Source organism: Adiantum capillus-veneris, chromosome 19, assembly GCF_014529385.1.
Source record: "Adiantum capillus-veneris isolate H3 chromosome 19, ASM1452938v2, whole genome shotgun sequence".
In the NCBI taxonomy this organism is placed as follows: Eukaryota; Viridiplantae; Streptophyta; class Polypodiopsida; order Polypodiales; family Pteridaceae; genus Adiantum; species Adiantum capillus-veneris.
The window spans coordinates 128,494,754-128,638,932 of record NC_140949.1 but is presented as its reverse complement, the minus strand read 5'-3'; the positions used below and the strand labels follow the sequence as shown (position 1 = coordinate 128,638,932).

The window sequence follows — 144,179 nt, the reverse complement described above, 5'->3', positions numbered from 1 at the left end:
CACATCAATTGAAGCCTTTCTTCACATAAATTGGAACCTAGCTGATAGCCAATCTGAGGCAGTTGTTGACGTACAGAAGGACAAAATAATTGACTTTGTTGAACAATTTCAACTGAAATTAACCAGTACTGTGTGGCAAGCATCCTTTGTCAGCTGGTAGAAACAAGGACAAGGAGTCGGCCATGCCGAGCAGCTTGCTGCCTTCAACAAGTCTAGTAATAGGCCATGCTTGTCTCCTTGAGACACTGAAAAATTGGCCCTTGGCTTTGCCGTCGAAGAAAAATGTAACCTTTGCCGAGCGTGCTCAATCAAAGTACTCAGAAGAAGCCATGCTTCACATAACTATGTCTCGCCTCATTGCCAACAAATGCTATTAGCGACATATGTCATAGCAAAGAGAGTCGACCTTGTCGATCATGCACAAGAAATTGACCTTGTCGAATTGAAAATCTAATGGAAAAAACAGTAGAACACGTACAAGTTATGCATTTTGTACCTGCTTGGTTCTATGAACGAGAGCCGTGATCATGCATTCCAGTGCATAAGAGAGTTATCAAGCACATGCTCAATAACTACTCTACTGTATGTTGTCAAGGGCCTTGCCCATTTCGCAACCAAATTGAAGACTAGTGAGAACTTCAATGCTCTGGCCAAGTCGCAGAAACCTTGCCCATGTGCAACATCAGACGGGCCTTGCTCCCGTGAAATCCATTGGATGGAGGCATGTCGGCACCCTTTCCATGTCCATACCATGTGGGCGATTTGCATCACCACGTTCGCCGGCAAAAGGGCTGCTTTGTAAGCATAAAATTTTGAATTTTTATTGCATACGGGTGTGAATGCATGCGGGGTCGCCTTCAAGGAAACAGATAACTCATGATACCATGCAACATGGTCCGGTGGTCACCATGTTTGCGTGTTGCGGACTTTCGAGACTGGAAAATTTTGCGCCATGCAAGCACCATTGCCCCTCCAGGACTACAAATTATGCGCCATGCAAGCCCATGGCCTGCATGCAAGCATCCCATGGGAGGGGCCCTTGGCACCCATCCGTGGGACGGCCCCTTAGGGGTTCCTTTGGGCACCCGATGCGTGCCCAAGGAGCCCTGGGCCGAAGGTTTAAAGAAAAAGAAAACAAAAAGGAAACAAAACTGAACACAGACCTGCGCATGGCGGATCTGTTGCGCCGAGCAACAGAGAATGGATATGCCTACTGCATGTAGAATTAGGCGTCGTCGGTGTGTTGAAAAAGCCTCCAGAGCCTGGGGCGCATTCGGCAAGGCCGAAATCGGCGGATTTTGTGCAGGCCGAATCCCATGTCCGTCCTCATGCAAGGGGCAATTATCGCGTCCTCCTGTCGAGCCTGCCTTCTCCTCCCGACATAGGGGTTGCTCCCCACGACTCTGTTTTCGGCTTCCTTCACGACTTCACAAGAGAGAGAGAGAGAGCGCGAGAGATGCAAGACCAACAGTGTCGTCTCCTTGAGCACACCATAGCCTTGCTCTGAGAGAGAGATAAAGAGTAGCCATGTCGAGCCGTGCTTGCCCCTCCTTCTACTTCTCCTTCCCTGAGCTCTGATACCAATGTGAGACCGTGGGGGATTGGACCATGCAACTCTCCACCCAACCGTGCTATTTATAGACTCCTAGCCTCTAAAGATAGCGCCCCTTGACCGCATGTCCGTCCTGGCCCTTGGCCCTGCCCTTGGTCTGACAGAAGTTTAGCCTTGTCCCTAGATTCTCAAAGAGACCCTTCCAAAAATTACTGGTCATTCTAGGATCTCTATCTGAGACTACGTACGTTGGCAAGCCATGGTACTTGAAAATTTGTGATATGAAGAGGGTTGCCATTTGATGGGCTTTAATAGTCTTTTTGACAGGTATGAAATGTGTTTGTTTGCTAAACCTGTCAACTATTGTCCATATTCCCATATTCCCATGGATAGACTTGGGCAATCCAAAGATAAAATCCATGGATATGCGCTCCCATGGTGAATCAGGGATTGGCAATGGTTGAAGCAATCCAGGTTGCTTCCCTCTATCATACTTTGTCTTTTGGCATACCACGCATTTTAAAACATACTCTTGTATGTTCGCTTTCATGGTAGGCCAATAGAAGTATGCTTCTATCCCTCGTAGGGTAGATTGAATCCCTCTATGCCCCGCATAAGGAGGAGCATGAGATTCATACATTACTTTCTCACGAAGAGAGTTAGTAACGCATCGCCTATTGCCATAGAGAAGATAACCATCTTGTAGGGTAAATGGTTCCTCTTTCTTCCCTAGGGCAAGGGCTGAAATCACATCTTTAAAATAGGGATCAATAGCATACTCATCTATCATGGAAGATAGATCATTGTGAGTTGCTATAGATACCGCATTCACTCTCGATCATCTTGAGAGTGCATCGGCTACTTGATTATGCTTGCCAGCAATGTGAGCAATATGAAAATAAAAATTTGCCCACCTCATTTGTTTGTTGGAGATCTTGGTCGGTGTCATATGAAGTACTTACGACTTTGGTGATCCGATCGCAGAATAAAGGGAGTCCGCAAAAGATAGTGCTTCCACGTGTCTAGGGCATGCTAAATAGTTAACAGCTCCTTTTTGTATATGCCTAGAGTTTGCTCAACGGGGTCGAGCCTTCGACTTTCATATGCTATGGCATGTCCTTCTTGGAGCAAAACGGCTCCAGGGCAATCACCACAAGCATCGCATTGGACCTCAAATGGCTTTGAGAGATCCGGTAGTGTAAGCACAGGTTGAGAGATAAGCTTCTCTTTAAGCTTTTCAAAAGCATTGTTCTCTTTGGCAGACCATATATACTTAACATTCTTTTTTGTTAGGTCATGTAATGGTCCTGCTCCTTGTGATAAATTTTCTATGAAGGGTATATAGTATGTACACATACCTATAAAGCTTCATAATTCATGTAGATTCCTTGGATTAGGCCATCCTTTTATTACCTCTAGCTTTGATGGATCCATTTGAATGCCATCTTGAGAGATAATGTGACCTACATATTGAATCTAATGTAAGAAAAAAGCACTTTTCTTTTGATTAATGAAAAGCATGTTCTCTCGCAAAACTTGGAAGATTACCAGAAGGTGTTGCCTGTATTCCTTTAGTGAGTTAGAGTAGATAGTTATATCATCAAAGAACACCCCAGCAAAGTTTTGGTGAGGCCTAAAAAGTTTCTCCATCATGCGGTTGAAGGTAGCTGGTGCATTTGTCAAGCCAAAAGACATGACAATGTATTCATAAAGACCAAATGTGGTGCACAATGTGGTCTTTACAATGTCTTGATCAACTATCCTTATTTAGTGATAGCCACTTTTTAGGTCAATTCTACTAAAGTAGGTCGACCCCTGTAGCTTATCAAATAGATCTTCTAGCCACGGAATGGGAAATTGATTCTTGATAGTGATCCTATTTAGTTCTCAATAGTCAACACACATACGATATGTGCCATCTTTCTTTTGCACTAATAAGACTGGCGAACAAAATGGAGAAGAGCTAGGCCTAACCATACCTTTCTCAACTAACTCATGCACTTGCTGCATAATCTCCTCCTGTTGAGGTTGTGAAACTTGATAAGGAGGTTTGTTAGGTGGTGCGCTTCCTGGTAGAATCTCAATTGCATGGTCATCATCCCCTCATTTTGGAGGTAGCTCATTAGAGATGTCGTCAATAAAAACATCTTGGCATCCATTTAGGAAATTAGATAACTCTAATTTCTTTTGATTCCCTTCATTTTCATTTGACAAAACATTAGGTTCATTTTGAGAATCTTTAACAAAAATCATGTACGCGGAAATAGAGCTCTTTATTGACTTATCAAAAGCTTGCTTATGTACAAGGGGTATGGTGTGACCCGACTCATTAGCACCTATGTATATAGGTTTTTTCCCTGTACCTAAAGTAGATACGCCTTTCAAGGAATTTGATGTCGGCAACCATGCGATCAAACCATGGTGCCCCTAGGATAACATCCTCATGCTTGAGAGGAGAGATGAAAAACTCCTCTTTGTCCACATAGCTGTGGACATGGAGCCTTACTTTCCCAATTAAGGTCGTAACTGGGGCTTCTCGTCCCTTGAAAGCAAAAATCCGCGTTCACCTCATCTCCCATCTCATAGGCTTGGATGCCTAGCTTGGTGGCCAACTTCTTGGAAATGAAATTGTGAGTAGAGCCAGGGTCAAAGAGAATGGAAGCATCATGTCCTCTTACCTTTCCCCAAGCATAGCATAGAGGAGATCCTTTGCAGTGAGCATCCTCTTTTTGAACTTCAACTATGGAAGCTCTAGGAGGCTTGTTGTGTATGTTTTTGTGGGGGCAAGCATGATAAGCATGTCCTTGCTCCCCACACTTGAAACAACGGTTATCTTTACAATAACACTTTAGCTCTTTGGGAGAGAGTTTATTTTTGCCTTTGTGAAGTCCCTTCTCCTTATCTTTGTTGTTGTTGTTGTTGTTGGAGTTGCCTTTGGAAGAGTTTTGGGCATTGGTTTTCCCCTTAGGCTTGTTGTGGTCCTTTTTTTCCATGGGCTTAAAATTTCTTTTAGCCCCTTGTTGGAAATTGATCCAAGAAGCCACCATGGTATGGTGTACGCCTTGCTATACATAGGACCCCCTTGACCCCCTTCACCTCATCTCCCATCTCATAGGCTTGGATGCCTAGCTTGGTGGCCAACTTCGTGGAAATGAAATTGTGAGTAGAGCCAAGGTCAAAGAGAATGGAAGCATCATGTACTCTTACCTTTCCCCAAGCATAGCATAGAGGAGATCCTTTGCAGTGAGCATCCTCTTTTTGAACTTCAACTACGGAAGCTCTAGGAGGCTTGTTGTGTATGTTTTTGTGGGGGAAAGCATGATAAGCATGTCCTTGCTCCCCACACTTGAAACAACGGTTATCTTTACATTTTTGCCTTTGTAAACTCCCTTCTCCTTATCTTTGTTGTTGTTGTTGTTGTTGGAGTTGCCTTTGGAAGAGTTTTGGGCATTGGTTTTCCCCTTAGGCTTGTTGTGGTCCTTTTTTTCCATGGGCTTAAAATTTCTTTTAGCCCCTTGTTGGAAATTGATCCAAGAAGCCACCATGGTATGGTGTACGACCACAGATATGGTACAAGGCCTTTGAGAGTTGACATACTCCGCCATATCCTCTGATAACCCAGCACAAAATTGTTGCTTTTGCTCTGTAAAATCCATCATTTTGTAGATAGTGGCTTTGATATGTAAATCCCAAAACTTGTCTACATATTTGTGAATAGATTCATAAGGAGAGAGCTTCAAGCTTCGCCATTCGGTGAGAACTTTGTTGCTAGCCAAAATGTGAAGACTGGGGATTTGAGCCTACAACTCTCCACCTGACCATGCCCTATAAAGGCCATGCCTTGCTATACATAGGACCCCCTTGACCGCATAGCTCTATCCTGGCCCTTGGCCAGCCCGATCGTACCCTAGGTCTGACATTACTCCCCCCTTGGAGAAGCATTTTCGTCCTCGAAAACAAAAGTGGTGGTATCTTCATAAGAACACTAATGTTTTCCACCATGGCATCCCTCATGGGTCCAATGGTTTGTTGGATCAAAACACGGTTCAATAAGAGGCTCGTTGAAATCAAGAATAACATCTTGATTTTCTACATTGTTGTCCCTGTGCAACCATCTTGGTTAACCGACCCATAACCAACATAGCGTGAAGACTCCATTTAGAACTCACTTGAGAATGCTAAATGAGTTATCACAAATAAGAGGTGTCTAAATGCATACCCAGGTTTTAGACTTCCTGAAGGTACTGGAACGTGCAATAAAGCCTCTACTCAACTTTCCATGAAAGTAATATGCTGACATACTCATCAGCAGCAACCAAGTCCTTGACTTGCTATTGTTTCTTGTCAGTAACCAACCTCATCAAAACTGATGATCAAGGTTGATAACCCGAGAATAGCAGGCAGAGACTAAAACTAGTCGTAACATGCTTTTCATCATGTGAAGCAAACTCCAAACCAGAAAGGTAACCAATCTAGTTGTTTCGCTTCTTGCTAATGTATGCACTTAGCATATCCTTTAGCGCGGTTTACTAACATATGCACTTAGCATATCCTTTAGTACTAAATAGAATACTTGTAAGTTGTCTATCCAACGCGGGATGAATAGCAGTAGTAAGAGTGAGGTGCTTTCCCCAATCAGGTATAGACAGTCTTCCATGAGTGTCGATAAACTACGACTCTCCAAGTGAGTTTCCAGCCATATACTCGAAATGGAGTGGAGACAACCAACTAGGTTGAAAGCGGATTGGAGTTTAGACCATCCAATCACAAACACCCATACTGAGCCATGATCTCGTATGGCAGGGTGTAAACTCATAATAAGACTGCGAGAGAGATTGCACTTGAAGTGCAAAAGGTTGCAGAAAGAACAAAGTCCATGAATTTGCCTGCCGCTCCCAATAAATTTGTTTTAAACACTAGGGCCCATAAAACCTAGTGTGCATGCATTTAACACAAATATATACGAACTGCAATTCCATGACGTGACTTTCCACGGTACGTACGTGAAAGCCTTGCAACAAAAGTTGGGCCATAACAGAATGTGAAAACTGAGTCACACCTAGGTACCAACTATGAGACGTTCTCATAAACATAGCATACTTTGCTATATGTAGAAACAACCATCCGTTAAGGTTGTTTCACAGCACTTGTAATCGCTACAAGTCTGTACTTAGTACCTGATAATTTCTGGCCACTAAAATTGTTCCTCATATGGTGTGCACAAAATGGTCAAACAAACGGATGTGACCAGCACCTGCGGACTTCGTCACAACACATCATTAGGAAATAGGCGCCAGTGTCAGTCCCAAAGACTCATATTCTCCACATGTGAAATATGTCTCAAAATATGATGTCAGAAAAAGTGACATCCATCACGTACGAGATGTACTTGTGTGTGGAGGTAACTGCAAACACTCCGCGACAAGAGTGAGATGGACCCTCATTAACCTTGCTCCACACTAGCTAAACCGAACTCCTTGAGTTCCTAGACCATGTTGTATCCCATGTGACAACATGGGATACAGAACCCTACCATGTAGGTCTGTAATTGTTTCAACAAGAATCAAACCTACCATGGTATCCTAATGAACAATGAAGAGACAAAGTGACAACGCTTTCTCAAAATGCTATGCTCTTACATGACCTTGTCACGTGGCTAAAGAACAAGCTGGATGAAAGCCTTCTAGTGCAAACATCCCTTTGACAAAGATAAAAAATTTGAAACTTGTAACCCTGAGTGTTGCCTTGGCAATCCAAACCCCTTGGTTAGGTGCTAGAAAGAAATTATTTACTACCCCTTGGCGGATGAATAATTTCTTTCCCCTCAAAAACAAAAGTGTGAAGGTATCCAATATTGACCATCAACACAAATTTCCTACCCCTTGGTACATGGAGAATGTCATTCCCCTCAAAACTATGTTCCAATAGACACACGTAGTGCTATAAAGAAAATGATAGCTCCACACAGAGAGGACTCCTAATTCTTGTGGACAGCCATGCTATTTGAAATGCTTGCTGTATCTATACGCCATGGTATAGATCAGTCTATACGAGTGTAAGAGCATCAAAAACTCAACTCGTTCTTTGCACTAAAAACATGTAGTGCTAAAATAATACCCAAAATCTTAGGAATGGTAAGACTCTTGCTTGTCCATTACCGACGATGAGTATTCCACTGGGTGGATCTGTTCTATCTTGAGAACAATCACCCAAGGAATAAAAACAGTTGGGTCTTACCCTGCTGGAAAAAAAAAATGGCTCTTAGCCTTTGTGGCTCATAGCCTGTATGCCAATTAGTGTTCAATCTACGAACTGATGAAGACTAATGTGGGTGGTGTCTTTGCGACTTTTTGGTTGATGAGTTAGAGCACCTGGGCTCAAAACGACACATAGCCAAACCTGTAGCAAAGTCTACTTAGACGGTTGTCATTATTCCTTTAGAGAAGGAAGAAAAAAAAAGAGAGAAAGCATGATGGGTTGAGGAAATTTCCTTAAGTTACTAGAATGTGTACCCTATGCAAATGTTGTTATGCATCTTATGCCTGGCTTGCAGCCTATCTTATAAGCTTACAACAGTCGGCCTGTATGATGCTCTCACAGAGAGAGGAAGCAAAAAACAAGTCACAGACTAACCCACTTACCTTGTATATGGGCGTGACTATACCAGAATGACTTCATGATAGCACTTTGCCGGTGAATTAAGTCCTAGAGCCAGGTTCCTTTTAGTGTTGTTGTGCGTTGATAGCAACCAAAGAAAAAAAATCATGTTAAGCAATCCATAACTTAGCTTGTCCTTGATAGAGTGGTTGGTGTAATAGCAGAAGCATAAACCAAAATGTGGTGGAATTCATTCCACCTGGCGATGCCTTGCATGCAGAGTGGTAAGCCCTTGGCAAGAGTGACGGCTCAAACGTGAGAGCCAAAACCACAAGTGCCTTGCACAATATGTACGGGTAGGGATACATCATAACTGGATGTTGCCACACATAAAATGTGAGGAGATATGCCTATTTTACTAGTGTCCCAAACTTGTGTGCCAAAACCCATGATTCCAAATCAATGGGCAGTATCTTGGCACAAGTGAGAAGCCTTGCTTCGTGTAAAACTGTCAAAGCACTTTGCTTTGCACAACAACAATAGTTTCCAAGTAAAGGTGGAAACATGGAAAAACAAGAAAAACTGAAAATGGTCTAACCTGGTCATTTGGATGTAACCCGTTGCTTGGAAATTCCGAAGAAAAACTCATTCAAATTTGACTCATAGCCAATTTTGGTACATGAGAGAGAGTTGTCACGTGTATCATATACACCCTCAGGTATCATTTACGCTCGTCTGGCACGTAATGAAATATCCTGCAAGCATAGTCCCAAATCCCTCTCGAGTTTGTATGCTCATAGCATATACCAAACTTGGGAAGTCTCAATGCAAGATGCATAAATTGAAGCCTTGCTTTACATGAGTACTTATGGAGTTCCAGAGAGCTCATAGCTAATGGATATTCGTGCTAACAAACATATGTCATAGCAAAGAAAGTCGACCTTGTCGATGATTCACAAAAAAATGACATTGTCTAATTGTGAATCTAATGGGGAAAACGGGATAATACGTGCAAGTTATGCATCCCATACCTGCTTAACTCTATGAATGATATCCTTGATCATTCATAGACGTCCACTGCATACCATAGTTATCTAGCACATGCTCAATAAACAAAAACAAATGCGTACCTCATTAAGTACACCTGCCGATGGATCTTGCCAACGTAATAATCAAATGACTTGCAATGAAGAAAAAAACGAGAAATTATTTCCCAAATACTGTTACTTGGTGCAATAGCTGCTCTACTTCTTGCTACCAAGGGCCTTGCCCGAATCGCAACCAAACTGGAAGCTTGTAAGAACTTAAATTCTCTAACTGGGTGATAGAAACCATACCCATGAGCATCTTTGAGGACGAGCCTTGCTCTTGTGGAATCCCATTGGATGTATCTTGCCGACAATGCATTGACCTTCACCATTTCGGATGGCCGGCTTTGTAGAATTGAAATAATAATTGGCAATTACGTTTGCCCTAAGAGACAAAGGCCATGCCTGAGTTACGTGTATGGCTAGGCAACCTTGCCTCATTGGAGCACCATAGTGACCTTGGTATGGGTTATCCTTGTTGGAGCCTTTCTCCTTAGGCCAAATTGTGGTAACGACCACCTGTAGTGGACGTAATGAACTCACCATGGTCATACGTGACCCATAGGTATTTTCTCACGACACCATGGCCGAGATGTACAAAATTACATGCTCTTGCATTACAATCTTAGACATAAATCTATGAAAACGGCAAGAACTTGAAATGGCAAACCTGAGAATCTTCTCTTGTTGGAATACTAGACAAAAATCCTTGCAGTCCGTTGGAGTGGCTAGAAAAAGCCTTGCAAGCCGTCGTAGTAGGATGTCATTAACATTTTGACATGCTCCTTGGCTTAGCGACCGCATGACCGGAGTAGTCGCACTTGCAAAATTCTCAAATTGATCACCAATATTGTAATCGCCTAGCGACCTTGCAATTATGACTGACGGATTTTGTGTCGCCTGTTGTCCACATCCTACTATAGCAGTTGTCCCGCCTTATAGGGCTGGTGCATGGCCATGATTGCATGTCAAGCATGCCATGCAACCCGTGGATGCATGGTTGCCGGCTATAGTACGCAGATCGCTGCGCTTAATAAAGGAAGCCCAAAACAGGCTCTATTTGAACCCGCAAATGGAAAAAAAATTAAAATTTAACTCCCTTGCGTAGGCCAGTGATGGCGGGCTCTTGCGCAGAGCAAGTGGGAGCCTTGGCGGGGTCTACTTGTCGAATTACGTGACACTCGTGTGTCGAGATGGCCTGAGCAAGCCAGGGAAAAAATGTAGAGGGAGAGATTGGCCTATTCTATGCAGGTCAATCTCTCCCCTTATCCCTTCCTGAGGGCTCCAGTCCACGTGGTTTTCTCGACCCCTTCCCATCCTTGGCTCTGCAGGGACCGCTCCCATAGCCATGCACCCCGACCTTGCATGCCATGCACACAACCTTCCGACTCGCCTCCTCCATGGCCTTCCTCAAGACAAGAACTTACTCCTCCCTCAAGACAAGAACCATGCTTTGCCATGCAAATATTCAGGAACGAGCGAGAGAGAGAGAGAGAGAGAGAGAGAGATTGCCATGCATTCCCTCCTCCATAGCTCCACACTTTTCTTTCCTCTCCACCTTTCTCTGATACCAATGTGAAGACTAGGGACTTGATCCTGCAACTCTCCACCTGACCATGCCCTATAAAGGCTGTGCCTTGCTATACATAGGACCCCCTTGACCGCATGGCTCCGTCCTGGCCCTTGGCCGGCTTGGCACTTCAAGCCCTAGTTGCTACTCCTCTTTACTCTTAAAGATTAGCACTCAAGCATTTATACCCGTGGCTTGGAATATTATTAATTGCAAGGAATAGAAGAGAGGGTTTAACAGAGCCAAGATAGCACCAATTTCTGTCAAGCTTCTAATAGCTCAATAATGGTTAAGCCGTAGGCAAGCCCCATGGGACTCCATTATTAAGACCATAGCTCTCGATGGTGTCCCCCGTTATCTGCATAAAGCAAGCGTGCCTCAAGGATGAAAAATCCCTATTTTACTTACCCTCCTGCAATTAACAACACCAACCGTTTGTAGCAAGCTTGAGGACCTCTCCTCTTAAGCAAGAAAAGAGAAACCAATAGCTCTGATACCAATGTAACATTAATGAACTAGTAACTTGTGTGTAGCAGAAAATAGATTAACATAGTGAGCATTTCATTAAGAAAAAGTTCCTAATCAGCATAGAGAGAGTGCTTGGTTGGAGAAAGTAGCATAAGCATTACACCTAGTTAGTTTGGCATGAACAATACTTGAAAAAGAGAGAGAAATAGAACAATTGACAACAGTTGAGGACCGAACTTACATGGAGCCTGTCCCCCCTCCAAAAGGCATTTGTATTATAGCTTCTTCCATCAAGAGAGACTTTGTACAATACAATTCTTTGTGTTCCTTGATAAAACTCGTTGGTGCAATGAAGATGGAAGCTTCATGCACCAAATTATACTTGAAAAACACACCTAGTGTCCTACCCTCAGTCCCAAGACCTCACACACTTTCAAAAATGGTGAGAGCTAGTAGGGAATGAGGCATAGTGAAGAGGAAGAAGATGGATCTTACGAGAAAGAAGTATTCTCCTCAAATAATCACTCTTAAAGCATAGCATAGCTTAGTAATGAAGATGATAGAGGAGATGAGCATGCCACTGAAGCTTGGCTCTTGCTTGGATTTGCATTCCATAGCCAAGAGTTGTTGGTGTAGGCCTCCACTTCTCAATGCTTGGAGAAGGAGATGGAGTTCTTTGCTCAACACATGAGTTGTGTGAGTGTGTGTGGAGTTGTGTGTGCCAAATGAAAGCTCTCTCTCTCTTCTTGGTCGACCCCTCTTGCCCAATACTCATGCTGACACCCTATTGGCCCATGCAAAGCTTAGCCAATAGGAATAAAAGGCAAAGTGAAGAGCCTTGTGACATGTGTCCTCCTTTCCCCTTTAGAGAGAGCTTAGGTAATTAATTGAATTAAATTAGACTCTCATTGGACCTTTTAGTCTACTAAACAATAGGAATTAAGCAAGCTTAATTCTCATTGGACCCCTTGGTAGACTGTCCAATAGTCTTCTCGAGATCTTAATTTTCATTGGTTATTTTTTCAAGCATTTCTAAAATGATTAAGCTTAATTTACTCAAGCTTAATTCTCATTGGTCCACCTCTTTGGCCATCCAATAGGCTTTTAGGGATGATTGGGGGCAGCTGGCCTAGGAGCCTGACATGTGTCCTATTTGCCTCATGTACAAAGGCAAGCCCTTAGAGTGTGTGTGTGTGTGTGTGTGTCCTATTTGCCTCATGTACAAAGGCAAGCCCTTAGAGTGTGTGTGTGTGTGTGTGTGTGTTCTCTCTCATCCCCTAGTAAAAGGGCTCGCCCCCTCCTTTGTAGGGTAGTGGTAAGACTTTTGAGTCTTCCCACCACCATCCAATTTTTCCTATGCATTCCCTAAAGGACTTTAGGCTTCGGATTTTAGACCCTAACCTTTGGAGGAATTAATAGAGCTAACCCTAAGGTCTTGTGAAGCTCTATTAGGTGCACATTGCTCTTTAGCAGACCATCTCCATTTGGATCCCTATTTTCCCTCCTTGGTATCCCTTGCTAAGACCGGTCTGGCAGCCTTACCAATATTCTAGCTCTTGCTCCCCTTGTACCTCCCCATATTAAATGATTAGTTTAACATGAGAAAATCATTTGGAAAAGTTAGATATTAGTTTTTATGACACTTTGCATGGAGCACACACAAATGCACTAAACTAGAATCTCGTACATTTGTTTTTTCTTCAGACATGTATTTAATAATTACATGATCCCAATGATGAATCTACTTTTTTACTTTGCATTTTTTGTTTCAAGGGTCCTCTTTAGCATGGCTTGATATAAAGATATTTTATTCTTAAGAATAACTAGAACATGCAATGTCTTTGTAGAGAAATCTCATCAAATAACTCATACAATTAGCTTATCTTCATTGATAAAGAGGGGATTTTAGAGCTTGGGGATTGCCCAACCATACTTTTGATGGGATTATATAAACTGTCACTTTTAGTTTTCCGTTCATGATTTATAGATGTCTTGATAGTGGTATACTATCTGTAAAATTTTCCTCAATAGTGGAGAAGCTCGCAAAAAATTTTCATTTCTCGAAAAAGCTCGCCAAAGGAATCTCACAAGAAAATCAAATCCGGCCAGCAAGGGGCGCTCCCTCTTTTTCTGATGCTTTATTTGTGAGTGGGCTGCCGACTTCTTGAATGGGCAGCCGGTCACTTATTATAATAAGTGTGAACCTGCTTAAAACTGAGTAAAAACTTGAGAGTTAAAAACCTTTCTTACAAAGCACTCTCAAGGCATCCCTAGATGCAACCAGATGCACAGATGCAATGTAGACATAGACTCCCTGGCGGGAAAGGATTTGTTTTCCCAAAAAGAAACCTGCTTTCTCAGAAAGAAACTCTTTTTCTCAAAGTTTCCTCTGAACCCATCTTCATTCAAATGCTTGCTCATTTCTTGTGCACAGTTCTAACTCTATTTGGAATACCTCATTCCCATGAAATATTCCCTTTTTGATGCTCCCATCACCAACCATGTGATGCTTCCAGAATATCCATCACTTAGTCCTTTCTCACCAAACTTATGGTACAATCTCCTTTGCGATGCTATATGTGACCCATCCTATGACGCATCAGAGATGTTCATTTCGGATGGTTGAATACGTCTTTTTGATGCTTTCTGTCACCTATCCGATATGAAGCATCAGAAGTATATTTTCCTTGGTGCTTTACAGATATCCCCGCTCACAATGCTCCCATCATTACCCTGAATGACACACTAGAAATATATGTATTCAAATGTCTCAAGTGAAAAAACACTCTCACTTCTTATAATTCCAATAATTCATTTAGAATTATATTTCTATCAGATAAAGATAATTTAGCAAACATCCCTCTCACTTATAAACATTTGTCGTCAGCTGTAGGGGTCCAACTGAAGTGCCCGGGGAGAAACCGGGTGAATCTTCAATCCCACTCAATGGCGAGCTAGTTCTTTCTCAAGAAAAACTTAAAAATTCAATAAAAAAGTCAACAATTCAATACTTACATTACCATTTCAAAGGTAGATGGGGTACTCTACTCCATAATGAGAAATTTATGTCTTTCCTCTAATTCCTTGAGGATATTTTTCAGCAATCATCAATCTTACGAATCATGTAGGCAACTCATCATTCACGTCTTTCCAACAGATAGAAAGTTTCCTTATCCAAGAATCTACTAACTCAATTCCACCTTCTCAGCCTCAAAAAAATAATCTTCCTAGAAATCAAGCTAGGTATTTGTACTTGCGCGTAATCTTGTGTTGTTAGTCTTAAGGATATTAAACCTCGTGTCCTCCCATATAGGACATGTTCAAATCATAGATCATTAATCTCATGTGAGGACGTCTTCCTTTGGCAAACAGAGTCTGCCATCTCATCAAAGAAAGTTCTTGTTCTAGGCCTTTGCTCAGGGTAGGCAGATTATTTCGATCCAAAGATCCCTTGTGCACTGCAGCACCTCTTTTCACAATTTCCTCTTGCAGGTTGTTACCACCTGTAGTTTTGTCCTGATGCCCATCAACATATTTTTCTTGTGGAGGTCATCAATAATTTGTTGTATTGGCAAGTATCAATGACGGATTGCAAAATCTTAGGCAGCTAAAATTCTAGCATTCTTTGAATGTAAGTTCAAGCTCGGTTCACATAAAAGTGAACCCGTTTTAGATCTCATGGATTTTCTCCCATGTATGGTTAAGGTAGTTCTTTCTATCTTAAAATTGTTGGCCAATCATACACGCATGAACATAATAGTTCATCTTCATTGTAGCAGTATATCAATACTACTCAGCTTGCTAATGACCACCAGAAAATCCCTTCTCTTAGTAGAGAAACTCAGTGCTATCGAACATATTTCAAATAGAGAACCTTGTGCGGAATGTTATTGCGCATTTACAAGGCGCTCAAATTACCTTCCACTTCCTGAAAAGGAAGTTGGCTCATCCCATTATGTTGAGCAGAAAAAATTTGACTGGTAGTAGTCGACCCACCTTGGCAATAAGGTCTGCAACTTCATGCATTATCCATGTGCCCAAAGGTGTACATAATACTCAAGCTGTGTTAGAACTTCGATGAACTTGAAAAATTTCCTTCCCTACTCAAGATCGTTAGAGAGAAAGTGCTTAGCCTGATGATCCCTTGACTCGATCTTAGAGAAAACCCGCTCATCAAATAAACTAGGATTTTAATCCTAGGATTCCTCGTGCACAGGATTCCTAAGAAAGTGTTCATAGACTTGTGCTAAAAGCACTACGATATCTTCCCTTAATAGGTAGGCGGGTGTGGGCTTAGAAAGTATTCAAGCAAAATGTCCTACCCATAGTAGCGGGTAATCTGTTGAAGAACTAGCAGATACCAAATCAATTGGTGACCCTTCGCATGGTTGAGCAAACCAATTCATCTTGTAAAAGAATATTCCAACTCGACTCTACTCTCAGAAATACTCGAGAGTGATCGTTCTTGGTTAGACATAACCATATCTCGTGCAAAAGAGCGAATAAGCAAAACGCACTTTCCGCTTTCCTCAAAGATGTAACTTTGATTAAAGACTTGCCCTGTCACTAAAATTTGAAGGTCTTCCACACAAAACTCAGGAGTTAAATAGAATTCTTGTACTCCAAAACTCTCTGGATGGCAACACATCCTTCGACGAGAGGCAACAAAATTTATCGTTTCCTTATTCAATGGTTCCATCCCACTGCGGAGATTAGATTCTTTGTACATTGGAGCATACACTTTCACCTTGCATTGTTGACTCCACCATCCATTGCCAAGTATCTTACGGATATATCTACATGTTTCTGCAAAGTTCGGGTAAGAGTCCTTCATTGAACTTCTTTATCTTTTCTTTATCAGAGAGATTCAAGAATGGAACCACCTTGGAAAGAGTGAACCAATACCTATTCACGTAATCCGTGACTCACTCGTGGGTCTTTTGGGAAAACCGATCCCAATCTTCTCTGATGCCTTCCTCAAAGTGTAGGGAAAAAAAATTCCTTGGAAAGTTAGCCTTGAATTGAATCCAATTCTTTTTCTCGAGTTCCTTGTAGTCCTTTGGTATACCACCAAATTCTCGCAGTCCTCTTGAGGTGCCTACTCACATGCCTCATCTTGGACTCTTCTAAGAAATTGTCCTTGGCAAAGGCAACTTCAAACTATCGAATGAAAGAGGTAGGTTTTGGAACATCTCTACTTTCGTCAAAAGTATCAAACTTAACTTGATCGGGAGACCTTGACTAGATTGGGAGACCTTCTTCTCGTATCTTCCCAGAGTCGTCCTTTTTTACAGAGAAAGAGACGAGACCATGCTTTGATACCACTATCACAAACAGGAGCGCACAACAATATAAAGTATACTCGGATAAATAGAATTTATCACTTAATATTGAAGTCAATTGATATATATATATATATATATATATATATATATATATATAGAGAGAGAGAGAGAGAGAGAGAGAGAGAGAGAGAGAACATTGGCATAGTATTGGAGACTAGAAGATGGATGGTCCCTCCCCCGTAGAAGCATCTTTATTACTGGGGAGAAGTCTATACAAGCACTTGAACCAAACATATTACCATGTTCGTTCTAGAATTAGACTCGATGGTACTCAAAAGCCTCAGCTTCCCGTTCTCATGGCAAAAACAAAAAACCCTATTTCAAGGAACTTCTGCTCCTTACTAAGAATCCTTGAGAACCAAGATTCTTGCCTCTACAACCCACCTTCCAGACCTAGGGCATGGCATCCCTACAATCCTTTTCTGACTCTATTACCAGAGTCTTCTTCCCACAGATGACAACTCTACTTTCCTAACCGGGAAGTCCTTCCTTGGGAATCTCAACTCCTTGATCCCAGCTCGAGAGTCTACCGCTCTCAAATTTTGTGGATCTACTCCCAAACTCAGGGTACACAACCCTTGGGTTGATCAAGCTCTAGTTCCTTAGAGCGCTTCTCTCTCGCAGAGGCTCATGCCTTCCTCTGCTCCTACTCCCTCGTGAAGAGGAAGTATTCCTACAAACAAACACTCAAAAACCAAAACATGAAAAACGTTACCTTCAATGTATCGACACTCAAAACACAACTCGATTCTTGAAAAAGCAACTTCTTGGAAGAGACCTCTTAGTAGAGAACCTTCTCTTCTAATCCTACACACCAAAGAGGTGTGTTCTTTGGTTCCTCCTCGCAAATCAGCCCATCTACGACATTGATGGGCTTAAAATAGAGAAAAAAAACAGTCTGTCGCGATGGAAACACTCTCCGTAGGCACTTTTTTGCGATGGAACTTGCCTACTTGTTCTTGGCACCATCTCCTACATTTGGGGAAGCTATGGGAGACACTGATAGTGTCATCTTCTTGGTTGAAATCTACAGCAGCATCCTCTTATCTCTAGTGCTGCTTTTCTTCCTCCAAATCATCGCAAGCACTTGCAAGTTTGTAGTGGCGGCATCTGCTCCTCCTAATGCTGGTAAAATCTGCCGAGAGAGAGAGAGAGAGAGAGAGAGAGAGAGAGAGAGAGAGAGAGAGAGAGAGAGAGAGAGAGAGAGAGAGAGAGAGAGAGAGAGAGAGAGAGAGAGAGAGAGAGAGAGAGAGAGAGAGAGAGAGAGAGAGAGTGCTAGAGGTGCTTTTATAGCTCCTGGCAATCGACGCAAATAGAGGAGATCTATCTGGCAAAAATAGAGCAGGGAAAGGGGGCACCTAGGTTAGGGAGGAGGGATCACTTTTCTTCTGCTATTTTTGGCCAGTAAGGGGAGCGCTCTCTTTTTCTGATGCTTTATTTGTGAGTGGGCTGCCCACTTATTAAATGAGCAGCCAGTCACTTATTATAATAAGTGTGAACCTGCCTAAAACTCATTAAAAACTTGTGAGTTAAAAACCATGCTTACACGGCACTCTCCAGGCATTCCTAGATGCAACCACATGCATAGATGCAATGCAAACATAGACTTCCTCACGAGAAAGCATTTGCTTTCCCAAAAAGAAACCTACTTTCTCAGAAAGTAACTCTTTTTCCTCAAAGTTTCCTGTGAACCCATCTTCATTCAAGTGCTTGCTCATTTCTTGTGCACAGTTCTAACTCCGTTCAAAATACCTCTCAACCATGGAAAATTCCCTTTTTGATGCTCGCATCAACCAGTATGTCATGCATCAAGAATACCCATCACTTGGTTCTTTCTCACCGAACTTATGGTACAATCTCGTTTGCAATGCTCCATGTCACCCATCCCATGATGCATCAGAGATGTCCATTCTAGATGGTCAAATACTTCTTCCCAATGCTCCCTATCACCCATTCGATGAGACACATTAGAAGTACTAGTTCCTGGTGGCCCTACAGATATCCCCATTCATAGTGCTCCCGTCATTACTCTGAATGACGCACTAGAAATATATGTACTCGGATGTCTCAAGCGAGAAAAACCCTCTCACTTATAATTCCAATAATTCATTTAGAATTATATTTCTATCAAATAAAGCTAATTTAGCAACATCATGCCTGTGGAGGGGTGTGGCGTCCTATTGGGGATCCTTGGGTACCATAAGAACAATGTTGTGGATTATTATCAAGCTAGGAAAGCCAGGTTGAAGGATAAGAAGGGCAAGGATATAACTTTGGATGTAAAATTGAAGCGCTAGTCAGTCCCACTTGTATCAATTTAGGGTTCGATGTGTTTCAATCGAATCGACCTAAAAAGTGGTTACCATCAGATCATGATAGGAGATGTATACACACAAGACTACGTTCAAGACATTGTACGAGTATTTGGTTATGCCTTTAGGTCTCACAAATGCTTTTGCAACATTCAAAAGGATGATGGACAGGATTTTTAGAGAGTACAAGTCATTACTGGGCACATTCTTTGACGACATCATTGTATTCTCCAAGAATGAGGCAGAACATTGACGCCATCTCTTGCAGGCTTTTGAAGCATTGTGTCGACATAGATTGGTGGTGAACAAGAAAAGAGTGAATTTTTCCTACCTGCGATACACTTTTTGGGACACATTGTCTAAGAAGAAGGTGTACAAATGGACCCGGTCAAGATAGAAACGATTTGAGATTGACGAGACTTGAAGAATGTACATGAGGTTCACAGCTTCTAGGGATTATGCTCTTACTATAGGCAGTTCATTCAAAAGTTTGTGGAGATTGCTTCTCCATTGCACATTTGGCCTCAGAAAGGGGTTGTTTTGCTTGGGAACCATCAAAGATTGCAGCATTCAACACTCTCAAGGAAAAGTTGACGATTGGTCCAGTGTTGATTTTACCCGATGTACAAAAAAAATTTGAGGTTTACTATGATGCGTGTGGTCAGAGTCTGGGAGCAGTCTTAATGCACAAGGGCCATGTTGTAGCCTACGAGAGTAGAATGTTTTCTTGATCAGAGCAAGTAGCCCACATCTATGAGAAGGAGTTGTTAGCAGTGATACATGCTTTAACCTAGTGGCGGCATTTCTTACTTGGAGCAAATTTCATAGTGTTTACAGATCATCAGAGTCTTGGATATTTCTTGTCCCAAAAATAGCTTTTAGATAAAAAATGATATGGGCAAACATTTTGTTGTAGTTCCACTTTCAGATTGTCCATGTGATGGGAAAGCAGAATGCAATGGCAGACGCATTATCTAGGAAGCCACAAGTATACATCATCAGATTTTTGAAGACACGATTGATTAGTACACTACATATCCAAACTTTGGAGACATCTTTGACCGGTTTCAAAGTGGGGAGATAGTTTCAGGCTATATTCTGAAGGAAGGTTATGTGCTGAGAAAGACCATGTTGTGTGTTACACGAGAGCTGAGGAACAAGGTATTGACAAAGTGGCATAATCCACCTTTTGCTGGGCATAGAGGCATTGAGAGTACCTTGAAAGGGGTAGAAAATTATTTCTACTAGCCTACGCTCAAAAAAGATGTGGATCAATTCGTACGTCCTTGCTTGGTGTGTCAAAAGGTCAAGTTTGACAAACACAAGGCGCCAGGTCTACTACAGCCTCTATTGGTCCCAAACCAAGCTTGGGAAAGTACAGCAATGGATTTCATCTTTGATCTTTCGAAGACTCAGAGTGGGCATGATGGCATTTGAACCACCATTGACAGATTTAGTAAATAGGCTCACTTCATTCTGACGAAGAATGAGGTGCCAATCCACTATTGTGGCTCAAAAATTTTGGTTATTCTATGGAGTACAACCACATATATATATCTTTAAGGCACCCCATTTGTTATGCTAATAAGCAATTAAATAGTGCTAAAAATAACTATACCACCACTGAGAGAGAAGGATTCCAAGAAACATGCCTATTTGCAGATGAAGGAATGGAGACCTATCTCTATGCTCACAATGTTATATAAGATTTTGGCAAAAAGCATTGCTCATCCTTGGGTAATTACCCGTACTTTGTGACTTTCATTGATGATTACTCCAAGAATGCATGGGTGTATCCATTTGAAAGGCGATCATTTGGCCAAGTTGTTTGTCTCGGAGATTTTCAGACTACACACGAATCTATCATGTCTCATGGAGGAAAGCTGATTGAAAGATAGAGGATCATATTGTTGCTTTGTGGACTTCAAGAAAGCTTTTGATATGGTCCCCCAGGAGAACCTTTGGAGATGTATGAACTCCAAGTGCCAAGTGAATATATGAATGCAATTTTTCACATTCATGAGAAGGGTGATATGGCAAGTACCTATGGGAATTTCATAATTTTTCACAAGAACTATTCGTATCAAGTGAGGATGCCTACTTTCACCGACTCTCTTTGGTCTTCTCATAGATTAGTTTATGTAACAAGAAGGCATTTGGAAGATTGAAGATGTTATAATTGGGAATGTGGTGATTATGCTTTTATTATATCCATACTAGTATGTAACCCGCGAATTGCTACGGCCATAAAAAGCATTGTCATCAATGTTTTTTTTTTTTGTGCCTCAAGTATGTAACACCATTCATACAATCAATGCTCCATTATTGTTTCTCTTATAGATTAGTGAGTCTCTCCATCAAACTCTCATAATAGTAACACCCTCATGGCAAGGAAGGAGGACTTATGAATCATTTGATGCACTCACATGCACCATAGGGACACCATTGATAAAGAGTGACCCTTCCTCCCAATCTCCCCCCCATCCATTGATCCAAATTCATGTCTTTGTCTTTGACATTGGTTTCAATATTCAAAATACAATTGGCCTTAGAGTCTCTATTGCTCTCTTTTGATTGCTTGCATCTCATCCTCCTTCTGGTATGTAAGGCTGGTAGTGGTACACATCATCACATAACCTATAGTACAGAGGTTAACTTTGTAATTCTACATGGTTTGAAGAGATAAGGGTCGATCGATGCCAATACAACCAATAAAGCGTTGATAAAGAGTGGATTTGTTATGACATCAATTTCAACATTTGGAATGCAATTCAACACAACATCTCTACTGCCCTCTTTTACTCACTTGCATATCTATCACGTTTTGTGAACAATTTACAAATTTCACCTATTTATAGAAGAGAGGTCTTGGGACTCTCACTCTTGCATTTAAGTTTTTCAATTCAAGTCTCATCATATATATCTTTGATGTCTCTTGAGATTGAGTGTCAGCCATGCTCTCTCTCTCTCTCTCTCTCTCTCTCTCTCTCTCTCTCTCTCTCTCTCTCTCTCTCTCTCTCTCTCTCTCTCTCAACATGGACAGCTCCTAATCCCAGTTCATGCACGTTTGGGATGCATGTCGTCAATTCTCACAGTGCAAGGGGAGCGAGATGCGTGGAAGGGTGGATGCTATGGCAAATAATAAAGTGATATTGATTATCTACAATATGAAGATCTTGACTTTAAGACTCACGAGGTCTCTTGGGATTATACCTCTCTCTCTCTCTCTCTCTCTCTCTCTCTCTCTCTCTCTCTCTCTCTCTCTCTCTCTCTCTCTCTCTCTCTCTCTCTATAGAATATCAAGTCTCAAGTTCATGACTTGTGAGGTCTCTTGATATTGTTCCTCATGACACTCAAAACATAATATTCTTATATAACTAAGCAAACAGAAAACAATGCTCGACAAAGAAGCATATTTGTGAACTGCTTAAGAATCTAGCCAATGACAAGTGTCTTCACAGCAACTAAGCCTTGGCTATCCCTTGTTCTCATTAGCGGCCTTCATAGTCAAATTGACTGCCACCACATGAGTAGTGAGAGAGTCACGCAGCAAAAACAATGTGGGGGGCTATGCGCATGCGCAATCATACGTCTCTCTCTCTCTCTCTCTCTCTCTCTCTCTCTCAATGTGGGGCTGCTACATGTCATTATACTTAAAATAAATGATGACTTCAACACAATGCACAGCTACATGCGACACTTGGAGTAGGTAGGATGATAGAGCAGCGAGAAATGCTCAAAAGTTGGTAGGCAATCCGTGAAAATCATGGAGAACTTGACGTGTGGAGGCCCTCTCCTTGTTCAAAAATTTTAAGCTCTATATATATAGTATAGTAGAACTCACACTCACGAAGTATCAATGGCTCTATGAGGAACCCCATGAATAGACTGGCAACGACCCATTGTGTGGCCATGCACACCTAAATGGAAGGCCAACCCACTTCAATGAAAACTGACCCATCACTCCTTGCACTTGTCCAACCAGCCAAAAAAATCATAGAGTACATGCTAGCAAGTGTAAAACTAAGATGGAAAAATGAAAACACGTATATCAGCGGCTTGTACTCATCCTTCTAATCATTTTCCTCCTCTTCACCCCCTTGCATAAGGTAATAATGGTCACACGCAGCAAAGTCATAAGCTATTCCAATAGATAACGATGCCTTGATCATGACCACACGAGGAGAGTCGAGAGGCATAGTTCCATCATGTAAGGATGTTTATACTTAAGCCAATTTTGATGTAGTTTCTCTTGCAAACTATTGAGGGAGACACGACAGCTTTTGAGTTATGCAGTTCGCATGTGTCTTCTCCAGAGGCACGGGTTTCTCTTGCGTAGAATGTGGGCCTCACAACCTATTTTTGTTGCGTGACTCTCTCTCTCTCTCTCTCTCTCTCTCTCTCTCTCTCTCTCTCTCTCTCTCTCTCTCAGTCCTGCTTGGTCATTGACTTGCTACCCACCTCCACGCTCTGGTTGTGAGTTTAAACTATGCTATGTGTGACCACTCTGAATGTTTAGTTTTGCAAGAATTTATTACCAAAGGCTTAGTTTGCCTAAGCTATTTGTAATCAAGAACTATGCACCATGTGCCCACGCTCTTAGCAGTGGATGGTTTTGAGTATCTGCTCGAGAAGAAGGTGGACTCGAGTGGAGGTGAAAAAAAAAAGAAAGTGCTTTATGTAATTCCAACTAAATTTATTTATTTTAATCTCTAAATTCTAAATTTGGAGGTGAGTAAACTACAAAGCCTAGAGAAATTTAGTGTAAAAACCTTCAAGTCACCTCTAAAATTTCTCATATGTAGGAACGTGGTTAACAATGAAGGTGAATGAAGGTGTGCTCACCGCGAGATGGATGCTTGTTGTAACATTTAATGGTCTAAATAGATTATGAATAGCGGAAAATAACTTAACATAGTGAGCATTTCATTAAGAACAAGTTTCTAATGAGCATAAAAGAGTGCTTGGTTGGAGATAGCAACATTAGCATAACACTTAATGAAATTGGCATAACAATACTTGAAAGAGGGAGAGAAATAGAACAATTGACAACTATTGAGACCGGATTTACATGGACCGGTCCCCCCTCCATTAAGCATTTGTATTATAGCTTCTCCCATTAAGAGAGACTTTGTACAATACAATACTTTGTGTTCTTTTATAAAAACTCGTTGGTGCATTGAAGATGGAAGATTCATGCACCAAATTAAGCTTGAAACCATATGAATTCCCTCACGGTCTCAGTCCCAAGACCTCACACACCGTCAAAGATGGTGAGAGCTAGCAGGAATGAGATGAGAGGAAGAGGAAGAAGAAGTATCTTATGAGAAAGAAGTATTTCCTCACTTAATCACTCTTGTAGGCTAGCTTAGCTTAGTAATTAGGATGATAGAGGAGATGAGCATTCCATTGAAGCTTGGCTCTTTGTTGGATTTGCATTCCATATCCAAGAGTTGTTGGTGTAGGCCTCCATATCTCAAAGCTTGGAGAAGGAGATGGAGTTCTTGCTCCACACATGAGTTGTGTGAGTGTGTGTGTGTGTCAATTTTCCTAGCCAAAATCAGCCTTCTCTCTCTTCTTGGGTGACCCCTATTCCTGTTTACTCATGCTGGCTTCCTATTGGCCCTTGCCAAGTTTGACCAATAGCATTTGATGGGTCTTTTTTACTCATTCTTGCATCCTATTGGCCCTTGAAAAGCATAGCCAATAGCATTTGAGAGGCTAAGTCAAGAGCCTTGTGACAAGTTTCCACCCCTTTCCCCTTTTGTAAAAGCTTAGATAATTAATTTAATTATCTAAATTCTTATTGGGCCTTTTAGTCTTCTGGCCAATAGAAATTAAGCAAATTTATGGGCTGCTTAATTTTCATTGGACCTTTTGACTGTCCAATAGTCTTTTAGGGAGCTGAATTTTCATTGGTTCTTTTATCAAGCATTTCTAAAATAAGAAATTGAATTTACACTAGCTCAATCCTCATTGGTCCACCTCTTTGTCCATCCAATAGGATTCATGCAAAATTGGGGGCCATTTACTTGCATGCCTAACATGGGTCCTATTTGCTTTTAGGTGTAAAGGTAAGCTTGTGTGTGTGTGTGAGAGAGAGAGAGAGAGAGAGAGAGAGAGTGCTTTGTCTATTTCCCAGCTCGCCCTCTCTCTTGACTTTTTGCTGGAGTCACTTTGTTGACTTTAGAAGTTACTAAGAACAGTTCCCATGGCCTAAGACCTGTAGCTTAAAATTTTGGAACTTTACCTTTTGGAAATCTTAACGGAGCTGAACCCAAAGGTCTTTTTAAACTCCATTGATGCTCATTGCTCCTTAGCAGACCATCCCATCTGGATCCCTATTTTCCCTTCTTTGGATCCCCTATTGAGACCGGTCTAGCAGCCTTACCAATATCTAACCTTTGCTCCCGTGGTACCTCCCCATATGAAATGATCAGTTTAACATGAGAAAATCATTTGGGAAAGTAAATATTAGGTTTTTATGACATTGCCTCTCTCTTGAAATCATAGTCGTCCTCGACTATGAGGTAGAGAAGATAAAGCCTAGTCATTAGTCCGTTTGCTGGCAGATAGAGGATCCCTATTTTACCCTATGACATCGTTCCAGAATGGATGACTAATCTATTTGGTGCTTGAGAGACTTAGCTGCCATAAGCATGTCTACTCATTAGTCCGTATCAATCTTCCATAGTAGAGTGACAAGCTCTACTTGGTGTTTGGGAGACGTCGTTGCCACAAACATGATCCTAAGTATGCATACTTCTTAACATTTGTGCACAATAAATAAAAAGAGAGTCTTGCAAGACAAAAACATTGTTTATTTAAAACACATTTACATTTGCTTCTTCTAGGGAATCATTGTAAACATTGACAAGGTTTAGGTTATCCTTTAACTGTATGCCTTGCATCCATCTAGCATCTTCCAAAGAATAATTCTTAAACTTAATAAGATACCTTCGGATATGTTAAAGTTTAGGCATCTCAAGTGAACTGCCCAATGTGAACCCATTATTTATTTTGGCTTTAGGTATTTATTTTTACTTGTTTGTCCAAAAGTGGGTAGGGCAATTTTACTAAGGTGCTATATAAGCAACCCTAGGCCTCCATTGTAAATCACTGTTCAATGTCAAGGTTGGTTGGTTCAAAGCAATGGTCTCTCTCTCTCTATCTCTCATGTGCACTCTCTCCGCGCTCATTGCGCGCTCCCGCATCGCCAACTCCAACATGGTATCAGAGCGCTGGCGATTGCGCATGCGGCGGGGAGGGCCTAGCACTTGTGGAGAAGGGAGGCAAAGTTCAACCTTGCAACTGCTCTCCATCTTCTCACAACCCTCCACTGCCAGCATCTCAAAACGCAACCAAATCTCTTGGCGTTTTCACCCCCACCATCGCCAACTTCGCTCATGGCGGCGCTGTTCATCGACGACGGCTTTCCAAAACGCTGTCGAATGTGTTGGCCGACTGTCCGCCGACCAAAGGCTTTCACTGTCCATGCAACGGCATTTTGAAACGCCGTCTGGCTTTGTTCACATGCTTGTCGACGTCATCGCCTTGTGTCCACTGGCTTCAGCGGCCAGAGTTTCAAAACGCTGGCCCGACGGGGATGTGAAGTCCTCACCCTTCTTGCCTTCTTCTTCTCCATTGGGCCATAGCATGGCCAGCATTTTAAAACGTTGTGGCCAGCTAGGCTTTGGCCTTGGGGGAATAGAGGGAGTTCATTGGGCATGGGACAATTTTCGGTGGAGAAGCCAACTCGGCACGGCATTAGTGAATGCAAAGTCGACTTACGAGGGTGAGATACAAGGTCTTCGTGCGGCAGGTTGGGGATTTGAAGAGCGACTTTGGAGTGGGATTCAGCCCAGATTGGCACAGTGCAAAGGCGAAGTACCAGGATCTTTGGAATCCTTTTGGCATGGCTTAAAGGCGAGCCTAGTGATTGAGTTGCGGACGAGTACGCCTTGCAAAGTGGAAAAGCGGCTTGGAACAAGACATGGAGAAGCTCACTCTTCAGTGTGTCTGGAGCCGCTTGGTGCCATTTTTGCAACTTTTGATGGAGAGGAGTTCGGAGCCCTTGTTAGCAGCACCTTTTGCCTTTGCTATGAGATGGATATAGCATCTTTAATCTTTTGGAAAGATTCTTGTAGGTCGCGGCTATATTCATCTGCAGCGAAGATCTTCCCATATACCTTAAGTAACAGGAGCCTTTTTTATCCTCCCTCAATTACCTCAAAAGGTGCTTTTCCCATGGAAGTATGTACAGTGTTATTGTAAGCATACTCCACTAAAGGTAAGTTCTTCTCCCATTGGGACCTTTGATCTACTTCTGTGACATATGCTTTTAAGAGATCAAGAATTGTTAGGTTAGCTATCTCACTTTGGCCATCCGTTTGAAGGTGATAGGCCAAAGAGAAATTTAGCCTTGTACCTAAATTCTCAAAGAGACCCTTCCAAAAATTGCTCGTCGTTCTAGGATCTCTATCCGACACTATGGACATTGGCAAGCCGTGGTACTTAAAGATTTGTGATATAAATAGGGTTGCCATTTGATGGACCTTGATAGTATTTTTGACAGGTATGAAATGGGCTTGTTTGCTAAACCTGTCTACTATCGTCCATATTCCCGTATTCCCATGGATAGACTTAGGCAATCCAAAGATAAAGTCCATGTATATGCTCTCCCAGGGTGAATTAGGGATTGGCAAAGGTTGAAGCAAACCAGGTTGCTTCCCTATATCAAATTTTGTCTTTTGGCAAACCACACATTTTCAAACATATTCTTGTATGTTCGCTTTCATGGTAGGCCAATAGAAGTACGTTTCTATCCCTCTTAGGGTAGTGTTGCGGGAGCAACTCACACCCGAATAGTGCAAAACACACCTCTCAACAAAATGTCAATCGAGGCCACAAGTGACACGGTAGGTGCACGTATACAATCCCGTTAGCTTGTCAGGCTGGGACCAACCCACACATACACACTTACAAATGGTTCAACTTATGAATTAATCACAGATCTCTTAACTGCACCAAATGTCCTGCGGATGCCTAATCACTGCCAAACACCTTCAACGAGGTTGGAATTGCACGAAACTCAAGACACACTGTCATAATAACTAATATCTAGAATCTCCTAAATGATTTTCTCATGTTAAACTGATCATTTAATATGCGGAAGTAGCAGGGGAGAGAAAGCTAGAATATTGGTAAGGCTGGCAGACTAGGCCATAGTATAATCTTTATCTCATACCCCGCTAGCTCTCACCATCTTCGAAGGTGTGTGAGGTCTTGGGTCTGAGACATCCGAGGAATGAATGTTGTGTTTAATTAAGTGTTGCTAGGTGCTTGAAGCTTCCATCTTCATGGCCCTAGCTAGTAATTGAAGGAACACAAGATCTTGTATTGTAAAAATGTCTCTCTTGATGAGAGAACCCTATATTACAAATCCTTTTGGAGGGGGGACCGGCTCCATGTACATCCGGTCCTCAACTATTGTCAATAGCTTAATTTCTCTCTCTTTTTGAATTATTGTTTATGCCTAATTCTAACTAGGTGTAATGGTTTTGTTGCTATCTCTCTCTCTCTCTCCAACCAAGCACTCTATGCTATGCTCATTCGGAATCTTTTCTTAATGAAATGCTCTCTAAGTTTATGTAATTTCTGCTACACATAAAGTTACTACCCACTATAATGTTACACACACCATCCCCTCACTAGGACAATACTATCCTGAAGTCCCTAAGTCAAAACCCTAACCCTAACCCTCTCAAATACAGTCACGCTATAAGACAGGTCAGAATTCTGAATCTCCGCAAAACCTAACTCTGAAGCTATCTACACGAAGATAATCTCGCCTTGGTTCTAACAAGTACTTGATCATCAAAAACGGAGTTTGTATGAGGTACTTACGACCGTTTGAAGCTCGTAGCCGGCGGACTCTTTCTGTGCGCTTCGCGTGCAATGTTGGCTTTAGGCGGGTAGCTCTCCGCGAGGCTACAGCGTTGACGTGGTCGGCTCGTCAATCAGATGAGGTAGTGGCGCGTAGCATCAAGATGAACATACACAAACTCTCACTCTCTAACTCACGACATAGAGTTCTCGTAATCCACTTATCAATTCAAAAGTTATTGTTTACAAATGACTTAAGTGCCTTATATACTAAGGTCACTTGGTTTCTCAAAAGAGATAAAAAATTTAAGGTTAACCTACTCAATATTTACAAGTTGGAAATGCTTTTAGCATCCCGGCTTCCGTAAGATCAAAATGAAAAGGATTACAAGGTTCTCCCATAATTCCAGAACACGTCTTTGATTAAACGAGAGTTCAAAAGTAGACCAGGCTTATTACAAGGGAAATTGAAGTTACATATGGCGTAGTTGGCCTAGGATGCCAGCACCAACCAACCTCTCTACGTGGCTGATGCAAGAGCTAGAGAAAATCCAGCAAGATGTAATGTACCACATAGTAGCAAAGAGCACCTGGTTGGCCACTACGACCCTGCCAGCAAGAGAAAGCCGCACTGACAGATCCAAGCCAACCTGACAACCAAGATATCGTATAGGTGTCCCAGAGGAAGCCACCTAAAACCCTCTCTTGTTGACCAGTCTGACGTGGGAGCACTGCCAACCCAGAAAGCCACTGTCTTCCTCCAGTTGATCAATGCCCTTGACACACAACAGAACACCTCAAGAGCCTGCTCACACCTATGTAGATTTGCCTCTTGGCCCTCCAAGTACAGCCCTGAGTCATCTGCAAACTCTACATCCAAAAGCTCCTCTTCCTTGATGGGCAGCTGTAGGCCTCTCAGACCCACCTCCTGTGAAGTCAAATATCTGCTCATTGCCTCAGCGTACAAAAGAAAGAAGAAGGGACCAAGAGAACATCCCTGTCAAACCGATCGCGTGAGCTAAAAGTGATCCCCTCTTCCCCCTGCCAAAAGCATCTGACTATGAGCACGCCTGTATAGAGCTGACACCCCCCTGATCCAAGCATCTGAGAACCCCATGCGATGTAGAGTGCCCTCTAAGAAATCCCAATCCACTCTGTCATATGCCTTCTCAAAGTCGAGAAGAAGTACGACGAGGTCCTCTCTCTTGAGCTGAGCCAAGGCCGTCGCTTCCCAGAAAGTGAAGATGTTGTCAAGGATGCTATGCTCCTTGACAAAGCCTGTCTACGTCCCATGTATGAGGCTCCACTGCCTCATCTCGTCCAGTGATCCTCCCTCCTTGGGGATGAGAAAGATCAATCCTTTGCTCAGATTGTCAGGCATCTCACCAGTGTGCAGAATGTACTGATACGCGCTACACAAATCGTGACCAAGCACCTCCCAGTACTCCAAAAAGAAGCTCGGAGTCAAGCCATCCTCCCCTAGGCAACCGCCACGTGAGCATCATGAATCTCATCTGGCTGGAGGGGTAGCTCAAGCCTATGGTGCATCTCCTCAATGACCAAACAAGGCATCTGTGTCCACACCTGCTCTCTGCATGTATCTCTGGCTAAAAGACATTTAGCACTCTATAAGTGTTTTTGGCTATCTGGCTCCTGTTTCTTACTTTTATTGGTTGTTGTGAGTTCCCCTGTTCTCCCTGATCCCCAATATGAGTTCAAGTATCAATACCCCTTTCTTTCACTCTTGTTTGGATAGATTCTCCCTTACGGTTGTTTCAACTCTTTTTGTTTCCGTTTCGTCGCAATTGTCTGCGTTGTTTCAAGCGCTGTATCCAAATCCAAATATATGGTCAATGTGCATCCTCTAGGGATGTGTAGGGTGGGTTTTGCTTTCAAGGCAAGCAAAAAGCCTTGTTGTTTCCCTTTTTTGTTACTTTGCGTTTTTCTTAGCGTTTTTTCCACATCAGCACTTCACAACCATAACCAAACAACCACAACTCAAAACAAAAACTCTAAACTATAATACCTAACTAATCCTATCTAGTCGCAGACCCTTGGCAAGACGCTGGGTACCTAGCTATGTACTAGACCTCAGGATACCCTCTCCTAGATCTTCTCTAAAGGTTTCAAGCTCTCTCTAGCCTAAGCTAAAGCAAGCTTCCATCACGCAAGTGTCGTAGGCTTCATACTTATGGTCTTGTGTCCCCGGCAACGGCGCCAATGTTGCGGGAGCAACTCACACCCGAATAGTGCAAAACACACCTCTCAAGAAAATGTCAATCGAGGACACAAGTGACACGGTAGGTGCACCTAGACAATCCCGTTAGCTTGTCAGGCTGGGACCAACCCACACATACACACTTACAAATGGTTCAACTTTCGAATTAATCACGGATCTCTTAACTGCACCAAATGTCCTGCCAACAGGTAGCTTTAATTCCTCTATGCCCTGCATAAGGAGGAGCATGAGATTCATACATTACTTTCTCACGTAGTGAGTTAGTAACACATAGCCTCCATCTTTCTTTTGCACTAATAAAACTGGTGAACAAAATGGAGATGAGATAGGCCCAACCATTCCTTTCTCAACCAACTGATGCACTTGCCGCATAATCTCCTCTTGTTGAGCTTGAGAAACTCGATACGGAGGTTTATTAGCGGTGGCAGAAGCTCAATTGCATGGTCATCATCCCCTCGTTTTGGAGGAAGTTCATTAGGGATGGAGAAGGAGATGGAGTTCTTGCTCCACACATGAGTTGTGTGAGTATGTGTGTGTCAATTTTCCTAGCCAAAATCAGCCTTCTCTCTCTTCTTGGGCGACCCCTATTCCTGTTTACTCATGCTGGCTTCCTATTGGCCCTTGCCAAGTTTGACCAATAGCATTTGATGGGTCTTTTTTACTCATTCTTGCATCCTATTGGCCCTTGAAAAGCATAGCCAATAGCATTTGAGAGGCCAAGTCAAGAGCCTTGTGACAAGTTTCCACCCCTTTCCCCTTTTGTAAAAGCTTAGATAATTAATTTAATTATCTAAATTCTTATTGGGCCTTTTAGTCTTCTGGCCAATAGAAATTAAGCAAATTTATGGGCTGCTTCATTTTCATTGGACCTTTTGACTTTCCAATAGTCTTTTAGGGAGCTTAATTTTCATTGGTTCTTTTATCAAGCATTTCTAAAATAAGAAATTGAATTTACACTAGCTCAATCCTCATTGGTCCACCTCTTTGTCCATCCAATAGGATTCATGCAAAATTGGGGGCCATTTACTTGCATGCCTAACATGGGTCCTATTTGCTTTTAGGTGTAAAGGTAAGCTTGTGTGTGTGTGTGTGTGTGAGAGAGAGAGAGAGAGAGTGCTTTGTCTATTTCCCAGCTCGCCCTCTCTCTTGACTTTTTGCTGGAGTCACTTTGTTGACTTTAGAAGTTACTAAGAACAGTTCCCATGGCCTAAGACCTGTAGCTTAAAATTTTGGAACTTTACCTTTTGGAAATCTTAACGGAGCTGAACCCAAAGGTCTTTTTAAACTCCATTGATGCTCATTGCTCCTTAGCAGACCATCCCATCTGGATCCCTATTTTCCCTTCTTTGGATCCCCTATTGAGACCGGTCTAGCAGCCTTACCAATATCTAACCTTTGCTCCCGTGGTACCTCCCCATATGAAATGATCAGTTTAACATGAGAAAATCATTTGGGAAAGTAAATATTAGGTTTTTATGACATTGCCTCTCTCTTGAAATCATAGTCGTCCTCGACTATGAGGTAGAGAAGATAAAGCCTAGTCATTAGTCCGTTTGCTGGCAGATAGAGGATCCCTATTTTACCCTATGACATCGTTCCAGAATGGATGACTAATCTATTTGGTGCTTGAGAGACTTAGCTGCCATAAGCATGTCTACTCATTAGTCCGTATCAATCTTCCATAGTAGAGTGACAAGCTCTACTTGGTGTTTGGGAGACGTCGTTGCCACAAACATGATCCTAAGTATGCATACTTCTTAACATTTGTGCACAATAAATAAAAAGAGAGTCTTGCAAGACAAAAACATTGTTTATTTAAAACACATTTACATTTGCTTCTTCTAGGGAATCATTGTAAACATTGACAAGGTTTAGGTTATCCTTTAACTGTATGCCTTGCATCCATCTAGCATCTTCCAAAGAATAATTCTTAAACTTAATAAGATACCTTCGGATATGTTAAAGTTTAGGCATCTCAAGTGAACTGCCCAATGTGAACCCATTATTTATTTTGGCTTTAGGTATTTATTTTTACTTGTTTGTCCAAAAGTGGGTAGGGCAATTTTACTAAGGTGCTATATAAGCAACCCTAGGCCTCCATTGTAAATCACTGTTCAATGTCAAGGTTGGTTGGTTCAAAGCAATGGTCTCTCTCTCTCTATCTCTCATGTGCACTCTCTCCGCGCTCATTGCGCGCTCCCGCATCGCCAACTCCAACATGGTATCAGAGCGCTGGCGATTGCGCATGCGGCGGGGAGGGCCTAGCACTTGTGGAGAAGGGAGGCAAAGTTCAACCTTGCAACTGCTCTCCATCTTCTCACAACCCTCCACTGCCAGCATCTCAAAACGCAACCAAATCTCTTGGCGTTTTCACCCCCACCATCGCCAACTTCGCTCATGGCGGCGCTGTTCATCGACGACGGCTTTCCAAAACGCTGTCGAATGTGTTGGCCGACTGTCCGCCGACCAAAGGCTTTCACTGTCCATGCAACGGCATTTTGAAACGCCGTCTGGCTTTGTTCACATGCTTGTCGACGTCATCGCCTTGTGTCCACTGGCTTCAGCGGCCAGAGTTTCAAAACGCTGGCCCGACGGGGATGTGAAGTCCTCGCCCTTCTTGCCTTCTTCTTCTCCATTGGGCCATAGCATGGCCAGCATTTTAAAACGTTGTGGCCAGCTAGGCTTTGGCCTTGGGGGAATAGAGGGAGTCCATTGGGCATGGGACAATTTTCGGTGGAGAAGCCAACTCGGCACGGCATTAGTGAATGCAAAGTCGACTTACGAGGGTGAGATACAAGGCCTTCGTGCGGCAGGTTGGGGATTTGAAGAGCGACTTTGGAGTGGGATTCAGCCCAGATTGGCACAGTGCAAAGGCGAAGTACCAGGATCTTTGGAATCCTTTTGGCATGGCTTAAAGGCGAGCCTAGTGATTGAGTTGCGGACGAGTACGCCTTGCAAAGTGGAAAAGCGGCTTGGAACAAGACATGGAGAAGCTCACTCTTCAGTGTGTCTGGAGCCGCTTGGTGCCATTTTTGCAACTTTTGATGGAGAGGAGTTCGGAGCCCTTGTTAGCAGCACCTTTTGCCTTTGCTATGAGATGGATATAGCATCTTTAATCTTTTGGAAAGATTCTTGTAGGTCGCGGCTATATTCATCTGCAGCGAAGATCTTCCCATATACCTTAAGTAACAGGAGCCTTTTTTATCCTCCCTCAATTACCTCAAAAGGTGCTTTTCCCATGGAAGTATGTACAGTGTTATTGTAAGCATACTCCACTAAAGGTAAGTTCTTCTCCCATTGGGACCTTTGATCTACTTCTGTGACATATGCTTTTAAGAGATCAAGAATTGTTAGGTTAGCTATCTCACTTTGGCCATCCGTTTGAAGGTGATAGGCCAAAGAGAAATTTAGCCTTGTACCTAAATTCTCAAAGAGACCCTTCCAAAAATTGCTCGTCGTTCTAGGATCTCTATCCGACACTATGGACATTGGCAAGCCGTGGTACTTAAAGATTTGTGATATAAATAGGGTTGCCATTTGATGGACCTTGATAGTATTTTTGACAGGTATGAAATGGGCTTGTTTGCTAAACCTGTCTACTATCGTCCATATTCCCGTATTCCCATGGATAGACTTAGGCAATCCAAAGATAAAGTCCATGTATATGCTCTCCCAGGGTGAATTAGGGATTGGCAAAGGTTGAAGCAAACCAGGTTGCTTCCCTATATCAAATTTTGTCTTTTGGCAAACCACACATTTTCAAACATATTCTTGTATGTTCGCTTTCATGGTAGGCCAATAGAAGTACGTTTCTATCCCTCTTAGGGTAGTGTTGCGGGAGCAACTCACACCCGAATAGTGCAAAACACACCTCTCAACAAAATGTCAATCGAGGCCACAAGTGACACGGTAGGTGCACGTATACAATCCCGTTAGCTTGTCAGGCTGGGACCAACCCACACATACACACTTACAAATGGTTCAACTTATGAATTAATCACAGATCTCTTAACTGCACCAAATGTCCTGCGGATGCCTAATCACTGCCAAACACCTTCAACGAGGTTGGAATTGCACGAAACTCAAGACACACTATCATAATAACTAATATCTAGAATCTCCTAAATGATTTTCTCATGTTAAACTGATCATTTAATATGCGGAAGTAGCAGGGGAGAGAAAGCTAGAATATTGGTAAGGCTGGCAGACTAGGCCATAGTAGGGATCCAAAGGGGGGCCATCTGCAGAAGAGCAATGTACATGCAATGTGCTCCAACGACCCTAGGGTGTAGCACATTAAGACTTCCAAAATGCTAAGGTTCCAAAATTCAAAGTGAAAGTCCAAAGGGTTAAAGCTTAGGAATATTGGAGGGTGTGTGTGAAGACCAAAGTCAATGCATGGTCCTATTCATGAGGGGGCGAGCCCTAAAGCTAGGAGATGAGAGAGAAAGTGGAGAGAATACACACACACACACACACACACACACACACACACACACACAAAGCCTTCATTTGAACACAAAGGGCATAAAGGACACATGTCAAATGCCTAGGCCAGTTGCCCCCAAAGTGTATTCAAATCCTATTGGATGACCCTTGAAGTGGACCAATGAGAATTAGGCTAGAGTAAATTTAGTCTAATTAATTTTAAAGCACTTAATAAAAAGAACCAATGATAATTAAGTCTCCTGGATGATTATTGGACAACCTGCCAAGGGGTCCAATAGGGAATAAGCAGCCCAATGGGCTACTTAATTCCTATTGGCCGGAAGGGAAAAAGGTCCAATGGGGATTTAATTCATTTAACTTAATTGATAAAGCTCTCTCTAAAAGAGAAAGAGGGACACATGTCAAAAGGCTCTTCAAACTGCTCCTATTTTCCCATTGGCCAAGCCTGGCAAGAGCCAATGAGGGGCCTGCAAGAGGGGTCGACCAAGAGAGAGAGAGAGAGGGGCTGATTTTTGCAAGGCATTATTGTACACTCTGTCACACAAGGCTTTGTGAGAAGCAAGGAAAAGTCTATCTCCTCCCAAGCTTTAATGGAGAGCTCATCACCTACTCCAAGCTTGTGAGATAGAAGCCTACATCGACACACTCTTGGCTTGTGATGCAAATCCAACCAAGAGCCAAGCTCCAATGCATGCTCATCTCCTCTACCAAGCTAATTACTAAGCTAAGCTATGCTAATAAGAGTGATTATGTGAGGAGAAATACTTCTTTCTCGTAGTACTACTCCTTTTTCCTCTCAATCTTTATCTCATACCCCGCTAGCTCTCACCATCTTCGAAGGTGTGTGAGGTCTTGGGTCTGAGACATCCGAGGAATGAATGTTGTGTTTAATTAAGTGTTGCTAGGTGCTTGAAGCTTCCATCTTCATGGCCCTAGCTAGTAATTGAAGGAACACAAGATCTTGTATTGTAAAAATGTCTCTCTTGATGAGAGAACCCTATAATACAAATCCTTTTGGAGGGGGGACCGGCTCCATGTACATCCGGTCCTCAACTGTTGTCAATAGCTTAATTTCTCTCTCTTTTTGAAGTATTGTTTATGCCTAATTCTAACTAGGTGTAATGGTTTTGTTGCTATCTCTCTCTCTCCAACCAAGCACTCTATGCTATGCTCATTAGGAATCTTTTCTTAATGAAATGCTCTCTAAGTTTATGTAATTTCTGCTACACATAAAGTTACTACCCACTATAATGTTACACACACCATCCCCTCACTAGGACAATACTATCCTGAAGTCCCTAAGTCAAAACCATAACCCTAACCCTCTCAAATACAGTCACGCTATAAGACAGGTCAGAATTCTGAAACTTCGCAAAACCTGACTCTGAAGCTATCTACACGAAGATAATCTCGCCCTGGTTCTAACAAGTACTTGATCATCAAAAACGGAGTTTGTATGAGGTACTTACGACCGTTTGAAGCTCATAGCCGGCGGACTCTTTCTGTGCGCTTCGCGTGCAATGTTGGCTTTAGGCGGGTAGCTCTCCGCGAGGCTACAGCGTTGACGTGGTCGGCTCATCAATCAGATGAGGTAGTGGCGCGTAGCATCAAGATGAACATACACAAACTCTCACTCTCTAACTCACGACATAGAGTTCTCGTAATCCACTTATCAATTCAAAAGTTATTGTTTACAAATGACTTAAGTGCCTTATATACTAAGGTCACTTGGTTTCTCAAAAGAGATAAAAAATGTAAGGTTAACCTACTCAATATTTACAAGTTGGAAATGCTTTTAGCATCCCGGCTTCCGTAAGATCAAAATGAAAAGGATTACAAGGTTCTCCCATAATTCCAGAACACGTCTTTGATTAAACGAGAGTTCAAAAGTAGACCAGGCTTATTACAAGGGAAATTGAAGTTACATATGGCGTAGTTGGCCTAGGATGCCAACACCAACCAACCTCTCTACGTGGCTGATGCAAGAGCTAGAGAAAATCCAGCAAGATGTAACATACCACATAGTATCCAAGAGCACCTGGTTGGCCACTACGACCCTGCCAGCAAGAGAAAGCCGCACTGAGCTGAAATGCAGTAACTTCCTCCGAATAGAGAGGAGGAGAGGAGCAATCTACTGCTCTGGTGTCAAATCCAAGCCAACCTGACAACCAAGATATCGTATAGGTGTCCCAGGGGAAGCCACCTAAAACCCTCTCTTGTTGACCAGTCTGACGTGGGAGCACTGCCAACCCAGAAAGCCACTGTCTTCCTCTAGTTGATCAATGCCCCCGACGCACAACAGAACACCTCAAGAGCCTGCTCACACCTATGTAGATTTGCCTCTTGCCCCTCCAAGTACAGCCCTGAGTCATCTGCAAACTCTACATCCAAAAGCTCCTCTTCCTTGATGGGCAGCTGTAGGCCTCTCAGACCCACTTCCTGTGAAGTCAAATATCTGCTCATCGCCTCAGCGTAGAAAAGAAAGAAGAAGGGACCAAGAGAACATCCCTGTCCAACCGATCGCGTGAGCTAAAAGTGATCCCCTCTTCCCCCTGCCAAAAGCATTTGACTGTGAGCACGCCTGTATAGAGCTGACACCCCCCTGATCCAAGCATCTGAGAACCGCATGCGATGTACAGTGCCCTCTAAGAAATCCCAATCCACTCTGTCATACGCCTTCTCAAAGTCGAGAAGAAGTACGACGAGGTCCTCTCCCTTGAGCTGAGCCAAGGCCGTCGCTTCCCAGAAAGTGAAGATGTTGTCAAAGATGCTATGCTCCTTGACAAAGCCTGTCTACGTCCCATGTATGAGGCTCCACTGCCTCATCTCGTCCAGTGATCCTCCCTCCTTGGGGATGAGAAAGATCAATCCTTTGCTCAGATTGTCAGGCATCTCACCAGTGTGCAGAATGTACTGATACGCGCTACACAAATCGTGACCAAGCACCTCCCAGGACTCCAAAAAGAAGCTCGGAGTCAAGCCATCCTCCCCTAGGCAACCACCACGTGAGCATCATGAATCTCATCCGGCTGGAGGGGTAGCTCAAGCCTATGGTGCATCTCCTCAATGACCAAACAAGGCATCTGTGTCCACACCTGCTCTCTGCATGCATCTCTGGCTAAAAGACATTTAGCACGCCATAAGTGTTTTTGGCTATCTGGTTCCTGGTTCTTACTTTTATTGGTTGCTGTGAGTTCCCGTGTTCTCCTTGATCCCCAATATGAGTTCAAGTATCAATACCCCTTTCTTTCACTCTTGTTTGGATAGATTCTCCCTTACGGTTGTTTCAACTCTTTTTGTTTCCGTTTCGTCGCAATTGTCTGCGTTGTTTCAAGCGCTGTATCCAAATCGAAATATATGGTCAATGTGCATCCTCTAGGGATGTGTAGGGTGGGTTTTGCTTTCAAGGCAAGCAAAAAGCCTTGTTGTTTCCCTTTTTTGTTACTTTGCGTTTTTCTTAGCGTTTTTTCCACATCAGCACTTCACAACCATAACCAAACAACCACAACTCAAAACCAAAACTCTAAACTATAATACCTAACTAATCCTATCTAGTCGCAGACCCTTGGCAAGACGCTAGGTGCCTAGCTATTTAATAGACCTCAGGATACCCTCTCCTAGATCTTCTCTAAAGGTTTCAAGCTCTCTCTAGCCTAAGCTAAAGCAAGCTTCCATCACGCAAGTGTCGTAGGCTTCATACTTATGGTCTTGTGTCCCCGGCAACGGCGCCAATGTTGCGGGAGCAACTCACACCTGAATAGTGCAAAACACACCTCTCAAGAAAATGTCAATCGAGGACACAAGTGACACGGTAGGTGCACGTAGACAATCCCGTTAGCTTGTCAGGCTGGGACCAACCCACACATACACACTTACAAATGGTTCAACTTTCAAATTAATCATGGATCTCTTAACTGCACCAAATGTCTTGCCAACAGGTAGCTTGAATTCCTCTATGCCCTGCATAAGGAGGAGCATGAGATTCATACATTACTTTCTCACGTAGTGAGTTAGTAACGCATAGCCTCCATCTTTCTTTTGCACTAATATGAAACTCGATACGGAGGTTTATTAGCGGTGGCAGAAGCTCAATTGCATGGTCATCATCCCCTCGTTTTGGAGGCAGTTCATTAGGGATGTCAACAATAAAAATATCTTGGAATCCATTTAGGAAGCTAGATAACTCTAACTCCTTTTGATTTCCTTTATTTTTATTTGACAAAACATTAGGTTCAATTTGAGAGTCTTTTACGAATATCATGTACATGAAAATAGAGCTCTTTATTGACTTATCAAAAGCTTGCTTATGTACAAGAGGTATAGTGTTACCTGACTCGCTAGCATATATGTACATGTCTTTGTCCCTGTATCTTCTTCTTCGAGCAAGGAAACTATACCCGCCCTTACATGTTTGAGCCCATCCCTTTTGAGTGTCATATGCACTATCACTTCCATCCAGCTCAACTCTTATTCACTAGAATGCAAAATGGGACGTTGGGGCACCGGTGAGGAGTCTCATCGATTCTACACTATATGCCCGCCACACAAGTTTGCGAGTTTAAGCCATAGGTCATATTTGACCTCATGATATGTTTCGTTTGGTCCCATGGCTTATATTTGACCTTTGAGGTCGATAATGAAATCTCTCTCTCTCTCTCTCTCTCTCTCTCTCTCTCTCTCTCTCTCTCTCTCTCTTGTCGCGTCGCGCGGCCGGGGGGGATGGCGGATGTTTCTCTTTTCGAGTCTTCTATGTCGATCTCCAAAAGCCAATCTCAACTACCCATGACAGTCACCGTGGAATGATTAGCAATGAATAAATACAATTTTTCCAAAGACAGAGAAAAAAATGGGAAGATTAAAGCCTCCCTGTCCCCCCTCTTAAATGATTAGTAAGGTAGCCCAAGAAAACTAAAAACTAAAACACAAAGTTTAAGGCAGTGTGAAGGAGAGAGCCTTTTTTTTTTTGCTTTTGTGACTTGTCATTTGAAGAAGCTCAGTGGGTCACCCAAGAACCTTTGACCTAAGGTAAAAGTTTCAATAGATCACTAAAGCCTTTGCCATTGGCCGGTCAAAAAGGTGGGCCTATTGGTTTTATTTTAAGAAGTTAAAATTCACTCTGGTTTAGTCGAGATGATGGAAGAGCAAGCTCAGGCAACGTGTTGGTTGCATGACTTCTATGCATTTGTTAAAATGACAGCGCACTTGCCAACATGGGAATAATTACCTGGTCTAGACGTAGTAAAGATTGACATTTTGAGAGCTCTTTCTTGATTATGGTGGCACATGGTTGGTGGGGTGATTTTTCTAGTTAATTAATTATGGTGATAAGTGAGACCTCACCCCACTAAATTTCTAGACAAATGACCCTCTTCATGAACCATTTCCTTCATGAACCATTTCTGAGAGGTACTATGTTGTCTAGGCACATGCGCTCTACACTAATGAATTCAATGAGTTAGTTTTTGGACGACATAAGGAGTCCTTAGTGAAGGGTTGATTTTTTGGTGCAATTGTGCACCGTTGGATAAAGCTTGCCGATTAGTGCCACATAGCAAAAAACTTTTTTTCTTAATATTTCTTTTAGATTTTTGTGAGAGGTGTTGACATTTATGTACCTCTCTCTTGAAAGAAGAGCATTGAGTATTGTGTCAAACATTATCTTTTATGTTTTTGGACGACATAAGGAGTTCTTAGCGAAGGGTTGATTTTTTGGTGCAATTGTGGACCGTTGGATAAAGCTTGCCAATTAGTGCCACATAGCAAAAAACTTTCTTTTTTAATATTTCTTTTAGGTTTTTGATTGACATTTATGTACCTCTCTCTTTAAAGAGGGGCATTGAGTATTGTGCCAAACATTATCTTTTATGCTTTTGAAATATATTATAATTGAAACTGTTTATTGTTATATTTTTTTCGAAAAGACATAATATTTTATTGTGATACCACAAGTTTTAAAATATTAGTGTCACTTTCTATTTTTTCTCTCACAAAAAAGCCTCTTATTATGAAATGGGAAAATTACCAAAGTACCCCTCTAATTTGTGGAAATTCCCAAAATACTCCTCAAATTTCAAAATTTCCTAAAACACCCCCTATATTTTGTCATAAATTCCCAAAATGCCCTTCAAATTTTTCAAAATTTCCAAAATATCCTTGGTTATGAGATTAAATATCTCCAAAGATAAAAGAATTTGTAAATTGTAGCCTTTCAGAAGAAAACTAGAATTTGAGTTGGTTATGTAAGCTTTGGAGATGAATTGCTTCATTATTTTAAAACATAATTGTCTTTTTCTATCAAGTAATTTCTAAAACATAATTGTCTTTTTCTGTCAAGTAATTTCTGACAAATTCCGTGGTAAGCAGTCAAAAACGGATCTCAATTGTCAAAAAGAAATAAAGCTTAGAAAATCTTGAACAATCCAACCAAAATAGATACAAGGGTATTCTGAGGATTTCAACAAATTAGAGGGGTATTTTGGTAATTTTTCCTTATGAAATTATGCTCAATAGCTTTATGTAGGCCATAGTGAATTTTCACCTTTTTTCAACTTGTATTTTTATTATAATTATTTTTTATGTTTTTGAAATATATTAAAATTTAAATAGTTCATTGTTACACTTGTTTTCAAAAAATATAATAATTTTTTTGTGATAACAAATGTTTTAAAATATTAGTGTCGCCTTTTGTTTTCTTTGTCACAAAGGCGTGTCTTATTATTAAGTAGCCTTATGTAGGCCATAGTGAATTTTCACCTTGTTAAAATATGTTATAATCGAAGCTGTTCATTGTTATATTTTTTTCCGAAAAGACATAATATTTTATTGTGATACCACATGTTTTAAAATACTAGTGTCGCTTTCTATTTTTTCTTAATTTGTTAGAAAGCTTCCAAATGTTTTTCAAGTCATTATTTTTTATTTTCATTGTAGCACTCACTTTCAAAAAATGTAATACTTTATTTTGACAGCAAATGTTTTCAGATATTAATATCACTTTTTAGTTTTCTCTCTCACAAAGACAGTAAGACGTCATCATTAAATTTCTCTCCATAGTCTTATGTAGGCCATAGTGAACTTTCACCTTGTTTAAAATTTTATCGTGATGAGAGTAGGGGAGGACCCTGAAGCTGAATCTAAGGAGATGCCTTGATCATTGAAAAAGAAAAGAATCTCTCCCTCTCTCTCCCTCTCTTTTCACGTGGGTCACACTCCTCCTCTTTCTCTCTGCTCTGCTCTTTCCACATGGGCAAATTTATTGGTCACTCCCTCTCTCTCTCTCTCTCTCTCTCTCTCTCTCTCTCTCTCTCTCTCTCTCTTTGTGCACTAAAGGTTGATGCGGTGCAGCGCAGCAGACACAATCTCTCTCTCGCTACTAGATAAGCACTAAACAAGAGAAGAGCGTTTGCAAACGACAGACCATAATTGGCAAAAGAAATGGGCACGTGGTGGGAGGTAGGTAGCCAGCTGCGCAGGGACATGGCCCGGGCTGAGCAGCGCTATGTGCGTGCGCCAGGGTTAGTTGCAAGATCCAGGGCGGCAACAACGAGCATTGTTTTCTTTTCAACAACAGGCATCGTTTTTTGGGGAGTGGGCAGTGCTGCCCACAACAAGACAAGCATCGTTTTCAACAGGAGGCATCACTGAGAGCTGCGGAGGGTGCAGAGTGAATGGGAGAGGTTTTGGTGTTGGCGAGGGGACAGAGCCGAAGGGAGCAGATAGAGGCAACGGAGTTGGAGGAGGGCGCAGAGAGTGCACGCTACAAGCTCTTGTATAACAGGAAAGAGGATCGAGGGGATGAGAGATGGCACCGAAGGAACGACAGAGGGGTGGGCACTGCTAGGAATTGGGATATATTTTACTTGCGAAAGTGGAGGAGGAGGAATCTAAAAAGATTCCTATTAATAAAACTTGTGAGCCGTAGTAGTAAGAAGTAGGATAGTGGGATTATATCATTGATTTTCAATGAGTGATTCCTAGTAACCGCAACCCATCATATCGCATTGGATATGTCCTTTCCTTTTGTACACACCATGTCTCTGAATGCAACTTTCGCCCCCATATCAACCTGCATGAGGATCCACACACCTCCCATGCCAAGCCCTCGCCCAATGAGAAAGTTGGAAGATTATTCTAAAATGCACGCCTAACCGTGCACTACCACGTTGGTATTTTTATTTCTTCTTGGTCTTGTGTTTTTTTAGTGATCTTAGGCTGCTAAAGTAATAAGGAAGATATTATAAACTAAGTAACGATGTACTTGAAAGAGTACAATAATTGATTTTATAGAAATCATGCAAAACCTTACATGCAAGGAAGGCATTTAATAATTCTTCTCACCTCAAATCATAGAAGCATTAAAAGGGGGTCATATTTTCTTGTATCAATCAAGAATAAGGGGTTTTCAAGGACTCTTTGGTCGTCTCCTCTACAAAGAGTGGACGACCACTTTGAGAGGGAGTTTTTTCTCAAGGAGAAGGATCATACACTAATGTGTACTTGACAAAGCTCGCAAAGCAAAGACGGGAGGTGGCACAATGAGGACTTAAGTAAGATAATTTCTCTTAGTCCAAAGGAGCTAGCTTGGTTGGTTGAGTACTCGACCTCCGTGACCCACGTCATGCGTTCGAGTGTGGCCAGGCAACCCTGAGCGCTCGTAAGGGCGTTATTTGTCACCTCGCACACCGGATGAGTGCGATTTACCAGAAAAAAGGAGAAATTACTTTAGAGTTTCATAATCCAAAGTTACTTGAATTTAATTAATTTATAAATATTTTATATTTTTAAAAGTTTTGATATTTTTTAATAGATGCATTACAGAGGACGATTTAAATGTCGGATGATTGATCTTGAGTGAACAGAAACTTGATCATTGTCTGAATATGTTAAAAATAGAACCACACTACTTTTCTTATAGTTCATCAATGCAAGCTAGCTATGTATTGCAATAGTCAATGTAATTTGTACATGTTTCATTCTTTCCTAAAATCTTAATGTCAATCTACCTATGTCTTGGTTTTTCCCATGCTAGATCTCAGTATGAGGATCTCAAGGAGGGCGAGACTACAGTTCGAGCATCAGAAAGCTAGGGACCGAGCTGCAATCAGATTGAAACTAGCTCACCGTTCATATGCTAAGTCATGGTTCAAAATTATTGCCCTAGACACAGATTGGACAATACAATGGGGCATTCTTGTCCACAATACAGAAATATGTCTGTCATGCGCGGCGATAGACTTCACATATGATGATAAACGATCCCGCCAAACAAACGAAATGGAAAGTCTCGCACGCCTCACTTCAGTTTTGTTACTTGGCGCTTTCGAACATGCAAAAGTCAAATACTCATGGACGACATGCACTTCTTGTAAAAAATCCAATTCACATTCACAGTATATTGTCATCCATGTCCCAGACTACATACATCGACTTCTCTCTACACAACAACTACACACCCAATTGCTCAGCATTATCGACATCTCAATCAGTGTGGCCAAATCTACAAACGCTATAGCATGATGACTACTAGAGCGCAGGTCACTGCTGGACAGTCCATTAATATCTTGGTCGTATGGTGCTAGTTTGCAATCTACAGCTCATGACCTTTTTACCTCACTCATTTCAGATGTCCTTGCTTACAATATCACAAACAACCCTATACTACAACGATACAAGTGTATGGTCAAACGCTCGCACAAGAGAATAGGATTGTGCGTATTGTCTGAAGATGATCTTGGTGAAATGATCTGACGTCGTGTAGAATTGCAACCATTTGATCTCATGGATCAGGTACAAAACGAGAACAATTTCTCAATTTTGCAAACATTGACTGAGTCATGAGTTTGGCTCTATACAGCTTTGCAATGAAGATATGCTTCTCCATCGTGTTGTATCCTTCATGTACAATGGTTTACCAAGCCGAAACTCAACTTTCAAAGACATCACGATAGAGTATACCGTCTTTCCTTTTTTATTTTCATTTGGACATGATCAATACAATGGACGGATTCGATTCAGCGACTACATCAGAATGAGGATCCACACCCTATTCTCTTTGTATACATTACACAAGCCATATCTCCTGTTAATATATCAACTCAAACAAGCGATTCTAATCACGAACAGCACAACCACTACTGTTTTGCAACGAGATATTGACAAGTACAAGAGAGCACACAGGAATGCGAACGACAAAGAGGCCATTCGGAACATACTTCGCTTCAACCATCCTGCAATAATTGTTGGCACTCCATCCTGGCATAAACGCTCCTTGAAGGACTTGATAAGTATGGTTGATACATGGGGTTTACCAAACTTATTCATTACATTCACGGCAAACGAAGTCACTACTACTAGGTGGAGTGAAGTCAACACAATCGAGAAAATAGCTAAAATGTTCAACTTTGACTTCTCTTGGAAAGATTGCCCAGTTGAATGTGTGTTGCTCTTTCATAATCGATTAAAACATTTCATGAATCGCTATATCTTGCAAGGAAACCAAATCCTTGGTCGTGTTCACCACCACTTTGTGCGATATGAGATCCAAAACAGAGGATCCCTCCATGCACATATCATTCTGTGGGTGGATGCAAATAACATTGACCAAGCAGCATCAGAGATTTCTGCTCATATCCCTGTTGTGATTGACAATGAAACACATGCAAAGATGCTTTGTGAACTCGTCCTCAAGAAGCAAATGCACGTGTGACATGACGCATGTCGCATACACAACAATAAAAAGTGCAAGTATGGGTTTCCGTATGATCTCCAAGCAAACCCCCACCCAGTTCTAAACCCTCATTCTTTGAAGTGGATGTACTACCGCCCAAGTTATGAAGCTCAAAACGTGGTTCCTTACCATGCCACGATTCTTTTCCTTTGGGGAGCTCATATGAATATTCAACGTGTCACAAACTCTTCAATATCATATTATCTACTCAAATACACAATGAAAAGTGAAAGATTGAAACATTAAACATATTTGCAGGTGCGGCCACGAGATTGGGCTTAGAAGGGCTTGACAAGATTAAACTACAAGTGATAGCTACTGCACTTCTAGCAAAATCAATTTCTACTACAGAAGCTGCTTTGAACTGCTTGCAAATTCCAGTAATAACCAAAAGCAAAGCTGTTTTCTATATAGATTCATCGCCACTGGAACTAAGACAACATATTGTGTCCAAATCGCACAATGTTGTGATGCACCCTGTCAATTTATATTGTGCTCGAGCAGCCTCCCTTGAGACCTTAACATTCTGCAAGTACCACAAGAACCACATTATAGAAAAACGGTCATCAGTGATGAGCACGCATTGCACGCCATTAACGAACAACTATGGCAATACTTTTAAGCATCATAGAAGGCTCGTCATATTCATTGAATATCACCCAGGAAACCATACAAAGGCATTCTTCTACATCTTGTTGCGTCATATATGCTTTCGTAGAGAGGTTGACCTCCTCACCTGATAACACGACAAGTTCTTACTTCGTGAAGTGTTAAATAAGAAATTTATTACAAAACAACAAGGACTTGGAAATGTTCATTACAAAGTACACAGAGAAATATGCTAGTCACAGAAGAGATTGACCAGCTTGTGAACATGATTGTCCAAAATTCAGCACTGCAAAGAGCAAATGAGACAATGACATCCTCAATAGAGAATGACTCGACCATGGAACAACACCGCCTGAACTCATTGACTATACTACAGGAGTTTGTTGCTGTCAGCAACTCAGAACTCACAACTGAGCAATTGAAAATATACAATCGACTGGTGATTGCGAGCAGAGGTTTGCACATTGTAACAGGGACACCAGGGAGTGGCAACACATCTGATCAGGTATCTGACGTATGAATACATTAAGCGAAACAAAAATGTTATACTTATTGCATCAATTAGAGCAGCATCAACAAAGCTCAGTAGCATAGCATCCACAGTCCATTACCAATTCAAAATACTAACAAGAAATCAGTAATATCCTCTCTCCATTCATGATACTGATGAGAGATATATGGCCATAAAAGAGGCAGATGTGATAATCATTGATGAGCTGTTTATGTTGACACGAACGACTTTCGATCTTGTCATAAGACAGATTGTCAACGTAACAAGAGGTATATTGGAAGATCCTTTCAACAAAAAGTACGTCGTCTTGCTTGGTGACCTTGCCCAACTACCCCCAGTTTGTAATCACGCATAGGAACTTTATTACACGTCATATCACTAGCTCTATCCATTGGCTACACGCAACTTGCTACAGTATGTCATACTCAATAAGACATGCCACGGATCTCGACTTACTTAAGTTCTTGACCATCATTCGTGAAAGGAAACCTAATACTCATTAAATGAATTGTACCTTGGGTGCATGTATCATAGATAAGGCTCATGTTCCTGACTACATCAATAATTCCACTACAATAATTTGCACTCATAGATCAGACGTAACACCCTTGCTTTGAATAAATTATACAGCCAAAATGACATTACACAGGTCGAGATGAAGACGAACGCGAGAGATATCATTGTGCTCCAACAATGGCTCCTAAACCCTAAGTTCAATGAGTTGAACTCAGTTGCAATTGGTGCCCGCTGCATGGTGACTAAAAACATCGACTTGACAATCGGTGCCACAGATGGTGCCACATGTATTGTGGACGGGATAACAAAATTGCAGAAGGTCAAGTTACCGGCATCACTCTACTCATTCATTGCACTGGAAAAAATATAACACTTCATCGAACCAAGCACAAACGGACTTCAGTATATGGAACGTGGTACCATAAATCCACATTCCCCTTAACACTAGGATATGCCATGACCGGGCACAAAGCACAAGGAGCTACAGTATCCAGCAGAGTTCTTCTAATCTTCAGAGATGCCTTTGCACCAGGCCTTGCTTATGTGATGATGTCACAAATTGCAGCCCGCAAAAACCTCAAAATACTTAGCCTGCCAATCCTTGATATGTTCTACCCCGTTCCACTTCAGATTGTTCATGGAACTCACTAGTAACCTTCCAAGTGTATATGTGCATGATTCTTGGATTTCGTCCATGACTTTGTTTTGCGATGATATATAGAATTTTTGGAACAACTGTGCAGCAATTGCTGCTTAAGTAACCAATATTTTATAAGACATTTCTTTGTTTTGCTTCCGTATTATCATGAGCTCAAATTTAATTCTTAATACTCTCTCATCGTATTTATTACCCTTTATTCTTCTAAACACATAATCTTCTTTTTCACACTCTTTCAGTGTTGATTTTTCACTACAAAATCTAATCATGTTATTGTTTCATGGAACGTCTACATCCAGCAAAATGAGCAACTCGAAGGTAAACCACTGTATAAGACGTATTTCATGGTGTGCTTTCAATTTTTAACAATGTATCTACTAATTATAATTTCATGCACGTGCAAAGACTTCTTGAAATTTTCAAGTAGAACTTTGCCTCGAGAAAACAACCCACGGCACAAGTACCGTTGTATCCAACCGAGAAGCAAATGCAACTCCTTAACATGGCAGGCTTCCATCCAATCGCTTACATTAAGGGCTTTGCCAGCTTTATTGAACTGCAATCATTTATAGACAGATCCGTAGAGAGACTCAACTACAACAAAAGCATGGGCATCAAAAGACCAATAGGTTAGTTCTAAAGCCTGATCAAAGAGATCATCACAAAGCTAAACATCGAAACGGACATGCTCGAAGACATCATGACTGTTGAGGATGCTAATCGCTTACTTCAGATAAAAACACCAATAAAGCCCTACATATTTGAAATGCTCCACTACGCCTATGATGTTGCACTCGAAGACCTATTAGACACAACAAACAGTGATGCTTGCGAGGTCTTAAAAAACTTCAAGAAACAATGCAACAATCAAGCAGCATCAATCACAGACAAAATGCTCACATGGCACCACGATAAGAACGTCTACAGAACACGCTTTGAAATTTTTGATCCATTTGACTTCATCAATATCAACAATCAATCAATAGGTTATAATGACTTTACTCATTTTTCATCACCTCTTTCAAACGTATACTTCATCATCAATCAATTTCATCACTCTGTTTAACACTATTCTTCATTCTGATTGCGCAGAACACGACAACAAGAGCCACCTGTTGCTGCTCGAACAGAACATTTTAACAAGCAAAAGACAACGGATATCAGATATACATTATACTCCCATCACGTGCCGTCAAAACGGATGCAAGAACATAGGCGTCACGAACAGCTACAAAAGAAGAAAAGCAGAACACACTGGACATCCACTTTCAAAATGTGTAAAAACATTCTGTGCTTCCAACTATTCGATGAAAACTTTTTTTTTTAAAGAACTTTTCGTTTGTAGCAATTTACATGTAGCACGTATACTAAAAAAGACATTCATCAGTAGATATAATAGCACAGCTTTGATCAGTATAACGTTTTGCAAGCTCACCCTCCTCACTGTAAGAAATACACGTTCTTGAAAAATGCAAGAAAGATGTAAAATTTTGTTGCGTACTGCTTGGTATGCATCATTCACAGTTACCTTTCTACTATCGGAAGTTTTTTGCCTACTTAAGTCTCTCCTTCGTATAGTATTGCTCAATAAAACTTCAACCTCACATTTTTGGTGTCGTTCTTAGCCTCAAAATTTCACATCTAGTTCATTGCTTCGCTTTGGTGTTAGCTATTTTGATGCTTCGTAATTGAAAAAAAAATATTCCCATTGTGCATCCACAACATCTTCACTTTATTGTATCTACTTGTTCTGCTTCGATCACGAATGTCTCTATAACAAACATTTCTCTTTTAATAACGTCCTCAATTTGATCAAATTCTCAACTACCTTCTATAGCTAGGGCCACCAAGCAAAACTAGTTTTATATCTCCGTTATATATTCATCCCTTTCTCAAGTAATGGCAGAAGCTTAAGTTGTCATGGTGTTTAAATGGTTAACATAACTTTCTTTAAATATATCTTCATAAGTTCAAAAAAATCTGAGCTTGCGTATTGAGATAAGAGCTCAAAGACTCAGACAAAACACAAGATCAAGACACACAAAGAACGAGGAAATTGAAGCAAAACTAAAATTTAAAAATCAATAAAACAAAACAACTACTTAAATATGACTTCAACAACAGCAAAATCAAACTAAATGAAACAATTTATTTGAAGGAAAGTTTGAACAAAAACTCAGCTTTAAGGGCGTTTGTATAAAAGATAAGATAGTGTGAAGGACGTAATTCCTAGGTTTCAAAGTCTTACAACAAGACACACAAAACAACAGTGCAAAATCTTAGATCCTAATCTACGTTATAGACTAAAATGAGATTCTACAACATGCAAACCTAGAATGAAGCAAAACACTACCATCTTCAATGCAACGTTGAATACTTTGACGACATGTGACATGTGACAAATGCAACTTGAGCATTTGTTTGCTACTGGGAATTGAGCCTCTTTTCACACAAACACTATATAACACTTGGCTACGGCTCCAATGACGCCCTAATTCACTCACTGTATGTAGAGTAAACCAACCCTAAGTCCTCAAGTTTAAGTCTTAGATTCAGATGCAAAGGAGAAACCAACAAGATTTTACAAAATAAAAATAAAATTCATGAATACACACAACCATGCACACGAGACAGACAGCGCTTATGCTTGCAAAACATGAGATGACCACACCACTATGCTATCCCCGTTGCCCTTATGAGATGCAAGCAATTACCAAAAATAATCGGTGCTGACAGGCCCATGACAGATATTTCTGTCTACAATCAGATGAATCCCTAAATCTGACATGAAAGGGGGGAAAGGACACAGTTCACTTAACTTTTTTCTTTTTTTCTTTCAGAACCGTCATTTCCTTTGTCGAATCTATCCCTCCATTTGACATGAAAGGGGGGAAAGAACCAAGGTACATGAAATCGAGGGGGGAGAGATAGATTTGGCAGCCACTAGAGCTACATGTACTTACATGCCTAACTTCAACTCAATCAGGGACATACTGAATACATGAAGGCACGCATCTATGATAAGAGTAAGAAAAAAAATTCCCAAAAACAAAATTTTATCGCAGTATACCCACGATTGAAGCAACCATGTATCAGACTTTTGAAGGCTGATATGATTATCAAAAACTATTTTTCAGTATGCCACCACCCTGAAAGGAAATCAGGGAAAATATACATTCCAGTGTATTAAAACTACATGGCACCTACACAAGAGGTGGTGAAAAAACTATATCTGAGTTTGTCTCCACTCTAAATGTAAACCAGGTGATATACGTATTTTGGTGTATCAAAACTACATGGCCCCTACACAAGGAATTGGCCCTTTTAAAGTTGGTGGTGGTGTGGTCTCAACTGTCATGTTCACCTCCTCCTCGATCTTTCCTCCGTTCAGCAAGCTCCAGCTGCTCCATCCTTGCATCAGCTTTGTTATCCTCTCCATCAAGTTATACTCTTTGATTGGCTCTCCCCACGTCAAGTGGTGCTTCTCTAGCCATCTAAGAAATGGTTGAAGGTCCCAGCCAGTCCAGAAAATACTCTCTCTAGGTGGAAGTCTTGGTAGTACAAATTCTGAGTACACCTTGACAAAGGCAGGTGAATCGGTAGAGGTGGCCTGATTATAATCTTTATCAACAACCCCACCCTCATGGATACCAACCACATACCCTGGCAAGTGAGTGGGTATTATTGGCCCACCACTAGAGCCTTTTCCAGTGGTACACTTGTAATAGCACTTGACATCATCAAACATCCCAAGGGCTCCTGGGGAGCACAGCAAAGTCCCATCATGAAATGCTCGGAAGACTTCAAACAATTTCTGGTAGAGAGCATCATCTTCCAAATTGAGAAGAGCATATAACTTCTTTATGCCATGGTCAGCCTTGCCCTCAATCAGCTCCTCGTAAGCCTCGGTAATACTTGTCTGAGTACAGGGATACGAAAATGCTGCCATAAATTTCTTGTTTTCAGCCATTTCCACCCCTGCACTGCATGGAAGTAGCACACAATCCACTGCTACATCTGTGGCTTCAAACAGTGCCAGATCTTCATCGTCACTTTTGACTATGGCCAATGGCTTCGACGAACACTTAAAGCTGAAAGTATCAAACTCTGATCTGTTCACAGCCTTGCCAAAACAACCTCTCAACTCTGAAAAATTATGTTGTCCAAAGTCGAGATTGCCATGGTTATCGTAGGTTAAGTTTATATCATTCTCACAAAAGCTATGCCCTGTTGTAAAGGATAGAGCTTCATTGTTAGAGCTTGATGGACATGCAACCCAGCATGTAAAGGCCTTTACCCCTTTGGTTGAGGTTGATCTTCCTCGTGCTCTAAATAGTGTCTTGAGGATGGATTCCACACCCAAGCACGGATTGTTGAAAAAGGGTTTTGTAGGGCTGCTTTTCTTTGGCTCCAGCTGCGTGGGTGGTATCAACAAGCTTTTTGATCTTTCTGACACCTCGTATAGCCTACAAAATTGGATGCTTCCATTGGTGGAATTGTCATCCATGCATGCCCGCTCTGCCACGTACGGCTCTTCCACCATGCCAGTTTCTTCTAGGAGTACAAACTTGCGTACTGGCTGTGAATCGTCATGTAGGACTGCAACATCAAAAAAAACCTTTGGCTGGCCATGGGCAAGCTGGTCCGCATTCATGGACCCATGATCAATTGAATTGGAATTCAAAACACCATCATTTTCTGAAATGAAATGCCAGAAACATAAGCATATTGAGATATGAGCCTCAGAACACAATCATTTTCAAAGGCAATTGGCATATAGACCTGAATTCAAATTTAGACTTCAATGCAAGCATAATAAGGCCATTGTTAGGTGCACACATGCTTGAATTTGCAAGCCTATTGAGGCCACTATCTAGTGCATGCAGACCTGAATTCAAATTGTAGGTTTCAAAGGCTATTTTGGGTTGTAACCACTTGGGACTATCGATCAAACAAATTTAAACTCTATGCTATCATAATATACAACACTCAAAGATAGTCAAGACAAATACCTAGAACTGAAGCAGCAGTCAAGGTAACAGTGGAGGCATCTGATCTATCATAGTGCAATTAAAGATTTGTTTCACAGCACTGTCAGCCCACCAGGCGCTCCCTGCTGCTGCTCCTTGCACGCCATCGCTGCCCCTTCCCTGCACGCCGCCCTCCTCGCTGCCCTCAGCCCCGCTCAGCGCCCCCCCCCCCCCCCTCGTCGCTTGCAGCTGCTGGCTTTTACTTTCCAGTGTGGGGCCAGGATCACACTGAGCGGACACTGCAGGCAGTCCTGGATTGGTTGCAGGCCCAGGGTATTGAGTTCTCACATCATACAGCGGATCTAGGGGTGACAGACATGTTGCAGACACTCTGGCCACTGGCCAAGTTTTGTGTGACACCCCCGGATACATCGGGATGTAGGCATATTCTGGCTTACCTCTTTCCCAACACTCAGAGCACTTCGAGCTATGTATATGCCTATGAGGACTCTTGGTCTGCGGATGTTGCTTTATGGATTGCACGCTCTACATGGGCTTGGGTTGTACAGCACATGCATACAGGCCCTTCTCGGGGTCACTCGGATGCGGATTACTCCCCATCCAAGCCCATGTGGGATTACGACAGGAGTTACAGAGATGCCTTGTGGGAGGCAAGATTGACATTCTCATGCTGCAGAGTACCATCTATGTGATAGCCATATTTGGCGTTGTGGTCAGATTTTGCGGGGCCACTCTGGGACTATTTGGTCAGCTGGCTTTGGGTTAGGGGGCATTTAGGGCGGGGTATGTATGACTATTGCGGATTCATGGAAGCTGGCCATTGTAGGCAGGGGCATTATAGTGCCAGGCAAGGCACAATGGATGACCTTGCAGGTGCAGGGCTGTCTTATGGGCTTCTTTAACATCTATGCGCCCAACCATGCGAGTGGTCGGGCCGAGTTTTGGGCACAGATAGTGGGGTCCTTGCCTCACGCAGAGCAGTGGTGTGTTGGGGGGCCTTCAACATGTTGGAGGACCCCTCAGACAGGATGGGAGGCAGCCATGTTACAGTGCATGGAGCTGAGTTGGCAGCTTGGGAGAAGTTATGTATGACCATGGGGATATCCGATGTATGGCAACATGCAGGATTTATACCACCAACAGACAACCTCTCCTTCTCTCAATCAAATAGGAGAGTAGGAGAGGTGAATCTGTCGAGGATCGACCGTTTTTATGCTAGTGACCACTTTTGTGACAGTGGAGGAGCAGTTTGCATTCTGGCAGGCACTGCCTTCTCTGACCATGTGCCAGTGATCCTTACAGTGGCAAACACACAGAGAAGTGGTAGTACCACACTGCACATCCCTGAGAGGATCTTACCGGAGCTACGAGAGCAGGTTCAGACGCTTTGGACAGAGAGCTTGGACAGGCAGGGCACCCCAGCTGATAGGGTGGCCATGGGTCTTACAGAGATTAGCTGTTTCTTCTCCAGGAGGTTGCCGCTCGCTTGGCTGCGACCAGAGAGGAGAGGCAGCTCCGTCAGGGCATTGCATCCTTGCAGAGGATGCAAGAGCGTCACCCTGGCAGCCCCTGGATGGAGGAGCAGATGCAGCAGGTTCGACAGGAGCTCATTGCAGTGGAGGAGAGGCGCCATGACTTTGCATACCATCGTCAGACAGCTCAATGGACTATGGTGGGAGATAGAGTTACTAGTGAATTCTTCGAGACTGTGGGCCCTAGACATGCGCGCACCAGTACTAGCCAATTGAGGAGGCCCGATGGGTCATTGGCTACTGAGCCGAAGGATATGCGTGCAGTTGCTATTAACTTTTACCGCGTGTTGTTGTCAGCTGAGCCTCAGCCAGAGAGCAGAGATGCATGCAGAGAGCAGGTGTGGACACAGATACCTTGTTTGGTCACTGAGGAGATGCGCCATAGGCTTGAGCTACCCCTCCAGCCGGATGAGATTCATGATGCTCACGTGGCGGTTGCCCAGGGGAGGATGGCTTGACTCCGAGCTTCTTTTTGGAGTACTGGGAGGTGCTTGGTCACGATTTGTGTAGCGCTTATCAGTACATTCTGCACACTGGTGAGATGCCCGACAATCTGAGCAAAGGATTGATCTTTCTCATCCCCAAGGAGGGAGGATCACTGGACGAGATGAGGCAGTGGCGACCCATCACCATTCTCAACTCAGCCTACAAAATTTTGGCGAAGGCTCTAAGTTTGAGAATCCAGCCGCTGCTAGAGAGCCTCATACATGGGACATAGACAGGCTTTGTCAAGGAGCATAGCATCCTTGACAACATCTTCACTTTCTGGGAGGCGACAGCCTTGGCTCAGCTCAAGGGAGAGGACCTCGTCGTACGTTTTCTCGACTTTGAGAAGCCGTATGACAAAGTGGATTGGGATTTCTTAGAGGGCACTCTACATCGCATGGGGTTCTCAGATGCTTGGATCAGGGGGGTGTCAGCTCTATACAGACGTGCTCACAGTCAGATGCTTTTGGCAAGGGGAAGAGGGGATCGTTTTTTGCTCACGCGATCGGTTCGACAGGGATGTCCTCTTGCCCCCTTCTTCTTTCTTTTCTACGCTGAGGCAATGAGCAGATATTTGACTTCACAGGAGGTGGGTCTGAGAGGCCTACAGCTGCCCACCAAGGAAGAGGAGCTTTTGGATGCAGAGTTTGCAGATGACTCAGGGTTGTACTTGGAGGGCCAAGAGGCAAATCTACATAGGTGTGAGCAGGCTCTTGAGGTGTTCTGTTGTGCGTCGGGGGCATTGATCAACTGGAGGAAGACAGTGGCTTTCGGGGTTGGCAGTGCTCCCACGCCAGACTGGTCAACAAGAGAGGGTTTTAGGTGGATCCCCCTGGGACATCTATACGATATCTTGGTTGTTAGGTTGGCTTGGATTTGACACCAGAGCAGTAGATTGCTCCTCTCCTCCTCTCTATTCAAAGGAAGTTACTGCATTTGAGCTCAGCGCGGCTTTCTCTTGCTGGCAGGGTCGTAGTGCCAACCAGGTGCTCTTGGCTACTATGTGGTACGTTACATCTTGCTGGATTTTCTCTAGCTCTTGCATCAGCCACGTAGAAAGGTTGGTTGGTGTTGGCAGCCTAGGCCAACTACGCCACATGTAACTTCAATTTCTCTTGTAATAAGCCTGGTCTACTTTTGAACTCTCTTTTAATCAAAGACGTGTTCTGGAATTATGGGAGAACCTTGTAATCCTTTTCATTTTGATCTTACGGAAGCCGGGATGCTAAAAGCATTTCCAGCTTGTAAATATTGAGTAGGTTAACCTTACATTTTTTATCTCTTTTGAGAAACCAAGTGACCTTAGTATATAAGGCACTTAGGTCATTTGTAAACAATAACTTTTGAATTGATAAGTGGATTGCGAGAACTCTGTGTTGTGAGTGAGAGAGTGAGAGTTTGTGTATCTTCATCTTGATGCTACGCGCCACTACCTCATCCGATTGACGAGCCGACCACATCAACGTTGTAGCCTCGCCGAGAGCTACGCACCTATAGCCAACATTGCACGCGACCGCACAGAAAGAGTCCGCCGGCTACGAGCTTCAAACGGTCGTAAGTACCTCATAAGAACTCCGTTTTCGATGATCAAGTACTTGTTAGAACCACGGCGAGATTCTCTTCGTGTAGATAGCTTCAGAGTTAGGTTTTGCGGAGTTCCAGAATTCTGACCTGTCTTATAGCGTGACTGTATTTGAGAGGGTTAGGGTTAGGGTTTTGACTTAAGGACTTCAGGATAGTATTGTCCTAGTGAGGGGATGGTGTGTCTTGAGTTTCGTGCAATTACGACCTCGTTTAAGGTGTTTGACAGTGATAAGGCATCCGCAGGACATTTGGTGCAGTTAAGAGATCTATGATTAGTTCAGAAGTTGAACCATTTGTAAGTCTGTATGTGTGGGTTGGTCCTAGCCTGACAAGCTAACGGGATAGTATACGTGCACCTACCGTGTCACTTGTGGCCTCGATTGACATTTTGTTGAGAGGTGTGTTTTGTACTATTCGGGTGTGAGTTGCTCCCGCAACATTGGCGCCGTTGCCGGGGACACAAGACCATAAGTAGGAAGCCTACAACACTTGCGTGATGGAAGCTTGCTTTAGCTTAGGCTAGAGAGAGCTTGAAACCTTTAGAGAAGATCCAGGAGAGGATATCCTGAGGTCTAGTAGATAGCCAGGAAGCCAACGTCTTGCCAAGGGTCTGCGACTAGATAGGATTAGTTAGGTATTGTAGTTTAGAGTTTTGGTTTTGAGTTGTGGTTGTTTGGTTAAGGTTGTGAAGTGCTCATGTGGAAAAAACGCTAAGAAAAACGCAAAGTAACAAAAAAGGAAAACAACAAGGCTTTTTGCTTGCCTTGAAAGCAAAACCCACCCTACACATCCCTAGAGGATGCACATTGACCATATATTTGGATTTGGATCCAGCGCTTGAAACAACGCAGACAATTGCGACGAAACGGAAACAAAAAGAGTTGAAACAACCATAAGGGAGAACCTGTCCAAACAAGAGTGAAAGAAAGGGGTATTGATACTTGAACTCATATTGGGGATCAGGGAGACCAGGGGAACTCACAGCAACCAATAAAAGTAAGAAACAGGAGCCAGATAGCCAAAAACACTTATAGCGCGCTATATGTCTTTTAAGCTACCTGACAGGCAATTGAGTGCTAAGAGTTGTTAGTGAGTCTTCTACATGATCTTTGAACCTTAAAAATCAAGTGTTGAAGAATTTGGGAATCAACAAATACAGTTACCAACAAAGAAACTCCAAGTGTTATGTCAAAATAGTTCAAAGCCAAAAAGGGGATAGCAAATAAAATCATATCTGCATGAAACTTGACATATGGACTTTTCATAACCTTGTGAAGACACCTGGAGCAAGACAGAGTGAAAAACTGTGCCAAAACTATTATGTTCATCTTATAGCGCGCTATAAGACAGGAAACTACCAGTTGGGTGCAAACTGAGAGCTGAGCATTACCATTGCATTAAACAAACAAAAAGAAGGTTGCACATCAAATTTGGGAACATTTGGATGCATAAAAGGTGGAGAGTCAGTTCAAACCTGCTATCTGAAACGGAACTAAGTGTCCAACTGAGGTCAAACAAATTCCAATTGAAGTGAAACTTGATACTTAAGCTTTTTAGACTAAGGGGAGGGCAAGGAACTAAAGACAGTTGTAAAATCACTGAAAGTGTGCAACTTATGTCTTATATCGCGCTATAAGTCACATAGTGCACTTAGGAGCTTTATTTTGGCAAACCCTCTTGGGTATAGAATCATCTAGCCCTATTAAGCTTGCATGCAAAATTTCAAGTCATTTGGACAAATCTATGTACCTCAAAACCCCCTGTCAAGAAATCTAACTCACACACATGATGCAGTTGATAGATGAGTCTACAGCATCTTAGGCTTGGTGTCTAATTGTTTGCACATAGCTGAGGCCATGGCTCAGCGGGGTGCCATGCAAGAGAGCCACATCTCAATACATACTCCGGGAAAGCATGCGTCCATGAATTCATAACTTGGCCTATTTGCACAGAAATTTTCCTGGACTGGCCGTCTTCCAATCAGAAATTTGATCGTGTGCGTGTGTGAAGAGAGAGAGCATGAAGCAAAACCTTGCCGTGAATGGCATCATGCAATGCATGTAGAATGGCAGGAGGCTTACCGCCACTGGTTGCCATGGTCCACTTCTCGCCTTTCTTGTTGCCAATTGGTTTAGACTGGCGCACACCTCGCCTGGACATCCCTTTTCCACGCTGCAGCCAATTCACACTGCCGGACGAGCCAATTTTTACTTGGTAAGCCTACGATGCTTTTTACTTGGTTGGCCTAAGGCCTACGATGCTTTTTACTTGGTAAGCCTACGATGCTTTTTACTTGGTTGGCCTAAGGCCTTTTTTGGCCTTGGGGGGGGGGGGGGGGGGGGGGACGGACTCTTTGTGAAGGGTTGGTGTTTAGCATCGATGTGGACAGGATCGCTTTTAGAAATAATCCTCTCGTGTGAGCTGAAAGCGGCTCTCTCTGATTTTGGTCGATCAAATGAAGCACATCTCACACATCATTCAACGCCTTCTCAGGAACGTGCTCTCTCTCTCTCTCTCTCTCTCTCATTGTGAAGCAAGAGCTTGATATCCTCTCGCTCTGCCTTATTCTCAGCACATTATGGTCGTCGCCACCGAGGTCAATATGAGTGAAGTCGGCATCTATTGTTACACGGCCATACGCTCTAGGCAGTCCAAGTCATTTGAACTGTTTTTAAAGAAGTGGAATAGCATAGAAGTTGTAATGATGGTTAACATGAAAGCAGAAGTGAGCACAATAGTCAACTATTTTTAAAGGAGTGGAATAACATAGAAGCTATAATGATGGTAGACATGAAAGCAGAAGTGAGTGCAATAGTCAACATAAGAGAAAAGTCACAAAAGAGATGATGATGGAGCTCACAGTAGACACGATTGACACGATGACTGAGAACATTATGATCGTAGGGATAGATACAATGGATATGCTAGTAAAGATGATGATGATGATGGATGCAAAGTAGGAGGGATCAATATAATAGCTCTTCAAAGGGACATCCATCACAGAAAAATTGAGCCATTCAATGTTTACGTAGATAGGGTTTCATGTGACATGGATCATGGCTACTTTGTGCAGCTTGCAGACTTTCATGGTCGTGATTAAAATGAAGGGATGAAGGTGGGGATAGTCATGCAAGGATATGATAGCATTGTACATTCCGGAGATACAAGCAAACTTCGAGGTTTGTAACCTGCTTCTAAACCTCCATGTCTATGTGCTTGCTTGGTCGACACAACTAGTCTACGGGGAAGGGCACGGCTTCTGTTCCTTATGATTTTTGGGGAGACGTAGTGCCGACTCTCCACCAAATTGCTGTATGGCACTTCTGTGTGACGCGCGTATTTGATCTATATTGTTTCTCTTTTTCTTATTGCATGACACATAAGTTTAACTACTCATGTTGTTTTGTTGTAGCTCAACCATAGTGGAATCCTCTGTGTTTCAAAGTCAGACGATACCATTGCTCGTTATCCAGGTTAGTAGTACATTTCAATCTTTACAGTTTGCCATTGCTTGTTGCTCACAGCTAGTTTTACAATTTGTTCTTGCTTTATTGTTAACATCGTTGTAAAGACCTTGCCAAGGCCAACCACGTAAGACTAGTTCACTTTCTCAAAGCCCTCGAGGTGAGAGACAAGATTACCATGGCTACTCTGAAAGGCACATGAATAGTAACGCCAAAGTTCATTAACAACGCTACTTTTAGAGCAAGAATTTCCTTTAATAGCCTCACTCTGGAGTTGAATGAGAGGATGCACCACTAACACAGCTTTTACGCGTGGATTTATGGGAGGAGGGCAGTCTACTGAAGATTCCACACCGCATCAAAAAAAGCGATGTTTTGAAGTACCATAGTAATTCATGTGCAAGCGGTTTCAGTCATGGAATGAGCCACTTGGCCTTGTGTGAATTGTTGATTATTATGGCAGCCCATGATTTTAACGTAGCTATATGCCACTTAAAAGCAAGTAGTGGCTACGCTCCAGCGAAGGCTTTTGTTGTGCTCCAACGAAGCTTTGATTATCGCGTGAAATAGTAATCACTTTGCTACTTGTCGGTTGAGTGTAGGTAGCAAGGCTGGTCTTGTAGTGGATAGCAAACAACAGATTTGGCTTCCCTAGGCTTTTTGTCCCTGATGATAGCGAGAGAATCAAAGATCAACAAGAGGAGCTTGAGCATGATGCTAAGTAGAAATAAGAGGAACAACAAAAAGAAGTGGCGATGGTAAACGTGATAGATGAAGTGAACATGACGGTAGAAATCACAGAAGTGATGATGATGATCACAATAGACATCATCGACACAATGATGGAAGTCATGATAGATACGCGCGACATGAGAGAAAGTATGAAAGACAAAAAGACCATGACATGATGCTCATCAAAGGACTCACAGAGAGCATGATGATTACACAAATAGATATAATGGATATGCTGCCAGTGACGACGATGATGAGCGCAAAGACTGGAGCAGGAGAAATAGAGATGATAGATACCCTAGCTCTTTAAAGGGTACAGCCATAGGAACTTGAGCTTTCAATTTTTACTGAAGTAGGGTTTTGCATGCCATGGATCATGGTCGCTTTGTGCAGCTTGTGGGCATTGTGATCAAAAGCAAGGGCTTGTGTATGTGTCACAAATTGCCACACATATGATTGTTAATGCAAAAGATCTTGTCAAGAGGTATGGATTAAGGTTGTTTCCATGACTTGGAATAACATTGGCCTTCCATGAGGGATGTGGAGCAAAAGACAAGGATCTTCTACTGATAAATAGAAGCTCTTAATTGGACAAGGAATCTAATCGTTCTACTATGAATCAGCCTTTAACATGTTGCAAAGGATTAAAAGGGATTATCATCACAGAGGAGGATGGCCACTTTCAGACAACCACTAAAGAGAATGAGTTCATCTGAGAGATGGGAAGCTAAGCAGCTAATAGCATCAAGGGTCTCATATGTGAGGGATTACCCCAATTATGATGCTGATGGATCTAGACTCTTGTATCAAGAGGAGCTTGAAGTTGAGCCCAATGAGGGTGAGCCAACTTTCTCAAGAGGACAAACAAGGTGTCACCGATGAAAATCGTTAAAAATCTAGATGGTTCATTTCAGAGTGTTGTTTTAGGCAAAGAGCGGAGAGAGTTGTGAGAGCAAGAAGCGCAACATCTCACATAGGGATCTCGTGGTGTAGGATTCTATACTACATATGACAATGCCTTTAAGTGAAGTGCTTGTGGATAGCTAGCTCTCAACGTATTCTATCATCATGCTTGATGAAGCACATGAAAGAATTTGGGCTACTAAAGACTTAAGTAAGGCATCAAAAATATTTGCGTTTTATATAAGTCACGTCAAATACACATAATGCTGAAACGTTGTCAAGGTACTTTTTTTATGGACATTTTTACTATTCAATATGATCCATACAAGCACAATCAATGCAATGCTTCTTGCATTGACCTCTTGCCCTTTGTGCCACAACATACTTTATCAACATTCACAACAAACTTTGCAAATCGACAACCAGAGCGTCTACAAACTGATGAAGAAAAATCTACATCAACATGTCTTTGGATTGCCCAAGTCTATCCATGGGAATATGGGAACATGGGAATATGGACAATAGTTGACAGGTTTAGCAAACAAGCACATTTCATACCTGTCAAAAAGACTATTAAAGCCCATCAAATGGCAACCCTCTTCATATCACAAATTTTCAAGTACCATGGCTTGCCAACGTCCATAGTCTCAGATAGAGATCCTAGAATGACCAGTAATTTTTGGAAGGGTCTCTTTGAGAATATAGGGACAAGGCTAAACTTCTGTCAGGCCAAGGGCAGGGTCAAGGGCCAGGACGGACATGCGGTCAAGGGGCGCTATCTTTAGAGGCTAGGAGTCTATAAATTGCACAGTTGGGTGGAGAGTTGCATGGTCCAATCCCCCGCGGTCTCACATTGGTATCAGAGCTCAGGGAAGGAGAAGTAGAAGGAGGGGCGAGCACGGCTCGGCATGGCTACTCTTTATCTCTCTCTCAAAGCAAGGCTATGGTGTGCTCAAGGAGACGACACTGTTGGTCTTGCATCTCTCGCGCTCTCTCTCTCTTGTGAAGTCGTGAAGGAAGCCGAAAACAGAGTCGTGGGGAGCAACCCCTATGTTCGGAGGAGAAGGCAGGCTCGACAGGAGGACGCGATAATTGCCCCTTGCATGAGGACGGACATGGGATTCGGCCTGCACAAAATCCACCGATTTCGGCCTTGTCGGATGCGCCCCAGGCGCTGGAGGCTTTTTCAACACACCGGCGACGCCTAATTCTGCATGCAGTAGGCGTATCCATTCTCTGTTGCTCGGCGCAACAGATCCGCCATGCGCAGGTCTGTGTTCAGTTTTGTTTCCTTTTTGTTTTCTTTTTTTTTAAACCTTCGGCCAGGGCTCCTTGGGCGCGCATCGGGTGCCCAAAGGAACCCCTAAGGAGCCGTCCCACGGATGGGTGCCAAGGGCCCCTCCCATGGGATGCTTGCATGTAGGCCATGGGCTTGCATGGCGCATAATTTGTAGGCCTGGAGGGGCAATGGTGCTTGCATGGCGCAGAATTTTCCAGTCTCGAAAGTCCGCAACACGCAAACATGGTGACCACTGACCATGTTGCATGGTATCATGAGATATCTGTTTCCTTGAAGGCGACCCCTCATGCATTCACACCCGTATGCAGCTGACAGGTGGATAAAGCATGCAGCTGACAGGTGGATAAAGCATGACCGAGCTATGGGCTCTGCAAGGAAACATCACATCTATGTACATTTTATTATTCAAGTGCTCTTTATGAGCTATGGTCAATTATTGTCCGATCGACCAATGTGTATTCACTTTGAGCATTCAAGAAATTTATAAGTAAATACGTGCAAGAGGAAAATGCTCACTCTTGCACGGAGGGGAGATTGCACCCAGTGTCTGTGTTCTTCTTTTTCTCCTCTCCTCTCTCTTCTCTCTCGCCGTGCCTATGTAGCACTCCGCTCTAGGAGGTGCATCCGCACGTGCTTTCTTACTCTCTCTCGCTCTTTGTCTCTCTTTGTTAGCATACGATTTGGTTATATGCGCACACGATTGTGCAGGTATGTAGATTTATGATTATGTTGCTTGTAGTATGTTAGTTTGTGCATATTTTGCAGGGATGCCACGCATCTGTTTGTAGCAATATCCGCAAGTCTAATGCGTACCTAATGATACCCTGATCGTAAATCAATCTTCGTAAATATTTGAGCATGGGTGAGCTTATCAAATAACTCATCCACTCATGGCAATGGATACTTGTTCTTAACAATAACCGCATTCAAGCCATGATAGTCTATGCACATGTCCATACTACTGCCTTTTTTCTTCACCAATAAGATGGGAGAGGCCCACAGTGCAGAACTGGGTTGGATAAAACCTCTATTGAGATAGTCAACAAGCTGACATTCCGCCTCAGCAGCCTCAGAATGACTCATTCTATAGGGTGGCTTAGTACTTACGGGCTTATTGCCTGCAACCACGTCTATGCTATGCTGCACAGCCTATGTCGGTGATAACCCTAGTGGAAAATCATCTGGGAATACGTCTTTGTATTCCATTAATAAATCTTTTAACTTATTAAAAAAAAACTTGTTCAAAAGAGAGAGTAGTAGCCATAGGTGGAAGAGAAAAGAGAGTAACATGCGGCATTGAGGAATTTTCATTCAAAACATTATCAACATTTGAAAGAAAATGACACATGGAGTAACACAAAAAGAGCTTCTATTTCATCTTGAGAAGAGAGCTTCATAAGCTCGGCTGTACAAATGAGTGGAGAGGAAGTCACATCCTTCTCTCCCAACAGTACCACATGCACACCATTGGATTCGAATATCAAATTATTGTGCTCATAGCTACGTTTAAGTGATGATCCTAGACTATGTAACCACTCTCGACTAAGGACCACATCTGCCCGCTCCATATTCATGAGTTGAAAACTCAAGGATGTGTGATATCTTTGAATCTCCAATCATACATCCTTTACTTGAGTAGCCCACACCTCGGAATCATGGCCGCTCATCATCGCTACCTTGTAATGGTGGGAACTAATTCTGGGCCAACTTGAGCCGTTTCACTAACTTATCGTTAATGTAATTATACAAAGCACCATTGTCCACCAATATCTGCACCTTGTGCCCTTGGATAGCCCCATGCATACGTACCAACTCATGTGGACCAAAGGTCGGCTAGCACATTAAGGCCATGGTGATGTCAATGTCGATGTCTGAAAGCTGCTCGACAACAAGCCTTGGCGAGAAGCTGTTAAATTCGATAGCAATTCCAATTTTTTTAAAAATCAAGCAAGCTCCACAAAAAATTAGGGCTTTCCGAAAAGGGTGCAGCAACTGCTGTTATTACGTGCAACGTGACCTTGTTTGTAGTCGTCTAGAGAGTGTGTGGCTTCGGATTGCCGAGCTTGGGTAGGGGAGATTTTTTGGGGTGTGCATGCCCCTTAAGGAACTTAAGAGTCGCCACCCCTTGTGACTGTGGGCGGCCACAAGTGGGGAAAAAAGATACAAAAATTTCAAGTAGCTATGGCGTGCTCTGTTGCTTGTGCTACTACAGAGCATCATAGCCGGGTAGCCTAGGAGGCATATCTCCGATGCCTACAGAATCAAAAGTTGTTACCCGTGCCAACTCGAATCCGTAGACGCCCTCTGCAACCGGTTTAGCAATGGTCAAGTTCGACCTCCCCCCAATCCAAGGGCTCCTGCACACAGATTCTTCCGCTTCATCCTCGTGCTCCTTGCTCTCCACGACCAAGAGCATGCAAAAGCTTTCTAAATTTAGGACCACGCCTTCCTTTTCCAAGAATAGCCTGAAGCTTTGATACCAATATGAGACCTAGGGGACTGACATGGTGATCCACCTCCTTGCCACCCTTTATATAGGCCCTTTGGCTCCTAGTCCTAGCCCGTTTTAGGACCCCACTCCACATTGACAGTCCAGGCCCTTGGCTTAGGTCCATGACCCCCTAGGTTGGCCCTTGGCCCGACAAGATTGTAGCGTGGAGAAATGCGAACAAAAATTTGGACCACTAACCTCGTAAACAAGTAGACGTCACCCCCAAGTGTGCAAAGAATGATGCTTTATCTACATGAAAACCATGTAAGTAGTTACACTTTTTGTCATGCAATGAAAAAATGACACAAAATACATACCATATATAATGCACACTATATAAAGGTGCCATACAGAAGTATGGTGGAGAGTCGGCTCTGTGGTCTCCTCATAAATTGAAAGGAATGGAAGTCATGCCCTTCCCAGACACCAAGCAAACACATACGCATGGAGATTTGGATGCAAATAAAATCTCACAAGAATATCAAATCCGGCCAGCAAGGGGGGCTCCCTCTTTTTCTGATGCTTTATTTGTGAGTGGGTTGCCCACTTCTTGAATGGGCAGCCGGTCACTTATTATAATAAGTGTGAACCTGCTTAAAACTGAGTAAAAACTTGAGAGTTAAAAACCTTTCTTACAAAGCACTCTCCATGCATCTCTAGATGCAACCAGATGCACAGATGCAATGTAGACATAGACTCCCTCGCGGGAAAGGATTTTTTTTCCCAAAAAGAAACTTGCTTTCTCAGAAAGCAACTCTTTTTCTCAAAGTTTCCTCTGAACCCATCTTCGTTCAAATGCTTGCTCATTTCTTGTGCACAGTTCTAACTCTATTTGGAATACCTCATGCCCATGGAATATTCCCTTTTTGATGCTCCCATCACCAACCATGTGACGCTTCCAGAATATCCATCACTTAGTCCTTTCTCACCAAACTTATGGTACAATCTCCTTTGCGATGCTATATGTGACCCATCCTATGACGCATCAGAGATGTTTGTTTCGGATGGTTGAATACGTCTTTTTGATGCTCTCTGTCACCTATCCGATATGAAGCATCAGAAGTATATTTTCCTTGGTGCTTTACAGATATCCCCGCTCACAATGCTCCCATCATTACCCTGAATGACACACTAGAAATATATGTATTCAAATGTCTCAAGTGAAAAAACACTCTCACTTCTTATAATTCCAATAATTCATTTAGAATTATATTTCTATCAGATAAAGATAATTTAGCAAACATCCCTCTCACTTATAAACATTTGTCGTCAGCTGTAGTGGTCCAACTTAAGTGCCCGGGGAGAAACCGGGTGAATCTTCAATCCCACTCAATGGCGAGCTAGTTCTTTCTCAAGAAAAACTTAAAAATTCAATCAAAAAGTCAATAATTCAATACTTACATTACCAGTTCAAAGGTAGATGGGGTACTCGACTCCATTATGAGAAATTTGTTGGGGTATAGGCGTCTGTGCCTTGCCTGGCCGCCCAGAGTCTAGGCACCCACTGACTTGTATACCTTATACATAGAATAAGTGTATAGGGGGCTGCACACTCTTTGAGTCTCCCCACCCACATCGTGTGTCTCCTTCTCCCTCTCACTCTCTGTCTGTGGTGCTCCCCGATCCCCTTCAATTGGTATCAGAGCTATGGTGACTGCGGAGAGCACGACGGCTTTGAGAGCTTCGAGGCGATAGCTCGCTCGCTCTCGACGGTAGAGAGATTAAGAAAGCTTGGAAGCTTTGTGAGAATGCAATGGGAGCTTGTGAGCTCAGTTGAGAGTGATGTATGCTCTTGTGGAAGCTCAAAAAGGAGTGTGGAAGATTGTGTGTAAGTAAAGGTGCTGCCCTAAAAACTGTGTGCGCAGTAGCACTATTTTCAGATTCGTTTTTCTCCTTGTAGAATGCAGATCTGAGAATTCTGTCCACGCTGGCCATCCGTTTCGACGTGGTCTACAACTTTGCAGAAGAAACTTTTTGCAAATTCCTCACCGTTTTGCTGATATTCAACTCAGACTGACTGTATACAGAAATTCCAGATTTTCTGTTGTCGCATTGTGTGCGAGTTTGATGCACTTTTGGAAGCACGGGAGATGCTTGAAGTTGAGCGCATAAATTCTGAGTTGAAGATGCAATTGCAACTTGTGTTAAGCTTGTGGTTTGAGGGTTTTTTGGTAGACTTGGGCAACGAAGTACGGAGGCGTTTACACACCACCGAAGCGGTCTCTTGAGAGACGCAGGTTTTTGGAGCACACAGGTGGAGCTTCTTTCACTGGTTTTCATAAAATACTTTGGCAGTGATTTTGTGCTTGGATTCATGGTCTTTGCGGATGGTTTGCATATGGTTATGGCACATGGTTGATGCCCATTATATATGCATTTTGGCGAGCATTTTCAAGTGCCGGTAAGCTCTCTTGAGAGCATTGTTTTCGCATTGATCAAGTTTCCGGATTGCAAATCTTTTGGCGTTTGCTTATGCGCAGTCACTCCGTGGATGTACGTTGAGTGCGGATTGCCATTGTATGTGAAAATGTGGAGCCATTTTGGCATTTCTACTCATTGGCATTGAGTAGTGTTATGGTTTATGGTAGAGATTGTACTTGAGTTTTTTGCTCAATTTTGAGGGGAAATTCTGTCGGATTTTTCCCAGATTCTCGCCATAGTTTGTGATCGAGTGTTTACTCTCACTTTGACAGGTTTTGTCAGTTTGTACACAGTTTTGTGTTTTTGTATCCACCCTCGCAAGAGTGAGGAGTTGTGTATCTTTCTTTGCTTGAGACAGTGGTTTGCTCTCGGGTGGGAGAGTCTTGTGATCTCGAGCATTGTTTGCCATAGTTTTGCAGAGCTTATGCATGTATGTTGAGTGTAGTTTGATGCGCATTGATTGCTCATTGTATTGAGCTTGCAGGACAATGGTTATTTTGTGTTGATAGCCATTGTGCGTCGAAACTCTGGCGAAATTTTCCCAGGAGTTTTATGCGTATCATTTATGCGATCTAGGTAGAGATTGCAGGTTGCACTCAGCATTTGCGTGCGGTGTTCTCTGCAAGTGGGAGATTTGTGCATGTGTATGCATCGATACCGCACAGTGTGGGCTTGGTAATTAGCTCACAGATTGCAGTGTGATACTAGAGCATGCGAGGCTTGTATTGACATTGCGGGAGCTCTATTTTGGAGTGTGTCTCACAGGTTTTACATTGTGTTTCTCGCCATATTGGTAGACAGTTTTCAGGTATTGTTGGTGAGGTGGTTTTGCTTTCTAGTTTGCTACATTGTGCTCATGGCAGAGACAGGTGATCGATCAGATTGTAACCTCTCACAGATGCGCATGTTTGATGGGTCAGACTTTGCGGCGTGGAGAGAGTGTATGCTTGATGCATTGACACAGCGAGGGTTGCATCGACCATTGAGTGGTGATGCAGGTAGACCTTCAAACATGTCTGACGATCAGTGGCAGGAGCTAGAGGAGATGGCACTATCTACGCTCTCTTTGCACCTTGCAGAATCTGTATATGCTCTTGTTATGTATGAGACTACTTCGAGAGCACTTTGGCGCAGATTACATGATATGTATGATAGATCTGAGTCATCACAGACTCGTGTGAGACATGTACATTCACGAGCACGCCGACAGGTGACATGTTGGTATTGTGGTCATTCTAGACACGTTAGACGGCGTTGTTTTCGTCGTATGCGACATCGTAGGAGACATGGCAGTCTCAGAGATGTATGTAGTGATGCCATGGACTCAGTTGCTTTGATAGTTGAGGCACATGTAGTGTCGGAGTATACTAGTGACGGGGATGTCACTTTTACCTCGAGCTATGCACGAGATGCTATACATGTGGATAGTGCATTCCCTTCGCAGTGGTTGCTAGACGCAGATGCTATGTTTCATGTCACGCCGCATCGTGCATGGTTTTATAGCTATTCTAGCGGGATGCTTGACAGTGTACGTTTGACCGATGGATCGGTGTATGCGATAGCAGGTGCAGGAGATGTGAGACTGTCATTACCGAGTGGTGCATATTACTTGTTACGACATGTGCGCTATGTACCAGATTTGACAGTGAGTTTGATCTCGATTGGTCAGCTTAGAGATTGTGGATGTCAGATTTCGCTACGAGAGCGAGATTTTGTGATGCATTTGGGTTCGCTAGTGATTGCGAGAGGTGCCAGAAGTGGTACAGGTTACCCATTGCATGTGGATCACGGGAGAGACGGTGTTGTCTCTGTGATCATGCAGCCAGGTAGACAACGAGAGAGCAGGCGAGTCTCTTTTGCTTGTGGGTTGCAGGATGCTTTGCATGGAGTGCAGAGTAGTGAGCTCGTTGTGCACACAGTTGGGGCACGACTTGAGCAGTCACACAGAGAGGTGACAGAGTCAGACATGCATGCTTTGCTAGTGACTGAGCAAAGCAGAGAGTCAGTTGTGCGAGATACTTCTATGCAGAATAGACAGGTAGAGCGGTCTTGCTCTAGTGAGTCACGACAGGAGGACGTTGTGCAAGAGTCTATGCATACGGAGTTAGAGCATGAGAGATCTAGTGAGTCACAGTAGATTGAGTGGTCATGTTTGCAGAGGAGACTGAGATGTCAGCGATTATGCAATCATTCCTTTCTATGCTCGACAGTGAGCATGGGGATATAGTTGTGCAGGATATGTCTTCCAGCAGACACCTAGAGCAGCTGGTTTGCTTTGAGGTTGCACGACAGGTTGATGCATCTTTTGCGGACAATCAGGAGATGCATGTGGCTGACACACCTTGTCAGTCAGAGATGCATATTGCCAGGGATATATATGTTGATGCATGCTCCGTAGAGCTAGCAGAGCCCGCTAGCATTGCATCGACATTCGGTGGTCTCATGTATGAGATGTTGATCTTGAGACCGGATATCGCAGCTGTAGTGGGAGCATTTGCAGTTGGGGTTGTCAGTCGTTTGTTGACTGATGATGGCATAGTGCACGAGGGAGATATGCAGGTATTGTGTACATACTTGCAGTACGTGTGCGGTATGTCTGGTGGTGTATGGACTTACACGGGAGCAGGACAGCCGGATGCACACGATCACAACCAGCCAGTGGGCATCGGTTGAGAGCGGTTTTCTCTCACCTTTTGTAGTCTTTAGACTAGGTTCTCTTGCTTAAAGACACAGTCGCCTTTAAGTGAGAGGTTGTTGGGGTATAGGCGTATGTGCCTTGCCCGACCGCCCAGAGTCTAGGCACCCACTGACTTGTATACCTTATACATAGCAAAAGTGTATAGGGGGCTACTCACTCTTTGAGTCTCCCCACCCATATCTGTGTGTCGTGTGTCTCCTTCTCCCTCTCACTCTCCGTCTGTGGTGCTCCCCGATCCCCTTCAAAATTTCTGTCTTTCCTCTAATTTCTTGAGGATATTTTTCAGCAATCATCAATCGTACGAATCATGTAGGCAACTCATCATTCACGTATTTCCAACAGATAGAAAGTTTCCTTATCCAAGAATCTACTAACTCAATTCCACCTTCTCAGCCTCAAAAAAAATAATCTTCCTAGAAATCAAGCTAGGTAGTTGTACTTGCGCGTAATCTTGTGTTGTTAGTCTTAAGGATATTAAACCTCGTGTCCTCCCATATAGGACATGTTCAAATCATAGAGCATTAATCTCATGTGAGGACGTCTTCCTTTGGCAAACAGAGTCTGCCATCTCATCAAAGAAAGTTCTTGTTCTAGGCCTTTGCTCGGGGTAGGCGGATTATTTCAATCCAAAGATCCCTTGTGCACTGCAACACCTCTTTTCACAATTTCCTCTTGCAGGTTGTTACCACCTGTAGTTTTGTCCTGATGCCCATCAACATCTTTTTCTTGTGGAGGTCATCAATAATTTGTTGTATTGGCAAGTATCAATGACGGCTTGCAAAATCTTAGGCAGCTAAAATTCTAGCATTCTTTGAATGTAAGTTCAAGCTCGGTTCACATAAAAGTGAACCCGTTTTAGATCTCATGGATTTTCTCCCATGTATGGTTAAGGTAGTTCTTTCTATCTTAAAATTGTTGGACAATCATACACGCATGAACATAATAGTTCATCTTCATTGTAGCAGTATATCAATACTACTCAACTTGCTAATGACCACCAGAAAATCCCTTCTCTTAGTAGAGAAACTCAGTGCTATCGAACATATTTCAAATAGAGAACCTTGTGCGGAATGTTATTGCACATTTACAAGGCGCTCAAATTACCTTCCACTTCCTGAAAAGGAAGTTGGCTCATCCCATTCTGTTGAGCAGAAAAAATTTGACTGGTAGTAGTCGACCCACCTTGGCAACAAGGTCTGCAACTTCATGCATTATCCATGTGCCCAAAGGTGTACATAATACTCAAGCTGTGTTAGAACTTCGATGAACTTGGAAAATTTCCTTCCCTACTCAAGATCTTTAGAGAGAAAGTGCTTAGCCTGACGATCCCTTGACTCGATCTTAGAGCAAACCCGCTCATCAAATAAACTAGGATTTTAATCCTAGGATTCCTCGAGCACAGGTCATAGCCTTTCTTGTTTTTTCCCTCATAAAGAAAGTGTTCATAGACTTGTGCTAAAACCACTACCATATCTTCCCTTAATAGGTAGGCCGGTGTGGGCTTAGAAAGTATTCAAGCAAAATGTCCTACCCATAGTAGCCATAATCTGTTGAAGAACTAGCAGATACCAAATCAATTGGTGACCCTTCGCATGGTTGAGCAAACCAATTCATCTTGTAAAAGAATATTCCAACTCGACTCTACTCTCATAAACACTCGAGAGTGATCGTTCTTGGTTAGACATAACCATATCTCGTGCAAAAGAGCGAATAAGCAAAATGCACTTTCTGCTTTCCTCAAAGATGTAACTTTGATTAAAGACTTGCCCTGTCACTAAAATTTGAAGGTCTTCCACACAAAACTAAGGAGTTAAATAGAATTCTTGTACTCCAAAACTCTCTGGATGGCAACACATCCTTCGAGGAGAGGCAACAAAATTTATCGTTTCCTTATTCAATGGTTCCATCCCACTGCGGAGATTAGATTCTTTGTACATTGGAGCATACACTTTCACCTTGCATTGTTGACTCCACCATCTTGCCAAGTATCTTACGGATATATCTACATGTTTCTGCAAAGTTCGGGTAAGAGTCCTTCATTGCACTTCTTTATCTTTTCTTTATCAGAGAGATTCAAGAATGGAACCACCTTGGAAAGAGTGAACCAATACCTATTCACGTAATCCGTGACTCACTCGAGGGTCTTTTGGGAAAACCGATCCCAATCTTCTCTGATGCCTTCCTCAAAGTGTAGGGAAAAAAAATTCCTTGGACAGTTAGCCTTGAATTGAATCCAATTCTTTTTCTCGAGTTCCTTGTAGTCCTTTGGTATACCACCAAATTCTCGCAGTCCTCTTGAGGTGCCTACTCACATGCCTCATCTTGGACTCTTCTAAGAAATTGTCCTTGGCAAAGGCAACTTCAAACTATCGAATGAAAGAGGTAGGTTTTGGAACATCTCTGCTTTCGTCAAAAGTATCAAACTTAACTTGATCGGGAGACCTTGACTGGATTGGGAGACCTTCTTCTCGTATCTTCCCAGAGTCGTCCTCCTTTACAGAGAAAGAGACGAGACCATGCTTTGATACCACTATCACAAACAGGAGCGCACAACAATATTAAGTATACTCGGATAAATAGAATTTATCACTTAATATTGAAGTCAATTGATATATATATATATATATATATATATATATATATATATATATATATATATATATATAGAGAGAGAGAGAGAGAGAGAGAGAGAGAGAGAACATTGGTATAGTATTGGGGACTAGAAGATGGATGGTCCCTCGCCCGTAGAAGCATCTTTATTATTGGGGATAAGTCTATACAAGCACTTGAACCAAACGTATTACCATGTTCGTTCTAGAATTAGACTCGATGGTACTCAAAAGCCTCAGCTTCCCGTTCTCATGGCAAAAACAAAAAACCCTATTTCAAGGAACTTTTGCTCCTTACTAAGAATCTTTGAGAACCAAGATTCTTGCCTCTACAACTCACCTTCCAGACCTAGGGCATGGTATCCCTACAATCCTTTTCTGACTCTATTACCAGAGTCTTCTTCCCACAGATGACAACTCTACTTTCCTAAACGGGAAGTCCTTCCTTGGGAATCTCAACTCCTTGATCCCAGCTCGAGAGTCTACCGCTCTCAAACTTTGTGGATCTACTCCCAAACTCAGGGTACACAACCCTTGGGTTGATCAAGCTCTAGTTCCTTAGAGCGCTTCTCTCTCGCAGAGGCTCATGCCTTCCTCTGGTCCTACTCCCTCGTGAAGAGGAAGTATTCCTACAAACAAACACTCAAAAACCAAAACATGAAAAACGTTACCTTCAATGTATCGACACTCAAAACACAACTCGATTCTTGAAAAAGCAACTTCTTGGAAGAGACCTCTTAGTAGAGAACCTTCTCTTCTAATCCTACACACCAAAGAGGTGTGTTCTTAGGTTCCTCCTCGCAAATCAGCCCATCTACGACATTGATGGGCTTAAAATAGAGAAAAAAAAATGTCTGTCGCGATGGAAACACTCTCCGTAGGCACTTTTTTGCGATGGAACTTGCCTACTTGTTCTTGGCACCATCTCCTACATTTGGGGAAGCTATGGGAGACACCGATAGTGTCATCTTCTTGGTTGAAATCTACAGCAGCATCCTCTTATCTCTAGTGCTGCTTTTCTTCCTCCAAATCATTGCAAGCACTTGCAAATTTGTAGTGGCGGCATCTCCTCCTCCTAATGCTGGTAAAATCTGGAGAGAGAGAGAGAGAGAGAGAGAGAGAGAGAGAGAGAGAGAGAGAGAGAGAGAGAGAGAGAGAGAGTGCTAGAGGTGCTTTTATAGCTCCTGGCAATTGACGCAAATAGAGGAGATCTATCTGGCAAAAATAGAGCAGGGAAAGGGGGCACCTAGGTTAGGGAGGAGGGATCACTTTTCTTCTGCTATTTTTGGCCAGTAAGGGGAGCGCTCTCTTTTTCTGATGCTTTATTTGTGAGTGGGCTGCCCACTTATTAAATGAGCAGCCAGTCACTTATTATAATAAGTGTGAACCTGCCTAAAACTCATTAAAAACTTGTGAGTTAAAAACCATGCTTACACGGCACTCTCCAGGCATTCCTAGATGCAACCACATGCATAGATGCAATGCAAACATAGACTTCCTCACGAGAAAGCATTTGCTTTCCCAAAAAGCAACCTACTTTCTTAGAAAGTAACTCTTTTTCCTCAAAGTTTCCTTTGAACCCATCTTCATTCAAGTGCTTGCTCATTTCTTGTGCACAGTTCTAACTCCGTTCAAAATACCTCTCTCAACCATGGAAAATTCCCTTTTTGATGCTCGCGTCAACCAGTATGTCATGCATCAGGAATACCCATCACTTGGTTCTTTCTCACCGAACTTATGGTACAATCTCCTTTGCAATGCTCCATGTCACCCATCCCATGATGCATCAGAGATGTCCATTCTAGATGGTCAAATACTTCTTCCCAATGCTCCCTATCACCCATTCGATGAGACACATTAGAAGTACTAGTTCCTGGTGGCCCTACAGATATCCCCATTCATAGTGCTCCCGTCATTACTCTGAATGACGCACTAGAAATATATGTACTCGAATGTCTCAAGCGAGAAAAACCCTCTCACTTATAATTCCAATAATTCATTTAGAATTATATTTTTATCAAATAAAGCTAATTTAGCAACATCATGCCTGTGGAGGGGTGTGGCGTCCTATTGGGGATCCTTGGGTACCATAAGAACAATGTTGTGGATTATTATCAAGCTAGGAAAGCCAGGTTGAAGGATAAGAAGGGCAAGGATATAACTTTGGATGTAAAATTGAAGCGCTAGTCAGTCCCACTTGTATCAATTGCGGCTGTTTCTAAATTAATGAAATCAAGTCTTTTTATTTACTCGATCTACTTAAAATGACTTGATGAACATAAAAAGTCAAATTTGTCGGACTTAGAGAAAGAAAAACAGGAACTTTTGCAAGCTCAAGCCAACTATTTCTTTGAGGGTTTGCCTGGAGGAGAGCTCCTTCCTAAGAGACCAGAAGATCATATTATTGATTTGATACCTAGTAGTATGCCACTGAATCGGCCACCATACAGAGTAAGCAGACCCCAGAACAAGGAAATTATGAATGAAGTCAAAGAAGTTTTGCAAAAGGGTCCCATACAACCTAGTACATCACCTTATTGTTCACCATTGATTCTAGTATTAAACAAGGATGGATCTTGGAGAATGTGCATTGTCTGCAAAGCTCTCAACAAAATCACCATCAGGAACCAGTTTCCAATACCCAAGATTGATGACATACTTGACAAGTTATAGGCTTCGACGTGTTTCAATCGAATCGACCTAAAAAGTGGTTACCATCAGATCATGATAGGAGATGTATACACACAAGACTACGTTCAAGACATTGTACGAGTATTTGGTTATGCCTTTAGGTCTCACAAATGCTTTTGCAACGTTCAATAGGATGATGGACAGGATTTTTAGAGAGTACAAGTCATTACTGGGCACATTCTTTGACGACATCATTGTATTCTCCAAGAATGAGGCAGAACATTGACGCCATCTCTTGCAGGCTTTTGAAGCATTGTGTCGACATAGATTGGTGGTGAACAAGAAAAGAGTGAATTTTTCCTACCTGCGATACACTTTTTGGGACACATTGTCTAAGTAGAAGGTGTACAAATTGAAGGAGTACGAGCGGAAGTGCGACGCGAGAGAGAGTGCGAGAAGAAGAGCACGACGATATGGTGAACTCCCTCTACTGTATTGTGTAGAGCATAGTGAGTTCTTATTAGGTTTTTACAAAAGAATATGTGTACATACCTGGCGGCCCGCCCACTTACCTGGGCGACCACATTGGGCTTTATACCCCAACAACCTCCCACTTAAAGTCCAATGTGGTACTTTAAGTGTGAGCGAAGCTACTATACAAGCTAATATACAAGAGATGTAGAGAAGTGATGTACTACCCTACACCTAACTGCTTGCGAAAATGCGCAAAGCTCTCTGAGGGAAGTCCTTTTGTAAGTAGATCAGCAGGATTTTCTGTGGTGTGAACTTTGACAAGCTGAAGTTGCTTATCCTCGAGCATTTCCCTGATGAAATGATACTTCACATCCACATGCTTTGTCTTTGAGTGATAAACTGGATTGCGAGCCAATTGTATAGCACTTTGACTATCACAATATAACACAGGCATCTCTTCTTTTATTCCCAAATCTGTTACTAGTCGATTAAGCCAAATTGATTCTTTGCATGCCTCTGATGCTACAACATATTCAGCCTCTGTAGTAGACTGAGTAACACAATCTTGTAATCTAGAACGCCATGATACTGCTCCACCAACCAATGTAAAGACATACCCTGACGTAGACCTTCGGTTGTCTAAGTCACCTGCATAATCTGAGTCTGTAAAACCCTTTACACTCAGCTCCTGACTTCCATAGCATATACGCATACTCTTTGTAGCTTTCAGGTATCTCAATATTCCTTTCACTGCCTCCCAATGTTTCTTGCTTGGGTTTGACATGTATCGACTTACTAATCCCACTGCAAATGCAATGTCTGGGCGAGTAGAAATCATTGCATACATCAAACTACCCACTGCAGACGCATATGGAATCTTATCCATTTCAGCCTGTTCTTCCTCAGACACAGGAAAATCTTGTTTGCTAAGTTTCACATATGGTGGCAATGGAACACTCAATGCCTTTCCCTTCTCCATATTGAAACGTTGCAAAACCTTGTCAATATACTCTGTTTGAGATAACCAAATCAACTTCTTTGATCTGTCTCTCTCAATGCGCATACCAAGTATATGACTTGCCTCACCCATGTCTTTCATGTCAAACGATTTTGCCATCTTTGACTTCAAAGCTGAAATTTCTTCCAAGTGCTTGCCAGCAATCAACATGTCATCCACATACAAAATAAGGATCAGCCAACTACCATCCTTAACCTTCTTTGTATATAGACAGTGATCGAACTCACTACGTTTGTAGCCTTGAAAAAGCATAAACTTGTGGAATTTATGGTACCATGCCCTTGGTGATTGTTTTAAGCCATAAAGACTCTTTAACAACTGTCATACCCAATCTTCCTTGCCTTTCTCAACAAACCCTTCTGGCTGCTGCATGTAAATTTCCACATCTAAATCACCATGCAAGAACGCTGTCTTGACATCCATTTGGTGCAACACCAAATCTAATATGGCAACCAATGCAAGAAAGCATCTCAATGTAGTCATCTTGACCACCAGAGAGAAGACTTCATCAAAGTCAATGCCTTGTTCTTGCTTAAAGCCCTTGGCAACAAGCCTTGCTTTGTACTTTGGCTGACTATCATGAGCGGTGATCTTATACCTGTAAACCCATTTACAAGGTAGAGCCTTTTTGCCCTATGGTAATTTAACCAGCTTCCATGTCTTGTTTTTATGCAGAGCTGTCATCTCTGACTGCATGGCCAATTGCCAATTCTCGGAGTCCTTCATTTGCACTGCTTCCTTGTAACATGAAGGCTCATTGCAATCAGTCAACATGACATAGTTCATAGATGGAACAAACCTATCAGGAGGTCGCGTGACACGTCCAGATCTACGCACAATAGGTGGCTCAGGCTCAGCCACAACCTGTGGTTCCACTCTATCCTGTCCTTGCTCCTCTTGAGCCCTGACATTTTGTCTTGCACGTGCAGGTCCATCTTCTTGGAAGACAACTCTTCTAATCTCCTCAACCCTCTCTGGTTTAGAATGATATTTGGATTCATTAAAGTGAACATCATTGCTGCGGACAACCTTTCTGGATTCGGGATCCCAAAGTCTGTACCCCATCTCACTAGAATTACCATAGCCTAGAAAGATGCACTTTCTACTCTTTGGCTCAAGTTTGTTCCTAAATTCCTTTGGAACGTGAGTATATGCCTCACAGCCAAAGACTCTGAGATGCTTGTATGAGGGCATTTTGCCTGACCATACCATCTCTGGCACTGAATCCTTCTGCAAAACCTTTCTAGGAGATCTATTTACAAGATGAACAGCTGTTGATACAGCTTCAACCCAAAACCCATTTGGCAGTTGTGCATTAGACAACATACTTCTGACCTTCTCTTGTATGGTCCTATTCATCCTCTCAGCAACACCATTTTGAGGAGGATTGTAAGGAGCAGTAAGTTCACGTTTTATACCTTTTGACTCACAAAAGTCCTGAAAGGCCTTTGAAACATACTCTCCACCATTGTCAGTGCGTAAGCATTTAAGCTTCTTGCCACTCTGATTCTCCACAAGTGTCACAAACGTTTTGAAAACACTAAACGCTTCATCCTTGTGCTTGAGAAAGTAAACCCATACTTTCCTCGAGTAATCATCTATAAATGTCATAAAGTAAGAAGCTCCCCCTAGAGATAGGTTAGGCATAGGTCCACACAAATCACTATGAACAAGTGCAAACTGTGTATCTCTTCTACTGCTTCTATGCTTATGTGGCTGCTGTGTTTGCTTACCATACAGACAATGTTCACAGAATTCAAAATCATTAAATGAAAAACCAGGCAAATAACCAGAACGAGACAAGATTTCCATTCCCTTCTTGGACATATGTCCTAACCGGCTATGCCACAAAGAAACGTTCGGCTGCTCGGTTACATTGATTACATTTTTAGAGACATTTGATACATAAATCATGTAAAGTCCTCCAGACTTTACTCCATGTGCTACTGTCATAGAACCCTTGGATATCTTCCACATGTTCTGTCCAAACGTGGTGACGTAGCCAGCATCATCAAGTAAACCTGTGCTGATCAAGCTCTTTGTAATTGCGGGAACATGTCTCACATTCTTCAGCGTGAAAGAAGAGCCATTCTGAAACTTCAATTGAACATCTCCAACACCTAAGATCTCACATGTCTGCCCATTGCCTAGCCGAACATGATCTTTAGTGGGCACATAAGAGGTAAACCACTCCTTGTTTGGAGACACATGAAGTGATGCCCCTGAGTCTATAATCCAGTCACCCAGTGCATTTCCATCAGATGCTGTAAGAAGAGCTGACTCCATTGTATTCTTCAAGAAGTAGATGTCTCCTGACACTAGACTGTCATCCACTGCAGCAGTGTTTGTCACATTTATTTCTTGAATCTTCACTGAGGACTTGTTCTTCTCACCATGGTCTTCAACTTTCTCTTTGCCTTTTTCTGCTTTCCATTCTCTGCAGTCTCTTTTCATGTGACCCTTCTTGCCACAATGGTAGCATTCTATGTCACTCTTGCCTTTAGCACTGCGGGACTTGCTACGAGACTGATTCCTCTTTCCACCTTTGTACTTTTCTTTGGTCCTTCCTCTGACAACTAAGGCTGTTCCTTTGCCTTTGTCCATTGTCTTTCTATTGGTTTCTTCAGTAAGCAGACTTCCTTCTACACCTGCTATGTTCAAACCATCTGGAGGTGCAGAATTACTCAAAGCTGTGCGAAAAGTGTCCCAACTTTTCGGCAATGTGATCAACAGGAACATAGCTCTAACAGGTTCATCAAACTTGACACCTTGAGCTGACAACTGACTATAGATTGTGTTGAATTCATTCAGATGATTGGACATAGGTGTCCCTTCTTTCATCTTCAAGTCAACAAGCTTCTTAAGCCAGTATACCTGTGAAGCTGCACTCTGCTTCTCATAAAGATCACTCAGCTTTAACCATGTTTGATAAGCCGACATCTCGTCTGCTACATTGAAGTAAACGCTTTCTGCCAAAGTCAGCATAATGGTAGAAAGTGCCAATTCATCCATTTCGCTCCATTCATCTTCATCCATATCTTCTGGTTTTATCCCCTTGAGCTTTATAGGTTTTATCTGCTTCTTTTGTACCAACACGTGCCAAATTTTCTTCTTCCACAATGGGAAATTGGTTCCATCCAGCTTCTTGATATTGTAAAGAGCAGTGTCCTGTGATCCAGCCATAGCTACGCTTCACAGTAGTTTACTTTTCTGGAAAAATTCGGCAGAGTTTCCCCTGTAAATTGACCTCTGAACCAATATCAACCTGTCAAATGAACCAAGAAAGCTTCAGATTCTGCAGAAATTTTGGCAGAGTCTCCCTTGTAAAATGGCTCTGGTGTACTAAAAAACAGACCAAAAAACAGCTCAAAAACACTGTCTCTCTGACACTGTAAGCTGCGGGTAAACCTGTCCTGCACCTGTATTGTCTCTCACTGTCCTGTCACTGTCCTGTAAGCATAGACTGTGACAATGCCTCAACGGCAGTAAAGCAAAGATGCAATCCCAACTGTCTAACTCACAGTCAATACATCCTAGCTGCCTATCTAAGGGTGCTCGAGGGATCGCTCCAAGACCTGTATCACCAAAAGGATCTCAACATTCGAGAATCCCCCAGCTCAATAAAACCTCACTTGACCCTCAACAAAGGCTGCAGTAAATCTGACAGTACATAGACTTCCCACAAAGTCATACATCCACAAATTTCCCACTATATGCTGTAACCGCTACGGCGGTTCTTTGCTGCGTGACTCACAGCCAGCAAACCCTCAACAAACGTACATCATCTCTGACAATACATCCCATGTGGAAGTACCTGCAATGTCAGGGTGAAATCTGGAATATCAAGCAGCAAACACAAGCTACCTGATGAACTAGTGGATGTCGCCTACAGTCTGTGTGTAGATGCGCCTGTGTCGTATGTGACACGCCTCCAAGAACTGTGAGCCGTCCTTCGATGTGTAGACAGCCACAAATCAACACTCTGGGAGTGTCGATATCCTTAGCACCTGCAGTCGTAGGCCGAAAAACCCCAAATTTGCAGAGTCGGATCTGCACCCGTCGAGACCACGTAGTCGAAAATGGCATGTGTAGACCTTTGTCGAAGCTGAACGGTGACCGAGATGACCTCAGAATGAAATTCTGAGCACACCAAGCCCTTCGGGCTTGCCACAAGATTTGGGGCCGTGTCTTTGCTTGTCGAATTTCACTCCAATCTGAGCTGGTGACTCTAGCCTCCTGCACGGCTGCCCCGAGCCTCGATCTGAGCTCTGATACCTGTTGAAGGAGTACGAGCGGAAGTGCGACGCGAGAGAGAGAGTGCGAGAAGAAGAGCACGACGATATGGTGAACTCGCTCTACTGTAATGTGTAGAGCATAGTGAGTTCTTATTAGGTTTTTACAAAAGAATATGTGTACATACCTGGCGGCCCGCCCACCTACCTGGGCGACCACATTGGGCTTTATACCCCAACACAAATGGACCCGGTCAAGATAGAAACGATTTGAGATTGGCGAGACTTGAAGAATGTACATGAGGTTCACAGCTTCTAGGGCTTATGCTCTTACTATAGGCAGTTCATTCAAAAGTTTGTGGAGATTGCTTCTCCATTGCACATTTTGACTCAGAAAGGGGTTGTTTTGCTTGGGAACCATCATTTAATATTGCAGCATTCAACACTCTCAAGGAAAAGTTGATGATTGGTCCAATGTTGATTTTACCCGATGTACAGAAAAATTTTGAGGTTTACTATGATGCGTGTGGTCACACTCTGGGAGCAGTCTTAATGCACAAGGGCCATGTTGTAGCCTACGAGAGTAGAATGTTTTCTTGATCAGAGCAAGTAGCTCACATCTATGAGAAGGAGTTGTTAGCAGTGATACATGCTTTAACCTAGTGGCGGCATTTCTTACTTGGAGCAAATTTCATAGTGTTTACAGATCATCAGAGTCTTGGATATTTCTTGTCCCAAAAATAGCTTTTAGATAAAAAATGGTATGGGCAAACATTTTGTTGTAGTTCCACTTTCAGATTGTCCATGTGATGGGAAAGCAGAATGCAATGGCAGACGCATTGTCTAGGAAGCCACAAGTATACATCATCAGATTTTTGAAGACACGATTGATTAGTACACTACATATCCAAACTTTGGAGACATCTTCGACCGGTTGCAAAATGGGGAGATAGTTTCAGGCTATATTCTGAAGGAAGGTTATGTGCTAAGAAAGACCATGTTGTGTGTTACACGAGAGCTGAGGAACAAGGTATTGACAAAGTGGCATAATCCACCTTTTGTTGGGCATAGAGGCATTGAGAGTACCTTGAAAGGGGTAGAAAATTATTTCTACTAGCCTACGCTCAAAAAAGATGTGGATCAATTCGTACGTCCTTGATTTGTGTGTCAAAAGGTCAAGTTTGACAAACACAAGGCACCAGGTCTACTACAGCCTCTATTGGTCCCAAACCAAGCTTGGGAAAGTACAGCAATGGATTTCATCTTTGATCTTCCGAAGACTCAGAGTGGGCATGATGGCATTTGAACCGCCATTGACAGATTCAGTAAACAGGCTCACTTCATTCTGACGAAGAATGAGGTGCCAAGCCACTATTGTGGCTCAAAAATTTTGGTTATTCTATGGAGTACAACCACATATATATATCTTTAAGGCACCCCATTTGTTATGCTAATAAGCAATTAAATAGTGCTAAAAAGAACTATACCACCACTAAGAGAGAAGGATTCCAAGCAACATGCCTATTTGCAGATGAAGGAATGGAGACCTATCTCTATGCTCACAATGTTATATAAGATTTTGGCAAAAAGCATTGCTCATCCTTGGGTAATTACCTGTACTTTGTGACTTTCATTGATGATTACTCCAAGAATGCATGGGTGTATCCATTTGAAAGGCGATCATTTGGCCAAGTTGTTTGTCTCGGAGATTTTCAGACTACATGGTATGCCCGAATCTATCATGTCTCATGGAGGAAAGCTAATTGAAAGATAGAGGATCATATTGTTGCTTTGTGGACTTCAAGAAAGCTTTTGATATGGTCCCCCAGGAGAACCTTTGGAGATGTATGAACTCCAAGTGCCAAGTGAATATATGAATGCAATTTTTCACATTCATGAGAAGGGTGATATGGCAAGTACCTATGGGAATTTCATAATTTTTCACAAGAACTATTCGTATCAAGTGAGGATGCCTACTTTCACCGACTCTCTTTGGTCTTCTCATAGATTAGCTTATGTAACAAGAAGGCATTCGGAAGATTGAAGATGTTATAATTGGGAATGTGGTGATTATGCTTTTATTATATCCATACTAGTATGTAACCCGCGCATTGTTGCGGCCATAAAAAGCATTGTCATCAATGTTTTTTTTGTGCCTCAAGTATGTAACACCATTCATACAATCAATGCTCCATTATTGTTTCTCTTATAGATTAGTGAGTCTCTCCATCAAACTCTCATAATAGTAACACCCTCATGGCAAGGAAGGAGGACTTATGAATCATTTGATGCACTCACATGCACCATAGGGACACCATTGATAAAGAGTGACCCTTCCTCCCAATCTCCCCCCCATCCATTGATCCAAATTCATGTCTTTGTCTTTGACATTGGTTTCTATATTCAAAATACAATTGGCCTTAGAGTCTCTATTGCTCTCTTTTGATTGCTTGCATCTCATCCTCCTTCTGGTATGTAAGGCTGGTAGTGGTACACATCATCACATAACCTATAGTACAGAGGTTAACTTTGTAATTCTACATGGTTTGAAGAGATAAGGGTCGATCGATGCCAATACAACCAATAAAGCGTTGATAAAGAGTGGATTTGTTATGACATCAATTTCAACATTTGGAATGCAATTCAACACAGCATCTCTACTGCCCTCTTTTACTCACTTGCATATCTATCACGTTTTGTGAACAATTTACAAATTTCACCTATTTATAGAAGAGAGGTCTTGGGACGCTCACTCTTGCATTTAAGTTTTTCAATTCAAGTCTCATCATATATATCTTTGATGTCTCTTGAGATTGAGTGTCAGCCATGCTCTCTCTCTCTCTCTCTCTCTCTCTCTCTCTCTCTCTCTCAACATGGAAAGCTCCTAATCCCAGTTCATGCACGTTTGGGATGCATGTCGTCAATTCTCACAGTGCAAGGGGAGCGAGATGCGTGGAAGGGTGGATGCTATGGCAAATAATAAAGTGATATTGATTATCTACAATATGAAGATCTTGAGTTTAAGACTCACGAGGTCTCTTGGGATTATACTCTCTCTCTCTCTCTCTCTCTCTCTCTCTCTCTCTCTCTCTCTCTCTCTCTCTCTCTCTCTCTCTCTCTCTCTATAGAATATCAAGTCTCAAGTTCATGACTCGTGAGGTCTCTTGATATTGTTCCTCATGGCACTCAAAACATAATATTCTTATATAACTAAGCAAACAGAAAACAATGCTCGACAAAGAAGCATATTTGTGAACTGATTAAAAATCTAGCCAATGATAAGTGTCTTCACAGCAACTAAGCCTTGGCTATCCCTTGTTCTCATTAGCGGCCTTCATAGTCAAATTGACTGCCACCACATGAGTAGTGAGAGAGTCACGCAGCAAAAACAATGTGGGGGGCTATGTGCATGCGCAATCATACGTCTCTCTCTCTCTCTCTCTCAATGTGGGGCTGCTACATGTCATTATACTTAAAATAAATGATGACTTCAACGCAATGCACAGCTACATGTGACACTTGGAGTAGGTAGGATGATAGAGCAGCGAGAAATGCTCAAAAGTTGGTAGGCAATCCGTGAAAATCATGGAGAACTTGACGTGTGGAGGCCCTCTCCTTGTTCAAAAATTTTAAGCTCTATTATATATAGTATAGTAGAACTCACACTCACGAAGTATCAATGGCTCTATGAGGAACCATATGAATAGATTGGCAGCGACCCATTGTGTGGCCATGCACACCTAAATGGAAGGCCAACCCACTTCAATGAAAACTGACCCATCACTCCTTGCACTTGTCCAACCAGCCAAAAACATCATAGAGTACATGCTAGCAAGTGTAAAACTGAGATGGAAAAATGAAAACACGTATATCACCGGCTTGTACTCATCCTTCTAATCATTTTCCTCCTCTTCACCCCCTTGCATAAGGTAATAATGGTCACACGTAGCAAATTCATAAGCTATTCCAATAGATAACGATTCCTTGATCATGACCACACGAGGAGAGTCGAGAGGCATAGTTCCATCATGTAAGGATGTTTATACTTAAGCCAATTTTGATGTAGTTGCTCTTGCAAACTATTGAGGGAGACACGATAGCTTTTGAGTTATGCAGTTCGCATGTGTCTTCTCCAGAGGCACGGGTTTCTCTTGCGTAGAATGTGGGCCTCACAACCTATTTTTGTTGCATGACACACTCTCTCTCTCTCTCTCTCTCTCTCTCTCTCTCTCTCTCTCTCTCTCTCTCTCAATCCTGTTTGGTTATTGACTTGCTACCCACCTCCACGCTCCGGTTGTGAGTTTAAACTATGCTATGTGTGACCACTCTGAATGTTTAGTTTTGCAAGAATTTATTACCAAAGGCTTAGTTTGCCTAAGCTATTTGTAATCAAGAACTATGCACCATGTGCCCACGCTCTTAGCAGTGGATGGTTTTGAGTATCTGCTCGAGAAGAAGGTGGACTCGAGTGGAGGTGAAAAACAAAGAAAGTGCTTTATGTAATTCCAACTAAATTTATTTATTTTTACCTCTAAATTCTAAATTTGGAGGTGAGTAAACTACAAAGCCTAGAGAAATTTACTGTAAAAACCTTCAAGTCACCTCTAAAATTTCTCATATGTAGGAACGTGGTTAACAATGAAGGCGAATGAAGGTGTGCTCACCGCAAGATGGATGCTTGTTGTAACATTTAATGGTCTAAATAGATTATGAATAGCGGAAAATAACTTAACATAGTGAGCATTTCATTAAGAACAAGTTTCTAATGAGCATAAAAGAGTGCTTGGTTGGAGATAGCAACATTAGCATAACACTTAATTAAATTGGCATAACAATACTTGAAAGAGGGAGAGAAATAGAACAATTGACAACTATTGAGACCGGATTTACATGGACCGGTCCCCCCTCCATTAAGCATTTGTATTATAGCTTCTCCCATTAAGAGAGACTTTGTACAATACAATACTTTGTGTTCTTTTATAAAAACTCGTTGGTGCATTGAAGATGGAAGATTCATGCACCAAATTAAGCTTGAAACCATATGAATTCTCTCACGGTCTCAGTCCCAAGACCTCACACACCGTCAAAGATGGTGAGAGCTAGCAGAGAATGAGATGAGAGGAAGAGGAAGAAGAAGTATCTTATGAGAAAGAAGTATTTCCTCACTTAATCACTCTTGTAGGTTAGCTTAGCTTAGTAATTAGGATGATAGAGGAGATGAGCATGCCATTGAAGCTTGGCTCTTTGTTGGATTTGCATTCCATATCCAAGAGTTGTTGGTGTAGGCCTCCATATCTCAAAGCTTGGAGAAGGAGATGGAGTTCTGGCTCCACACATGAGTTGTGTGAGTGTGTGTGTGTCAATTGTCCTAGCCAAAATCAGCCTTCTCTCTCTTCTTGGGTGACCCCTATTCCTGTTTACTCATGCTGGCTTCCTATTGGCCCTTGCCAAGCTTGACCAATAGCATTTGATGGATCTTTTTTACTCATGCTTGCATCCTATTGGCCCTTGAAAAGCTTAGCCAATATCATTTGAGAGGCCAAGTCAAGAGCCTTGTGACAAGTTTCCACCCCTTTCCCCTTTTGTAAAAGCTTAGATAATTAATTTAATTATCTAAATTCTTATTGGGCCTTTTAGTCTTCTGGCCAATAGAAATTAAGAAAATTTATGGGCTGCTTAATTTTCATTGGACCTTTTGATTGTCCAATAGTCTTTTAGGGAGCTTAATTTTCATTGGTTCTTTTATCAAGCATTTCTAAAATAAGAAATTGAATTTACACTAGCTCAATCCTCATTGGTCCACCTCTTTGTCCATCCAATAGGATTCATGCAAAATTGGGGGCCATTTACTTGCATGCCTAACATGGGTCCTATTTGCTTTTAGGTGTAAAGGTAAGCTTGTGTGTGTGTGTGTGTGTGTGTGTGTGTGTGTGTGTGTGTGTGAGAGAGAGAGAGAGAGAGAGAGAGAGAGAGCTTTGTCTATTTCCCAGCTCGCCCTCTCTCTTGACTTTTTGCTGGAGTCACTTTGTTGACTTTAGAAGTTACTAAGAACAGTTCCCATGGCCTAAGACCTGTAGCTTAAAATTTTGGAACTTTACCTTTTGGAAATCTTAAAGGAGCTGAACCCAAAGGTCTTTTTAAACTCCATTGATGCTCATTGCTCCTTAGCAGACCATCCCATCTGGATCCCTATTTTCCCTTCTTTGGATCCCCTATTGAGACCTGTCTAGCAGCCTTACCAATATCTAGCCTTTGCTCCCGTGGTACCTCCCCATATGAAATGATCAGTTTAACATGAGAAAATCATTTGGGAAAGTAAATATTAGGTTTTTATGACATTGCCTCTCTCTTGAAATCATAGTCGTCCTCGACTATGAGGTAGAGAAGATAAAGCCTAGTCATTAGTCCGTTTGCTGGCGGATAGAGGATCCCTATTTTACCCTATGACATCGTTCCAGAATGGATGACTAATCTATTTGGTGCTTGAGAGACTTAGCTGCCATAAGCATGTCTACTCATTAGTCCGTATCAATCTTCCATAGTAGAGTGACAAGCTCTACTTGGTGTATGGGAGACGTCGTTGCCACAAACATGATCCTAAGTATGCATACTTCTTAACATTTGTGCACAATAAATAAAAAGAGAGTCTTGTAAGACAAAAACATTGTTTATTTAAAACACATTTACATTTGCTTCTTCTAGGGAATCATTGTAAGCATTGACAAGGTTTAGGTTATCCTTTAACTGTATGCCTTGCATCCATCTAGCATCTTCAAAAGAATAATTCTTAAACTTTAGGTATTTATTTTTACTTGTTTGTCCAAAAGTGGGTAGGGCAATTTCACTAAGGTGCTATATAAGCAACCCTAGACCTCCATTGTAAATCATTGTTCAATGTCAAGGTTGGTTGGTTCAAAGCAATGCTCTCTCTCTCTCTCTCTCTCTCTCTCTCTCTCTCTCTCTCTCTCTCTCTCTCTCTCATGTGCACTCTCTCCGCGCTCATTGCGCGCTTCCGCATCGCCAACTCCAACATGGTATCAGAGCGCTGGCGATTGCGCATGCGGCGGGGAGGGCCTAGCACTTATGGAGAAGGGAGGCAAAGTTCAACCTTGCAACTGCTGTCCATCCTCTCAGAACCCTCCACTGTCAGCATCTCAAAACGCAACCAAATCTCTTGGCGTTTTCACCCCCACCATCGCCAACTTCGCTCATGGCGGCGCTGTTCATTGGCGACGGCTTTCCAAAACGATGTCGGATGTGTTGGCCGACTGTCCGCCGACCAAAGGCTTTCACTGTCCATGCAACGGCATTTTGAAACGCCGTCTGGATTTGTTCACATGCTTGTCGACGTCATTGCCTTGTGTCCACTGGCTTCAGCGGCCAGAGTTTCAAAACGCTGGCCCGACGGAAATGTGAAGTCCTCGCCCTTCTTGCCTTCTTCTTCTCCATTGGGACATAGCATGGCCAGCATTTTAAAACGTTGTGGCCAGCTAGGCTTTGGCCTTGGGGGAATAGAGGGAGTCCATTGGGCATGGGACAATTTTCGGTGGAGAAGCCAACTCGGCACGGCATTAGTGAATGCAAAGTCGACTTACGAGGGCGAGATCCAAGGTCTTCATGCAGCAGGTTGGGGATTTGAAGAGCGACTTTGGAGTGGGATTCATCCCAGATTGGCACAGTGCAAAGGCGAGGTACCAGGATCTTTGGAATCCTTTTGGCATGGCTTAAAGGCGAATCTAGTGATCGAGTTGCGGACGAGTACGCCTTGCAAAGTGGAAAAGCGGCTTGGAACAAGACATGGAGAAGCTCACTCTTCAGTGTGTCTGGAGCGGCTTGGTGCCATTTTTGCAACTTTTGATGGAGAGGAGTTCAGAGCCCTTGTTAGCAGCACCTTTGCCTTTGCTGTGAGATGGATATAGCATCTTTAATCTTTTGGAAAGATTCTTGTAGGTCGTGGCTATATTCATCTGCAACGAAGATCTTCCCATGTACCTTAAGTAACAGGAGCCTTTTTTATCTTCCCTCAATTACCTCAAAAGGTGCTTTTCCCATGGAAGTATGTACAGTGTTATTGTAAGCATACTCCACTAAAGGTAAGTTCTTCTCCCATTGGGACCTTTGATCTACTTCTGTGACATATGCTTTTAAGAGATCAAGAATTGTTAGGTTAGCTATCTCACTTTGGCCATACGTTTGAAGGTGATAGGCCGAAGAGAAATTTAGCCTTGTACCTAAATTCTCAAAGAGACCCTTCCAAAAATTGCTCGTCGTTCTAGGATCTCTATCCGACACTATGGACATTGGAAAGCCGTGGTACTTAAAGATTTGTGATATAAATAGGCTTGCCATTTGATGGGCCTTGATAGTCTTTTTGACAGGTATGAAATGGGCTTGTTTGCTAAACCTGTCTACTATCGTCCATATTCCCGTATTCCCATGGATAGACTTAGGCAATCCAAAGATAAAGTCCATGGATATGCTCTCCCAGCGTGAATTAGGGATTGGCAAAGTTTGAAGCAAACCTGGTTGCTTCCCTATATCAAATTTTGTCTTTTGGCAAACCACACATTTTCAAACATATTCTTGTATGTTCGCTATAATGGTAGGCCAATAGAAGTACGTTTCTATCCCTCTTAGGGTAGTGTTGCGGGAGCAACTCACACCCGAATAGTGCAAAACAAACCTCTCAACAAAATGTCAATCGAGGCCACAAGTGACACGGTAGGTGCACGTATACAATCTCGTTAGCTTGTCAGGCTAGGACCAACCCACACATACACACTTACAAATGGTTCAACTTCTGAATTAATCACAGATCTCTTAACTGTACCAAATGTCTTGCGGATGCCTAATCACTGTCAAACACCTTAAACGAGGTTGGAATTGCACGAAACTCAAGACACACTGTCATAATAACTAATATCTAGAATCTCCTAAATGATTTTCTCATGTTAAACTGATCATTTAATATGCGGAAGTAGCAGGGGAGAGAAAGCTAGAATATTGGTAAGGCTGGCAGACTAGGCCATAGTAGGGATCCAAAGGGGGGCCATCTGCAGAAGAGCAATGTACATGCAATGTGCTCCAACGACCCTAGGGTGCAGCACATTAAGACTTCCAAAATGATAAGGTTCCAAAATTCAAAGTGAAAGTCCAAAGGGTTAAAGCTTAGGAATATTGGAGGGTGTGTGTGAAGACCAAAGTCAATGCATGGTCCTATTCATGAGGGGGCGAGCCCTAAAGCTAGGAGATGAGAGAGAAAGTGGAGAGAATACACACACACACACACACACACACACAAAGCCTTCATTTGAACACAAAGGGCATAAAGGACACATGTCAAATGCCTAGGCCAGTTGCCCCCAAAGTGTATTCAAATCCTATTGGATGACCCTTGAAGTGGACCAATGAGAATTAGGCTAGAGTAAATTTAGTCTAATTAATTTTAAAGAACTTAATAAAAAGAACCAATGATAATTAAGTCTCCTGGATGATTATTGGACAGCCTGCCAAGGGGTCCAATAGGGATTAAGCAGCCCAATGGGATACTTAATTCCTATTGGCTGGAAGGGGAAAAGATCCAATGGGGATTTAATTCATTTAACTTAATTGATAAAGCTCTCTCTAAAAGGAGAAGAGGGACACATGTCAGAAGGCTCTTCAAACTGCTCCTATTTTCCTATTGGCCAAGCCTGGCAAGAGCCAATGAGGGGCCTGCAAGAGGAAATAGCAAGAGGGGTCGACCAAGAGAGAGAGGGGCTGATTTTTGCAAAGCATTATTGCACACACTCTCACACAAGCCTTTGTGAGAAGCAAGGAAAAGTCTATCTCCTCCCAAGCTTTAATGGAGAGCTCATCACCTACTCCAAGCTTGTGAGATAGAAGCCTACATCGACACACTCTTGGCTTGTGATGCAAATCCAACCAAGAGCCAAGATCCAATGCATGCTCATCTCCTCTACCAAGCTAATTACTAAGCTAAGCTATACTAATAAGAGTGATTATGTGAGGAGAAATACTTCTTTCTCGTAGTACTACTCATTTTTCCTCTCAATCTTTATCTCATACCCCGCTAGCTCTCACCATCTTCGAAGGTGTGTGAGGTGTTGGGTCTGAAACATCCGAGGAATGAATGTTGTGTTTAATTAAGTGTTGCTAGGTGCTTGAATCTTCCATCTTCATGGCCCTAGCTAGTAATTGAAGGAACACAAGATCTTGTATTGTAAAAATGTCTCTCTTGATGAGAGAACCCTATAATACAAATCCTTTTGGAGGGGGGACCGGCTCCATGTACATCCGGTCCTCAACTGTTGTCAATAGCTTAATTTCTCTCTCTTTTTGAAGTATTGTTCATGCCTAATTCTAACTAGGTGTGATGGTTTTGTTGCTATCTCTCTCTCTCCAACCAAGCACTCTATGCTATGCTCATTAGGAATCTTTTCTTAATGAAATGCTCTCTAAGTTTATGTAATTTCCGCTACACATAAATTTACTACCCACTATAATGTTACATTGGTATCAGAGCACAAGGTTTCTCTTTTCTTGCTCAAGAAGGGAGGTCCTCAAGCTGACTATAAATGGTTGATGTTATTAATTGCCTATGAGTAAGTAGAATAGGGATTTTTCAGCTGTGCATTGCGCCTACTTTGTGTAGATAACGGGGAACACCGTTAAGAGCTACGGTCTTAATTGTGGAGTCTTACGGGGCTTGCCTACGGCTTAACCACAATTGAGCTATTAGAAGCTTGGTAGGATCCGGCACTGTATTGGTGGTGAAAGACCCTCTCTTCTATTCCTTGCAATTAATGATACTCGAGCCCCGGGTACAGGAGCTTGAGTGCTTTTTCTAAAGGGTTAAGAAGAGTAGCAACTAGGGCTTGAAGTGCCAAAGTACACCTAAAAATTTTACACCTAAAAATTTGTTAGAATGGCTGACAATAGTAAAGAGTGTGAAATTAATGTTGATAGTTTTGATTTTGCTAATGAAAGTGCTACTAATGATGCCCCTATGCTTGTCAATTACCTCGTTAGCAGGCTTCAACAAGCCATGGGCAATCCATCCCTCCAAGGTGAAGTACTACAGCAGCTACGTACACACGGGATTCTTGAAGCTCCCCGCCAAGAAGAGAGAGTGCCTTGGAAGCCCCCTCGTGAGGTTCCCAAAAGAGGTCTCTCTACGGTGATGGAGGAAGAGGATAATCCGTACGAAGGGCTCAAGACTTTGCTACAAAGTGATGGTGTATCTCCCTCACAAAGGAGAGCCCAAGTCTCTACGGTAGAGCCCCCACCCAAAGATTGAGAACGGAGTTAATCTCCCGCCACCTCGGCGGAGATGGCACCACGCAGACGGCAGGCTAAACGCTCACCAACTCCCCCTAAATGGAGGAGACCATCACCAAGTCCCTCTCGCCATAACTCCAAGAAGGAAGGGAGGAAAGAAGAGAAGAAAAAGGCGAGAAAGAGGTCGCCCTCTTCTCCATCTTCATCCTCTTCATCTTCTTCTGAAGAAAGTGATGGTGCAGCTCCTAGGGAGCACAAAAGGAGAGGTTGTAGGAAATCCTATGCCGCATGGAAGAGGTCATCCAAGCTTAAAAAGTTCAAAGAGGGAGGAAAGAGCATCTCTTTTCTGACCTACGACGGCACCTTTGGTGCTACGGATAAAGTCTTGGCCTTCATCCAACAATTTGATGCGGCGTTTGGTGATGAGGGCTTCACGGAGTCCTCTAAGCTACGTCATGTAGCCATGCATTTCCAAAAATCTGCCCACCAATGGTGGTCTAGCCTACGTGCCAACGGTGAAGCTCCACGAACGTGGAAACTCCTACGAGCTTCCATCTTGAAGCAGTTTTTGGCCACCGATGCCAAAGACAAAGTGCTCACCGAATGGTGGAGCTTGAAGCTCTCTCCCTATGAATCTATACACAAGTATGTAGACAAGTTTTGGGATCTCCATCTCAAAGCCACTGTCTACCAAAAGATAGATTTTGGAGAGCAAAAGCAACAGTTTTGTGCGGGTCTATCCGAGGATATGGCGGAGTATGTCAACTCCCAAGGGAAGCTTAGGATCCATGTCCAAAATTATGTAGATAAAGAGGACTTTTTCATATCTCCTCTTAAGCATGAAGATGTCATTTTAGGTGCACCATGGTTTGATCGCATGGCCACCGACATCAAGTTCCCTAAAAGGCATATCTCCTTTACGCATAGGGAGAAGACTATGTATATAGATGCTAATGAGTCGGGGCACACCATACCCCTTGTACATAAAGAAGCTTTTGATAAGTCAATAAAGAGCTCTATTTCCGCGTACATGATATATGTCAACGACTCTCAAAATGAACCTAATGCTAAGTCAATTGAAAATGAAGGGAATGAAAAGGAACTAGAATTGTCTAACTTCCTTAGTAGCTTTCAAGATGTTTTCATTGACGACATCCCTAGTGAGTTACCTCCAAAAAGAGGGGATGATGACCATGCAATAGAACTTCTTCCAGGAAGTTCTCCGCCTAATAAGCCTCCTTACATAGTTTCCCAAGCTCAACAAGAGGAGATTATGCGGCAAGTGCATGAGTTTGTTGAGAAAGGCATGGTTAGGCCTAGCTCATCTCCATTTTGTTCACCGGTTTTACTAGTGCAAAAGAAAGACGGCACATATCGCATGTGTGTCGACTATAGGGCACTAAATAGGATTAGTATCAAGAATAGGTTTCCCGTTCCACGGGTAGAAGACCTATTTGATAAGCTACAAGGATCAACCTACTTTAGTAGGATTGACCTAAAAAGTGGCTATCATCAAATAAGGATAGTGGATCAAGACATAGTGAAGACCGTGTTTCGCACAACGTTTGGTCTCTATGAGTACATTGTCATGCCTTTTGGCTTGACCAATGCACCAACTACCTTCAACCAAATGATGGAGAAGATATTCCGGCCTCACCGTGGCTACACTGGAGTGTTCTTCGATGACATTATCATCTACTCCAACTCTTTGGATGAACACAAGCGACATCTCCAGGTAATATTTCAAGTTCTGAGAGACAATAGGCTTTTCATAAATCGAAAGAAAAGTGAATTTTTCTTGCAACAAATTCAATATTTAGGTCACATTATCTCTCAAGATGGCATCCAAATGGATCCATCAAAGTTAGAGGTAATAAAAGGATGGCCTATCCCAAGGAATTTACATGAACTAAGAAGCTTTATAGGTATGTGTGCATACTATAGACGCTTTATAGAAAAATTCTCTCTAATAGCAGGACCATTGCATGACCTAACTAAAAAGAACATTAAGTTTACATGGTCTCCTAAAGAAAATAATGCTTTCAAAAAGCTCAAGGAAAAGCTAATCTCTCAACCTGTGCTTACACTACCGGATCTCTCAAATCCATTTGAGGTCCAATGCGACGCTTGTGGTGACTACCTTGGGGCTGTTTTGCTCCAAGAAGGGCATGCCATTGCATACGAGAGTTGAAGGCTCGACCCTGTTGAGCAAGCTCTAGGCATATATGAGAAGGAACTCCTCGCAGCTCTTCATGCCTTAGACTCGTGGAAGCACTATTTATTGGGGACTCTGTTCATCCTACGAACGGATCACCAAAGCCTTAAGTACTTCATGACACAGACTAAGCTCTCCGACAAACAAATGAGGTGGGAAAATTTCCTCTCACAGTTTCACTTTCATATTGCTCACATTGCTGGCAAGCATAATCTTGTAGCCGATGCACTCTCAAGACGACCGAGAGTAAATGCGGTGTCAATAGCTACTCACAATGATCTATCTGTGATGATAGATGAGTATGCTAATGATCTCGATTTCAAGGATGTAATTTCAGCCCTTGCACTAGGGAAGAAAGAGGAGCCATTTACCTTACAAGATGGCTATCTTCTCTATGGCAAAAGGTTGTGTTTTACTAGCTCACTACGTGAGAAAGTGATGTACGAATCCCATGCTCCTCCTTATGCAGGGCATAGAGGGATTCAAGCTACATTAAGAGGGATAGAAACCTACTTCTATTGGCCTACCATGAAAGAGAACATACAAGAGTATGTCTCAAAATGCGTGGTTTGCCAAAAGACAAAGTTTGATAGGGGGAAGCAACCTGGTTTGCTTCAACCTTTGCCAATCCCTAATTCACCATGGGAGAGCATATCCATGGATTTCATCTTTGGATTACCCAAGCTCGCAAAAAGGTACTATGGTCCTTTCCAGATTCTTAGGCCTATCAATGAGATGGCCTACCAACTCAAGTTGCCCGCTCATTGGCTCATACACAATGCTTTTCATGTGAGCCTCTTGAAGCCTTACAAAGGTGAGCCACCCCATGAAGCAATCAATGAAGGGGACCAAGAGGAGGTGCTGCAGCCCGAGTCCATTCTCTGACATGAAGACAAGGTATTAAGAGGTGGTAAGACTATCCGACGGTATCTTATTAAATTTAAAAACTATCCTTTTGAAGATGCTAGATGGATGCAAGGCATACAATTAAAGGATAGCCTAAACCTTGTCAATGCTTTCCTAGAGTAGGCAAATGTACAAATGTTTAAATGAACAAAGTTTCTTTTGTCTTATAAGACTCTCTTTTTGTTATTTGTGCACAAATGTTAAGAAGTATGCATGCTTAGGATCAAGTTTGCGGAGACGACGTCTTCCGAACACCAAGTAGAGCTTGTCACTCTACTATGGAAGATTGATAGGACTAATGTGCAGACATGCTTGTGGCACCTCTACCCGCTAAGTAAAGGAATAATGAGTATGCTTTATCATCTCTACCTCATAGTCGAGGACGACTATGTTTTCAAGAGAGAGGTAATGTCATAATAACTAATATCTAGAATCTCCTAAATGATTTTCTCATGTTAAACTGATCATTTAATATGGGGAAGTAGCAGGGGAGAGAAAGCTAGAATATTGGTAAGGCTGGCAGACTAGGCCATAGTAGGGATCCAAAGGAGGGAAAATAGGGATCCAAAGGGGGGCCATCTGTAGAAGAGAAATGTATATGCAATGTGCTCCAAAGACCCTAGGGTACAACACATTAAGACTTCCAAAATGCTAAGGTTCCAAAATTCAAAGTGAATATCCAAAGGGTTAAAGCTTAGGAATCTTAGATGGTGTGTGTGAAGACCAAAGTCAATGCATGGTCCTATTCAGGAGGGGGCGATCCCTAAAGCTAGGAGATGAGAGAGAAAGTGGAGAGAATACACACACACACACACACACACACACAAAGCGTTCATTTGAATGACACATGTTAAATTTAGTCTAATTAATTTTAAAGCACACACACTTACAAATGGTTCAACTTCTGAATTAATCACAGATCTCTTAACTGCACCAAATGTCCTGCGGATGCCTAATCACTGCCAAACACCTTAAACGAGGTCGGAATTGCACGAAACTCAAGACACATTGTCATAATAACTAATATCTAGAATCTCCTAAATGATTTTCTCATGTTAAACTGATCATTTAATATGGGGAAGTAGCAGGGGAGAGAAAGCTAGAATATTGGTAAGGCTAGCAGACTAGGCCATAGTAGGGATCCAAAGGGGGGCCATCTGTAGAAGATCAATGTACATGCAATGTGCTCCAAAGTCCCTAGGGTGCAGCACATTAAGACTTCCAAAATGCTAAGGTTCCAAAATTCAAAGTGAAAGTCCAAAGGGTTAAAGCTTAGGAATATTGGAGGGTGTGTGTGAAGACCAAATTCAATGCATGGTCCTATTCATGAGGGGGGAGAGCCCTAAAGCTAGGAGATGAGAGAGAAAGTGGAGAGAATACACACACACACACAAAGCCTTCATTTGAACACAAAGGGCATAAAGGACACATGTCAAATGCCTAGGCCAGTTTCCCCCAAAGTGTATTCAAATCCTTGGATGACCCTTGAAGTGGACCAATGAGAATTAGGCTAGAGTAAATTTAGTCCAATTAATTTTAAAGCACTTAATAAAAAGAACCAATGATAATTAAGTCTCTTGGATGATTATTGGACAACCTGCCAAGGGGTCCAATAGGGAATAAGCAGCCCAATGGGCTACTTAATTCCTATTGGCCGGAAGGGGAAAAGGTCCAATGGGGATTTAATTCATTTAACTTAATTGATAAAGCTCTCTCTAAAAGAGAAAGAGGGACACATGTCAGAAGGCTCTTCAAACTGCTCCTATTTTCCTATTGGCCAAGCCTGGCAAGAGCCAATGAGAGGCCTGCAAGAGGGGTCGACCAAGAGAGAGAGAGAGAGAGAGGGGCTGATTTTTGCAAGGCATTATTGCACACTCTCTCACACAAGCCTTTGTGAGAAGCAAGGAAAAGTCTATCTCCTCCCAAGCTTTAATGGAGAGCTCATCACCTACTCCAAGCTTGTGAGATAGAAGCCTACATCGACACACTCTTGGCTTGTGATGCAAATCCAACCAAGAGCCAAGATCCAATGCATGCTCATCTCCTCTACCAAGCTAATTACTAAGCTAAGCTATATTAATAAGAGTGATTATGTGAGGAGAAATACTTCTTTCTCGTAGTACTACTCATTTTTCCTCTCAATCTTTATCTCATACCCCGCTAGCTCTCACCATCTTCGAAGGTGTGTGAGGTGTTGGGTCTGAAACATCCGAGGAATGAATGTTGTGTTTAATTAAGTGTTGCTAGGTGCTTGAAGCTTCCATCTTCATGGCCCTAGCTAGTAATTGAAGGAACACAAGATCTTGTATTGTAAAAATGTCTCTCTTGATGAGAGAACCCTATAATACAAATCCTTTTGGAGGGGCGACCGGCTCCGTGTACATCCGGTCCTCAACTGTTGTCAATAGCTTAATTTCTCTCTCTTTTTGAAGTATTGTTCATGCCTAATTCTAACTAGGTGTAATGGTTTTGTTGCTATCTCTCTCTCTCCAACCAAGCACTCTATGCTATGCTCATTAGGAATCTTTTCTTAATGAAATGCTCTCTAAGTTTATGTAATTTCCGCTACACATAAATTTACTACCCACTATAATGTTACACACACCATCCCCTCACTAGGACAATACTATCCTGAAGTCCCTAAGTCAAAACCCTAACCCTAACCCTCTCAAATACAGTCACGCTATAAGACAGGTCAGAATTCTAAAACTCCGCAAAACCTAACTCTGAAGCTATCTACACGAAGATAATCTCGCCCTGGTTCTAACAAGTACTTGATCATCAAAAACGGAGTTCGTATGAGGTACTTACGACCGTTTGAAGCTCGTAGCAGCCGGACTCTTTCTGTGCGCTTCGCGTGGAATGTTGGCTATAGCCACGTAGCTCTCGACGAGGTTACAGCGTTGGCGTGGTCGGCTCGTCAATCGGATGAGGTAGTGGCGCGTAGCATCAAGATGAAGATACACAGACTCTCACTCTCTCACTCACGACACAGAGTTCTCGTAATCCACTTATCAATTCAAAAGTTATTGTTTACAAATGACCTAAGTGCCTTATATACTAAGGTCACTTGGTTTCTCAAAAGAGATAAAAAATGTAAGGTTAACCTACTCAATATTTACAAGTTGGAAATGCTTTTAGCCTCCCGGCTTCCGTAAGATCAAAGTGTCAAGTACCCCGCAGAATTCTCAGAACCAACAGACTGGTAAGAACAATGGTAAGAACGGTAATTCTTCTTCTTCTCCATCTTCTTCTACTTCATGAGCACAGAACACTCACAATGAACCTAAGGGAAAGGTTAAACTCAGGACACCCCTAAGTTGACGCCTGATGAAAAATCTGCTCAAGGTATCGTAGGAGGTAGGTTAACTCTAGAGGAGATTACTGAATATAAGAAAGAAGGTCGATGTTTTGAATGTCACACTAAGGTTCATATGAAACAAGATTGTCCAAAGAAAGAACCTAAGGCACCTAGAGAACCCACAGAACCCACATCTTTTGTTAGTGTCATACAACGAGAAACTAATGTGTCCACAGTTTCTCATGATCATCTAGATGAGTCTCTCATGCAGTGTTATGGTCGTGTGAAAAACGAACGCATTGTCATCTTGTTTGATCCTGGCAGTATGCATGATGTGATTAGTGACTCTCTTGTGAAGAGTGCAGACCTAGAAGTTAGTGCTATAGATCCCATCGAGGTCTACGGTTTTGCTCTTGGCATGCACACTTCGTTTACACATGAATGTATGAATGTGACCGTGGCTATTCAAAATGTCTGCATTAAACGAAATTTTGTGATTTCGCCTCTCACTGGACGTGATGTGATTTTTGGCATTAAGTGGTTTAAGGAGTATAACCCACAGATTAATTGGAAAGAAAACACTCTCTCTCTTCCAGTGAATAGATCACCTCATGTGGTTCTTCGCTGTGACACGAGCATTCCATCTGTGCCAGTCATTTCTCACTCTAGTGTGTTGCACAAGGTGAAAACACGTACGTGCATAGCTTCAATTTGCAAACATTTTCAACACTTAGAAAAGAACCAATCATTGCATGGAAAAGAACAAGAAAAGCATCATGAAAAAGTCTCTCTCTGAGCACGACATACATGTTTTGCACCAGAAAGAAGTGATTGTTCGAAAGGAGCATCAAGCCTTCAAGTTGCTCCAGGCTGTACCGAGTACAACTTGGGGTGACCGTCAAGCTAGATGGTTCCAGTTTTGTGAGCAATTTGGTGGTTTGAATGTATCTCGAAAAGCTAACCCTATTGCAGATTCGATCAGTCACGCAGGACCGATCTTGACTCCCAAGTCGAGGTCAATAGTACCCCATCAGGGAGTATTTTTCTCTCTCTTGTTTAGTCTTTTTGCGTTGTTTGTGTCTCTCACTTTAGAAAAGATAAGTGCATTTTGTGACACATTCACAGTCGAAGCATTAGCACGCTTGTCCAACAAGCATTGGTATTCCCTTTGTGGTTTGCCACAGTGGATAGGTGTAGGTCAAAAGATTCAGTTTCGCACTCATTTATTGTATTGGACAGATGCGTTTATGGTTTTGTGTTTAGCAATTTTTCGGGATGGACCCTCAATGGAGCTCCTGGACGCAGATGGACGCGAGATCATAGACGGCATTGAAGACAAGGTCCAGACTCCGAGTATTTGGCATCGCTTTCAGTGCGGCCCAAAGAAGCAAGCATTGCAAACCTTTATGAAGTTCAAGTAACGCGACACCCACGCAGCAGAGTGGGCAGGCGAAGTCTACTTCGAAGATTCTGAGCAGTTTTTGGCTGACTCACTGGTGGCCATACAGATCGGTACCAGTACCTCACCTTGAAAAGGAGGGGATGTCATGTGCACATCTAACCCTATGTGTACATGGACGTGCCAACATACCATTTCTAGGGTTTAGGATAGCTTAGGCAGTGCATCTGGCAACCTGTAGCCGTTCCAGCCATGCATCGCCAGTGCACTAGATTTAGTTGCATACCCTCCGATTGCACACCCACAGCATGATATCATCCATCTAGTAGCATAGCATGAGCAGTAGAACCTCTGCAAGCCATTTTACCCTTACCCAAGTCACTGGATCATTTACCGTGTGAACGGCCTCTTATAAGCATTGAGTGACTGTTCACATTCCATTTAATTAATATTGAGATCGTGGAGCACCTAAAAGCCACTGCTCGACCTACAGCAAGGGGTATAATTGGAGAGCCCAGCGCCACACTTCAGCCCAGATCGCAAGAGAGAAGCCAAGTCCTTCTAGTGTTTCTGCAATTGAAGTAGCCCTGGCGGTTGTGCCCTTATGCATCAGCCCAGCGTTTTTGGATAAGGACAGCCGAAGAACCTCAGATCTGCCAGCGTTTGTGCATCAGCCCTGCCGCTTGGGGATTAGCACCAGATTCAGCCCGCAAGAACAGCCAGCGTTTTCCCCTTTGCTGCAGCCTTGCCGCATCGGAGTCACCGCGACGAAGTACCAGATCTACATCAATTTTGCAAGCCATTGCAAATCTGTCGTTGATCTCAGTTTTCAGCCCATTCGCCACGCAGAACCTCATCATTCCGTAGCAGATCCTCGCCACGAGAGCTTGCCACGACCCAGAGTTTATGTGTTGGTAACTATATTTGTTGATTCCCAAATTCTTCAACACTTGATTTTTAAGGTTCAAAGATCATGTAGAAGACTCACCAACAACTCTTAGCACTCAATTGCCTGTCAGGTAGCCTAAAAGACATATAGCGCTATAAGTGTTTATGACTATCTGGCTCCTGTTTCTTACTTTTATTGGTTACTGTGAGTTCCCCTGGTCTCCTTGATCCCCAATATGAGTTCAAGTATCAATACCCCTTTCTTTCACTCTTGTTTGGACAGATTCTCCCTTACGGTTGTTTCAACCCTTTTTGTTTCCGTTTCGTTGCAATTGTCTGCGTTGTTTCAAGCGCTGGATCCAAATCTAAATATATGGTCAATGTGCATCCTCTAGGGATGTGTAGGGTGGGTTTTGCTTTCAAGGCAAGCAAAAAGCCTTGTTGTTTTCCTTTTTTGTTACTTTGCGTTTTTCTTAGCGTTTTTTTCACATCAGCACTTCACGACCATAACCAAACAACCACAACTCAAAACCAAAACTCTAAACTACAATACCTAACTAATCCTATCTTGTCGTAGACCCTTGGCAAGACGCTGGCTTCCTGGCTATCTACTAGACCTCAGGATATCCTCTCCTGGATCTTCTCTAAAGGTTTCAAGCTCTCTCTAGCCTAAGCTAAAGCAAGCTTCCATCACGCAAGTGTCGTAGGCTTCATACTTATGGTCTTGTGTCTCCGGCAACGGCGCCAATGTTGCGGGAGCAACTCACACCCGAATAGTGCAAAACACACCTCTCAACAAAATGTTAATCGAGGCCACAAGTGACACGGTAGGTGCACATAGACAACCCTGTTAGCTTGTCAGGCTGGGACCAACCCACACATACACACTTACAGATGGTTCAACTTTCGAATTAATCACAGATCTCTTAACTGCACCAAATGTCCTGCCAACAGGTAGCTTTAATTCCTCTATGCCCTGCATAAGGAGGAGCATGAAATTCATACATTACTTTCTCACGTAGTGAGTTAGTAATGCATAGCCTCCATCTTTCTTTTGCACTAATAAAACTGGTGAACAAAATGAAGATGAGCTAGGTCCAACCATTCCTTTCTCAACCAACTCATGCAGTTGCCGCATAATCTCCTCTTGTTGAGCTTGAGAAACTCGATAAGGAGGTTTATTAGTGGTGGCAGAAGCTCAATTGCATGGTCATCATCCCCTCGTTTTGGAGGCAGTTCATTAGGGATGTCGTCAATAAAAATATCTTGGAATCCATTTAGGAAGCTAGATAACTCTAATTCCTTTTGATTTCTTTATTTTTATTTGACAAAACATTAGGTTCAATTTGAGAGTCTTTTACGAATATCATGTACATTCTATCTCTTTATTGACTTATCAAAAGCTTGCTTATGTACAAGAGGTATAGTGTTACCTGACTCGTTAGCATATATGTACATGTCTTTGTCCCTGTATCTTCTTCTTCGAGCAAGGAAACTACACCCGCCCTTATATGCTTGAGCCCATCCCTTTTGAGTGTCATATGCACTATCACTTCCATCCGGCTCAACTCTTATTCGTTAGAATGCAAAATGGGACGTTGGGGCACCGGTGAGAAGTCTCATCGATTCTACACTATATGCCCCCCACACAAGTTTGCGAGTTTAAGCCATAGGTCATATTTGACCTCATGATATGTTTCGTTTGGTCCCATGGGTTATATTTGACCTTTGAGGTCGATAATGAAATCTCAATCTCTCTCTCTCTCTCTCTCGTCGCGTCGCGCGGCCCGGGGGGGGGATGATGGGGGATGTTTCTCTTTTCGAGTCTTCTATGTCAGTCTTCAAAAGCCAATCTCAACTACCCATGACACTCACCGTGGAATGATTAGCAATAAATAAATACATTTTTTCCAAAGACAGAGAAAAAAATGGATAGATTAAAGCCGCAACGCCCCCCCTCTTGAATGATTAGTAAGGTAGCCCAAGAAAACTAAAAACTAAAACACAAAGTTTAAGGCAGTGTGAAGGAGAGAGTCTTTTTTTTCTTTTGTGGCTTGTCATTTGAAGAAGCTTAGTGGGTCACCCAAGAACCTTTGACCTAAGGTAAAAGTTTCAATAGATCACTAAAGCCTTTGCCATTGGCCGGTCAAAAAGGTGGGCCTATTGGTTTTATTTTAAGAAGTTAAAATTCACTCTGGTTTAGTCGAGATGATGGAAGAGCAAGCTCAGGCAACGTGTTGGTTGCATGACTTCCATGCATTTGTTAAAATGACAGTGCACTTACCAACATGGGAATAATTACCTAGTCTAGACGTGGTAAAGATTGACATTTTGAGAGCTCTTTCTTGATTATGGTGGCACATGGTTGGTGGGGTGATTTTTCTAGTTAATGGATTATGGTGATAAGTGAGACCTCACCCCACTAAATTTCTAGACAAATGATCCTCTTCATGAACCATTTCTTAGAGGTACTATGTTGTCTAGGCACATGCGCTCTACACTAATGAATTCAATGAGTTAGTTTTTTGAAATTTTATTGTGATGAGAGTAGGGGAGGACCCTGAAGCTGAATCTAAGGAGATGCCTTGATCATTGAAAAAGAAAAGAATCTCTCCCTCTCTCTGTCTCTCTCTTTTCGCGTGGGTCACCCTCCTCCTCTTTCTCTCTGCTCTGCTCTTTCCACGTGGGCAAATGTATGGGTCACTCCCTCTCTCTCTCTCTCTGTGCGCTCAAGGTTGATGCGGTGCAGCACAGCAGAGACAATCTCTCTCTCGCTACTAGATAAGCACTAAACAAGAGAAGAGCGTCTACAAACGACAGACCATAATTGGCAAAAGAAATGGGCACGTGGTGGGAGGCTAGGCAGCCAGCTGCGCAGGGACATGGGGGCCCGGGCTGAGCAGCGCTATGTGCGTGCGCCAGGGTTAGTTGCAAGATCCAGGGAGGCAACAACGAGCATTGTTTTCTTTTCAACAACGGGCATCGTTTTTTGGGGAGTGGGCAGTGCTACCCACAACAAGACAAGCATCGTTTTCAACAGGAGCCATCGCTGAGAGCTGCGGAGGGTGTAGAGTGAATGGGAGAGGTTTTGGTGTTGGCGAGGGGACAGAGCCGAAGGGAACAGATAGAGGCAACGGAGTTCGAGGAGGGCGCAGAGAGTGCACGCTACAAGCTCTTGTATAACAGGAAAGAGGATTGAGGGGATGAGAGATGGCACCGAAGGAACGACAGAGGGGTGGGCGTTGCTAGGAATTGGGATAGATTTTACTTGCGAAAGTGGAGGAGGAGGAATCTAAAAAGATTCCTATTAATAAAACTTGTGAGCATTAGTAGTAGTAGTAGTAGTAGTAAGAAGTAGGATAGTGAGATTATATCATTGATTTTCAATGAGCAATTCCTAGTAACCGCAACCCATCATATCGCATTGGATATGTCCTTGCCTTTTGTACACACCACGTCTTTGAATGCAACTTTCGCCCCCATCTCAACCTACATGAGTATCCACACACCTCCCATGCCAAGCCCTCGCCCAATGAGAAAGTTGGAAGATTATTCTAAAATGCACGCCTAACCGTGCACTACCACGTTGGTATTTTTATTTCTTCTTGGTCTTGTGTTTTTTTAGTGATCTTAGGTTGCTAAAGTAATAAGGAAGATATTATAGACTAAGTAACGATGTATTTGAAAGAGTACAATAATTGATTTTATAGAAATCATGCAAAACCTTACATGTAAGGAAGGCATTTAATAATTCTTCTCACCTCAAATCATAGAAGCATTAAAAGGGGGTCATATTTTCTTGTATCAATCGAGAATAAGGGGTGTGCAAGGACTCTTTGGTCGTCTCCTCTACAAAGAGTGGACGACCACTCTGAGAGGGAGTTTTTTCTCAAGGAGGAGGATCATACACTAATGTGTACTTGACAAAGCTCGCAAAGCAAAGACGGGAGGTGGCACAATGAGGACTTAAGTAAGATAATTTCTCTTAGTCCAAAGGAGCTAGCTTGGTTAGTTGAGTACTCGACCTCCGTGACCCAGGTCATGCGTTCGAGTGCGGCCAGCAACCTTGAGCGCTCGTAAGGACGTTATTTGTCACCTCGCACACCGGATGAGTGCGATTGACCAGAAAAAAAGAGAAATTACTTTAGATTTTTATAATCCCAAGTTACTTGAATTTAATTAATTTATAAATATTTTATATTTTTAAAAGTTTTGATATTTTTTAATAGATGCATTACAGAGGACGATTTAAATGTTGCGGATGATTGATCTTGATTGAACAGAAACTTGATCATTGTCTGAATATGTTAAAAATAGAACCACACTACTTTTCTTATAGTTCATCAATGCAAGCTAGCTATGTATTGCAATAGTCAATGTAATTTGTACATGTTTCATTCTTTCCTAAAATCTTAATGTCAATCTACCTATGTCTTGGTTTTTCCCATGCTAGATCTCAGTATGAGGATCTCAAGGAGGGCGAGACTACAGTTCGAGCATCAGAAAGCTAGGGACCGAGCTGCAATCAGATTGAAACTAGCTCACCGTTCATATGCTAAGTCATGGTTCAAAATTATTGCCCTAGACACAGATTGGACAATACAATGGGGCATTCTTGTCCACAATATAGAAATATGTCCGTTATGCGCGGCGATAGACTTCACATATGATGATAAACGATCCCGCCAAAGAAACGAAATGGAAAGTCCTGCAGGCCTCACTTCAGTTTTGTTACTTGGCACTTTCGAACATGCAAAAGTCAAATACTCATGGATGACATGCACTTCTTGTAAAAAATCCAATTCACATTCACAGTATATTGTCATCCATGTCCCAGACTACATACATCGACTTCTCTCTACACAACAATTGCACACCCAATTGCTCAACATTATCGACATCTCAATCAGTGTGGCCAAATCTACAAACGCTATAGCATGATGACTACTAGAGCGCAGGTCACTGCTGGACAATCCATTAATATCTTGGTCGTATGGTGCTAGTTTGCAATCTACAGCTCATGACCTTTTTACCTCAGTCATTTCAGATGTCCTTGCTTACAATATCACAAACAACCCTATACTGCAACGATACAAGTGTATGGTCAAACGCTCGCACAAGAGAATAGGATTGTGCGTACTCTCTGAAGATGATCTTGGTGAAATGATCTGACGTCATGCAGAATTGCAACCATTTGATCTCATGGATCAGGTACAAAACGAGAACAATTTCTCAATTTTGCAAACATTGACTGAGTCATGAGTTTGGCTCTATACAGCTTTGCAATGAAGATATGCTTCTCCATCGTGTTGTATCCTTCATGTACAATGGTTTACCAAGCCGAAACTCAACTTTCAAAGACATCACGATAGAGTATACCGTCTTTCCTTTTTTATTTTCATTTGGACATGATTAATACAATGGACGGATTCGATTCAACGACTACATCAGAATGAGGATCCACACCCTATTCTCTTTGTATACATTACACAAGCCATATCTCCTGTTAATATATCAACTCAAACAAGCGATTCTAATCACGAACAACACAACCACTACTGTTTTGCAACGAGATATTGACAAGTAGAAGAAAGCACACAGGAATGCGAACGACAAAGAGGCCATTCGGAACATACTTCACTTCAACCATCCTGCAATAATTGTTGGCACTCCATCCTAGCATAAACGCTCTTTGAAGGACTTGATAAGTATGGTTGATGCATTGGGTTTACCAAACTTATTTGTTACATTCACGGCAAACGAAAGTATGGTTGATGCATGGGGTTTACCAAACTTATTCATTACATTCACGGCAAACGAAGTCACTACTACTAGGAGGAGTGAAGTCAACACAATCGAGAAAATAGCTAAAATGTTCAACTTTGACTTCTCTTGGAAAGATTGCTCAGTTGAATGTGTGTTGCTCTTTCATAATCGATTAAAACATTTCATGAATCGCTATATCTTGCAAGGAAACCAAATCCTTGGTCGTGTTCACCACCACTTTGTGCGATATGAGATCCAAAACAGAGGATCCCTCCATGCACATATCATTCTGTGGGTGGATGCAAATAACATTGACCAAGCAGCATCATAGATTTGTGCTCATATCCCTGTTGTGGTTGACAATGACACACATGCAAAGATGCTTCGTGAACTCGTCCTCAAGAAGCAAATGTACGTGTGACATGACGCATGTCGCATACACAACAATAAAAAGTGCAAGTATGGGTTTCCGTATGATGTCCAAGCAAACCCCCACCCAGTTCTAAACCCTCATTCTTTGAAGTGGATGTACTACCGCCCAAGTTATGAAGCTCGAAACGTGGTTCCTTACCATGCCACGATTCTTTTCCTTTGGGGAGCTCATATGAATATTCAACGTGTCACAAACTCTTCAATATCATATTATCTACTGAAATACACAATGAAAAGTGAAAGATTGAAACATTAAACATATCTGCTGATGCGGCCACGAAATTGGGCTTAGAAGGGCTTGACAAGATTAAACCACAAGTGATAGCTACTGCACTTCTAGCAAAATCAATTCCTGCTATCACAACTCCTTCTTTTCCTCTAGTAGACTCCTTCGGAATGCTTTTCTCACATTTTGTATGCTCTGTCTCTCTTACGGACTCATCCATGAAATCTATATCAACCTTTTCTACACTCTTAGGCTTTATAGCGTCTGGGTCAAGTGTTGACACCGATACTCCATTGATCTTAAAGTTATGAAGATCTATTTGGATGGTCTTACAATACCTTCTCTCGTACTTGTCTACTATGAGACTAGGATATCTTGGTTTACTCCTATCCTCAAAGATATACAAATACTTCTCTTCCGTCAATTCTCTTAGTACAGGGTCCATGCACTTGTAAAAAGTGCTTCCCAATTCTGGTTGTCCTCGGTATAACCCATCTCCTAAGTGGTCGGTAAAGATTCTTTTTACCCAAATAGCGGTTTTGAATAAGGTCATAGGAAGTTCCGGTTGCTTTTCAGCAACGTCAAACTCTTCCTCATTCACCACTATGTTTCCAAACTCGTCCACTAGGTCCGGATCTCCTACAACTCGGTACTGGGAACCTTTCAAGTCCACATAACAATCAGCATTGTAGTAAGCGCCTACAAACTCAGGGGCCATTCCAGGAACATCACCACAGCGGTAATAGTAATTACCATTGCTGTCATGATATATGGCTGCTCCATGTCGGTTAGGGTACTTAAAGACTAACTCTATCTTGTTTTGTTCCTCGAAGAGATTAGATGTCCCTCCTCCCATGTCACCACTTAAAACACTCCTGCCCTTTCCTTCAGAAGCCATGTCGGAGGATGAGTAGTCAGAGGACGTACTAGATCCTTCTTGTATAGCGGTTAAGGGTTCTAAGTCAAGTTGGTTTACACTCTCCTCAGTAGACGTTGTGCTTACTTGACTTTTGACACTTTTAGCTCCTGACTTAAAAAAGGCTCCTGATCTTAAATACATAAGAGACTCAAAGCTGTATTGCAAACTTGAAGCTTACCTGGATTTCTCCTGTGAGCTCCCGTTGTATGGCAATTATCCGTTGTATACATAAGTTTGGTCTGTCTGCTCCTCTGTTCCTGTTTCTGGAAAGTTAGTCCCAAAAATTCCGCTCTGAAAGTTTCTATAAACTCCTTAAGAGTGTCTAGATCCTTGCTGTGAGGTTCAATGTTGATTTTGGCCCATTTTCTAGCTTCAAAGACTTATAGCGCGCTATAAGAATTTAAGTCTATTCCTGGGGTGATTTTTGACCTTTGACTCCACTTGTCATGTGCACATCTAACCCTATGTGTACATGAACATGTTGACACACCATTTCTAGGGTTTAGGACAGCCTAGGCAGTGCATCTGGCAACCTGTAGCCGTTCCGGCCATGCATCACCAATGCACTAGATTTAGTTGCATACCCTCTGATTGCACACCCACAGCATGATATCATCCATCTAGTAGCATAGCATGAGCAGTAGAACCTCTGCAAGCCATTTTACCCTTACCCAAGTCACTGGATCATTTACCGTGTGAACGGCCTCTTATAAGCATTGAGTGACTGTTCACATTCCATTTAATTAATTATTGAGATCGTGGTGCACCTAAAAGCCACTGCTCAACGCCAGCGCCACACTTCAGCCCAGATCGCAAGAGAGAGGCCAAGTCCTTCTAGCGTTCTCAACCCAGCAGGAGCTTCCAGTGTTTCTGCAATTGAAGTAGCCCTGGCGGTTGTGCCCTTATGCATCAGCCCAGCGTTTTTGGATAAGGACAGCCGAAGAACCTCAGATCTGCCAGCGTTTGTGCATCAGCCCTGCCGCTTGGGGATTAGCACCAGATTCAGCCCGCAAGAACAGCCAGCGTTTTCCCCTTTGCTGCAGCCTTGCCACATCGGAGTCACCGCGACGAAGTACCAGATCTACATCAATTTTGCAAGCCATTGCAAATCTGTCGTTGATCTCAGTTTTCAGCCCATTCGCCACGCAGAACCTCATCATTCCGTAGCAGATCCTCGCCACGAGAGCTTGCCACGACCCGGATCGGCACGGACAATTTTCAGCCATCACGACAGTCCATTCAGTCTCAGATTTAGCCTCATTTCAGCCCTTGACTTTGCATGCATTCACCGTCCTTGGCATCGGCAGCAGATCAACCCGTCATCGACGACAGTTGCAGATTTGCATCGCATTCAAAGCATTCAGTTTTCAGCCCTAGTCTCGTCATCGTCGGCACCACCGTTGGCCTCGACATAGCATCATTTAGTACTCACAGCATTCAGTCATTGTACCAAACATTTGTGCAATCTAAAGCAAATACCACATCGATAACGGTGTGGGGGGCCCTTGGAGGGGGGTTTGGGACCCAATCTGGTGTCGTGTCTTTCTCTCTCTCCTTAGCACTCTCATGCACTTGTACGCACAGTATTTCATTGCCTTCTTGTTTTGGTCATTGCACAACATTCTCTCATTGCAATAGGTGAAGGCTCTCCCTTCATCTCATTAAAAGGAACCTTAAGCGTGACTTGAGCACACATCCTGAGCTGCACCATCATTCACATCCGCTGCACATTACACCAATTCTTGGTTCAACTTGCTCTTTTAGCACCTCTTGTCAAGTTTCACTCAATTTGAACTTTTTCTTTGGTTTCTGGGTCAATTTTAGTGTTTCGTTTCAGTAACGCAATTTCTTGACAGGGGTTTTGAGGTACTTAGATTTGTCCAAATGACTTGAAATTTTGCATGCAAGCTTAATAGGGCTAGATGATTCTACACTTAAGAGGGTTTGCCAAAATAAAGCTCCTAAGTGCGCTATGGGACTTATAGCGCGCTATAAGACATAAGTTGTACACTTTCAGTGATTTTTCAACTGTCTTATAGCGCGCTATAAGACATAAGTTGTACACTTTCAGTGATTTTAAGTGTCAAGTTTCACTTCAATTGGAGTTTGTTTGACCTCAGTTGGACACTTAGTTCCGTTTCAGATAGCAGGTTTGAACTGACTCTCCACCTTTTATGCATCCAAATTTTCCCAAATTTGATGTGCAACCCTCTTTTTGTTTGTTTAATGCAATGGTAATGCTCAAGCTCTCAGTTTGCACCCAACTGGTAGTTTCTTGTCGTATAGCGCGCTATAAGATGAACATAATAGTTTTGGCACAGTTTTCCACTCTGTCTTGCTCCAGGTGTCTTCACAAGGTTATGAAAAGTCCATATGTCAAGTTTCATGCAAATATGATTTTATTTGCTATCCCCTTTTTGGCTTTGAACTAATTTGACATAACACTTGGAGTTTCTGTGTTGGTAACTGTATTTGTTGATTCCCAAATTCTTAACACTTGATTTTTAAGGTTCAAAGATCATGTAGAAGACTCACCAACAACTCTTAGCACTCAATTGCCTGTCAGGTAGCCTAAAAGACATATAGCGCTATAAGTGTTTTTGGCTATCTGGCTCCTATTTCTTACTTTTATTGGTTGCTATGAGTTCCCCTATTCTCCCTGATCCCCAATATGAGTTCAAGTATCAATACCCCTTTCTTTCACTCTTGTTTGGACAGATTCTCCCTTACGATTGTTTCAACCCTTTTTGTTTCCGTTTCGTTGCAATTGTCTGCGTTGTCTCAAGCGCTGGATCCAAATCCAAATATATGGTCAATGTGCATCCTCTAAGGATGTGTAGGGTGGGTTTTGCTTTCAAGGCAGGCAAAAAGCCTTGTTGTTTCCCTTTTTTGTTACTTTGCATTTTTCTTAGCGTTTTTTCCACATCAGCACTTCACAACCATAACCAAACAACCACAACTCAAAACCAAACCTCTAAACTAGAATACCTAACTAATCCTATCTTGTCGCAGACTCTCGGCAAGACGCTGGCTTATTGGCTATGTACTAGACCTCAGGATACCCTCTCCTCGATCTTCTCTAAAGGTTATAAGCTCTCTCTAGCCTAAGCTAAAGCAAGCTTCCATCACGCAAGTGTCGTAGGGTTCCTACTTATGGTCTTGTGTCCCCGGCAACGGCGCCAATGTTGCGCGAGCAACTCACACCCGAATAGTGCAAAACACACCTCTCAACAAAATGTCAATCGAGGCCATAAGTGACACGGTAGGTGCACGTAGACAATCCCGTTAGCTTGTCAGGCTGGGACCAACCCACACATACACACTTACAAATGGTTCAACTTCTGAACTAATCACAGATCTCTTAACTGCACCAAATGTCCTGCGGATTCCTAGTCACTGTCAAACACCTTAAACGAGGTCCGAATTGCACGAAACTCAAGACACACCATCCCCTCACTAGGACAATACTATCCTGAAGTCCCTAAGTCAAAACCCTAACCCTAACCCTCTCAAATACACTCGCACTATAAGACAGGTCAAAATTCTGGAACTCTGCAAAACCTAACTCTGAAGCTATCTACACGAAGATAATCTCGCCCTGGTTCTAACAAGTACTTGATCATAAAAAACGGAGTTTGTATGAGGTACTTACGACCGTTTGAAGCTCGTAGCCGGCGGACTCTTTCTGTGCGCTTCGCGTGCAATGTTGGCTATAGGTGGGTAGCTCTCGGCGAGGCTACAACGTTGACGTGGTCGGCTCGTCAATCAAATGAGGTAGTGGCGCGTAGCATCAAGATGAAGATACACAAACTCACTCTCTCACTCACGACATAGAGTTCTCGTAATCCACTTATCAATTCAAAAGTTATTGTTTACAAATGACTTGAGTGCCTTATATACTAAGGTCACTTGGTTTCTCAAAAGAGATAAAAAATGTAAGGTTAACCTACTCAATATTTACAAGTTGGAAATGCTTTTAGCATCCCGGCTTCCGTAAGATCAAAATGAAAAGGATTACAAGGTTCTCCCATAATTCCAGAACACGTCTTTGAATAAACGAGAGTTCAAAAGTAGACCAAGCTTATTACAAGGGAAATTGAAGTTACATATGGCGTAGTTGACCTAGGCTGCCAACACCAACCAACCTCTCTACGTGGCTGATGCAAGAGCTAGAGAAAATCCAGCAAGATGTAACGTACCACATAGTAGCCAAGAGCACCTGGTTGGCCACTACGACCCTGCCAGCAAGAGAAAGCCGCACTGAGCTCAAATGCAGTAACTTCCTCCGAATAGAGAGGAGGAGAGGAGCAATCTACTGCTCTGGTGTCAAATCCAAGCCAACCTGACAACCAAGATATCTTATAGGTGTCCCAGGGGAAGCCACCTAAAACCCTCTCTTGTTGACCAGTCTGATGTGGGAGCACTGCCAACCCAGAAAGCCACTATCTTCCTCCAGTTGATCAATGCCCCCGACGCACAACAGAACACCTCAAGAGCCTGCTCACACCTATGTAGATTTGCCTCTTGGCCCTCCAAGTACAACCCTGAGTCATCTGCAAACTCTACATCCAAAAGCTCCTCTTCCTTGATGGGCAATTGGAGGCCTCTCAGACCCACCTCCTGTGTAGTCAAATATCTGCTTATCGCCTCAGCGTAGAAAAGAAAGAAGAAGGGACCAAGAGAACATCCCTGTTGAACCGATCGCGTGAGCAAAAAGCGATCCCCTCTTCCCCCTGCCAAAAGCATTTGACTGTGAGCACGCCTGTATAGAGCTGACACCCCCCTGATCCAAGCATCTGAGAACCCCATGCGATGTAGAGTGCCCTCTAAGAAATCCCAATCCACTCTGTCATACGCCTTCTTAAAGTCGAGAAGAAGTACGACGAGGTCCTCTCCCTTGAGCTGAGCTAAGGCCGTCGCCTCCCAGAAAGTGAAGATGTTGTCAAGGATGCTACGCTCCTTGACAAAGCCTTTCTACGTCCCATGTATGAGGCTCTGTAGCAGTGGCTGGATTCTCAACTCAGAGCCTTCGCCAAAATTTTGTAGGCTGAGTTGAGAATGGTGATGGGTCGCCACTGCCTCATCTCGTCCAGTGATCCTCCCTCCTTGGGGATGAGAAAGATCAATCCTTTGCTCAGATTGTCAGGCATCTCACCAGTGTGCAGAATGTACTGATAAGCGCTACACAAATCGTGACCAAGCACCTCCCAGTACTCCAAAAAGAAGCTCGGAGTCAAGCCATCCTCCCCTAGGCAACCGCCACGTGAGCATCATGAATCTCATCCGGCTGGAGGGGTAGCTCAAGTCTATGGCGCATCTCCTTAGTTACCAAACAAGGTATCTGTGTCCACACCTGCTCTCTGTATGCATCTCTGGCTAAAAGACATTTGGCACGCTATAACTGTTTTTGGCTATCTGGCTCCTGTTTCTTACTTTTATTGGTTGCTGTGAGTTCCCCTGTTCTCCCTAATCCCCAATATGAGTTCAAGTATCAATACCCCTTTCTTTCACTCTTGTTTGGACAGATTCTACCTTACGGTTGTTTCAACTCTTTTTGTTTCCGTTTCGTCACAATTGTTTGCGTTGTTTCAAGCGGTGGATCCAAATCCAAATATATGGTCAACGTGCATCCTCTAGGGATGTGTAGGGTGGGTTTTGCTTTCAAGGCAAGCAAAAAGCCTTGTTGTTTCCCTTTTTTGTTACTTTGCGTTTTTCTTAGCGTTTTTTCCACATCAGCACTTCACAACCATAACCAAACAACCACAACTCAAAACCAAAACTCTAAACTATAATACCTAACTAATCCTATCTAGTCGCAGACCCTTGGCAAGATGCTGGCTACCTGGCTATCTACTAGACCTCAGGATACCATCTCCTGGATCTTCTCTAAAGGTTTCAAGCTCTCTCTAGCCTAAGCTAAAGCAAGCTTCCATCACGCAAGTGTCGTAGGCTTCATACTTATGGTCTTGTGTCCCCGGCAACGACGCCAATGTTGCGGGAGCAACTCACACCCGAATAGTGCAAAACACACCTCTCAACAAAATGTCAATCGAGGCCACAAGTGACACGGTAGGTGCACGTAGACAATCCCGTTAGCTTGTCAGGCTGGGACCAACCCACACATACACACTTACAAATGGTTCAACTTCCGAATTAATCACAGATCTCTTAACTGCACCAAATGTCCTCCCAACAGGTAGCTTGAATTCCTCTATGCCCTGCATAAGGAGGAGCATGAGATTCATACATTACTTTCTCACGTAGTGAGTTAGTAACGCATAGCCTCCATCTTTCTTTTGCACTAATAAAACTGGTGAACAAAATGGAGATGAGCTAGGCCCAACCATTCCTTTCTCAACCAACTCATGCACTTGCCGCATAGTCTCCTCTTGTTGAGCTTGAGAAACTTGATACGGAGGTTTATTAGCGGTGGCAGAAGCTCAATTGCATGGTCATCATCCCCTCGTTTTGGAGGCAGTTCATTAGGGATGTCGTCAATAAAAATATCTTGGAATCCATTTAGGAAGCCAGATAACTCTAATTCCTTTTGATTTCCTTTATTTTTATTTGACAAAACATTAGGTTCAATTTGAGAGTCTTTTACGAATATCATGTACATGAAAATAGAGCTCTTTATTGACTTATCAAAAGCTTGCTTATGTACAAGAGGTATAGTGTTACCTGACTCGCTAGCATATATGTACATGTCTTTGTCCTTATATCTTCTTCTTCGAGCAAGGAAACTATACCCGCCCCTACATGTTTGAGCCCATCCCTTTTGAGTGTCATATGCACTATCACTTCCATCCGGCTCAACTCTTATTCACTAGAATGCAAAATGGGACGTTGGGGCACCGGTGAGGAGTCTCATCGATTCTACACTATATGCCCCCCACACAAGTTTGCGAGTTTAAGCCATAGGTCATATTTGACCTCATGATATGTTTTGTTTGGTCCCATGGGTTATATTTGACCTTTGAGGTCGATAATGAAATCTCTCTCTCTCTCTCTCTCTCTCTCTCTCTCTCTCTCTCTCTCTCTCTCTCTCTCTCTCTCTCTCGTCGCGTCGCGCGGCCGGGGGGGATGGGGGATGTTTCTCTTTTCGAGTCTTCTATGTCGGTCTCCAAAAGCCAATCTCAACTACCCATGACAGTCACCGTGGAATGATTAGCAATGAATAAATACAATTTTTCGAAAGACAGAGAAAAAAATGGGAAGATTAAAGCCGCCCTGCTCCCCCTCTCAAATGATTAGTAAGGTAGCCCAAGAAAACTAAAAACTAAAACACAAAGTTTAAGGCAGTGTGAAGGAGAGAGCCTTTTTTTCTTTTGTGACTTGTCATTTGAAGAAGCTCAGTGGGTCACCCAATAACCTTTGACCTAAGGTAAAAGTTTCAATAGATCACTAAAGCCTTTGCCATTGGCCGGTCAAAAAGGTGGGCCTATTGGTTTTATTTTAAGAAGTTAAAATTCACTCTGGTTTAGTCGAGATGATGGAAGAGCAAGCTCAAGCAACGTGTTGGTTGCATGACTTCTATGCATTTGTTAAATGACAGCGCACTTGCCAACATGGGAATAATTACCTAGTCTAGACGTAGTAAAGATTGACATTTTGAGAGCTCTTTCTTGATTATGGTGGCACATGGTTGGTGGGGTGATTTTTCTAGTTAATTGATTATGGTGATAAGTGAGACCTCACCCCACTAAATTTCTAGACAAAGGACCCTCTTCATGAACCATTTCCTTCATGAACCATTTCTGAGAGGTACTATGTTGTCTAGGCACATGCGCTCTACACTAATGAATTCAATGAGTTAGTTTTTGGACGACATAAGGAGTCCTTAGTGAAGGGTTGATTTTTTGGTGCAATTGTGCACCGTTGGATAAAGCTTGCCGATTAGTGCCACATAGCAAAAAACTTTTTTTCTTAATATTTATTTTAGATTTTTGTGAGAGGTGTTGACATTTATGTACCTCTCTCTTTAAAGAAGAGCATTGAGTATTGTGTCAAACATTATCTTTTATGTTTTTGGACGACATAAGGAGTTCTTAGCGAAGGGTTGATTTTTTGGTGCAATTGTGGACCGTTGGATAAAGCTTGCCGATTAGTGCCACATAGCAAAAAACTTTCTTTTTTAATATTTCTTTTAGGTTTTTGATTGACATTTATGTACCTCTCTCTTTAAAGAGGGGCATTGAGTATTGTGCCAAACGTTATCTTTTATGCTTTTGAAATATATTATAATTGAAACTGTTTATTGTTATATTTTTTTCGAAAAGACATAATATTTTATTGTGATACCACAAGTTTTAAAATATTAGTGTCACTTTCTATTTTTTCTCTCACAAAAAAGCCTCTTATTATGAAATGGGAAAATTACCAAAGTACCCCTCTAATTTGTGGAAATTCCCAAAATACTCCTCAAATTTCAAAAATTCCTAAAACACCCCCTATATTTTGTCATAAATTCCCAAAATGCCCTTCAAATTTTCCAAAATTTCCAAAATATCCTTGGTTATGAGATTAAATATCTCCAAAGATAAAAGAATTTGTAAATTGTAGCCTTTCATAAGAAAACTAGAATTTGAGTTGGTTATGTAAGCTTTGGAGATGAATTGCTTCATTATTTGAAAACATAATTGTCTTTTTCTGTCAAGTAATTTCTGACAAATTCCGTGGTAAGCAGTCAAAAACGGATCTCAATTGTCAAAAAGAAATAAAGCTTAGAAAATCTTGAACAATCCAACCAAAATAGATACAAGGGTATTCTAGGGATTTCAACAAATTAGAGGGGTATTTTGGTAATTTTTCCTTATGAAATTATGCTCGATAGCTTTATGTAGGCCATAGTGAATTTTCACCTTTTTTCAATTTGTATTTTTATTATAATTATTTTTTATGTTTTTGAAATATATTAAAATTTAAATAGTTCATTGTTACACTTGTTTTCAAAAAATATAATAATTTTTTTGTGATAACAAATGTTTTAAAGTATTAGTGTCTCCTTTTGTTTTCTTTGTCACAAAGGCGTGTCTTATTATTAAGTAGCCTTATGTAGGCCATAGTGAATTTTCACCTTGTTAAAATATATTATAATCGAAGCTGTTCATTGTTATATTTTTTTTCGAACAGACATAATATTTTATTGTGATACCACATGTTTTAAAATACTAGTGTCGCTTTCTATTTTTTCTTAATTTGTTAGAAAGCTTCCAAATGTTTTTCAAGTCATTATTTTTTATTTTCATTGTAGCACTCACTTTCAAAAAATGTAATACTTTATTTTGACAGCAAATGTTTTCAGATATTAATATCACTTTTTAGTTTTCTCTCTCACAAAGACACTAAGACGTCACCATTAAATTTCTCTCCATAGTCTTATGTAGGCCATAGTGAACTTTCACCTTGTTTAAAATTTTATCGTGATGAGAGTAGGGGGGGACCCTGAAGCTGAATCTAAGGAGATGCCTTGATCATTGAAAAAGAAAAGAATCTCTCCCCTCTCTCTCTCTCTCTCTCTCTCTCTCTCTCTCTCTCTCTTTGTGCGCTAAAGGTTGATGCGGTGCAGCGCAGCAGACACAATCTCTCTCTCGCTACTAGATAAGCACTAAACAAGAGAAGAGCGTTTGCAAACGACAGACCATAATTGGCAAAAGAAATGGGCACGTGGTGGGAGGTAGGCAGCCAGCTGCGCAGGGACATGGCCCGGGCTGAGCAGCGCTATGTGCGTGCGCCAGGGTTAGTTGCAAGATCCAGGGCGGCAACAACGAGCATTGTTTTCTTTTCAACAACAGGCATCGTTTTTTGGGGAGTGGGCAGTGTTGCCCACAACAAGACAAGCATCGTTTTCAACAGGAGGCATCGCTGAGAGCTGCGGAGGGTGCAGAGTGAATGGGAGAGGTTTTGGTGTTGGCGAGGGGACAGAGCCGAAGGGAACAGATAGAGGCAACGGAGTTGGAGGAGGGCGCAGAGAGTGCACGCTACAAGCTCTTGTATAACAGGAAAGAGGATCGAGGGGATGAGAGATGGCACCGAAGGAACGACAGAGGGGTGGGCACTGCTAGGAATTGGGATATATTTTACTTGCGAAAGTGGAGGAGAAGGAATCTAAAAAGATTCCTATTAATAAAACTTGTGAGCCGTAGTAGTAAGAAGTAGGATAGTGGGATTATATCATTGATTTTGAATGAGTGATTCCTAGTAACCGCAACCCATCATATCGCATTGGATATGTCCTTGCCTTTTGTACACACCACGTCTTTGAATGCAACTTTCGCCCCCATATCAACCTGCATGAGCATCCACACACCTCCCATGCCAAGCCCTCGCCCAATGAGAAAGTTGGAAGATTATTCTAAAATGCACGCCTAACCGTGCACTACCACGTTGGTATTTTTATTTCTTCTTGGTCTTGTGTTTTTTTAGTGATCTTAGGCTGCTAAAGTAATAAGGAAGATATTATAAACTAAGTAACGATGTACTTGAAAGAGTACAATAATTGATTTTATAGAAATCATGCAAAACCTTACATGCAAGGAAGGCATTTAATAATTCTTCTCACCTCAAATCATAGAAGCATTAAAAGGGGGTCATTTTTCTTGTATCAATCAAGAATAAGGGGTTTTCAAGGACTCTTTGGTCGTCTCCTCTACAAAGAGTGGACGACCACTTTGAGAGGGAGTTTTTTGTCAAGGAGGAGGATCATACACTAATGTGTACTTGACAAAGCTCGCAAAGCAAAGACAGGAGGTGGCACAATGAGGACTTAAGTAAGATAATTTCTCTTAGTCCAAAGGAGCTAGCTTGGTTGGTTGAGTACTCGACCTCCGTGACCCACGTCATGCGTTCGAGTGCGGCCAGGCAACCCTGAGCGCTCGTAAGGGCGTTATTTGTCACCTCGCACACCGGATGAGTGCGATTTACCAGAAAAAAAGAGAAATTACTTTAGATTTTCATAATCCAAAGTTACTTGAATTTAATTAATTTATAAATATTTTATATTTTTTATAGTTTTGATAATTTTTAATAGATGCATTACAGAGGACGATTTAAATGTTGCGGATGATTGATTTTGACTGAACAAAAACTTGATCATTGTCTGAATATGTTAAAAATAGAACCACACTACTTTTCTTATAGTTCATCAATGCAAGCTAGCTATGTATTGCAATAGTCAATGTAATTTGTACATGTTTCATTCTTTCCTAAAATCTTAATGTCAATCTACCTATGTCTTGGTTTTTCCCATGCTAGATCTCACTATGAGGATCTCAAGTGTAGGTCATGAGGGCAACAACTTCCCGGGAGGTCACCCATCCCAGTACTGTTCCCGCGCATATGCGCTTAACTGTGACGTTCCACAAATTGGTCTAGCCATCCAAACCCCAAAACCTTAAGGTGTTAGGGACCTCCGGTCTAACCAATTTATGCAAGCCTCATAGATAGACACCACTTTGTCACCACAAGTTGGGCTTACCCCAACAATCGCCCCTTTAAGCCAAACTTGGGACTTTCCCGTCCCCTTGAGTACCAACGTGTTCCGCCTTTTTCTAGGCTCAGAGGTTGAGAGCTTCAACGTGGCCGGGAGCTAGCTCAGAGGTTGAAGTCAACATCAACATGTCCTGTTCCACGGACTCAGAGGTTGGACTTTGAACCATGGCTCTGATACCAGTTGTAGGTCATGGGGGCAACAACTTCCCGGGAGGTCACCCATCCCAGTACTGTTCCCGCGCATATGCGCTTAACTGTGACGTTCCACAAATTGGTCTAGCCATCCAGACCCCAAAACCTTAAGGTGTTAGGGACCTCCGGTCTAACCAATTTATGCAAGCCTCATAGATAGACACCACTTTGTCACCACAAGTTGGGCTTACCCCAACAGTTCGTGATTAGAATCGCTTGTTTGAGTTGATATATTAACAGGAGATATGGCTTGTGTAATGTATACAAAGAGAATAGGGTGTGGATCCTCATTCTGATGTAGTCGCTGAATCGAATCCATCCAGTGTATTGATCATGTCCAAATGAAAATAAAAAAGGAAAGACGGTATACTCTATCGTGATGTCTTTGAAAGTTGAGTTTCGGCTTGGTAAACCATTGTACATGAAGGATACAACACGATGGAGAAGCATATCTTCATTGCAAAGCTGTATAGAGACAAACTCATGACTCAGTCAATGTTTGCAAAATTGAGAAATTGTTCTCGTTTTGTACCTGATCCATGAGATCAAATGGTTGCAATTCTACACGACGTCAGATCATTTCACCAAGATCATCTTCAGACAGTACGCACAATCCTATCCTCTTGTGCGAGCGTTTGACCATACACTTGTATCGTTGCAGTATAGGGTTGTTTGTGATATTGTAAGCAAGGACATCTGAAATGACTGAGGTAAAAAGGTCATGAGCTGTAGATTCCAAACTAGCACCATACGACCAAGATATTAATGGATTGTCCAGCAGTGACCTGCGCTCTAGTAGTCATCATGCTATAGCGTTTGTAGATTTGGCCACACTGATTGAGATGTCGATAATGCTGAGCAATTGGGTGTGCAATTGTTGTGTAGAGAGAAGTCGATGTATGTAGTCTGGGACATGGATGACAATATACTGTGAATGTGAATTGGATTTTTGACAAGAAGTGCATGTCATCCATGAGTATTTGACTTCTGCATGTTCGAAAGCGCCAAGTAACAAAACTGAAGTGAGGCCTGCAGGACTTTCCATTTCGTTTGTTTGACGGGATCGTTTATCATCATATGTGAAGTCTATCGCCACGCATGACGGACATATTTTTGTATTGTTGACAAGAATGCCCCATTGTATTGTCCAATCTGTGTCTAGGGCAATAATTTTGAACCATGACTTAGCATATGAACGGTGAGCTAGTTTCAATCTGATTGCAGCTCGGTCCCTAGCTTTCTGATGCTCGAACTGTAGTCTCGCCCTCCTTGATGTTGGGGTATAGGCGCATGTGCCTTGCCCGGCCGCCCAGAGTCTGGGCGCCCACTGACTTGTATACCTTATACATAGCATAAGTGTATAGGGGGCTGCTCACTCTTTGAGTCTCCCCACCCACATCGTGTGTGTGTCTCCTTCTCTCTCTCTCACTCTCCGTCTGTGGTGCTCCCCGATCCCCTTCAATTTGATACTATAGGCGCATGTGCCTTGCCCGGCCGCCCAGAGTCTGGGCGCCCACTGACTTGTATACCTTATACATAGCATAAGTGTATAGGGGGCTGCTCACTCTTTGAGTCTCCCCACCCACATCGTGTGTGTGTCTCCTTCTCTCTCTCTCACTCTCCGTCTGTGGTGCTCCCCGATCCCCTTCAATTTGATACATCGGGGAGCACCACAGACGGAGAGTGAGAGAGAGAGAAGGAGACACACACACGATGTGGGTGGGGAGACTCAAAGAGTGAGCAGCCCCCTATACACTTATGCTATGTATAAGGTATACAAGTCAGTGGGCGCCCAGACTCTGGGCGGCCGGGCAAGGCACATGCGCCTATACCCCAACAACCTCCCACTTAAAGGCGACTGTGCCTTTAAGCAAGGGAACCTAGTCTAAAGACTACAAAAGGCGAGAGAAAACTGCTCTCAATCGATGCCCACTGGCTGGCTGTGATCGTGTGCATCCGGCTGTCCGGCTCCCGTGTAAGTCCATACACCACCAGACGTACCGCACACGTACTGCAAGTATGTACGCAATACCTGCATATCTCCCTCGTGCACTATGCCATCATCAGTCAACAAACGACTGACAACCCCAACTGCAAATGCTCCCACTGCAGCTGCGATATCCGGTCTCAAGATCAACATCTCATACATGAGACCACCGAATGCCGATGCAATGCTAGCGGGCCCTGCTAGCTCTACGGAGCATGCATCAACATATATATCCCTGGCAATAGGCATCTCTGACTGATAAGGCATGTCAGCCACATACATCTCCTGACTGTCCACAAAAGACGCATCAACCTGTCGTGCAACCTCAGAGCAAACGAGCTGCTCTAGATGTCTGCTGGAAGGCATATCCTGCACAACTATATCCCCATGCTCACTGTCGAGCATAGAAAGGAATGACTGCATAATCGCTGACATCTCAGCCTCCTCTGCAATCATCCACTGCAAACATGACCACTCAATCTGCTGTGACTTACTAGAGCTCTCATGCTCTAACTCCGTATGCATAGACTCTTGCACAACGTTCTCCTGTCGTGACTCACTAGAGCAAGACCGCTCTACCTGTCTATCCTGCATAGAAGTATCTCGCACAACTGACTCTCTGCTTTGCTCAGTCACTAGCAAAGCATGCATGTCTGACTCTGTCACCTCTCTGTGTGACTGCTCAAGTCGTGCCCCAACCGTGTGCACAACGAGCTCACTACTCTGCACTCCATGCAAAGTACCCTGCAACCCATGAGCAAAAGAGACTCGCCTGCTCTCTCGCTCTCTACCTGGCTGCATGATCACAGAGACAACACCGTCTCTCTCGTGATCCACATGCAATGGGTAACCTGTACCACTTCTGGCACCTCTCGCAATCACTAGCGAACCCAAATGCAACGCAAAAGATCGCTCAAGCAGCGATACCCGACATCCACTATCCCGTAACTGTCTGACTGAGATCAAATCCCGTCTCAGATCTGGCACATAACGCACGTGACGTAGGGTAAATCTCATACCACTGGGCAAGGACAAACATACGTCTCCTGTACCCTCAATGTCATACACAGCACCATCGGCCATGTGCACACAACCAAGTCTCCCACTAGAAAACGTGCTAAACCACTCACGATGCGACGTGACATGGAATGTAGCATCTGAATCTAGTAACCAATGTGAAGACAATGTGCAATCCGATATGCAATCCGTAGACATAAGATCGTATGAAGACAAGCTAGATGTAAATGTGACATCGCCATCACAAGCATACTCAGTAACCACCGTACTGATCTCACTAGCATCTGTCATGCCCAAATCTGCATCACGCATCTGTCACCTCCGTTGTCTCAAACGCCTGAAACATCGACGCCTAATGTGCCCTCTATGTCCACAATGCCAACATGTCAAGTCTCTATGCCGTCGAGACTTGCGTGTGGGACCAATCTCTCCCATGGACATAGAAGTGGGACTAGACTCCCCTGTAGACATGGATGTCGCGTACATAGCATGTAAACTCTGCCATAAAGCATGAGTTGTAGTCTCCCTCGAGACCTGCCAGTAAACAGACTCAACCAGATGCAAACGAATCGTAGACATTGCTAACTCATCAAGATCATGCCAATCATCATCACTCATAGACTTGGGCTTCGCCGATAAACCACGCAAGGGTTTATCCTGCCCCAAATCTGTCAATGCAACAAGCATATGTTCCTTCCAAGCAACAAAATCTGCACCATCAAACTGTGTCAGACCATAACGCTGGAAGTCAAATGAAAAATCAGCCATAATGCTCGCCAAAGAGCAACCAACAATGAGTAGCAAATGTCAACCAAATCAGCCCTAAACTGACTTGAATCGCATCAACAAAAGTCTGCAAATATGGCTGCAAATCAGCCCCAAAACAGCCCCAAAATTCAGCTCTTAAACAACTGCATAAACGAGTCACAAACGTGTCCCAGATCAGCCTACAACTGAGCCATACATGGACACCTGCAAAGAGGAAACAATGGCTGAAAATTCAGCGCCCAAATAAGCCCTCAAACCTGCCTGTAAACTTGTAAACCTGTAGCTGAATCCTGCTGAAAAACCTCAAGCCATTAGTGCTCGAATCCGGCTACCTAGCTCGTAGCCACACAAGCATACATCACAATACTCACTCCTGTGAGTGTGCCAAGATAATTGTACGCCTGTCAAACCCGTGAGCTAATCACCAAGCCCACAATGTGCGGTATCGATGCATACACACACACAAATCTCCCACCTGCAGAGAACACCGCACGCAAATGCTGAGTGCAACCCGCAATCTCTACCTAGATCGCACAAATGATACGCATAAAACTCCTGGGAAAATTTCGCCAGAGTTTCGTCAGTAAAACGGCCACAAAACCAGTAACCAAACTGACTGCACGCTCAAAATCATGAGCAACCAAAGCGCATCAAACCGCACTCCAAATGCATGCACCAATCTCCACACTTTGCATACATCATTGCAAACACCTGCAAATCTAGTACACAAATATCTGCTCTACGTGTGACTGCCAAAAAACATGCTCGAGGCATACATTGCCGAGCTCAAAATGCAATCACATTAGTCTCCCTGAGCATCAAACCACATAAGGCATACATCGTATCCTCCCACCTGTGAGGAAACTTGCAGCAAATATCACTCTCACATTTGAGAGCAAACCATGTGTGGAATCCTCGACACACAATAAACAACTGCTGCTGCAGAAAATTCAGCATTCAGAATTTTACAATTCTGATATGACGAGTGTGTCCGGAGCGTGCCAAAACCCCAAGGTAGACTCTGGATCATATGTATCCGAGTCCGGGTGTGAAAGCTATGCCAAAAACAGTGTTTTTGAGACGCGAAAGTGCACAAATAAACTTGCTGCTGTACCTGCTGTAATTCAAAGCATAATTTCAGCAAATAGACATCACCATCACGTTCGGAGCGTGCCAAAACCCTGACCTAGACTCCTGGATCATGTAGATCTGACTCTGTATGACGGAGCTACGCAAAAAACTGCGTTTTAGAGCCCGAAAATGGCAAAAACGAGCTGCACACAGTTTTGAACCTGCTCCTGCTCCACTCTGCGTAATGCAATGTCCTCTCAATGCAAGCTCCAACACAAGAGCTCTGCCACAACAACATCCAAGCACTAGAATGTCAAGCTCTCCTCCGCCGAGCACTTCTCTAACGAGCTCCACTGAGCTCAAAAGCTCCTCTCACCAAGGAAGCCGCAACCGCCTCCTCGACCAAGCTTGACCACACCAAGCTCCTAAGCTCCAAAGACAATGCTCCTCAAGCTAAAATCGCTCTCCGTGAAACTCCGCGATCGAACTCCACTGTCGAGAGCGAGCGAGCTATCGCCTCGAAGCTCTCAAAGCCGTCGTGCTCTCCGCGGTCACCATAGCTCTGATACCAATTGAAGGGGATTGGGGAGCACCACAGACGGAGAGTGAGAGAGAGAGAAGGAGACACACACACGATGTGGGTGGGGAGACTCAAAGAGTGAGCAGCCCCCTATACACTTATGCTATGTATAAGGTATACAAGTCAGTGGGCGCCCAGACTCTGGGCGGCCGGGCAAGGCACATGCGCCTATACCCCAACACGAACAACACAACCACTACTGTTTTGCAACGAGATATTGACAAGTATAAGAGAGCACACAGGAATGTGAACGACAAAGAGGCCATTCGGAACATACTTCGCTTCAACCATCCTGCAATAATTGTTGGCACTCCATCCTGGCATAAACGCTCTTTGAAGGACTTGATAAGTATGGTTGATGCATGGGGTTTACCAAACTTATTCATTACATTCACGGAAAACGAAGTCACTACTACTAGGTGGAGTGAAGTCAACACAATCGAGAAAATAGCTAAAATGTTCAACTTTGACTTCTCTTGGAAAGATTGCCCAGTTGAATGTGTGTTGCTCTTTCATAATCGATTAAAACATTTCATGAATCGCTATATCTTGCAAGGAAACCAAATCCTTGGTCGTGTTCACCACCACTTTGTGCTATATGAGATCCAAAACAGAGGATCCCTCCATGCACATATCATTCTGTGGGTGGATGCAAATAACATTGACCAAGCAGCATCAGAGATTTCTGCTCATATCCCTGTTGTGATTGACAATGACACACATGCAAAGATGCTTCGTGAACTCGTCTTCAAGAAGCAAATGCATGTGTGACATGACGCATGTCGCATACACAACAATAAAAAGTGCAAGCATGGGTTTCCGTATGATGTCCAAGCAAACCCCCACCCAGTTCTAAACCCTCATTCTTTGAAGTGGATGTACTACCACCCAAGTTATGAAGCTCAAAACGTGGTTCCTTACCATGCCACGATTCTTTTCCTTTGGGGAGCTCATATGAATATTCAACGTGTCACAAACTCTTCAATATCATATTATCTACTCAAATACACAATGAAAAGTGAAAGATTGAAACATTAAACATATTTGCAGGTGCGGCCACGAGATTGGGCTTAGAAGGGCTTGACAAGATTAAACTACAAGTGATAGCTACTGCACTTCTAGCAAAATCAATTTCTACTACAGAAGCTGCTTTGAACTGCTTGCAAATTCCAGTAATAACCAAAAGCAAAGCTGTTTTCTATATAGATTCATCGCCATTGGAACTAAGACAACATATTGTGTCCAAATCACACAATGTTGTGATGCACCCTGTCAGTTTATATTGTGCTCGAGCAGCCTCCCTTGAGACCTTAACATTCTGCAAGTACCACAAGAACCACATTATAGAAAAACGGTCATCAGTGATGAGCACGCATTGCACGCCATTAACGAACAACTATGGCAATACTTTTAAGCATCATAGAAGGCTCGTCATATTCATTGAATATCACCCAGGACACCACACAAAGGCATTCTTCTACATCTTGTTGCGTCATATATGCTTTCGTAGAGAGGTTGACCTCCTCACCTGATAACACGACAAGTTCTTACTTCGTGGAGTGTTAAATAAGAAATTTCATACAAAACAACAAGGACTTGGAAATGTACATTACAGAGTACACACAGAGAAATATGCTAGTCACAATAGAGATTGACCAGCTTGTGAACATGATTGTCCAAAAGATAGCACTGCAAAGAGCAAATGAGACAATGACATCCTCAATAGAGAATGACTCGACCATGGAACAACACCGCTTGAACTCATTGACTATACTACAGGAGTTTGTTGTTGTCAGCAACTCAGAACTCACAACTGAGCAATTGAAAATATACAATCGACTGGTGATTGCGAGCATAGGTTTGCACATTGTAACAGGGACACCAGGGAGTGGCAACACATCTGATCAGGTATCTGACGTATGAATACATTAAGCGAAACAAAAATGTTATACTTATTGCATCAATTAGAGCAGCATCAACAAAGCTCAGTAGCATAGCATCCACAGTCCATTACCAATTCAAAATACTAACAAGAAATCAGTAATATCCTCTCTCCATTCATGATACTGATGAGAGATATATGGCCATAAAAGAGGCATATGTGATAATCATTGATAGCTGTTTATGTTGACACGAACGACTTTCGATCTTGTCATAAGACAGATTGTCAACATAACAAGAGGTATATTGGAAGATCCTCTCAACAAAAAGTACGTCATCTTGCTTGGTGACCTTGCCCAACTACCCCCAGTTTGTAATCACGCATAGGAACTTTATTACACGTCATATCACTAGCTCTATCCATTGGCTACACGCAACTTGCTACAGTATGTCATACTCAATAAGACATGCCACGGATCTCGACTTACTTAAGTTCTTGACCATCATTCGTGAAAGGAAACCTAATACTCATTAAATGAATTGTACCTTGGGTGCATGTATCATAGATAAGGCTCATGTTCCTGACTACATCAATAATTCCACTACAATAATTTGCACTCATAGATCAGACGTAACACCCTTGCTTTGAATAAATTATATAGCCAAAATGACATTACACAAGTCGAGATGAAGACGAACGCGAGAGATATCATTGTGCTCCAACAATGGCTCCTAAACCCTAAGTTCAATGAGCTGAACTCAGTTGCAATTGGTGCCCGCTGCATGGTGACTAAAAACATTGACTTGACAATCGGTGCCACAGATGGTGCCACATATATTGTGGACGGGATAACAAAAATTGCAGAAGGTCAAGTTACCGGCATCACTCTACTCATTCATTGCACTGGAAAAAATATAACACTTCATCGAACCAAGCACAAACGGACTTCAGTATATGGAACGTGGTACCATAAATCCACATTCCCCTTAACACTAGGATATGCCATGACCGGGCACAAAGCACAAGGAGCTACAATATCCAGCAGAGTTCTTCTAATCTTCAGAGATGCCTTTGCACCAGGCCTTGCTTATGTGATGATGTCACAAATTACAGCCCGCAAAAACCTGAATATACTTAGCCTGCCAATCCTTGATATGTTCTACCCCGTTCCACTTCAGATTGTTCATGGAACTCACTAGTAACCTTCCAAGTGTATATGTGCATGATTCTTGGATTTCGTCCATGACTTTGTTTTGCGATGATATATAGAATTTTTGGAACAACTGTGCAGCAATTGCTGCTTAAGTAACCAATATTTTATAAGACATTTCTTTGTTTTGCTTCCGTATTATCATGAGCTCAAATTTAATTCTTAATACTCTCTCATCGTATTTATTACTCTTTATTCTTCTAAACACATAATCTTCTTTTTCACACTCTTTCAGTGTTGATTTTTCACTACAAAATCTAATCATGTTATTGTTTCATGGAACGTCTACATCCAGCAAAATGAGCAACTCGAAGGTAAACCACTGTATAAGACGTATTTCATGGTGTGCTTCCAATTTATAACAATGTATCTACTAATTATAATTTCATGCACGTGCAAAGACTTCTTGAACTTTTCAAGTAGAACATTGCCTCGAGAAAACAACCCACGGCACAAGTACCGCTGTATCCAACCGAGAAGCAAATGCAACTCCTTAACATGGCAGGCTTCCATCCAATCACTTACATTAAGGGCTTTGCCGGCTTTATGGAACTGCAATCATTTATAGACAGATCCGTAGAGAGACTCAACTACAACAAAAGCATGGGCATCAAAAGACCAATAGGTTAGTTCTAAAGCCTGATCAAAGAGATCATCACAAAGCTAAACATCGAAACGGACATGCTCGAAGACATCATGACTGTTGAGGATGCTAATCGCTTACTTCATATAAAAACACCAATAAAGCCCTACATATTTGAAATGCTCCACTACGCCTATGATGTTGCACTCGAAGACCTATTAGACACAACAAACAGTGATGCTTGCGAGGTCTTAAAAAACTTCAAGAAACAATGCAACAATCAAGCAGCATCAATCACAGACAAAATGCTCACATGGCACCACGATAAGAACGTCTACAGAACACGCTTTGAAATTTTTGATCCATTTGACTTCATCAATATCAACAATCAATCAATAGGTTATAATGACTTTACTCATTTTTCATCACCTCTTTCAAACGTATACTTCATCATCAATCAATTTCATCACTTTGTTTAACACTATTCTTCATTCTGATTGCGCAGAACACGACAACAAGAGCCACCTGTTGCTGCTCGAACAAAACATTTTAACAAGCAAAAGACAACGGATATCAGATATACATTATACTCCATCACGTGCCGTCAAAACGGATGCAAGAACATAGGCGTCACGAACAGCTACAAAAGAAGAAAAGCAGAACACACTGGACATCCACCTTTCAAAATGTGTAAAAACATTCTGTGCTTCCAACTATTCGATGAAAACTTTTTTTCTTGAAGAACTTTTCGTTTGTAGCAATTTACATGTAGCACGTATACTAACAAAGACATTCATCAGTAGATATAACAGCACAGCTTTGATCAGTATAACGTTTTGCAAGCTCACCCTCCTCACTGTAAGAAATACACGTTCTTGAAAAATGCAAGAAAGATGTAAAATTTTGTTGCGTACTGCTTGGTATGCGTCATTCACAGTTACCTTTCTACTATCGAAAGTTTTTTGCCTACTTAAGTCTCTCCTTCGTATAGTATTGCTCAATAAAACTTCAACCTCACATTTTTGGTGTTGTTCTTAGCCTCAAAATTTCACATCTAGTTCATTGCTTCGCTTTGGTGTTAGCTATTTTGATGCTTCGTAATTGAAAAAAAAATATTCCCATTGTGCATCCACAACATCTTCACTTTATTGTATCTACTTGTTCTGCTTCGATCACAAATGTCTCTATAACAAACATTTCTCTTTTAATAACGTCCTCAATTTGATCAAATTCTCAACTACCTTCTATAGCTAGGGCCACCAAGCAAAACTAGTTTTATATCTCCGTTATATATTCAGCCCTTTCTCAAGTAATGGCAGAAGCTTAAGTTGTCATGGTGTTTAAATGGTTAACATAACTTTCTTTAAATATATCTTCATAAGTTCAAAAAAATCTGAGCTTGCGTATTGAGATAGGAGCTCAAAGACTCAGACAAAACACAAGATCAAGACACACAAAGAACGAGGAAATTGAAGCAAAACTAAAATTTAAAAATCAATAAAACAAAACAACTACTTAAATATGACTTCAACAACAACAAAATCAAAATAAATGAAACAATTTATTTGAAGGAAAGTTTGAACAAAAACTCAGCTTTAAGGGCGTTTGTATAAAAGATAAGATAGTGTGAAGGACGTAATTCCTAGGTTTCAAAGTCTTACAAGAAGACACACAAAACAACAGAGCAAAATCTTAGATTCAGTCCTCAAGTTTAAGTCTTAGATTCAGATGCAAAGGAGAAACCAACAAGATTTTACAAAATAAAAATAAAATTCATGAATACACACAACCATGCACACGAGACAGACAGCGCTTATGCTTGCAAAACATGAGATGACCACACCACTATGCTATCCCCGTTGCCCTTATGAGATGCAAGCAATTACCAAAAATAATCGGTGCTGACAGGCCCATGACAGATATTTCTGTCTACAATCAGATGAATCCCTAAATCTGACATGAAAGGGGGGAAAGGACACAGTTCACTTAACTTTTTTCTTTTTTTCTTTCAGAACCGTCATTTCCTTTGTCGAATCTATCCCTCCATTTGACATGAAAGGGGGGAAAGAACCAAGGTACATGAAATCGAGGGGGAGAGATAGATTTGGCAGCCACTAGAGCTACATGTACTTACATGCCTAACTTCAACTCAAGCAGGGACATACTGAATACATGAAGGCACGCATCTATGATAAGAGTAAGAAAAAAAATTCCCAAAAACAAAATTTTATCGCAGTATACCCACGATTGAAGCAACCATGTATCAGACCTTTGAAGGCTGATATGATTATCAAAAACTATTTTTCAGTATGCCACCACCCTGAAAGGAAATCAGGGAAAATATACATTCCAGTGTATTAAAACTACATGGCACCTACACAAGAGGTGGTGAAAAAACTATATCTGAGTTTGTCTCCACTCTAAATGTAAACCAGGTAATATACGTATTTTGGTGTATCAAAACTACATGGCCCCTACTCAAGGGGTAGCCCCTACACAAGGGGTAGTGAGAGGTACTAACTCTTGTACACTAGACTCCCATGTTTCTTGGCATAAAATTACAACAAACTCCTGTGTGTGTATGTATAAAACAGCCACCTCTGTAAACAATCAATAATGAATTGGCCCTTTTAAAGTTGGTGGTGGTGTGGTCTCAACTGTCATGTTCACCTCCTCCTCGATCTTTCCTCCGTTCAGCAAGCTCCAGCTGCTCCATCCTTGCATCAGCTTTGTTATCCTCTCCATCAAGTTATACTCTTTGATTGGCTCTCCCCACGTCAAGTGGTGCTTCTGTAGCCATCTAAGAAATGGTTGAAGGTCCCAGCCAGTCCAGAAAATACTCTCTCTAGGCGGAAGTCTTGGTAGTACAAATTCTGAGTACACCTTGACAAAGGCAGGTGAATCGGTAGAGGTGGCTTGATTATAATCTTTATCAACAACCCCACCCTTATGGATACCAACCACATACCCTGGCAAGTGGGTGGGTATTATTGGCCCACCACTAGAGCCTTTTCCAGTGGTACACTTGTAATAGCACTTGACATCATCAAACATCCCAAGGGCTCCTGGGGAGCACAGCAAAGTCCCATCATGAAATGCTCGGAAGACTTCAAACAATTTCTGGTAGAGAGCATCATCTTCCAAATTGAGAAGAGCATATAACTTCTTTATGCCATGGTCAGCCTTGCCCTCAATCAGCTCCTCGTAAGCCTCGGTAATACTTGTCTGAGTACACGGATACGAAAATGCTGCCATAAATTTCTTGTTTTCAGCCATTTCCACCCCTGCACTGCATGGAAGTAGCACACAATCCACTGCTACATCTGTGGCTACAAACAGTGCCAGATCTTCATCGTCACTTTTGACTATGGCCAATGGCTTCGACGAACACTTAAAGCTGAAAGTATCAAACTCTGATCTGTTCACAGCCTTGCCAAAACAACCTCTCAACTCTGAAAAATTATGTTGTCCAAAGTCGAGATTGCCATGGTTATCGTAGGTTAAGTTTATATCATTCTCACAAAAGCTATGCCCTGTTGTAAAGGATAGAGCTTCATTGTTAGAGCTTGATGGACATGCAACCCATCATGTAAAGGCCTTTACCCCTTTGGTTGAGGTTGATCTTCCTCGTGCTCTAAATAGTGTCTTGAGGATGGATTCCACACCCAAGCACGGATTGTTGAAAAAGGGTTTTGTAGGGCTGCTTTTCTTTGGCTCCAGCTGCGTGGGTGGTATCAACAAGCTTTTTGATCTTTCTGACACCTCGTATAACCTACAAAATTGGATGCTTCCATTGGTGGAATTGTCATCCATGCATGCCCGCTCTGCCACGTACGGCTCTTCCACCATGCCAGTTTCTTCTAGGAGTACAAACTTGCGTACTGGATGTGAATCGTCATGTAGGACTGCAACATCAAGAAAAACCTTTGGCTGGCCATGGGCAAGCTGGTCCGCATTCATGGACCCATGATCAATTGAATTGGAATTCAAAACACCATCATTTTCTGAAATGAAATGCCAGAAACATAAGCATATTGAGATATGAGCCTCAGAACACAATCATTTTCGAAGGCAATTGGCATATAGACCTGAATTCAAATTTAGACTTCAATGCAAGCATAATAAGGCCATCGTTAGGTGCACACATGCTTGAATTTGCAAGCCTATTGAGGCCACTATCTAGTGCATGCAGACCTGAATTCAAATTGTAGGTTTCAAAGGCTATTTTGGGTTGTAACCACTTGGGACTATGGATCAAAGAAATTTAAACTCTATGCTATCATAATATACAACACTCAAAGATAGTCAAGACAAATACCTAGAACTGAAGCAGCAGTCAAGGTAACAGTGGAGGCATCTGATCTATCATAGTGCAATTAAAGATTTGTTTCACAGCACTTCAGCCCACCAGGCGCTCCCTGCTGCTGCTCCTTGCACGCCATCGCTGCCCCTTCCCTGCACGCCGCCCTCCTCGCTGCCCTCAGCCCCGCTCAGCCCCCCCCCCCCCTCGTCGCTTGCAGCCTCTCCCCTCAGCCCTCCTCGCTCGCAGCCCGCAGCCCCCTTTCCCACAGCGCCCTTAGCCTGCAGCAGGCCCCCCCCCCCCCCCCCCCCCCCCCCCCCCCCCCCTCGTCGCTTGCAGCCTCTCCCCTCAGCCCCCCTCGCTCGCAGCCCGCAGGCCGCAGCCTCCTTTCCCGCAGCGCCCTTAGCCTGCAGCCAACCCCCCCCCCCCCCCCCCCCCCCCCCCCCCCCCCCCCCCCCCGCGCGTCGCTCACAGTCCACAGCCCCCCCTTTTTTGGGGTTTTTTCGTCCCCGCTTCGCCATACCAGAAACCCCCCGTCCCCGCCATGCTTGAGTGTTTCTTGGGTCTTCTTCAGCTATTCTGTCTGAAGACGACTCGATTGGCAGCAAGCTTCCACTTCACTTGCAGCAGCAGACACAGATGGACGCTCGTGCTCCACCACAGAGGGACTCTGATGAAGCCCCATCGTCCGACCCCGCCGAGCCCTCCATCCGACTTGCTCTATCGCCAGCAGAGCAAGCGAGCCTCGCAGCAGAGGTGGAGCGCCTTCAGGCTACCTCCGTCATCTGCAAGATCATTGGCAGTCGTCCCAGCAGAGGGGAGGTGCAAGTCCTCCTTCAGGCCCATCTCCTTGCAGAGGTGGGAAAGATCGTCGACATTCAGCTTCTCGGGCGCGTGTACTACCAGATTGAGTTGGAGACTTCCGAGACGGCTGCCAAGGTCATTTCGATGAGCCCACTGGCCATTCGTGCAGTGAGGGCTCATTTTTGACAGTGGCGCCATGGTTTCGACCCGGCTACAGACGTTCTTGTCGGGGAAGCAGATTTACCCATCTCGGTTTGCTTCCCTGGCTTGAGGAAAGAATACCTCCCGCTTCTGTCAAGGATTGGTTCCGAGATCGGAACAGTCTTGGAGACTCCACGCAAGGCAGCTTCAGTTGCTACCAAGGCAGCAGGCATTCCCACAGTATGCGTTTTGGTTCGGGACACCCACTCTCTCCCGAAGGTAGTGCTCCTACCTAAGGTGAGTGGTGGCTGGCTCAGCCAGAAGGTGGAGTATTCGGGTCTCCCGAATCAATGTTATATCTGCAGACAGATGGGCCACCTTGCGAGGGCCTGTCCACGTCGGAGACCTCGACCTACAACGCAGACGCAGCCCCCGAGCAGACACAGCATACAAGTACACAGGGCACACAGGCTAGCACCTCTGCAGAGGCGAGTGCCCAGGCAGCAGATGGCTGGTAGCAGGTCCACGGCCTCCGTCGACAGGGAGGAGCTCGCCATGCTGCCCTACCTGGTGGCCGCCCTGCGCCAGTTCAGCAGCAGTGGGTCCCGACAGGGAACCATTTTGACCCTCTGCAGGAAAAGGATACAGAGGAGCCTGCCTCCATCTCAGCCTCACCACCAACAGCCCCCCCACCCTTGCCTTCCCCCCACACCTCTTCGGCAGCACATCCACCTCCACCTCCCCCTCCTCCTGCCGACCCGTCACCCTCCACTAAGACTGTGGGCTCTTCACCTGACCCGATTCGAGAGCCTCCTTCTACACAGGGGACTGGACACTCATCGACAGCCCCGCGCTCTTTGGGTAGTACCTTCGCTACGAGCCGTGCAGCTCGAGGGACAGCCTTACTTGAGGAGACCGCTCTTGGTACAGGCCTCACCTTTTGCAGCAGTCCCGCTAGGACGTCCCTGTTTTGACATTCGTCGATGTTGGGATTTTTTCGACTACGGCTTTACCCGGTTCCTCGGTGACCCCTCTGCTGACTACGAGGCAGCGTGCTTCCGAGCACATGTGGTCTTGTTGGCAGCCAGAGGCACAAAGGCGCTGGACACAGCTGCTGGCTTTTACTTTCCAGTGTGGGGCCAGGATCACACTGAGTGGACACTGCAGGCAGTCTTGGATTGGTTGCAGGCCCAGGCTATTGAGTTCTCACATCATACAGCGGATCTAGGGGTGACAGACATGTTGCAGACACTCTGGCCACTGGCCAAGTTTTGTGTGACACCCCCGGATACATCGGGATGTAGGCATATTCTGGCTTACCTCTTTGCCGACACTCAGAGCACTTTGAGCTATGTATATGCCTATGAGGACTCTTGGTCTGCGGATGTTGCTTTACGGACTGCACGCTCTACATGGGCTTGGGTTGTACAGCACATGCATACACGCCTTTCTCGGGGTCACTCGGATGCGGATTACTCCCCATCCAAGCCCATGTGGGATTACGACAGGAGTTACAGAGATGCCTTGTGGGAGGCAAGATTGACCTTCTCATGCTGCAGAGTACCATCTATGTGATAGCCATATTTGGCGTTGTGGTCAGATTTTGCGGGGCCACTCTGGGACTTTTTGGTCAGCTGGCTTTGGGTTAGGGGGCATTTAGGGCGGGGTATGTATGACTATTGCGGATTCATGGAAGCCGGCCATTGTGGGCAGGGGCATTATAGTGCCAGGCAAGGCACAATGGATGACCTTGCAGGTGCAGGGCTGTCTTATGGGCTTCTTTAACATCTATGCGCCCAACCATGCGAGTGGTCAGGCCGAGTTTTGGGCACAGATAGTGGGGTCCTTGCCTCACGCAGAGCAGTGGTGTGTTGGGGGGACTTCAACATGTTGGAGGACCCCTCAGACAGGATGGGAGGCAGCCATGTTACAGTGCATGGAGCTGAGTTGGCAGCTTGGGAGAAGTTATGTATGACCATGGGGATATCCGATGTATGGCAACATGCAGGATTTATACCACCAATAGACAACCTCTCCTTCTCTCGATCAGACAGGAGAGTAGGAGGGGTGAATCTGTCGAGGATCGACCGTTTTTATGCTAGTGACCACTTTTGTGACAGTGGAGGAGCAGTTTGCATTCTGGCAGGCACTGCCTTCTCTGACCATGCGCCAGTGATCCTTACAGTGGCAAACACACAGAGAAGTGGTAGTACCACACTGCACATCCCTGAGAGAATTCTGACCTGTCTTATAGTGTGACTGTATTTGAGAGGGTTAGGGTTAGGGTTTTGACTTAAGGACTTCAGGATAGTATTGTCCTAGTGAGGGGATGGTGTGTCTTGAGTTTCGTGCAATTCCGACCTCGTTTAAGGTGTTTGACAGTGATTAGGCATCCGCAGGACATTTGGTGCAGTTAAGAGATCTATGATTAGTTCAGAAGTTGAACCATTTGTAAGTGTGTATGTGTGGGTTGGTCCTAGCCTGACAAGCTAACGGGATTGTCTACGTGCACCTACCGTGTCACTTGTGGCCTCGATTGACATTTTGTTGAGAGGTATGTTTTGTACTATTCGGGTGTGAGTTGCTCCCGCAACATTGGCGCCGTTGCCGGGGACACAAGACCATAAGTAGGAAGCCTACGACACTTGCGTGATGGAAGCTTGCTTTAGCTTAGGCTAGAGAGAGCTTGAAACCTTTAGAGAAGATCCAGGAGAGGGTATCCTGAGGTCTAGTAGATAGCCAGGAAGCCAGCGTCTTGCCAAGGGTCTGCGACTAGATAGGATTAGTTAGGTATTGTAGTTTAGAGTTTTGGTTTTGAGTTGTGGTTGTTTGGTTATGGTTGTGAAGTGCTCATGTGGAAAAAACGCTAAGAAAAACGCAAAGTAACAAAAAAGGAAAACAACAAGGCTTTTTGCTTGCCTTGAAAGCAAAACCCACCCTACACATCCCTAGAGGATGCACATTGACCATATATTTGGATTTGGATCCAACGCTTGGAACAACGTAGACAATTGCGACGAAACGGAAACAAAAAGAGTCGAAACAACCATAAGGGAGAACCTGTCCAAACAAGAGTGAAAGAAAGGGGTATTGATACTTGAACTCATATTGGGGATCAGGGAGACCAGGGGAACTCACAGCAACCAATAAAAGTAAGAAACAGGAGCCAGATAGCCAAAAACACTTATAGCGCGCTATATGTCTTTTAGGCTACCTGATAGGCAATTGAGTGCTAAGAGTTGTTAGTGAGTCTTCTACATGATCTTTGAACCTTAAAAATCAAGTGTTGAAGAATTTGGGAATCAACAAATACAATTACCAACAAAGAAACTCCAAGTGTTATGTCAAAATAGTTCAAAGCCAAAAAGGGGATAGCAAATAAAATCATATCTGCATGAAACTTGACATATGGACTTTTCATAACCTTGTGAAGACACCTGGAGCAAGACAGAGTGGAAAACTGTGCCAAAACTATTATGTTCATCTTATAGCGCGCTATAAGACAGGAAACTACCAGTTGGGTGCAAACTGAGAGCTGAGCATTACCATTGCATTAAACAAACAAAAAGAAGGTTGCACATCAAATTTGGGAACATTTGGATGCATAAAAGGTGGAGAGTCAGTTCAAACCTGCTATCTGAAACGGAACTAAGTGTCCAACTGAGGTCAAACAAACTCCAATTGAAGTGAAACTTGATACTTAAGCTTTTTAGACTAAGGGGAGGGCAAGGAACTAAAGACAGTTGAAAAATCACTGAAAGTGTGCAACTTATGTCTTATATCGCGCTATAAGTCACATAGTGCACTTAGGAGCTTTATTTTGGCAAACCCTCTTGGGTGTAGAATCATCTAGCCCTATTAAGCTTGCATGCAAAATTTCAAGTCATTTGGACAAATCTATGTACCTCAAAACCCCCTGTCAAGAAATCTAACTCACACACATGATGCAGTTGATAGCTGAGTCTACAGCATCTTAGGCTTGGTGTCTAATTGTTTGCACATAGCTGAGGCCATGGCTCAGCGGGGTGCCATGCAAGAGAGCCACATCTCAATACATACTCCGGGAAAGCATGCGTCCATGAATTCATAACTTGGCCTATTTGCACAGAAATTTTCCTGGACTGGCCGTCTTCCAATCAGAAATTTGATCGTGTGCGTGTGTGAAGAGAGAGAGCATGAAGCAAAACCTTGCCGTGAATGGCATCATGCAATGCATGTAGAATGGCAGGAGGCTTACCGCCACTGGTTGCCATGGTCCACTTCTCGCCTTTCTTGTTGCCAATTGGTTTAGACTGGCGCACACCTCGCCTGGACATCCCTTTTCCACGCTGCAGCCAATTCACACTGCCGGACGAGCCAATTTTTACTTGGTAAGCCTACGATGCTTTTTACTTGGTTGGCCTAAGGCCTACGATGCTTTTTACTTGGTAAGCCTACGATGCTTTTTACTTGGTTGGCATAAGGCCTTTTTTGGCCTTGGGGGGCGGGGGGGGGGGGGGACGGACTCTTTGTGAAGGGTTGGTGTTTAGCATCGATGTGGACAGGATCGCTTTTAGAAATAATCCTCTCGTGTGAGCTGAAAGCGGTTCTCTCTGATTTTGGTCGATCAAATGAAGCACATCTCACACATCATTCAACGCCTTCTCAGGAACGTGCTCTCTCTCTCTCTCTCTCTCTCTCTCTCTCTCTCTCTCTCTCATTGTGAAGCAAGAGCTTGATATCCTCTCGCTCTGCCTTATTCTCAGCACATTATGGTCGTCGCCACCGAGGTCAATATGAGTGAAGTCGGCATCTATTGTTACACGGCCATACGCTCTAGGCAGTCCAAGTCATTTGAACTGTTTTTAAAGAAGTGGAATAGCATAGAAGTTGTAATGATGGTTAACATGAAAGCAGAAGTGAGCACAATAGTCAACTATTTTTAAAGGAGTGGAATAACATAGAAGCTATAATGATGGTAGACATGAAAGCAGAAGTGAGTGCAATAGTCAACATAAGAGAAAAGTCACAAAAGAGATGATGATGGAGCTCACAGTAGACACGATTGACACGATGACTGAGAACATTATGATCGTAGGGATAGATACAATGGATATGCTAGTAAAGATGATGATGATGATGGATGCAAAGTAGGAGGGATCAATATAATAGCTCTTCAAAGGGACATCCATCACAGAAAAATTGAGCCATTCAATGTTTACGTAGATAGGGTTTCATGTGACATGGATCATGGCTACTTTGTGCAACTTGCAGACTTTCATGGTCGTGATTAAAATGAGGGGATGAAGGTGGGGATAGTCATGCAAGGATATGATAGCATTGTACATTCCGGAGATACAAGCAAACTTCGAGGTTTGTAACCTGCTTCTAAACCTCCATGTCTATGTGCTTGCTTGGTCGACACAACTAGTCTACGGGGAAGGGCACGGCTTCTGTTCCTTATGATTTTTGGGGAGACGTAGTGCCGACTCTCCACCAAATTGCTGTATGGCACTTCTGTGTGATGCGCATATTTGATCTATATTGTTTCTCTTTTTCTTATTGCATGACACATAAGTTTAACTACTCATGTTGTTTTGTTGTAGCTCAACCATAGTGGAATCCTCTGTGTTTCAAAGTCAGACGATACCATTGCTCGTTATCCAGGTTAGTAGTACATTTCAATCTTTACAGTTTGCCATTGCTTGTTGCTCACAGCTAGTTTTACAATTTGTTCTTGCTTTATTGTTAACATTGTTGTAAAGACCCTTGCCAAGGCCAACCACGTAAGACTAGTTCACTTTCTCAAAGCCCTCGCGCATGAGCAACTGTGGTAAAACAGTCGAGGTGAGAGACAAGATTACCATGGCTACTCTGAAACGCACATGAATAGTAACGCCAAAGTTCATTAACAACGCTACTTTTAGAGCAAGAATTTCCTTTAATAGCCTCACTCTGGAGTTGAATGAGAGGATGCACCACTAACACAGCTTTTACGCGTGGATTTATGGGAGGAGGGCAGTCTACTGAAGATTCCACACCGCATCAAAAAAAGCGATGTTTTGAAGTACCATAGTAATTCATGTGCAAGCGGTTTCAGTCATGGAATGAGCCACTTGGCCTTGTGTGAATTGTTGATTATTATGGCAGCCCATGATTTTAACGTAGCTATATGCCACTTAAAAGCAAGTAGTGGCTACGCTCCAGCGAAGGCTTTTGTTGTGCTCCAACGAAGCTTTGATTATCGCGTGAAATAGTAATCACCTTGCTCCTTGTCGGTTGAGTGTAGGTAGCAAGGCTGGTCTTGTAGTGGATAGCAAACAACAGATTTGGCTTCCCTAGGCTTTTTGTCCCTGATGATAGCGAGAGAATCAAAGATCAACAAGAGGAGCTTGAGCATGATGCTAAGTAGAAATAAGAGGAACAACAAAAAGAAGTGGCGATGGTAAACATGATAGATGAAGTGAACATGACGGTAGAAATCACAGAAGTGATGATGATGATCACAATAGACATCATTGACACAATGATGGAAGTCATGATAGATACGCGCGACATGAGAGAAAGTATGAAAGACAAAAAGACCATGACATGATGCTCATCAAAGGACTCACAGAGAGCATGATGATTACACAAATAGATATAATGGATATGCTGCCAGTGACGACGATGATGAGCGCAAAGACTGAAGCAGGAGAAATAGAGATGATAGATACCCTAGCTCTTCAAAGGGCATCAGCCATAGGAACTTGAGCTTTCAATTTTTACTGAAGTAGGGTTTTGCATGCCATGGATCATGGTCGCTTTGTGCAGCTTGTGGGCATTGTGATCAAAAGCAAGGGCTTGTGTATGTGTCACAAATTGCCACACATATGATTGTTAATGCAAAAGATCTTATCAAGAGGTATGGATTAAGGCTGTTTCCATGACTTGGAATAACATTGGCCTTCCATGAGGGATGTGGACCAAAAGACAAGGATCTTCTACTGATAAATAGAAGCTCTTAATTGGACAAGGAATCTAATCGTTCTACTATGAATCAGCCTTTAACATGTTGCAAAGGATTAAAAGGGATTATCATCACAGAGGAGGATGGCCACTTTCAGACAACCACTAAAGAGAATGAGTTCATCTGAGAGATGGGAAGCTAAGCAGCTAATAGCATCAAGGGTCTCATATGTGAGGGATTACCCCAATTATGATGCTGATGGATCTAGACTCTTGTATCAAGAGGAGCTTGAAGTTGAGCCCAATGAGGGTGAGCCAGCTTTCTCAAGAGGACAAAAAAGGTGTCACCGATGAAAATCGTTAAAAATCTAGATGGTTCATTTCAGAGTGCTGTTTTAGGCAAAGAGAGGAGAGAGTTGTGAGAGCAAGAAGCGCAACATCTCACATAGTGATCTCGTGGTGTAGGATTCTATACTACATATGACAATGCCTTTAAGTGAAGTGCTTGTGGATAGCTAGCTCTCAACGTATTCTATCATCATGCTTGATGAAGCACATGAAAGAATTTGGGCTACTAAAGACTTTAGTAAGGCATCAAAAATATTTGCGTTTTATATAAGTCACGTCAAATACACATAATGCTGAAACGTTGTCAAGGTACTTTTTTTATTGACATTTTTACTATTCAATATGATCCATACAAGCACAATCAATGCAATGCTTCTTGCATTGACCTCTTGCCCTTTGTGCCACAACATACTTTATCAACATTCACAACAAACTTTGCAAATCGACAACCAGAGCGTCTACAAACTGATGAAGAAAAATCTACATCAACATGTCGTAAAGGTTATTTATTTGCATCCAAATCTCCATGCGTATGTGTTTGCTTGGTGTCTGGGAAGGGCATGACTTCCATTCCTTTCAATTTATGAGGAGACCACAGAGCCGACTCTCCACCATACTTCTGTATGGCACCTTTATATAGTGTGCATTATATATGGTATGTAGTTTGTGTCATTTTTTCATTGCATGACAAAAAGTGTAACTACTTACATGGTTTTCATGTAGATAAAGCATCATTCTTTGCACACTTGGGGGTGACGTCTACTTGTTTACGAGGTTAGTGGTCCAAATTTTTGTTCGCATTTCTCCACGCTACAATCTTGTCGGGCCAAGGGCCAACCTAGGGGGTCATGGACCTAAGCCAAGGGCCTGGACTGTCAATGTGGAGTGGGGTCCTAAAACGGGCTAGGACTAGGAGCCAAAGGGCCTATATAAAGGGTGGCAAGGAGGTGGATCACCATGTCAGTCCCCTAGGTCTCATATTGGTATCAAAGCTTCAGGCTATTCTTGGAAAAGGAAGGCGTGGTCCTAAATTTAGAAAGCTTTTGCATGCTCTTGGTCGTGGAGAGCAAGGAGCACGAGGATGAAGCGGAAGAATCTGTGTGCAGGAGCCCTTGGATAGGGGGGAGGTCGAACTTGACCATTGCTAAACCGGTTGCAGAGGGCGTCTACGGATTCGAGTTGGCACGGGTAACAACTTTTGATTCTGTAGGCATCGGAGATATACCTCCTAGGCTACCCGGCTATGATGCTCTGTAGTAGCACAAGCAACAAAGCACGCCATAGCTGCTTGAAATTTTTGTATCTTTTTTCCCCACTTGTGGCCGCCCACAGTCAAAAGGGGTGGCGACTCTTAAGTTCCTTAAGGGGCATGCACACCCCAAACAATCTCCCCTACCCAAGCTCGGCAATCCGAAGCCACACACTCTCTAGACGACTACAAACAAGGTCACGTTGC

At 42.9% G+C, this 144,179-nt stretch overlaps 2 protein-coding genes, 1 long non-coding RNA gene and 1 pseudogene across 5 annotated transcripts; 1 reads left to right on the top strand and 3 right to left on the bottom strand.

Moving 5' to 3' along the window:
- Positions 1-51,617: 51,617 nt before the first annotated feature.
- Positions 51,618-59,367, bottom strand: LOC147434851 (uncharacterized). Of its 2 annotated transcripts, none has more exons than XM_086491251.1 (2): positions 59,200-59,367; positions 51,618-53,223 (listed from the first exon to the last, which is right to left on the bottom strand). In XM_086491251.1, the coding sequence occupies exons 1-2, from the start codon at positions 59,276-59,278 to the stop codon at positions 51,818-51,820; spliced, it is 1,485 nt and encodes a 494-aa protein (XP_086347377.1). In that variant the 5' UTR covers positions 59,279-59,367; the 3' UTR covers positions 51,618-51,817. The 2 variants fall into 2 exon arrangements, with proteins under 2 accessions (XP_086347377.1, XP_086347378.1); XM_086491252.1 differs by lacking the exon at positions 59,200-59,367 and adding an exon at positions 59,150-59,173.
- Positions 59,368-59,492: 125 nt separating this feature from the next.
- Positions 59,493-131,091, top strand: LOC147434849 (uncharacterized). Its single transcript, XR_015185255.1, has 3 exons — positions 59,493-60,297; positions 60,531-60,591; positions 130,709-131,091. It is a non-coding gene; the product is annotated as an uncharacterized LOC147434849 (long non-coding RNA).
- LOC147434850 (uncharacterized) lies at positions 108,760-109,858 on the bottom strand. The gene is made up of 2 exons (XM_086490039.1): positions 108,843-109,858; positions 108,760-108,802 (listed from the first exon to the last, which is right to left on the bottom strand). The coding sequence occupies exons 1-2, from the start codon at positions 109,562-109,564 to the stop codon at positions 108,760-108,762; spliced, it is 765 nt and encodes a 254-aa protein (XP_086346165.1). The 5' UTR covers positions 109,565-109,858.
- A 1,373-nt stretch (positions 131,092-132,464) lies between the features above and the next one.
- Positions 132,465-139,629, bottom strand: LOC147434848 (uncharacterized; annotated as a pseudogene). The gene is made up of 2 exons (XR_015185393.1): positions 139,079-139,629; positions 132,465-134,207 (listed from the first exon to the last, which is right to left on the bottom strand). The product of XR_015185393.1 is annotated as an uncharacterized LOC147434848 (transcript).
- Between the last annotated feature and the right edge of the window lie 4,550 nt (positions 139,630-144,179).

Excerpts from the sequence above, each read along its gene's own strand:
- LOC147434850 (XM_086490039.1), bottom strand. The coding sequence starts at position 109,564 with ATGTATTTAAGATCAGGAGCCTTTTTTAAGTCAGGAGCTAAAAGTGTC. Across the intron at positions 108,803-108,842 it reads GTAGACAAGTACGAGAGAAG|ATCAATGGAGTATCGGTGTC; the intron begins GTATTGTAAGAC and ends CATAACTTTAAG.
- LOC147434851 (XM_086491251.1), bottom strand. The coding sequence starts at position 59,278 with ATGTCCAGGCGAGGTGTGCGCCAGTCTAAACCAATTGGCAACAAGAAA. Across the intron at positions 53,224-59,199 it reads GACCATGGCAACCAGTGGCG|AAAATGATGGTGTTTTGAAT; the intron begins GTAAGCCTCCTG and ends ATTTCATTTCAG.